Below are 132,033 nucleotides of genomic sequence, written 5' to 3'. Positions count from 1 at the left end.
TTAACATTTTAAGAAACATTTCTATTAGTTTTTCAAAGATTTCCTCTTCTGCATATTTAGTTTTCTCTCTATGACTCCTGTTGTCTGGATCCTGGCACTTGTATTTCTACTGCCATACCTTTTTTATTCCAAATTTCCTATTTATCCCTCACAGCTTCCTTCTAGGAGGCTTTCTTAATTTGATCTTCCAACTCACTCATTGTTTGTCAGCTGTGACTGTTCTACTATTTATCCCATCTCTTGTGTTCTTTGTTTCAATTATTCTATTGTTCACACTTAATATTTCCTCTTGCTTTTTTACAATTCTTTATTCTTACTTCATGTTACTAATATCTTCCCTTGTCTCCTTAAGTGTATTTATCAAGCTTATTTTGAATTATTGGTTGTCCATCTATTATAATTCTTCAAAAGATGTATTGTCTCATTTGTTATTTTCTTTTAAGATAGTTGTTCTCCTCAGGTTGTTTTGGCCTGTGAGCTCATGTTCCCCACAGAATTCCAACTACTCCATCTGATAGTGAGTGTGAGGGAAGGACTGTTGCTCAGACCCTAGACCTTGTCAGCCCTGTGAGCACAAAAAGAAGGAGTGCGGTGAGCCCTGAGTTCTGAGCACCAGAACCACAGGTAATCACACCTGTTTTCTATCACTCCACCAGGCAACTTCTCAAGTCAAGCCTTGAATTTCAGACCCCATGGAGAAGCAGCATTGGGCAGAGGTGGTCTCCCTGGAGACCCGGGGGTATGAAGGAGGAGAAATAGAGGATAAATGCAGCAGTCCAGTCAGTGGCCAATGATTTTCCCAATTACCCCAGCAAGGGCTGTGTTCTGCCCTAATAGTACCCCCATGGACAGCTGCCCAAGACTTATGGGCCATTTTTAAAGACCAAGGGAGCAAACAATGGTGTCCCAAAGCAACAGGGTGGGGGCAGAGCAAATGGAAATTAAAATAATAGTCTGCCCAGGACTTTCCTGGTGGCACAGTGCTTAAGAATCCACCTGCCAATGCAGGGGACACGGGTTCCATCCCTGGTCTGGAAGATCCCACATGCCGCAGGGCAACTAAGCCCGTGCGCCACAACTACTGAGCCTGCTCGCAGCAATGAAGACCCAACGCAGCCAAAAATAAACAGTCTGCCCAAAGTTAAACTGACACCTCCACCTCTTTGAAGCTTTTTTTTAAAATTTATTTTATTTATTTATTATTTTTTTGGCTGTGCCGGGTCTTAGTTGCGGCACGAGAGATCTTCGTTGTGGCATGCAGGCTCATTTGTTGCAGCATGCAGGATCTTTTAGTTGTGGTATGCGGGCTCATAGTTGAGGCATGCATGTGGGATCTAGTTCCCTGATCAGGGATCGAACCCAGTCCCTCTGCATTGGGAGCATGGAGTCTTACCCACTGGAATACCAGGGAAGTCCTTCTTTGAAGCTTTTTAATGGCAGGGTTTGAAGGAGCAGTTCCAGGTTCACTTCAAAAATCACAGTCCTGTCCTTGGCTACAGGGGGAATGCTTTCAGTGTTCCTCCAGTAAGCTCATGGCAGCTCTACACGTACTGATACAGAACCATCTTCAAAATATGATAAGTGAAAAAGCAGGGTACAAAACAGTACGGTATGATGCCGTTTGTGTAAAGACAGTGGATGTGTGGGTGTGTGTGCATTTACCTGTATATGTACAGGACACCCCTGGAAGGTTACACAGGAAACTAACACTACTGAATGCCTCTGAGGAGAGTGCCTGAGTGACTAAAGACTGGGGTAGGGAATTTAAGCTGTTACGCTTTTTTGTAACTCTTGATTTTTAAACATGATTTTTTTAAGTTGATAAATATCTCAAGCAGTGTCTTACCTTCAGGTTCCAGGGACCCTTCCCAGCTTGCAACTAATGTCTCAATGAATACAACACTTCCCAGGTCATCTCTTTTTTTTTTTTTTTTTTTTTGGCCATGCCGCACAGCTTGCGGGATCTCAGTTCCCCGACCAGGGACTGAACCCCGGCCACAGCAGTGAAAGCGCGGAGTCCTAACCACTGGATCACCAGGGAATTCCCAACACTGCCCATGTCATCTCAGCCCGTTGCAACTCTCCTCATTTTTCACTAGCCATCAAAAGCACCACATCTTTCATTAAGCCTTCTCTGAACACCACAAGAAGATTGTCTCTCTCCTTCGAACTCTCAGCTCCCTTTGGAGTCAACTGTTTTAAGGTCCTGGTCACTTCGTACTACCTGTTAGTTACCTGCATATCTGTCATGCCACTGCTCATTCATTCATTTGGCCTTGAGGAATATTAGCATTCCATTTTATCCTGAAATGGTCCCAGTATCCAAAACACCACAAATTCCTAGTGGCATCCTCCAGGCCCAGTTTAGATGATTTTCACTCACACAAGCCACACATTTCCCCATATCAACGTCCCCTGGTAGCCCCTGTCCTGGTCAGGGTCTACCACACCCTAGGCCAGTGACCTAAGGACCACCAGGATTCCACATTCAGATAAACCAATGAATGAATGGCCATGGGCCATTTCCTCCAATTTTGGACGTACAACAAAACTGAACCACAGAAACCAATAGTCCAAGGTGGCCAGCTTCATGGATGAGAGCAGCAGCCTCTGACTCCCCTCTGTGGCCGATCTTCTGGACAACAGTCCTTAGCTAGGGAAGTCCTTCCCACAAGACAGAAGAGGGGTCTGGGAAAGGCCTGTCCTCCTGATCCTTAGGGGGACCAACCTTCCCCTGACATATTTCATATTGCTGTTGTCATGTTTTATTTGTTCAGTTAAAGATAATTATTGTCCTCTTAAGTTGGCAAACACAGTAAAGAACTGTCACCCCGTGGTCTTGAAGGACCTAATCTCCCACATTGTGCCAAGAAGCTCAGGCAAGAGACAGGTGCTGCTTGGAACAGAGCAGACCCAGATGCATACCTCAAAACTGCTACCCACCATCCCTCTTCCCAGAGCCCTCCTGCATAGGAAAAGTCCACCGGATGGGCTCCAATAGATGCTACCAAGCTTTGCTCAGGTGCAACCTCTTGGTGACCCCTAACCCTCCTAGCACCAAGCTTGTACCTTATACCCAGAATTATTCTCCTATACGTCATCCTGCATCATTTGCTCCTATGTCTGTCTCCCCTCCTAGACACCCCAAATGGCCTCTAGTCACTAAGAGGAGGAGGGCGGTGACGTCAGGCCACAGGGAGGCCTGGGGTAGGGGCTGCCATTGTTCACTACATTAAAGTGGGTGTTTTCATCATCCTTGGACCCTCAGTCCTCGGGACGTACCTCAGGAATGAACATAAGACGCCCCTTGCCCCGGCCACAGTTCTCTGGGCTCCCGGTCCTAACGGCCCTCGGTCCCGCCCCCTTCCTACCCCTCAGGAAGGACCGGGGTTGGGCGAGTGCACTCAGGTAAACCAGAGAAATGACACACGTGACCAGCTGCTCGGCCTCTGTCCGAGACATTTCCCTCGCCCCCCACCACTACCCGGGACCCTGGGCGTGGACGGGAGTCACGGGGAACCCAGAGGGCCGGCGCCCACAACCAAGAGCGCATGCGCAGGGAACTGGCAGCTGGGCGAAACCCCCTCTTCGCTGTAAGTCCTTGACTAGCAGGGAGCGGCACGAGGCCGCTTCCCTGAAGGTGGAGACAAGTTAGCGGCGTCCGGCTGGAGGACCGGCTGACACCCGGCTGCGGCGGCGGGAGAAGGAGAGAAAGGGCCGCCCCCTCGCCTCGCGGTAAAATTAGCGGAACGACAGGGACGGGGTAGTAGTGCGCATGCGTGGCGCACGTCCCGCGGTCCCTGACCCCCGGGACGGAGTAGTTACAAGCTCGCCCCGCTGTCACTAACGAATGACATGGGTGGGGCCTGTGGTGCAGAGGTGAAGGAAACGGGCTTTGCCCTGAAACTGAGCGAATTTCAGTCTCACTGTTCACTGTGTAACTTTGGGCAAGTTACCGAACCTGCCTGAGCCTTGGCTTCCCCGTGTAGTAAATGAGGGTAGTAGAGCCCATCTCTTTGGGTCATTATGGATCTCAGAAGCTCACGACAAGTGCTTAATAAATGTTAGCCCTTATCAGCACTTTTCTTATTGCATCGTAACTGCCTCTCTGCGCATCTGTCTCCTCCCCCCTCCCCGCCCCCCGCCACTAGACCCACCACAGGTGCTCACACTGTGAGCTCCCCTGGGGAGATAACACGAGTCAGTCATCTTGGTATTACCTGGCCCAGCACCAGCCCTTATAAAAAAATAACTGCTCAGGAAGTGAGTGAGAAGCCAAGCAGCTGAGTTGGGATGAGATTATGGGGGTTCCACATAGGGCCCTACAGAATACTGCCCAGACCTCAGTCCAAATCAGACACTCAGACCCTCAGACTCCAGCCCCACAGAGCTCTGCTCTATCTAGGCAGCCTGGCCTCCCTACTGTGCTAAAGGAAGTACTGTCTCCCAGTCCCCAGTGGTCCATCTAGACCACACCTGCTGTTTAGTCCACCTGAGAGTGCTTTGCCTGCACCTGGGTCTCCATACATTTCCATCTCTGGCTCCACCTAACTCTACCTGTGCTTGTGTCTGTCACAGGCTGTGGATTCCAAAAGGAGGAAGAGGGAGCACCATCTCTAATTTCTAACTCAACTGCCAGAAGTTGGTATATATAATTAGCCCTCCTCAGCTCTCTGCCAAAGAAAGCAAGTTGGAAGCTCAACCCAGCTGCTTCAGTCTGCAGCCTGTGAAAATTCTACTCTTCACTGCACAATCCCACTCAGGCCCCGATGGGTAGGATCTCCCCCAGAGAGCCTGGGCTAACCTCCCTGGGGGACTGCTGGGAAAGGAAACATGTCCTCTTCCGGAAGAGATGCCTGTGGAGAGAGAGGTCCTGGGGACCCTCCCCTGGACAATTTCATGAGGCTGGCCTGAGGCCAGGAGCCCTGGGCACTGGCTCTCTTGGCTCACAGGCAGGTCCACCTCTAACCCATGCAACACCTCTCTGAAAATGAGCTTGGGCTGGTTTTCAGTTCCCATTTACCTTCTGGGCCAGGCGACCTTGTACACAAACTGCCCAACTACATGGCAGAAAACTGCATCCTGCCAATCCACATGGAGAGGAGAAATTCAGACTGTGAATATGTCTGTGATCAGCCAGATGGCGACTTTTCCACCTCCACACTCCAGGGCCATGGAGGGGGGGAGGGAGAAGGGGAAGACAGTCCTTGTTCCTATGAAAATATAACACTTCTTACTCCCATCAGTGGACCCACAACTCCACATGGCTCCCTCCAGAGCCTCTGACTCTGGACCTGATGGAGTCTACAGGGCAGTTTCAGGAAGCTTGTCAGGGGGCCTCCTCCCCAACTGCCTGGCATATCCTGGCCGAGATGGTTGACCACTCCTCTGTGCTCAGCTCTATCTCCTGGGCACCACCTTCTACGCCTCTTCACATTTCCAAAACCAGGAGCACTTCTCAGTGACGCCTACTTTCTTCCCAAACTCTTGTCTGACTGAGTCCCAACTCTCCACTACAGACTTGAGGACACTGTTACATGTGACTACATACAATGTCTTCAAATGTACATTCTAAATGAAAGACAACACTTCTAGAAATTCATCTAAAGAGATGTGCAGAGATGTGTGTTCAAGGATGGTTATGGGAGCATTTGTTTGCGAAAACTCCTGAAAGAGCCCAGATGCCCATTAATAGGGAAATGGCTTACTACTTTATGGGCACCCAAGCTGTGGACTTTTATGTAGCTTATGAAAAGATTTTCAAGACATTTTAAGTGAGGGAGGAAAGTTGGAGAATAATGTGAAAAGTCAGATCTATTTAGGTCTTAAGGAAGGAGAGGACCAACATAGCTAAACACTTACGGACAGACCTGGGAAAGCCAAAAGACCACCAAGCACTTGGAGAAGTGCTCGAGATTATTAATAATCAGAGATATGAAGATTAAAACAAAATATCCCCTTATGCCTCATAGACCAGCAACTAGAGAGTCAGACATGCCAGGTTGGGGGCGGAGCGGATACGCAGATACAGAAACCTGTGTGCCCTGCTGGTGAGTGTGGACTGGAGCGGCTATCTGGACAGCAAGCTGCCAGTGTTTAGGCAAGCTAGACATTTTCATATCGTGTGACCCAGAAATTCTATTCATGGGTATATAACCCAAAGGTATTTCCCGTAGGTGCTTAAGGAAACCTGTACAAGGATGTTCATTGTGGCATTATTTGAGGTAGCAGGGGAGTTGGAGCCACCTGGGTATCTTTCCGCAGAAGAGCAGATAAGTAAAATGAGATGGTCACACACTATGGAGTGTTATACAGCAGGGCGAAGCAACAGATTAGGTGTGCACAGAAAAACAGGGATGGATCTATAAAACCGTAATGTTGCTCTTCCTTCCTGAAAATTCTTCCCAAAAGCCATTACGTGGGGCCCAGAAAGGCAAATGTCCACACAAGGGAGTGTGTGTGCCACAGTGATCCTACACGGGGGTTGGGATCCAAGTAGGGAGACCCCAGTGGTTCAGTCCTGAGTGAGCCCCAAGAGGGTGAGAAGGGCCCCTGCATTTGGAACAGGGGGTGGGGGGAGGCAAGGCAGCAATAAGAAGCTGGTTACATGCCAGAGAAATGATCAAGTAAACAGATTGAGGTTACTAGGAGCCAGGTTTCTCACTTCAGAGAAGGGAGCTACAAATACAGAAAAGAAGAAGAGCCCTGTGATGTTGGATTGGAATTGGAGCTATTGGTGTGAACTTATGGGTCTCAATAAATGTAAGTGTAGATGTGTTATAGGTGCATTCACATATTCCCTGGCTCTGTTCGCTGAGAGGGTCTTGTAGCTGCAACCCCCAACAGCAATGGTCATGGCTAGGACCCAGATCTTTGCTTCTAAAATAACATTTTCCACTAAGAGAACCAGAACTCCTTGGGGAAAATGGCTGATTCAACAGCTAGAGCATGGAAAGGTATGAGGTGAAACTGAAGCATCTTGGGCCAGAAAGTGAGGAAGTGCTCAAAGAATGATAAGCACATGTCAGAAAGAAACAGGAACTTTTTGACAAGGGTGCCAAGAGAATTCAATGGAGAAAGAATAGTCTTTTCCAAAAATAGTGCTGGAGCAACTGGATATCCACAAGCAAAATAATGAAGTTGGACTCTTCTCTCACACCATATACAAGAATTAACTCCAAATGAATCAGAGATCTAAATGTAAGGCCTAAAATTATAAACCTCAGAAGAACACATAGGCCTAAATCTTTGACTTTTGATTTGACAAGGGTTTCTTAGATATAATACCCAAAGTATAAGCAACAAAAGAAAAAATAGATAAATTGGACTTCAACGAAAGTAAACACTTTTGTGCTTCACAAGAACACTATCAGAAAAGTGAAAGACAGCCCACAGAGCTGGAGAAAATATTTGCAAATCATATATCTGATAAGGGACTTATATCTAGACTATACAAACAACATTTACAATTCAACGATACAAAGATAAGTAACCCAATTTAAAAATGAGCAAAAGATCTGAATGGACATTTCTCCAAAGATATATGAATGGCCAATAAGCATATGAAAAGATAGCATCCTTAGTTATTAGGGAAATGAAAATCAAAACCTCAATGAGATACCATTACACACCCACTAGGATGGCTGTAATAAAAAAGACAGGTAATTACCAGTATTAGCCGGGATGTGGAAAAACTGGGACCCTCATACACTGCTGGTGGGAATGTAAAATGGTGCAGCCACACTGGAAAACAGTGTGACACTTCCTCAGAAAGTTAAACAGAGTTAACTGTTTGACACAGCAATTCCACCTCTAAGTATATACGCAAGAGAAATGAAAGCACATACTCACACAAAAACTTTTTTTTTAATTGAAGTATAGTTGATTTACAATGTTGTGTTAGTTTCTGGTGTACAACAAAGTGATTCAGTTGTGTGTATATATATATATACTTTTTCAGATTCTTTTCCATTATAGTTTATTACAAGATATTGAATATAAAAAACTTTTACAAAAATATTCACAACAGCATTATTCATAATAGCCAAAAAGTGGAAACAATCCAAATGTCCATCAACTGATGAATGAATAAACAAATTGTGGTATGTCCACACAATGGAATATGAATCAGCATTTAAAATGGATGAAATTTTTACCCAATATCTTGTAATAACCTATAATGGAATATAATCTGAAAAAAAGAAAAAAGAATCACTATGCTGTATACCTGAAACGAACACAATATTGTAAGTCAACTATACTTCAAAATAAAATAAAATAAAAGCTATGGGACTCCCAACTGGGAGAGGCTTCCTAAATTTAAATTTAAATTTAAAAAAATTTTTAAATGAGTGAAGTAGTGCTACATGCTACAACGTGGATAAACTGTGGAAACACTATGCTAAATGAAAGAAGCCAGTCACAAAAGACTGTACCTATTGTATAATTCCGTTTATATGAAATTTCCAGAATAGGCAAGGCTATAGAGATAGAAAGTAGATTAATATGCAGTTACCTGAGTCCTGGCGACATGAGAGGCTTAGGAGTAGATGGCTAAAGGGTATGAGATTTATTTAGGGAGTGACAAAAATGTTCTAAAATTGATTGTAGGGATGGTCGCACAGCTCTGTGACTATACTAAAAACCATTGAATTGTACAGTTTAAGTAGGTGATTTGTGTGGTGCCTGAATTATATCTTCATAAAGCTGTGTTGTAAAAAGGCGCAGAGGCCAGCTTGAAGGGACTCCCACTGACTACACTTGGGACACCTTGAAAGTAAATAATGAAGTAAATAATGATAGTAACAAGTTATGGCCCTACTGAATACAATAGGAATCCACTGGATTTTTTGATATAAACAATGAATAGAGAATTTGATAAGTAGCAGGATATATACATAGTCTCAAAGTTCTTCCCTGAACAATACGCATTAATTACAATGGAAAAAATAATTTTACAGGAAGAAACGTAGCAGACACCACCTTATACAATCAAAGTTAACATCACCAGTAATGGGATTAATCAAAATTATACCCCACCTGGTTAAGATACAATGAGAAGAATTCAACATCACTTCACTGATATTCCTGCCCAAAATGGATAATCTGAATTGAATCGTGAAGAAACATCAGACAAACCCACGCTGACAGCCATTCTACAACATGATAACTGGCCATGGAAGTCAAGACAAGACTGGACTGTTACAGACTGAAGGAGACTGAAGGGCCAATGACAACTCAGTGCAACACACAATCTCCACTGGATCCTTTTGCCATGGAGATATTGTCAGGACGATTGGTAAAGCTTAATAGGTCTGAACAGTTGATGGCAATAATGTTGAGTTTATGATTTTGATGATTGTACCGTGATTATTGGGGAGAATGCCCTTGTTTGTTGTAAATACGAAATAAAGCATGTGTCAGCAATTCATGCTCAAGTGGGTCTGGGGTACCGTAAGATCTTTATACTTGACAACTTCTGTGTAAGTTTCACATTGTTTAAAATAAAACAAGAAACCATAACGTGTATAAAACAACTGGTCCCTATTCTTCAAAAAGGTCTATGTTACAAAAGGCAAAGAAAAGTTGATAAATTGTTTCCAGCTAAAGAAGACTAGCAAGAATTTGAAAACAAAATGCAATGAGTGATACAGGATTAGATCCCGGACCATAAAAAAAATAATAATAGGGCTTCCCTGGTGGCGCAGTGGTTGAGAGTCCGCCTGCCGATGCAGGGGACACGGGTTCGTGCCCCGGTCCGGGAAGATTCCACATGCCACGGAGCGGCTGGGCCCATGAGCCATGGCCGCTGAGCCTGTGCGTCCGGAGCCTGTGCTCCACAACGGGAGAGGCCACAACAGTGAGAGGCCCGCGTACCGCAAAAATAATAATAATATAAAGAACATTATTGGAATAACTGGCAAATTTTGAATAAGATCTGAAGATTATATAATAGCATTGTATCAATGTTAAATTTCTTGATTTTGATCATTGCACTGAGGTCATATAGGTGAAGGTCTCCTTTCTTAGGAAATACTGAAGTATTTAGGAATAAGGAGGCATAGTGTCACTTATTCTCAAATGCTTCAACAAAAATAATTTTATAAATACATAGGGAAAGAGAAAGATAAAGCAAATGCAGCTAAGAAACGAGTATACTGGAGTTCTTTGTACTATTCTTGCAACTTTTCCATAAATTTGAAATTATTTTAAAATAAACTTTTAAAAATCATGTAAAAAATGAAATATAAAACCCAATGTACACAGGTGAAACACACACAAGAAAAAGACACAATGCATATTTTGTGAGAACATATAATGACAAAGATATACACAGTAAACAGAACCCAATGGTTCCTTACTGGGCCAGGGAGGAGAATGAAAGTTTGCAGCCTAAAGAGATAAATAAAACAATCTTTTAAATTTTATTTTATTTATTTATTTTTGGATCTGTTGGGTCTTCGTTGCTGCACGCGGGCTTTCTCTAGTTGCGGGGAGCGGGGGCTACTCTTCGTTGCTGCGCCCGGGCTTCTCATTGCAGTGGCTTCTCTTGTTGCAGAGCACGGGTTCTAGGCACACGGGCTTCAGTAGTTGTGGCATGCAGGCTCAGTAGTTGTGGCTCGCGGGCTCTAGAGCGCAGGCTCAGTAGTTGTGGCTCACAGGCTTAGTTGCTCCGCGGCATGTGGGATCTTCTCAAAGCAGGGCATGTGGGATCTTCCCAAAGCAGGGCTCCAACTGGTGTCCCCTGCATTGGCAGGCGGATTCTTAACCACTGCGCCACCAGGAAAGTCCCAACAATTTCTTTTTTTTTTAAGATTGGAAGGAGGGCTAAAGGAACAACCGCCAAATTTCTCACCTCACACTTTTGAGGAATGGGGTGGGATAGGAGTGGAGGCGAGCGTGAAGAGAGGAAACATCAGAAAAAAGCCACACTGCTTCATGTTTTATCTTTATATTCTGGAATTGTTTGAATTGTTTTATGATATAAAGGACATTCATGTATTATTTATGTAAGTTTTTCAACAGAGGACACCATGGTGAAACTTCCATATAATGATATCTAGACAGCTGTTAAAAATGAGACAGAGTTCCATCCATTGACATGTAAGAATGCCATGGCCGGGCTTCCCCGGTGGCACAGTGGTTGAGAGTCCGCCTGCCGATGCAGGGACACGGGTTCGTGCCCCAGTCCGGGAAGATCCCACATGTCGCGGAGCAGCTGGGCCCGTGAGCCATGACCGCTGAGCCTTCGCGTCCGGAGCCTATGCTCCGCAACGGGAGAGACCACAACAGTGAGAGGCCCGCGTACTGCAAAAAAAAAAAAAAAAAAAAAAAAAGAATGCCATGGCCTTTCGCTGGTTTTCTTTTTTTAAGGGCAGTTTGTAGAGTAGCAGGGATAATACGAATCATTGTTACAAAAAACATATAAATAGTTAGCATAAGCAACATTGTAACTATCAGTCATGCTATTTCTGGAGGGAGGATTAAGGCGCGGAACTTGTATACACTTCAGTGTGATTATTTTACAATAATTTTGTTTTAACTTATGATTTTTAATTAACCACATAATACATGAATATATTCTTATTGTGGCAAAAAATCAAGTAATATATGTGTTGCTTTTAAGATACATATTACTGTAGCTAAGGGAAGGAATTATTTCTTAACGGACAATTGGTATATTTAAATAAGGAAATGTGAGCTCCTTTCAACAAAATGCAATTTTTACAAAGCATGACTAAGTATGCCTCTCTTAACATAGCATTCGTTTAAAATAGTGCAAATGCTCAATGATGAGGAAGGTTTCCAATTCCATTGGAAGGGGTGGTGAGTCTCACCTTTCCAGACTCTCCCACCCGCTTTCTACACTCCCGCAAAATATAAGCCACTACGCCCTCTCCAAACCCACGAAGCTCTCCCAGCGCCCAGCCGGTGCACGCGAAGGTCACTTTGTCCTTCCCTCAGTTTCTACCTGACAAGCCCTGCCTGAGACTGTCTGCCGTCACCTCCACTTTGAAGCCTGACCAGGCTTTTTTCAGGCAGGGGAGGAACCCCGGCCTTCTCCCTACCCCGGAGCTCCCAAGTCTCGTCTTCCCTCTCCTGGAGAGCTTACCACTTTGCGCAGCAATTCCTGCTGCGGGAGCCTGTCTCAGCAGAGCCTTGGGGCGCAGGGAAAAGGCTTTAAGGCCTGACCACCAGCACCATGCCCAGCCCATAATGACCCGAAAATAAATGCCTGTACGAATTGCTTTGGAAAGTGGTTTGGCAATACATGAGAGCAGTGAAAATGTCCCTATCCTATTGTCCCATCCTGAGGAAATAAACCTTCCTGAAAGAGAAAGCTATATATTTGATCATTTTGGTTTGACCATTATTTTAATGCTGAAAAACTGGACACACTGGGATATCTAACAATTGAATGGCTCTTTTACACAGTAACATATTATTACGTGCCCATTGAAAAGTATACTTATAGGGACCATAGCACCTGACGAATATGTAGGCGAGACCTGAAGTATTAAAGGCTGAATACAAAACTACATGTTCACCATGACTAAAATGATGTAAATTAAATGTGCAGTGAAGAAACACTGCCTCTTTTCCCTCCTTTTTTAAGGAATGAGGAGGAGGATTTTAGGTTTGGGCATAGGGATTTTTTTTCTTCTTTAAATTATATTACCGTTGCTGTAACCTTTTGAACAGTGTGCAGAGGTTGGAAGCGGCATTAAGAAGAGTCTCAACATTGTTTCTATGATTTAAAAACCGAAAGAGGTATTTTCACTTGGAGGAACGCATTTTGCACCTTGAACGGCCAGTGGGGGCCAGGGAGCAGGAATGAGATTCCCAGGGCCTTTCAGAACAGAGCCAGAGCCACCGAGTGCATCTGGACGCAGCGTAGGAAAGGGACCCCTTGACCACTACCCACCGGCCCCACACCCGCGACCAGAGTCGGGTTGGGCGGAGCTGAATGTCGCTTGGTTGAGTGAGTGGGATTTCTCCAGCGATCGGTCCATTTAGACCGGCTCCCAGCCTGCTTGTCCCCACCTAGACCAGCCGATCTGCCGACCAAATCGAAAGATTCAGGAGAAATTGGGGGAAAGGCGGATCACCGTCGGCGGAGACCCGGCGGCGCTTTGTTTGGGTCGCGCGCGGCCTCCGGCTTTCCGGCCCCGCCCCTTCCCCCTCTCCGTGACCCCGGCTCTGGCTCTCGGGCTCCTGGGACCCAGTTTTCTTGGTTTCTCTCCCCTACCTGCCGGCTTCGTCCCCGCTCTCTTTCCCTTTCTGCCATCTTCACACACCCACCCTCCGCCCTCCATCTCCACGAAGTCCAGCACCGCCTTCACCATCACCGTCGCCCCAGGACTGTCAAACTTCGCCCCCGAGAAGTGGGCTCTTCTCGAGAGTTCTCCGCGGAAAATCAGCAGAACCCAATCCGGAGAGGCCGGCTTTCGTGGAGATCAGGACATATGCCTGAGCATCCCGGCTCCCTCTCTCCCGACGGCGCCGGCCTCGCCCTTGGGGAAGGGAAGGCGAAAGGCCGAGGATGGGGAAGGGAGAAGCAGGTCCCTGGGGAAGGAGTGACCGAACGTGGGGACACTGGAGATGGCGACCGGGGCGGGGCCACTTCCACCAAGTGACTCAGAGCCATCCGTCTTCTGTTTATCTACCAACACCAGAATTTGAGTGGATCACCCACTTCGCATCACGCAATATCCCCAAGTTTATTCTTCACCAGCATCCAAGAGATCTTTCAGGAGAGGGAACTCAAGTAATATGTGAATACATTCTCATTCTTCTTAAAAAAAAAAAAGGTTCAAGTCAGGGGCTCCCTGAATGACACACACACCTCCATCACTCACTTCTTTCAGGGAAGAGCTGTCTCGCTCCGCTGTTCCTCCAGCTCTCCCTTCATACACTTTCAGGATTCACAGAAGTGTGGGCTGTGGGTGGTGTTTATCTTTACACATAGGTGTGACACTCCGCAATTGTTCCTTAGCAGACGCCGCAGAAATCTGCCGCGGGAAGAGAGAGCCCCGCAAGAAATTCCTTAGCACAGCTCCGAGGAGTTTGTTGAACTATTTGCGTAAGAGATGTTCTTACCTTTCCAGAAAGAAAAAAAAAAAGTTTATTAAAAATGGAGTTTAAATCTAAAAGAAAGTAAAACATCTAAATAAAAGTAGGCTAACCCTGTTCCGCAGATACATGTGCGCGCATCGAGAGATCAGATACATTTGCTCTTTATTCATTGAAATTGTCTCGGGCGGGTCTCCGGGCTCACCTCCCTGCCGGCTCATTCCCCGAAGGCCGAGCCGCAAGCTCGGCGGGGTGCTAGTCCCGCGGCCGCCCGAAGGCGAGGCCTGCCCCGGGGAGGCCGTCCTGCCCCTCCGCGCCCTCGGACCTCGGGCTTCCCGGTCTAGCCTCCCCGCGATCGCAGTCCCCCCGCTGCCGTTCCCGCGCCCGGCCCGGAGCCCGCCTCTACCGAGGACCTTGACCTCGCACGGACCTCGTCGCCTCGTTTAGCTCTCCCTGACCTGCTTTTGAACCCGCTAATCCTGTCCCGAACTCTCGCCCCGTGGCGATCCCTCGCCCCGGCCCCGGCGCGCTAATTCCCGCTGACCCCGCCGCCCCGCCGCCACTCTCCGCTCTCCCGGCTTTGAAGCGCGCCGAGGGTTGCGGGTCTCCGAAAGCCGGGCGCTTTGATGCGCTGGTTACCACCGCCCGGCCTCGCCCTGACCCACGCTCACGCGACCTCCGAACGCAACAGCCGGGTGTTGCATTCTTTCCTTCTCTTGCTTTCCCTTGTTTCCCCTTAGATTAATTCGTTTCTTGTAGAAATCTATCAGACCCACAAAGATCAAAATTTTAGGTAACACCCTAAACTGGCGACGCTGTGGGGAAGCCACAAGAGTCTGGCAAGCAGTGAGGGCGCAGAAAGGGTAAGGCGGAGGCGGGCTTCCAGGAGCAAGCGCTGGGCCTCGGGCGAAGGCGGAAAAGGCAGGACCAAGAACAGAGAACAGTGTGACTTAATTCCTTTTTTGAGGCTGGGGCGGGTAGATATTTGTCCGATACGGGGCAACAGCTTGGGACTTCCAGCGATGGGGCTGAGGGTCTGGAAGATACTCACTTGTCACTTTATAATCCTTTGTGCTGTTTAGAATTTTTTCCCCCAGATGCATGTTTTCCTTTCTGAAGATCAAACTGATTGTTTAAAGAGTTAACGAAATTAGTGCGCACCATATGCACTTACAAACACAAGCCCACAAGCTGGGTCCGCATGTTTGTTTGGGGGGGGGGGTTGTTTGTATGCTTGTTTGTTTTGTTTTGTTCCGTTTGTTTTGTCAGCCAACTGAACCGGACACGAGACCATGTGTTCCCTTTCTTGGCCCTTCGTTTAGTATAGGGCGGCTGAGGCTGCTCTAAGGTGTCTCTTTAAGGAGAGTTATTTTCAGAGGCGGTTCTCTAGCCAGGAAAACAAATCAGTTGGCACGTGTATATCTGTGAACCACCAGGTGGAGTGGCTCGCAAGATCAAACTCCAAGGTTCCCTGTCCTGACCGTGGAGATTTGTGTCTGTTCGTTTCACAACTGTCTCCCAGTGCCTTGCACAGTGCCCGGCATATAGTAGTAGCTCAATAAATATTTGTTGAATGAAAAATATTCCAAAGAGTGTGGCAGCAGCTCCTGGAGAATTGCTCCCGGTAGATATAAATTACAGGCAACATCTCCGGAGTAAGGGGCCAGGCTCCCTAAAGGACGATCATGGGATCACGAGGGGTTCTCGGCTACTGGTCAGGGCATTCTCAGCATTCCCACAGAGGCCAACAGTTAGCCACCCAACGCCCACTGCCAGGCGGCTCCTCCCCCTTCCCTTCGGAAGTCCTTTCCCTGGGTCAGGTGATGGAGAATTCCTCCAGCCTCACCCTACCCCTGTCCCTAGGTAATCCCGTCTTTCACCGCACCCCTAACTGGACCCAACCCACCCAGAGAGCAAGGAAGCCTCGGACCCGCCAGGTAGGGGAGACTCCAGAGTCAAGGTGGCCACGGAAGGGGTGCCAGCGACACCGCTCTTCCTCGCTTCCCCGCCAAGCTCAGTCTGGAACCCCACCTACAGGTGACGCTGATCGCAGATGATCACTTTTTGGGACAACAGGGCCCAAATCTCGCGGATTCCCCTGCGCTGGGAACTGGGGATCGGGGTAGCTGTTGACCTTGAATGTGCAGCGTTCCGGAGGGCACAGCCAAGACAAAAAGGCACCTGTCTACACGATAAGTCGCTGCCGGCCAGCTACCCAAAGCACACGGTCGGGGAGGGAAGACGAGCAGCTAGCTGCCCTTGATGGAAGCATGGAAACGAAACGCTTCTTCAAACCTCTTCTAACAGCATTTAAGAAGTTGTTTTTCTAGGTTTGTTTGAATTGCGTCATCCTACAAATTCAAAAGAAATCAAACGGTATAAAAGGCAGTCCCTGGGCCGCTGGCGCTCTCTCCTGGGCGTGCCTCATGGGAAGTGCCCGGGAAAGGGTGAAAGGCCTGGACCCTGCCCACCGCGAAGCCCCCTGCCTCTGGGCAGGACTGGGAACCTCCCGGGCTCGTGATGCTGTTCCTCGCCGCATCCCTGAGTCGTTCTTCCCTGGGCGTCGGGAAAGGCCGCCGGGAGGCTGGCGATCGGGAGAATCTGGCTTGGGAGCCACAAATGGCACGAGTGGCGCTATAAACACGTAAAGCTCGGCAGTGTTGGCGCCAGGGCTCCGAGCTGGAGGACTGAAGGCAGGGCTGAGTCCGGGTCTCACCGCTCACTGTCTTCTCTCAGTGGCCGCTTTTGAAGGAAGGTTGGGCTACAGCAGAAAGAGTTCTGTCCCGCGTTTCTCTGCACCCCGACGCCGACTCCAACCGTGGAAGCTGGGGTTGAGGGCCTGGAATCTGGGCTCATAACCCACAGAGCAGACAACCTCCCCCTGTCCCCCTGGGCAGCGCAAGGAGAAGGACAACTACTAACTAGTGCTGAGAGTGGGCTCTCGGCTTTAAGCCTTAAACGATAAAAGAAAGCGTCAATATTCTTTCCTCCGGCACCCACAGAGTGCCAGATCCTCTACACAGACTAACTTACCCCTCATAACAGCTTCAGGTGCTTGGTACTAATATTATCCCCATTTAAGGGATGAGAACACTGAGGCAGAGAGACGTTAAACAACCCATTAAGAATGAGTTCTCAGTAGAGCCAGGATTCCAACCCTGCCTAGCAGAGAGCCAAGGCTCTGAATCTTTACTCCAGGGTCTATATAATTCCTACAAGCCTCCCAGTCCTGCCTGGCCCTCCTCTTTAGACAGAAGGAGGAAGGACGCTTCTGGAAGGTGATCGATTAGCTGGGGACACACAGCCAGTGGATGGCTCTACCCTGAGCCTCACCAGTCTCCTCCATCTGCTCCCAGAAAACTTCCTCCCTCTTCTGGCCAAGCAGGGCACCCTAGGCCAGGGGAGCACCCACATTCTCACCCAGGTAAAATGGAACCAATCCAGATGTCTATCAGTAATGAATGCATAAACAAATGTGGTATAAACATACAATGGAATGTTATTTGACCTAAAAAAATGAAGTACTGATACACGCTACAACATGAATGAAACTCAAAACATTAAGTGAAAGAAGCCAGACACAAAGGTCACATACTATATTATGATTCCATTTATATGAAACTTCCATACTAGCCAATTCCATAGAAACAAAAAGCAGACTTGTGGTTGCTGAGGGCTCAGGGGGGATGGGAAGTTATGGGTGATAGATAAAGGTACAGGTTTCTTTTTTTTTCCATTTTTAAATTGACATATAATTGACATATATTTGTTTCAGGTGTTCAAGATATGATTCCATATTTGTATATATTGCAAAATGATCACCACAATAAGTGTAGTTAACATCCATCAGCACACATGACTACAACTTTTTTTCTTGCGATGAAAACTTTTAAGGTTGACTCTCTTAGCAACTTTCAAATATACAATACAGTATCATTAACTATAGTCACCAACAACTTTCTTGTGGAGGTGGTAAAAATGTTCTAAAATTGACTGTGGTGATGTCTGCACTGTATATCTGTGCCTATACTATATATTTTAGTATACCTGTGAATATACAAAAACTATTGAATTGTACACCGTAAAGGTGTGAATTGCATGATATATTAATTATATCTCGATGAAGCTATCACCAAAAGAGCAAAAACAAAACACATACACAGGACTTCCCTGGTGGCACAGTGGTTAAGAATCCGCCTGCCAATGCAGGGAATACAGGTTCGAGCCCTGGTCCGCGAAGATCCCACATGCCACGGAGCAACAAAGCCCGTGAGCCACAACTACTGAGCCTGCACTCTAGAGCCCGCGAGCCACAGTACTGAGCCCACGTGCCACAACTACTGAAGCCTGTGCGCCTAGGGCCCCTGCTCCGCAACAAGAGAAGCCACGGCAATAAGCCTGCGCACCGCAATGAAGAATAGCCCCGCTCGCCGCAACTAGAGGAAGCCCGCGCACAGCAACGAAGACCCGATGCGGCCAAAAATAATAAAGAACACACACTCACACACACACTCACTCTCTCACACACACACACACACATATACACAGTTCTAGGAGGTCAGTTCACTGTCCACATCAACCCAGGCTCTGCTCTGCCAGTCTGCATCCTCCAAGTCCAGATTTCCTTCAGTCACCACAGAGGCTACAGCTCCCTGCGAGGGTGGGTGCTTTGCCCCTCAGTCCAAAAGCCCCTCCCCGAAGCTCCGGCCCGGGAGTGCTTTCCTGTGTTTGGGAGGGAGCCGGGTTCTCAGAGGGAAGGAAGAGTGAGGGCAAGAGATTTTTGCCTTGACTGAGCCCCAAGATCCGGCGCCCAGGTTTGAACCCACTGTTTGACCTTGGTCTCAGTTTCCTTCTCTGCAAAATGCAGCAACTGAGTCACCACCCTAAGACTTGTGACGATTTCAGGAAATTATGAGCCTAGAATAGCTTCGGACAGTTAACCACATATCCCTTGGTAGAAAAAAAAATGAAGGTGCAATTGTTTTAGGGGATGATCCAAATAAAATCAGAAGGTGCTGGAGTGAAGGGGTTTTGTTAAGAAAGAAGGAAAATGTTTTAGAAGATTCTCTCAAGTCACTGGTATCTTTTCTTTGATTTTAACTCCGTGTGCACGTCAGGATCGTAATTTCCAAAGACAGACAAGTAGAAGAGGGCACTCCTGCTGCAGCAGGGAGAGGGCTGAAGAGAAGAGGGAAAATAAGGGCTCGTGAGAGGCAGAGGGAGTGGGAGAGAGGATGGGGAAGGAGGATGGAGGGAGACTGCCATGGTCCAGAGGTTGGCCTGGCGGGGAGGACAACAGTGCAGGGAACTGATGGCCCAGAGAAGGGAGGAAAGCTGGACAACCTGAAGGAGAAAAGAAGCAAATGGAGAAGGAAGAGGTAGCAAAATCATCAGAGGAGGGGGAGCAAGGAATATTCACAGACAGCTATGTGGGGAAGAGAAGCAGGAAGCCAAGAAAGTTTGCTCATGGAATCTGCCTGGAGGAAAGCAAATGGGAAGAGAAGGTCGCCAAATCCTGAGTCACCAAGCTCCTGTCCTAGAACCTAGGGACACCCACCTAGCCCTACGCGGCCTTTTCCCTCACCCTTGGGTGGCCTCTACCCAAGAGAATCCTGAGTCCTATGGGGGGGGGGGGAGTTTTCAGATCAAGTTGGACACTTCGCGTTGGGTCCAGTTGTGTCCTGCCCAGGCCTATTCACCCTCTCTGATGCCTGTCCATGAAACTGCCCCCACCCTCCAGCCCCAAGCATGCTGGCTTCCCCGCCCCCACTCCACCCAAGGTCTGGCTGAAACAACCATTTCTCATTCCCTGACCTGCCACCTCCAGGCCTTCACACCCGCCTTTCTCTCAGCCAGCAATGCCCGCTTCCCCCACTCTTGGCCCAGTTCAGTGGCTTCCAACCAAGCTTCACCTGGAAGCCTTTCAAATATGGCGAGCCCTCTCACAACCAGATTTGAAGCCACTTGGTCTGTGGCCAAGCAGAAATTTTATTCTCTGAATTCTCCAGGTAATTTAATACATGGCAGGTGTTGAGAACTCCTTGGTGTCCTCCCTTAAGCCTTCCTGGCCCTGGGCCAAGGCCAGAGTCAAGGCACAAGCCACCTCTGTGTGGTAGGTATCTGGAGAATCTCATCAGACCAGATGAGGGTCACTCCAAGGGGCTCCTCCTTACACTCTGGCCAAACCCACAGCTTACCCTGAGCAGCCCTCCCAGATAGAACCCTGGACTCACAGGCTCAGGAAAGGCATCAGCAAGTTCTACCAGGACTGGGGTGGGTGGCGGAACTTGATGGCCCTGGAGCTCAAGACAGCCCAGCTGGGATCCTTGCCCAAGCAGAGGAGGGGACAGAGCCAAGCAGGAGAGCGCTGCCTTGGGGAGGGTCCAGGCTGTGCCTAGGAGGTGGCTTTGGGAGTCCAGACCATACCCCAGGACTCAGAACTGGACAAGGTGGGGTGGGGAAAAGGATTCAGCAACCACCCAAGCTACCTAGAATGGGAAGCAACCAGGTGCCGGAGAGGAAATGTCAGGCAGCTGGACAGGCAGCCCCAGGAGGTGGTGCAGCAGCAGGTGGTGCAACAGGAGGTGGTCCCCCATCTCACCTGTACCACGGCCCTGGCCCAGCCCACTGGGTTCCCTGCCCTCCCGACAGGGGTGACCTCCACCCCCATGGTGGGCACCTCTAGCACCCCAAGCATCCTGCTCCCTGCAGAATTCTCAGAGTGTAACACTGGCATCCAGCACAGACAAGCCTCAGTCGTCTTGTGTTGCCTGAAATAAGACAATGACACTGCAGTGCCTGAGCCTGTGGGCAGCTACCGATCTAGGAGTGGCCTAAGCACTGGAATTTGAAGAGCCTCACTCTGGCCCGAGCACCTCTCCCAACATCCCATCATTAGAACTGCCCTCCTTGGGTTTCAGCACTGCTGACGTTCTCAGAAACAGATACATTTGATTGTGTTTTACAAAAATAATAATGCTCATTATAAACAACAAGAACAACATCCCACCTCCTTTTAACATGCCAATCCCTCCCTACCTGGGGGTGGGACAGTGGCTCCCTCCCTAATGTGCCAGTGCAGGGATCCAGCTCCCAGGCATGTGGGGTGGGGCACAGGTGGGTTGAGGGAAGGAAGTGATGAATGGGCTATTTCTACAAGCTGGGTCTTGTGCCCCCAGCTGAGTGTGTGAGGAGTGTCCTTCCCTGTTCACCCCAAATTGCCAGTGCCCTTCAGTTACAGGGAAACCCCCATCCCATCAGTGATGGCTGAGCAGATTCAATCACCTGGGGGAACTAGATTCCCTGGGGGCAGAGCAAATGCCGCCCAGGATCTCCCACGGACATTTGGGTAGGGCCCCAAAACCAGCGGGAAGAAAGGTGGACAGGAGATCCAGACATGGGGTGAATCAGGGCAGAGGAAGACAGACCCCCTGAGCCTGTAGGCACCGGGAATGGGCTGGAGAGATGCACAGGCTGAGAGAGGGAAGTGGCACATAGAGACAGAGAGGCCAAGAGGGAGGACAGGAAAGAAAAGGAAGCCATCTGGGGAAGGCATCTGAATTGGCTGTAAGCTCAACCCAGGCTCACCAGCAGTCGTGGGGGAGTGGCCTGGCCCCAGCCTCAGCAAGGACAAGAGGCGTAAGGAGTGGGTTGAGCTGAGACCAGAGGTCCAGGTCTGGAGACCTGGTCGGGTACGCCTGCCAGAGCACCCAAGGGATATGAAAGACGGAAGAATAACCAGACACAGGAGCAGACCTTTGAGGTTCCAGGTTCTGAGCACCAGAAGAGGATGCTGAAGGCTCCTGCCAGAGGCCAGAGCTGCAGGCCAACTGGCAGTGGGGGACTGGAGGGCTGGGCAGGCAGGTATAGGTAGCTCCCGGGGGAACCCAGGATCTGACTCCCATCCACCCACATACACACCTTGGCTCCCCTAGAACCCCACTTCTGATCCTAGAAAGCCCTGATGCTGGGTGTGGGAGGGGGCTATTTACCCGCAGGTGGCTGGGACCCCACTCTCAGCAGCCCAGCAGCTCGAGAAGTCAATCTCACCCACTGAGGCGCCAAAAGGCATGGAGAAGGTGGGTGGGGAGGGACTGAAACGTTCTTGGAGAAAGAGTGGAATAGGTTTACTCCCTGGCAAAGTGGCAGGAGTTGGAAGGAATTGGAGACTTATGGTACTGAGCCAGGCAAGGGGGTTCTTGCCCCAACTCAGTGGGTTCCTTGAAGAAACTCTCTGGAAACCTAGTCCTAAGGGGCATCTGAGGGGAGCTGGGGTTGGTGGCCCCTTCCTGATGGCCCTCTCCCCACTTCATCTGCTGTGAGTGGAGAACCTGGACCACCACGTGTCCGAGGAACTCCTAGTGGCAAAGTGTCACCCGACTCCAGCCCGGGACTCACCAGCTCTCTGTGCCCAGACCCACTCATCCCCTAATGCCCAAGGCCACTAATTCCCGGGGACCTGCTGAGGCCGGAAGGGAGATTGATAGCGCAGATCGAGCTGGGCCTCGAGCTGCCAGGGCCCTCCGGAACCCCGGAAGGGACGGATCAGAACCTGGGGTTTGTCTGCACTCAGCTGTCTCGGGACCAGAGCCACTGAAAAAGCAGTTTAGGTTATCGCCCCGCCCCCTAACGGCTGAGATCGCCCCACATCTCCCAAGCTAAGGTTCTTCAATCGCTTTACAAAAAGGGTAAGTGTGTGGGTGGGGGCAGAGAAGCAGAGGAAATTCTAGGGGTTCCTTGCGTCTTGGCCGGGTCGAGATGTGTCAGACGGCGGTTGGAGACTGGCGGTGACGGTGAGGGCAGTAGGCATAGGCCACTGGCCCTCTGGTCCCCGCTGCCCGGTGAGGAATCCCGGATCCACCCAGATCCTCGAAAATTCGAGCCAGGCGGACTCAGGACATCTGGAGCTCTGTGTCCCACTTACCCTCCTGGGCGGGAGAGTCCTGGCAGAGCCAAACAGCGTTCCAACCTGTCCGCAGGCGCGCGCGCACGTGCGCACACACACACACACACACACACACACGCACACTCAACAAGGCCGATCCTACACATCCCTGCCACGTGGCCATACAGAGCACTGGCGTTCCCAGCCTTCCTCAGCCAGGGCTCAGAGGATGTAGTCCGGCAGGGCACAGGTGGGAGCCCAGTGGACTCGCTTCCTGGACGGGGAACTGGGCAGCCTAGGCAGTGTGCCCCAGGAGGGTTCAAGAGCCTGGGTTTAAGGGTCGCCCAGGCTCCCGGATCGGCTTGGTCAAGGTCTCTGCTGGGCCAGAGCGGGGGATTGACGAAAAGCTGCAACCCACCACCATCCCCAGCCATACACACACGCGCACCACAAACTCCGCCTCAGGGAGCAGAAGCCCTGCGTTCCTCACTGGATCCCCGCTCGCACAATCACGGAGGCCGCGATCCCATTTCCCAGTCCTGCAGAGTAGAGAGAGCCGGGACTTCTGCGGGACGCCAAATCCCTTACTGCCTCTTGAGAGAGAAGGAGAGGAAAGAAGAAAGGGCGCGGGAGGAAGACTGGGAACTCCCAAGAGTCAACCTGGGGCTGGCCTGTAGCCGCCTCCCATGCTCCCTGCCGGGCTCTCCCAGCAGACAGGAAAGGGGAGGCGGCCCCAACTTCCCAGGTCACGGTTCCACGGGACCCTGCGGGAGGCCACCAGCCTCACTCGGAGAACGGCCCGACTCCCCCGGAAGTGTGCGCATGCCCGGAAGCCCATCGACTGACTTTGGAAGAGGACGCGGGGACGTAGACCTGAGTTCCTGGCGCGTAAACCATCATTCATCAAATGAAAATTTAGAAGGGTGAAAACAAACAAAACCTGGTAGGGTTCAGCAGGTGCTGTTCTATTTTTCTTTGAACAGAAACCCGGGCCTCCCATGTGGTCGACGGAACAGCGAGAACTTGGGGGCCGGGGAGATTCCAGCCGAATGTTTGCTTTCTGCTTAGAATTTTTCTACACCAGACACGTCTTACTTGAATAATAAAAATAAACTTGAGAGAGCCAGAGAGGAAAGACTGAAGTGCAGAGCGAACATGACGGGGGCTGGATCAAGCGACCAGCGTCCTACGGGGCTGGGGTGGAGGGCGGGCGCCCTGGCCCATTGAGGCGGGGTGGGGGGGTTCACAGAGGAGTTCGGCATCCCCTCAGGCACCAGGCGCCGAGGGACCAAATGCAAGTGCAGGGCTCAAGGTGCCACGCGGCATGGGTCCTTCCAGCCGAGCTGGGTCCCTCTGGGTTACACTCCCTAGAGCCCTTCTGTAACTATAACCCTCCTTTTTTCCCTCTGAGAGTTAGGGCGCCACAAATTCTCAGGCCCCGCAGCTGGTCCGCCACAAATTCTCAGGCCCGCAGCTGGTCCGCGCTGCTCTCACTCTGCACACCCTGCCCTACACCCTGGGCGCGATCCCGAACTCCCCTCCCCCACCCAAACTACCTTGCGACAGTTTCCTTCCTTTCTCCCTCTCTCCCTCTCTCCCTCCCTCCCTCTCTCCCTCCCTCCCTCCCTTCCTTTCTTTCTTCCTTCCTTCCTTCCTTCCTTCCCTCCTTTCCATTAGTACGGACCAGCAGGCCTCCTCCCCTGCCCCCTTTACCCTCCCTTTTTCCCGTCCCCAACCCTGTGGGGAGGCGCCATTAGTCACCCAATTAAATAATTGGCGCGCCCCTCCCACTTCGCCTTCAGTTGCGGACATTTGAGATTGGACACATGCACACACTCAACCGCGCACAAGCACACTGGACACCCACTAAGGCACTGACTCACACGCTCACTCATTTACCACTCCTCCGGCTCAGGGAGTCATGGAGGCTGCACCAGCAACGCACTTTGCCACCCCACTGCCACTGGCACCCGGCACAGCCATGGGCCCTGCCCCCAGACACTCTCGATCGGACACAGCGAGGCACCCCCGCTCGCTAGCATGCGGCACAGAAAAGGGAAGACAAGTCTGAAGTTATAGCGTTTTAGGGAAGGGGGTCACGGGCCCTCCCGCGCGCACACACAGGTTTGCACACACGTCTTCGCTGCGGCCTCTCAATCTTTCTGCCAAGCCCCTTTCTGAGTCAAAGGAAGGGAAATCCGGGCCTGGCCTCTCCAGGCGCTGTCCAAGGAGAAGCTCGACTCACGAGAACACTAGGATCCTCATAATGTGCTTGGGACTCGGAGGGCCCAGGGGCCCCACTGCTCAGCTTCAAAACCCAGCTCGGCTTCCAGCCGCCCTCACCTCCGCCCTTCCCCTCTCCCCAGCCCGGCGAAGCGGAACTGGGACCCGGGAAAACCTCTTCGGGGCCGGGAGTGGGGTGGGGGAGACAGGGAGATTTTCACCTTCTATCTCAGTCTGAGATACCCCGTGTGAAGGCCTCAGAGCCGCAGGGGACCTGGGCGTTTGCAGCCTACCACAGTCTCGGCCTCACTCGACCCTCTCGGCTCCCGGACCCGGCTATCCGTCTGCAAATCTGTCTTCTCACCCCGGCGAGTGCGGGTCATTCCCTCAGTACCCTTGCTTCACTGTCTCGGGCTCTTTTTACCACAGTCTTGGCCTTGCCCTGCAAGGAGCGCCGGGAAGGGCCTGCGATCTGTGCTCCTGAGTGTGGGCAGAGTCTGGAGGCAAGGGCGGCCACTGAACCCCAGGCCTGAGCCCCAGCCCCAGGCCCCCACCCCGCCAAGCGCCCGAGCAAGGCCAACTTCCTGTTTTCTGCTCGGTCTCGTAGGTGTCGCCTTCCTGGAACACTTGGGTTATTGATCCCGCTGAAAGAGCCGGCGTGCGGAGACAGCGCTTCCCTGGGGATGAAGGGAGTGGGGAGGGGAGTAGGCTGGTGGTTGGGGGAGGGAGTTGATACAATTCAGGAGAGGATGTAGGGCCTCCCTGGCCTCCCTCTGCCGGGCTAAGTGTGGGGCTAGACAATGGTGGGGGAGCAGGGCCAACGAACCCCCATCCCTAGGCGCAGCTCCCTCGCGCACCGCTGGGAGTCGGAGAACCCCGACTCGAGACCAATCAGCAGGGAGGGGTGGAACGGCCGGGCTGGGGCGGGGCCGGAGGAAGAGTAGGCGGGCGGGGGGCGCGGGGGGGCGCGGGGGGCACGGGGGGCGAGGGGGGAGGGGGCGGGGGGCGGGGGGCGAGAGGGGCGGGGAGGAGCAGGCTTGGCCGGCCCAGGCTGGCCAGGCGGTGGCTAAGGCGAAGGTGGCGGCCGGCATGGGCGATGGGGGCGCCGAGTGCGACCGCGGCACCTCACGCCGGGAGTCGCGGAGCGGGCGCGGCGGGGACCGCGGCGGAGCGGAGGACTCGAGTGCTGATGCCTGCGGCCGCAGCCCAAAGGAGACTGCCGGGACCTCCGCCTCCAGCCCCGCGGGCTCCAGGGAGAGCGGCGCCGACAGCGACGGGCAGCCGGGGCTCGGAGAGGCAGACCACTGCCGCCGCATCCTGGTGCGAGGTAAGAGGACAGCTCGAAGCCCTGGCCCACCGGACGCCCCTCCCATCCCCTACTGGCGCCTCCGACCTTCCTGCATCCTCCACCTCCCAATTCATATATTCATTCAGACAGTCATCATTCAGTCATTCATTCAGCAAACATTGTTTTGAGCGTCTATTGTGTGCTGGACAGCGAGCTGAGTGCAGGGGACAAAGCGGCGCCCGGTACCGAAGAAATCCCCATTTCACCGCCTTAACGATTCTCAGCTTCCCAGGCCCATCCGGGCGGGTTACTGTGGCGGGGGCGGAGTTGTGAGTGCGGGATGCGGAGAGCCGAGTCCCCGCCCCGCGGCCCTCGCGGCGGGTGCGGAGAAAAGCGTCACGAGCGCCTTGCGGAGTCGGGACGAAGGGGCATCAGCGTCCGGAACCGCGGGAGGAAGAGGCCAGGCTCCGCTCAGCAGCTGGGGCGCTCCCCGACCCCTGCCCAGCCCTGTTTCCCGTTCCCAGCCACGCAGACGCACCGGGCTGCTCCCGGGAGAGGGTGCCGGGACGCGGAGGGCGGCGTGCGCCCCGCTCGCCCGCCTGGGCTTCGCTTTCTCGGTTCCCACTTCCTCGCGGCGCCTGGGCGCAGCCGGCTCTCGGCGCGGCCTTCTCCCGGCCGGGCCTTTTGCGTCTCTCCCGTTCTCCCTCACCCTTCGCCCTCCTCTCTTCTTTCCTGGCCATTTCTCTCCGCCGAGCTCGCATTCCCTTCCTGCAAGCGTCCGAGTGCCCAGCTCTGCCTGGCTTCCTCGCCGCGAGGCTGAGGCTACCCCGGCCCCCAAAGACAGCCTCACGCGAAGCTCTAGGCTCGCCTTTAGCCGGACCCGGGCCTGGCCTAGCGAGATGGGAGAAGAAAGGGAATCCCAGAGTCTTGCCTTCAGCCCGTCCGTAGGCCGTGGTCGGAGCCTGAGGTCTGTTCCCCTATCATCCCGGAGTCCCAGGACCGGGAGACCCAGCGCCTAGAAGAGGCCATTCGAGAGTAACGGCTGCCCCGGCCTCCTCCTCCAACTCGCTCCCGGCTTCCTCCCGCTGCCTTTTTCTTGCCCCTTCTTTTTGAGCACCTCTCCTGCAAGCCTAAGGGCCTAGAAAGAAATCAGCCAGAGCTGATTTCCTCGGCCACCGCCTAGGGAAGGGAAACCAGCCTGACTGACACTGGCTCGAGCTCGCTCCAGCGCTAGGACCCCGAGTTTGTCTGATCTGGGCTGGGCTGTGTGGGAGCTACCCACACGCAGACTGGGACACCTTGGCCTGGTCGGGCACAGCTGCTGGGTTTGGGTGGCTCTGGGCAAAGGGGCTAAGGTAGAGCATGGAGGCGGCCCAATGTGAAGTTGACGGATGACCATCTTGGACACAGACTCAGGGACCCTGGTCTTCAGAAAACACAGGAAACTCCAGGCCAGGTATGGTCACCCAGCACTGTTCTGGGTCAGGCTTGGGTCAAAGGACGGTATGGGGAGGTGGTCAAAGGACAGGGTATGGGGAGGTGGTCCCCACCCAACAGGGATTCCAACAGGTATGTGGACCTGTTGGGCACCTGGGTTTAAATTAGATCTCATTCCATAGACTGTGGGATGTCCTGGGTACAAGGTGTTAGCAGCCAGCTTGGAGTTCCATTAAGGAAATCTGCAGGGCTTCCAGAAACAGAGAAATCAGCCCCTTAAGCCCACACTCCCAAATTTAGGACCTCAAGTCCCTGCAGGACACTCACCACCTCACACTCCATCTATGGGTAGTCATTTCCTTCTGCCTGGACAATTGTGAGTTCTGTGTCCCTACCATCCCTTCTGCTCTACTAACTCCACATGTAGGTCGAATAGATTTTGTGTATAGATGTCAGTCAAATAAATCCTAGGTAAAAAAATAATAATAATAACTCCTAGGTGTAGACTCACAAAAGGTAGGAGTAAAAAATTACCCTCCAAGAGACCACCCAGTCTAGGAGCAACCCACAGCCAGGAAGAGATGGACCCCCTACTGTATGTGGGGCAGCTGGTGTGCATTGGCAGGTGTACTTCTACAAATGCATGTCGGCAATACAGCAGCGCCATTACACTTATACAGCATAATGGAAATAGAGCACAGAGGAGGTATTTGTGCACCTAAAAGAAATAAAAGGTAAACAGGGCCCTCCTAAATCCCTCTGTCCTTTCCATTTAATGACAAGGAGGTTATTACAGGCCTGAGATACCAGGGACCTCATTTACCGCTAATCCCGCCTAGCCAGGGTCACCTGTGTCACTCCAGCCCCACTGGGCCCAGGGCAGAAGCTCTGACAGATGAAAGGCCCTGCACTGGTGAAGGGAAGTCTGCAGCATCTTGGCCCCTGGCTGAATGTCCCTCCAGTATGCTCTAAGCGAAAAGTACAGTTTACCCTTGACTTCCAAGGACACATCCTCCCTAAGTACCCTTGGAGGAAACCATAAAAAGGGGGGAGGTAGGCGGTTAGCATCTCAGCTGTCAGGTTGCTGGTGGGGTGAAGATTCTGGGAAAGAGCCCCACTCTCTCTGGGTCTTTCTTTCTGTCTCTTTTCCACTCAGCACTTGCTCCCTTGAGGGCTCTACCCCAGGGTAGCAGATCTGCTGGGGGAGTCCCAAGGTGCAGGGGAAGAAGAGGAAAGCCTGGTGCTGGAATTAAGCGAAGTTGGTTTGCAATACAGGCCTTACTACAGCCCTTTGAACTTGAACTAGTGTCTTTGCCTCTCCGTGCCCCAGTTTCCTCATCTGTACAAAGAAAGCATAGTGCTTCCCTACAAGGGCTATGCTAAGGGTCAGAGATGGTGTCTATAAAACTGCAACCAACCGACAGGATCTCCATAAATATTCCATTGAATGAAAGGGGAGAGAACTCAGGAGACTCAAACTGCTTCAGGCAGTGGGCCTACTTCCTCAGAGGCCTCCCCAACTGCATCCCCTGGGCCCAGAGGCTGTGTTAAGTGTTGGGAGGTGAACAGCCAAGGGGTCAAGGACCGGCTAATGAAAGGAGGCCCAGTGCCACCTTGCAGACCACGCAGTGCGGCCCCCCGCATCCCCTTTGAGGAACCCTCGCTCCACCAATCACTCACGTTTCCCTGCCTCTGCAAAATGTGGGTCAGGGAGCCAGGGAGGCTGACCTTGCTGCATCCCCTGCCTCAACATGGAGGCTGCTTCGCGCCACACATGGGCACAAACAAGGCCACTGGGATGACGGACGTACACACAACAGGCACCCCACACACCCCACCGGGGACACAGCTAGGCTTCCACGGGGACTTTAGAGCCGCCTAGGCTGCCCCACACCTCTGCTTGCACAGCCCCGTTGACTGATGAGGGGAAGGGGTGGGAGATCCTTTTGTTTTATGTTTGGAAAGGACAAGGCGTGGGCAGGAAGCAGATGGAAGGAGAGCCATGGCTCTAAGTTAGCTGCAGCCTTGGGCGCTATGGCTTTTTCGGTTGAGCCGGGATCCCTGCAATCAGAAGAGGTGGGACAACTCTCCCCCCAGAACTCCCAAACCCCACAGTCTACGCACACTCAGATGCACCTACGTGATTCGCAAGTTAATCGAGAGTCGAATTCAACAACCCCTCTGGAGAGAGCCGGAAATGGCTGCCTGCCAGCGTCACCCCACCCAGCAGATGTTACGAACAATGCCTAGCGCTGGTCCCAGCTCACCCAAAGCGTCCCTCTGACCTGCCAGTCTCAAAACCCCAGTCGGGCCTCACCAACTCTGTGCTGCCACCTTGGCCTGAGTGGAGCAGGATTTAGAGGCTGCCGGCTGGGCACTCCCGCACCTTGAGGCCTGCGGCACTCCGGGCCTGGCTCAGCACCCCTCTGTCTAGGAGCAGGGAGACAGGAAAACTGTGGAATCCTTTGACTGAGTGAATGGCTACCCCCTCACCCCATAGCACCAACACCCACTAGCGGAAATGCTTTCATCCGGGAGCCTGGTGTATGTGACCAGTGGCTGGGGATGTGGGAGGACACAGGAAGTCCAGGGCCTCTGGCTGTGGCTGAACAATTCCCTCTGTGAATGTGGGTTTGCGGCAGGGGGTCATTGAATTTAGTGGTGTTGCAGCCCCCTGAGAATCCGAGTGCAGTGATGGACCCGCGCTGCAGAAATGCATGGGTCAAAACACAGCACAATGGTGTTCACCAGGCAGGGCACTGGACGGATGCTGCAGACATGTCTGAGGACGCTGGGCAAGGGGCCAAGCCTTCCGGGGCTTGAGCTAGTATCGACCCATGGGAACAGACAACCCCCTTCTGCAGCCAGGGCTGGGCTCAGCGTTGACCAGCATCACCTCCCTTTCTACTTGAATTTACAGCAGCCCCTGGACCTAGGAGGACTCCGCCCAGACCGATCAGTCCTCCCCCGGCAGGTTGTGGCAGCTCCACAAGGGCACACCTGCCATCTTCCTGATGGCGTGTTTTGGCAGTGGAGTCGGTGAGGCAGAGTGTTGTATTGGAAGGAGCACTGGATTGCGAGTCCCAGCACCTGGGCCCTCCAGACACCGGACCTCGGGACTATAGCCTCAGTATAAGTCTGCTAAGAGAGGCGATAACCCAGGACCAGCCCGCCAGGCAGTGGTTAAAAGGTTTAAATGATTCATGCAGGGGATTGCATTTTGGGGTTTTGGGTTTTAGTTTTAGTTTGGGGGCTTGTGGCAGGTATTAGGTTTCTTTTATATTTTCCTGGGATTGTATTTGTTTTATGTTTATGCCTTGTTTTTGGCAGAAGGACCCGCATTCTCGGGCGGGTCTGTGCTGGGCCCTTTCATTTTTGCTCTTTATTTTTCTCCTTTATATCCATGCCCCCACCCCACCCCCAACACACACAAGCAGAAGCAGACCTGCAGCCAAATGCATCGTCTTGTTGGTGTGTCTTGCGTGCACCGTTTCATTTTCAGGGAACTGTGCAGGGCGTTTGGCGGCTCCTTGTGTTCTCAGCTCTTGCTGCCGCCCTGGGTGGGCTCTTGAACTCGGGTGCCGGTGGACCCGCTGCCGCATCCCGCGCGCGCGCGCACACACGCACACCTGAAAGGTCTGAGCTCCCAGGTGTCCCACAGGTGACCCAGCCGGGCAGGGAGGCTGGGACTGCATGTGGGTACTCGGAACTGGAGGGGAGGGAACGGACTGCAGCAGCGTGTGTCCCTGGGCCTTTGTACGGTGACACCAAACAGATTGGGTCTCCGCACACTGTGCACCCCCCGTGGCGACAGAGGGCTTCTAAGGCTCCTGTTGGCCCTACGCTCTTTCCTCAGTTATGCCGGACTCAAGTCTGGGGCCGTAGTAAACAACGCGAGCTCCCTCTCAGTTCGCAGTTGCTTTGATTTGTACTTTAAGTGGGCGTGGGGCCGGCGGGGGCGGGATAGAGAAAAGCTTGTGAATTTTGCCTTTTATTTCCTGTTTGCTTAATATAAACTAAAGATCGGCTTGACTCTCCTCGGAAAGCGGGTAGCGGATTGCTCTCCGTGCATCCGCGGAGGTGCGTACCCCAGTTTGAACATCTCTGACAGAGGACGCCGAGGCAGAGTAGGCCTGCCCAGGGATCCCCGGGACCAGGGGTGGTCAGTGCGCTTGGTTTACCCCACACCCCGCGCCCATCCAGGAGGGAGGTTGGAGGGTCTCGGCTAGGGGTGCCAGGGTGGCAGTGGACACTACGGAAAGAGGTGGCAGTGCCAGGACCGAATCTGGCCTACAAAGCCGGGGAGTGGGCGGACCCGGAAAAGCCGGGGCTTCGAGCGCGGCCGGGGGATGGGGGCGACCTTGGGATGCTGCTTGCCACCCCTCCCCCCAGGCCTAGTAAAATCCCCCGAACCAACTCTCCCACGTTCTCCCATGATCTTGCCCTTTGCTTGCTAGTTGATTCATTCCACAAACATTAATGAGTACCTACTACGTGCCAGACCGACCCGGTGGGGCTGCAGGTGCTCAGCTTACCAACCTAGAGACTGCCTCGCAAGCGGGGACTTGCCGGGGTCCTGACCCGCCCCGGCGGCGGGGCCCGGGTGGCGAGGGAGCGATGTCGGCGCTAAACTCAAGGGAAGCGGGCGCCGGAGCCCGGTTCCCTTGATGCCCCGCGGGGACCACGTAGGAGGTAGTCACCGCACTCGCCAAACCCACGCGATCTCCCCAGACGCGTTCCGTACACATACAGGAGGCACTCAGTAAATATTTGCCGAACGAATGAGAGGAGGCGAAACCATCCACATCTCGTGTTTCACGAGGTAGGAGGCCGCAACGCCCCTCCCTGGGAAGAACATCTGTTATGAAATGACCTCCTTATTTTTTGACGTTACAAAGTCGTTCCTTACATGAAATGGTGATGATGCCAGAGCGCAGAATAACTGTTAAAATATAAAGTCGACGACGCCATATTTCTGTAATTTCGTGCAATCCTCAACTTGGGAACCACTGAAATACAAAACCTGAAAAAGTTCAAATATGGTTTGTTTTACTGGTTCCTTGGATCCCCAGGGCCGGGGAGGCCCCCTAGAGGAACAGGAGGCCGAGGGAAGCACAGGGCCGAAAGGGCGGTAGTGAGTCTCCCGGCTTTCTGCAGCTGCTTAGGGTGAGGTTCCACCCGCAAAGACAACCAGGTAAACAACTAGATAAATCCGCGCTCCTCCTCCCCGTCCAATTCACACGTCCCCAGTCCTCTGTTGGAGCTTGAAATAGCCGAGTATTTAAAGTCACGGTTTGTTCTGTGTTTTGCTTGTCCCGCCGCCCACGGCGGAGCTGCGGGGAGCCAGGGCGCGGCGGGTGGAGGACCCCCCGCGAGGAATGTAAAGGCCACGCTCACGATGTAGACAGGAAGATAGAGAAATTAAATTCAAAAAGTAATATGTGCTCAAGGTAAAAACAAACAAACCGAAGTGGTAGAAGCCAGCATACCCAGTTTCAGGTGTGTTTCAGGAGATTTCCTCGCTCTCCTATACAGACAGTAGCGAAAGCGGAATCATATTACATAAGCTGTCTTGCGATTTACCATTTAAAAAAAAATACAGTCCGCAGGGATCATCTCTTTGGCCCGTTTCACACAGTTCCGTGACTGTACAGTACTCCTCTGGTGGGGGAATGCCGGATTCTCCCATCCTCTGGGAGGACGTTCCTGTTATTTTTCCCTGGTACAGGGAAGCATTGTTTGTAACTGTGAAAAAGTAGAACCAACCTAAATATCCATCAACAAGGGACTGGTTAAATTAAATTTTATTATATCTGCTTAATGCAGTACTATGCAGTGGTTAGAGCACTTCCAGATACAAAGATTTTTTGTTTGTTTGTTTGGTTTTTTGCGGTACGTGGGCCTCTCACTGTTGTGGCCTCTCCCGTTGCGAAGCACAGGCTCCGGACGCGCAGGCTCAGCGGCCATAGCTCACGGGCCTAGCCGCTCCGCGGCATGTGGGATCCTCCCAGACCGGGGCACGGTGTCGACTCTCAACCACTGCGCCACCAGGGAAGCCCTAGATACAAAGATATTTATTAAATAAAGTTTATCAAATAAAAAAGTAGTTTACACAAAATCTTACTTTTGTAATATATAACTTACATATTTATTACTTTTCAATTACTAGGGAAGGTTTGGGAGATTGCGAAATGAGCTCTCAATGCCCGGGTCTTTGTGCCCTTGAGTGTTTCCAAAGGATAAATTCCTAGCAGTGGAATTGCTGCTTCAAAAGGTTTACACACACTAAAAATTTTTTTAATGTGTTTCCTTTAATTTTAAAATAGTAACTATTTCATTTGATTCAAATATCAAAAGTTGTTTTAAGCACACAGTGAATAATCTCTCTCCCATCCGTGTCCCCCATCCTTCAGTTCCCACCTGGCTCAAAGGCAGCCATTATTTACTGCTTTCCACTATGTTCTTCGAAATAATTTCTATGCTTATGCAAGTCAGTGCAGCTATATTACCTTTTTTCCTTTTGTTTTCTACTCATATGGTGACATCTCTATATATTTTTCTGCACCTTGTTATTTTCACTTACCAGTGTATCTTGGGATGTTAAGAACTTCTTGTTAGTTTTTTTACAGACGCATAGTATTCCATTTATAGAGACTGGATGGACCATGATGTATATTATATAACCCGTGCCTTAATGGCAGACATTTAGCTTGTTTCTTATCTTCTGTTATTACATACAATGCTGCAATAAATCAGCTTGTTCCTTGGTCATTTCCACATGTGTGAGTATATCTGTCAGAGAAGTTCCTGCAAGTAGGTTACTGGGTCAAAGAGTATCTGTATTTGTAATTTGAAAGACAGTGCCCAGGAGCCCTCCATAAGATGGTACTGCCCAGCAACGCCTGAAAGTGCTTGTATCCCCAAATCTTGTTATCACAGTTCACACTTTGTATCTCGATAGATGTTAAGTTGGTCTTCCAGGGGAAAAAAATGTTTAGCAATTTATACCCCCACCTTTGCCCTTTCCCCATATTGGACATTGTATATCTTACATACCTTTGCTAAGAGGTGCCTCACCGACATTTTAATTTTTATTTCTTTGATTATTAGTGAAGTTGAGCATTTTTTCATTTTTATTGGCCAGTTGTATTTCTTCTGCTATCTATTAATTCATTTCATTTGACCATTTTAATTTTCAAATATTCCTTTCCTTACTGATTTGTAGAAATTCTGTATTATGGACGGTAGCTCATGGCTTTCAATATATGTTGCAATTGTTTTTTTAGTTTATAAATTGTTCTTTAATTTTGTTTCTGATGTCTTGTTTTCTGAAATACAAAATATCTTTCTAATTACAAACCAATCTGTGCTGTTTTGCTGTATCATGTAAAAATGGAAAGTTCTTCATTTCCTCCACATAATACACTTCTACTCCCAATATGCAATCTCCCAAACTTTCCCTAGTAATTGGAAAACATAAATATGTCAATTATATATTACAAAAGTGAGAGTTTTGGCAAACTGCTTTTCTTCATTTAATAAACATCTTTCTGTCTAGAACTGCCTCATTATTTTTAACAGCTGCATAATACTACATTATGCAGATATAATAAACTTTTATTTAACCAGTCCCTTGTTGATGGATATTTACGTTGGTTCTAGTTTTTCACACTTACAAACAATGCTTCAGTGAACATCTTTGTATCCTAATTTGAACAGATTTTTTTTAAAGTCTCATGAGACAATGTGAAAAATATGTAAACAGGTGAGACATTTTATTAAGAAATGGTTGTTAATGTTTCTAATTGTGACAATAGTATTGTGATTGCTTTTTTAAAGGAGTCTTTAGAGATACGTATAAAAATGTTTCTGGATGAAATGATATGATGTCTGGGACTTGCTTAAAATTACAGGGATATAGAAGGAATGGGACTATTCCTGAGTTTATAATTGTTGAAGTTGAGGGATAGGTATATCAGAATTCATTATACTATTCTCTCTCATTTTGTATGTTTGAAATTTCTCATGATAAAAATTTTAAAATTATAAACATCATTTCACATATGTCTGGTATGCATATAATTACAGGATAAAGTCCTAGAAGTGAAATTTTAAAATACAAGTATATATGCTTAAAACTGTGATTGTTATTTCTAAATGCCAAAAATGTACAAATTTATACTCGCAGAAATTGTATATAAATGTGCCATTTCTCCACATCCTCCCAACCCAGGATATACTCAATCTTTTAGAGTAAAATCTTTTCAAGTGAAAAAAAATCTTATTTTATTTGGCGTTTTTAATTACTAGTGAGGTTAAACATATTTTCATATACTTATTTTTCATTTTTATTTCCTCTTCTGTGAATTTTTCATTCATATACTTAGCCATTTCTCTATTGGTTTGCTCATTGTTTTCTTATAGTAGTAAACATTATTTATACATATTTATATATCAATATATGTTATATAAATATACTTATGTAAACATATGTAGCATATGTAAACATACAAACATATACATATTTTAAAATATTTTATAAAAGGGAAATGATCCCTTTTTCTGTGACGTGTTGCAAACATCCCCAGATCTTTTTCTTTTTCTTTTTCTTTTTTTTTGACTTTGCTGTGAGTTGGAGGGTTTTCTGAACTCAAATTTAAACGTTAATCACATCTCATGGTCATTTCCTTTTGGACTTCTACATTTTAGTTCTCAACTAGAAAATTCTTCTCCAACAAAAGGTAACAATATTATATATATTATATATAATGTATATGTTATATATATTTATAATACAATACTCTTAAATTTTGTTACAAAAAATTCAGTATACATTACAATTTTTGAGTTTATAATTTATCTTTTATTTTTCTTTCTAATGTCTCTTCATTTTTGAAGTACAAAATATCCATTTTTAAAATTTTTTATTTTATATTGGAGTATAGTTGATTAACAATGTGTTAGTTTCAGGTGTTCAGCAAAGTGATTCAGTTATACACATACACGTATCTATTCTTCTTCAAATTATTTTCCCCTTTAGGTTGTTACATAATATTGAGCAGATATTAGGGAGTTTGAGATTGACACGTACACACTGCTATATTTAAAATGGATAACCAACAAGCACCTACTGTATAGCACAGGGAACTCTGCTCAGTATTGTGTATAAGATCCTTTTAATTACAAACCCAATCCATGCTGAAATCATGTGAAAGTTGAAAATTTTTCATTTCCCTCACACGATACACTTCCACTCCCAAGACGTAACCTCCCAAACTTTCCCTAGTAATTGAAAAACATAATTATGTACGTTATATATTACAAAAGTGGGATATTTTTGCACACTGCTAAAATAGTCTCTTCACAGACTGTGATAGTCTTGGCAACAAACCAAATAATAAAGAAGTGCATAAAGTAAGATGGGAGAGGGGCTTCCCTGGTGGCGCAGTGGTTGGGAGTCCGCCTGCCAATGCAGGGGACACGGGTTCGTGCCCCAGTGCGGGAAGATCCCACATGCCGCGGAGCGGCTGGGCCCGTGAGCCATGGCCGCTGAACCTGCGCGTCCGGAGCCTGTGTTCCGCAACGGGAGAGGCCACAACAGTGAGAGGCCCGCGTACCAAAAAAAAAAAAGTAAGATGGGAGAAATCTCTCCCAGACCAGCTCCCACTCCACAGAGCAAACAAAAAAGAGAGGTGTTCAAACTGCCAGACTTAATTCTATGTAGGTACAAGCACGCACACACACAAAGTTTAGTTTTCCCTTTTGTTCTTTATAAAACTGGGTTTGTACACATGTACTTGTTGTTTTCACGTAGCAGGATTTAATGGACATCCGTTCAGGTCAGTGTATGGAGATGTACCTCATTCTTGTTAATGTCAATATAACAGCCAAAGGCAAGACTCTACTGTGACTTTATCAACAGTATTCCTGTTGATAAACATTCAGCTTTTTCCTTTTTTTTTTTTGTCCTCTTACAAACTGCTACAAACAGTGAGTCTATCTTTATGAAAGTATACCAATATTTCTCAGGGGTAGAAACCTCTATAAAATTTCTGAAACAAAGGAACTATGCAATTTTTAATTTAGCTAGGCATTGTGAAATGACCCTCCAAGAAAAACTTATTTTGTATTAATTTGTATTCTCACCAATAGAGCTTGAAAAAACCTATTTTCCCTCACCTTTGCCAGCACAACTTTCCCAGCCTGATAAATAAAATATGGTATCTGAAAAAAAAAATTATCTCATTGCTGTTTTAACTTTCATTTTCTCTAAGTCCCTCTGAGCTTGAGTATTTTTTCATATATTTTAGCCATTAGTATTTCTTCTCCTCTGAATAACCCTTTCATTTAATTTGTTAAGTTTCCCACTGGACTGCTTGACTTTATTTATTAGACTATAGAGGCTGTGTGTGCACTAGACATTAAGACTGTTATGCATGTATCGTTAATATTTTCTCCCAATCCGTCACTTGTCTTTTAACTGTCGCTCATCCTGCAGAAGCTTTTATTTCTAGGTACTCAAATCTGCCATTTATTTTTTTAAATTCTTCAGAGTTTTTATTCCATTTTTAGAGCTTTGTTTTTTACATCTCAAGTTTTAATCCATCTTGTGTATATTTTTGCATGCAGTGTGAGATAAATTACTTTATTCCAGATAATGAGCTAATCGTCCAAAAGCCAGGTCTTTAATAATCTCGTCTTTCCTCCAACTAACTTGAAATATCTTTATAATATACCAATTCCTCATATAGGCATGGATTTCCTTCATAACTCTTGTGTCATCATCATACCATTTTAGTTGCTGTAGATATGTAATATATTTTGCTGTAATGGTAATACAAGTATTCTCTCCTCATTCTTTACATTTTTTCTCAACTATTCTTCCATTTTTAATTTTCCCAATAAACTTGAGAATGAATTTTTTATAAGGAATTTTTATAGTGATCACATTATGTTTGTTAAGGCAGGAAGGACCTTGTCACACTTAAAAATCAGCACAGGACTTCCCTGGTGGCACAGTGGTTAAGAATCCGCGTGCCAATGCTGGGGACACGGGTTCGATCCCTGGTCTGGGAAGGTCCCACATGCCACGGAGCAACTAAGCCCGTGCGCCACAACTACTGAGCCTGTGCTCTAGAGCCCGTGAGCCACAACTAGTGAGCCCGTGTGCCACAACTACTGGAACCCATGCACCTAGAGCCCATGCTCCGCAACAAGAGAAGCCACTGCAATGAGAAGGCTGCGCTTCTCAAAGAGTAGCCCCGCTCCTTGCAAATAGAGAAAGCTCGTGCACATCAACGAAGACCCAATGCAGCCAAAAAAAAAAAAAAATCAGCATGTTAACAGCTTATCATGCAAAGGAACTACCTGGGTGCTACCTGGATGAAGTCGGGTAGGACTTTGAGGGGGTCTAGTGGGAGAGGTAGGTGGAGAGGGTAATTTTTGGTCCTGGAGGTCAAGAGCATTAGCTATCTGTTATCAAGCAGGGGTCATCACCTCTCCCATGGCAAAGGCTCTTTGGATGGAACTCACTCTCCCCTCTACCCCTAGGGCTCACCTCTCTTTGAGGAGATCTGAAAGACAGCAAAACTCAGCCTTCATTCCAGTTAGACTTACGCAATTCACCCTAACAAGACCCTACCCACAAAGAGGCTCTGCAGTTAAGCTGCCCCTCCTTCCCGGTGCTTCCCCCGCAACCCCACCTAGAAAAGGAACAATTCCGGAAAGGGGGCTCTGTCAGTAGGATGGACTAGATTTTGCTGCAGAGACAACCCAAAACTTCAGAGGTTTAACAAAACACAAGTATATTTCTAACTCACTTGATAAGTCCATCACAAGTGGGCAGGGGCTGGTCTTGGTACTCAGAAACCCAAGCTCCAGCTTGGCTCCTGCCTCTATGACTATCACAGTAGGGCGAAGGCGGTGTGCCAAATCACAGCCAGCTTTTGGCGTGTTCTCCTGAAAGTGCCTGCATCCTTTCCTCTTGACTAAAACAAATTATATGGCCACATCTGATTGCAAAGGGCAGAAAATCAGTGCAACCCTACCACGTGCCTGGAAGGAGTTGAAAACACTGGCGAACAGCATTCATGGCTTATACATTAACTTGACTTTGATGAGTGGCCTTCTCTGCCACTCCTGGCTAAAATAGCAAATACAAAAACACACACTATGACTCTTTTTTTTTTTTTTTTGTCTGCCTCGGGTCTTCGTTGCTGCACTCGTGTTTTCTCTAGTTGTGGTGAGCGGGGGCTACTCTTCGTTGCGGTGCTCAGGCTCTAGGCGCACGTGCTTCGGTAGTTGCAGCACACAGGCTCAGTAGTTGTGGCTCGCAAGCTCTAGAGCACAGGCTCAGTAGTTGTGGCGCACTGGCTTATTTGCTCCGCGACATTTGGGATCTTCCCTGACCAGGGATCAAACCCGCATCCCCTGCATTGGCAGGTGGATTCTTAACCACTGCGCCACCAGGGAAGTCCCACACACTATGACTCTTGTATGTTAGCTATTTGGAGAGGGTCAGTAATATCCCCTTATCTTGTTTTATTTTCTTCACAGCATTTATCAGTACCTTTCATATTCGTTTTTAAATTTATTATCTGTCTTTCTCCCTTACACAAGGTCTATGGGAACAGGGACCTTGTCACTTTTGCTCATTTCTATATCCTCAGACCTGAGAATACTATTTGGCACATAGCAGGCACTTATTAAATTTATGTTGAATGGTTGAATAGACACAGTTGTTTTATTTACATAAATGGGGTAGTACTACTTACTTTCTTTCACTTAATGTCAGTTCATATAGATATTGCCTCATTCTTTTACATTGCTACATGGCATTTTATAAAATATGAATGGTATAAATGTACCACAGTTTGTTCAGCCATTTCCCTTACACGGAACACTCAGGATGCTTTCGAATTTTCAACATTTTGAACAATGCTTCAGCAAACATTCTTATATATACCTTGGAGCACGTGAGCCTGTGCTTTTCTGGATAAATACCTACTAAACTAAAATTGCTGGGGCAGTAGTTGTGTGCATCTTTAAACTTGACAAATGCAGCCTTAAACGTTGCGACAATTTATGGTTCTACCAGCAGTGAATGGGAGTGTGGATTCCCCAGCAGCGCATCATTGCTTTATTAATCATCTGCTAATGTCTTTCCAATCTTAAGGGAGATAAATGATTATCCATTGTTGCTTGAACTTGCATTATCCGATTACTGTGAAGCTGTGCTCATTTTTTCATATATTTATTGGCCATTTGGATATCTTTTCTGTGAATGGCTCACATAAATTACTTGACCATTTTTGCTGTTAGACTATTGCCCTTTTTAAAAAAATTGTGTATTCATAATTGCATTTTATATATCTGGATATTATTTCTTTGCTTTTTAAAAAAAGATTTTCTTCAATTCTGTCTTTCATATTTTATCTTGGTTTTGGTGCCTTTGTCATACAAAAGTTTTTAGCTTTAATGTAGTCAAATACATCCTTTATTTTTCCTTTACAGTCCAGGTTTGCATTTTGCTTGGAAAGCTCTTCCCAAGCTTAGGATTCTAAAAATAGCCTCCTATATTTCTTTTAATCCCTTTATCATATTATAGTCTATGATTTGCTCTCTAATCCATTTGAAACATTGTCCTTTATGGCGTGAGATGTGAAGTTAACTTGATTTTATTCCAAACGGATAATTTATGGTCATCAATCTACTTAACTCCACTGATAGACTAGACCAACCTGTCCCCATATAGAATGTTCCCTTTATCATAAACTCTGTCACTATATGTACATGGCTCTATTTTGTATTCCTTATTCCATTTTGTTTCCCAATATTCAGTTATTTGAATACCAACTTTACTATTTCTATTGTATCCATGTTTCATTTATTTACTTAATATTTTAGCATAATATATTTTAAAATGAAATACCTACTTTAGCTTCATGCTAAGCATATAAAATCATAGATTTAAATTTTTTCTAGTAAACCCTAAAATAAGTGCATATCTTTTGAAATGACAAAGGTTTATTTATGTACCATTCTAAATCATCTTACAAACCACAAGTGAAATGCAAAGGCATTTGGGGAAACACTATTGTATTCTTTCCACTAATGGATTTGTCAGTTTCTGTGACAAAGCATCGTTCTAGCTTCATGGCATGTTTTGTTGTTGTTGCTGTTAATGTTTTATTTTGAAATAGCTGGAGAATCACAGGAAGTTGCAAAAATGGTAGGGAAATCCCATGTATCTACAACCTAGCTTCTCACAATGGTCACATCCTATATAACTATAGTAATGATCAAAATCTGGAAATTGACATTAGTACAATGTAATTAACTAGACCACTGACCTTCTTCAGATTTCACCCATTTTTTGCATGCACTTTTTTCTTTGTATATAGTACTATGACATTTTATCACCATTATAGATCCATATAACCACCACCCCAATCAAGATACAGAAACTGTTCTGTCACCACCAAGAAACCCCTATATAGTCACAGCCTCCCTTCCCTAACCCCTGGCAAGCACAGATCTGTCCTCCACTTCCGGAACTTTGTCATTTTGATAATGTAATATAAATGGAATCATACAGTACGTAATGTGAAGGACTGCCTTGGCTTTTTTCACTCAGTATAATTTCCCTGGAGATGTATCCAATTTGTTGTGTCTATCAATAGTGATTGTGGTCCCACGGTTTGTTTGTCCATTCACCTGTTGAGGGACATCTGGATTGTTTCCATTTGGGAACTACCACAAATAACGCTACTATGAACAACTCCCTGTAGATTTTGATGTGAACCTAAGATTTCGTTTCTCTGGGATAGATGCCCAGGAATGAGGTCACGGGGTGGTTAATATAGGTTAAACTACCAGGTCAGTTTCCAGAGTGGCTGCACCATTTTACATTCCCACCAGCAAGGAATGAGAGACCTCGTTTCTTGGCATCCTCACCAGCCTATTGGCACCCTTTTTTTTTAAATTGAGATGCAATTCACGTAACATAAAACTTGACTTTTTTTTTTTTTGGCTGTGTTGGGTCTTCGTTGCTGCATGCAGGCTTTCTCCTGTTGCGGCGAGCGGGGGCTACTCTTCGCTGTGGTGTGTGGGCTTCTCATTGCAGTGGCTTCTCTTGTTGCAGAGCACGGGCTCTAGGCACGCGGGCTTCAGTAGTTGTGGTGCACAGGCTTCAGTGGTTGTGGTGCACGGGCTTTGTTGCTCCGTGGCATGTGGGATCTTCCCAGACCAGGGCTCGAACCCCTGTCTCCTGCATTGGCAGGCAGATTCTTAACCACTGCACCACCAGGGAAGCCCCTCAGTCTTTTAATTTTTGCTACTCTGATACGTATTTCTCCTGGTTTTCATTTGTTTTCCCCTAATGGCTAGTGATGTTGAACATTCTTTCATGTGCTGATTTGTAGGGCCTGTTTGGATATCTGGGGACCGGTCTGAGGTGCCTTTGTTCCATGCTCCTGCCTCTCCTGGCCCTGAGGAGGAGGGCTGCCTTTGTCTGCTCCCCAAGGCAGGAATGCTCCTCTTAGCTCCTCTACAAAGAGGAAAGGGGGGGCGCTATATGGTTTGACCTCAGTGGTCAGGAGCACAGGCTCAGAGCTTCAGGTGGCCTCCAGGACGCTTACCCGGAAGGAGATATGAAGCTTCCAGCACACGTATGATACCCCTCACCCTGTCTCCTGTTCACACTACCCCCCAAGACACTTTTAATAAAATCAGTGCCTGTGGAGCTGGGCTCGCTTGAGTGTTGTGAGGAAAGTTCTGAGACTGGTTTCACAGTTGTAGACAGTATAACCTGTGCAAAGGGGACCCAGTCACAATGGGATCACAAATATTATGCCACTATTTTAAAATGTAGAAAGTATCGGGGTGAGGGGAAGCTTGAGTTGTCCCCAAAGGCCTATGGTTCTACTAAGCCTCCAAGAGCAGGGCGCCCTTCCGTGTGCTGTGCTCTGCCCAGCGCCCTGGCAAGACTAGCCCAGTGGTGGGGGAGGGCAGCCTCTGGGCCATGACTCCGTCCCCCACCCAGGCTCACCTTCTCCCCGAAGGTTGACTGAGAACACGAAGGTGCTCGAACCTCTGAGCTCGGGGGCAGGACCTTCGAGCTAGGAGCCCATGAAGAGCTGAAGTGCACCCTGGAGGAGTGAACATTAACTGGCCCTAGCGGGAGGCAGGAAGAACCGGTCTCATAAAATACACTGAGGGACTTGGAGGGAGAGGTCTCAGGTCCACCCTCTAGAGTAGGGATTCTAAAAGTAGGCTTTACAGTCCTGTGGCTCAGAAGCAGCCTCTTAACAAACAGCACATCCCAAATGCAATTCCTTTCCTACGTCTTCCAGGGCAATGATGAACACGTTCAGAAGATTCCATTTTCTACCCATGACAAAAGTTTTCTTCACTATAACCTATCAATTGAATCACTAAGGATTACTAAAAGAGGGTATTCATCAAGTAAAATGAGGGTGTTTCTAGACCTTATTAAACACTGTCAGTATGAACTTGGGTAAGTGACTTAAAATTTGTTCCTCCATTTCCCCATCTGTAAAGTGGGGATAATAACAGTTCCAACTTGACTGAGACATGCACAAAAGTTTAAGTGCTTAAAACGGTGCCTGGCCCAGAGCAAGCACTGCAGAGGTGTCAGCTATTATGAGTGGCCACAGCCACTTAACGCTTCTGACCGCATTGCAAACTTCCACAGTGCATGCCCCCTGGAGATGGGCAGAGTTCCTGCAAGCTTGGAGGTTTGCTTTGTTACCTGTGCTTGGTAACAAGTGCTGCCTTGAGTTGGTAAGTTTCCCAGTGACACTCACCTTCCTATGTAACAGTAAATTACTCTTAGTTTAGCTTTATCGTTATTAACAGCACGTGCTGGGAGAGGTTTGGTAAATCCTACAGAATATGATGCTGCATATTTCCACACTTTAATTTTTGACATAAAACTTTTCTAATAACTAGATTTCAAGCCATCAGTGTATGTGGTTCAGACGTGGATCATCTTTGCCCCTATACTGAAAGCTGATGTGTGTATATATATATAAAACCCCCCACCCCAAGAAAATTTGCTTTTGCTGAGTTCTTTCAGTGGGACTATATGGTGAATGTGGGCTACAGATTTTTCAACCTTTCCTAAGTAGGCTCGCAGGGGACACGGGTTCGTGCCCCGGTCCGGGAAGATCCCACGTGCCACGGAGTGGCTGGGCCCGTGAGCCATGGCTGCTGGGCCTGCGCATCCAGAGCCTGTGCTCCGCAACGGGAGAGGCCACAACAGTGAGAGGCCCGCATACCGCAAAAATAAATAAATAAAAAATATTAGAAACCCCATGCATGGAGGGCATCGGACCAGGGCCCAGGAGGGTGACCCTGCTGAACAGAACTAGGCACACGAGGAGTGGCAGAAGTTTCCCCTCTCAAAGGCACCCCAGAAGCTTGATACAGTGGCAATGGTCCTCGGGCTCCTCTTGGGGATCCCAGCTCTACCCCACACCAGCAAGCCTCTTCATGGACCCCAGGAGGGTCTGTGGACAGAGACTGCACCCATATACACTAGACACACATACACACTAGACACACACACACACACACACACACACACACACACAGGGCTTAAGACCTGGCTCTGGACATTTCCTCTGGTAAGCCTTACCTGATTGATCATATCCAATTCTAATCCATCTTTTCCTCTGCACCTGAGGACTTGGTATTTCTCTTTCCATTTTTTTCTTATTCTGCTAAGGGAAGACAATCCTGACTGGGTCAGACTGAGTCCTTTCTGACCAGGCTATGATGATAGACCTGACATTTGTGCTGAGGCCCATTCGCATACATACATTAGATACAACATACTGCATTGGGTGATTAAGGAGGTAAGGCCCAGAGAGGGTAAACAACTTATCAGAGGTCACACAGCCAGGCCCAGACATGAGGAGCTCCCCATCAGATTATGCTGCCTCTCATTAAGATCCTCATTGGGGGCTTAAATCCTTAACTAGTGAACTAACTTGCCTCTTTTCATGACCCCTGCAGATGCCAAAGGAACCATCCGGGAAATTGTCCTGCCCAAGGGCCTGGACCTGGACCGGCCCAAGCGGAGCCGCACATCCTTCACAGCTGAGCAGCTGTACCGCCTGGAGATGGAGTTCCAGCGCTGCCAGTATGTGGTGGGCCGTGAGCGCACTGAGCTGGCCCATCAGCTGAACCTCTCGGAGACCCAGGTAAAAGAGCAGGGCCAGGCCACTCCATCCCTGCCCTGGCAGCCCGGGGAAGTCCTTGGGGTGTGAGGCCTTTGGGCTGCTGCTCGGAGACCCAGCTTTGGAGTTCAGACATGTACTAGGGAAGGGCTTAAAGTTACAGATAAACCAGAGAAAATAAATATAGTGCTGACGAGAGAAAGCTGGTATATGCCAACAGGGTGTGGGTGAGGGAGTCGGGGTGGGGGTGGGGCTTCTGAATGTATCAGGTGCTACTTCCAGTGGAGTATGGGAATGGGAGGAAGGGTCATTCAAGTTGCCGGGGGGTGTCTGTTGGTGCAGGAGGGATCCTGCAGGAAGGCATGGGGAGGGGTGGGCTTGCTGGGAGCAAAGATTCAGCGGTGAGATGAGGCATTACAAAATTGGTCTCGGGACCTCTCATTTCCCCATTCTGGGCCTTTTCCCATCCTCCCTTCATCCCAGTGTGCCTCTAAACCTCCTGTTGGAGAGAAGGGGTCTGAATGCCCCCTTCACCCAGGAGGGGCTTAGCACATAGCACTGAGCACCTACTCTATGTGAATGGAGGTATTTCAAGCTGGTAATAGAGCTAAATAATAATAATAGTAATAGTACTACTAATAGTATTGGGTTGGCCAATAAGTTCGTTCGGTTTCTCCATAACATCTTAGGGAAAAACCTGAACGAAAGTTTTGGCCAACCCAAAAATACTTCCCCAGTACTTACTGTGCTAAGGCACTGTTCGAAGTTAGTTGTTAGTTTACTAATCCCTCCCAACAACCCTATGATGTAGCTACCAATATTATCCCATTTTACAGATCAGGAGAGGTTCTGCCCAAGGTCATGTAACGACTAAGTTCCAGAAGTAGGATTTAGACAAGCAGCCTGGCCTCTTTATGCTGCCTGTAAACTGGGTAACCACCCTGGAGCTTGTCAAAAAAGACTTAGACACTCTAAGTCCAGCTACAGGTAAACAGCGAGGGAGGTCAGTCAATAAATGTATGGAAAGGGCCAAACCAGGACACATGAAGGGAAGGGGAGAGGAAGGAGAGGAGAAGGAAGCAGACAGTCTGGGGAAAGCTGCCAGAGGACCTGTGAGGCTCTCCGAGCACCGCCCGCTGCCGCCCTGGCCCTGGCCTTGGTACCGCCGTCCCGCGGCAGTGAGGTCAGGATCGTGGGCAGCTGGGAGCAGCTGCTGTCCTGCAGGCCAGGGCATCTCCGCCTGGACTGTTTTCCTCCACCTGCCCCTGTAGAGCCCCAAACAACCCGGCAAATGGCCTGGGGCAGCTGGGCCCTCCGTCCAGCTGAGTCACTGGGGCTGGAAACCAGGCTGTGTTCAGGGGGCCTGCAGTGGCCAGGCGGGGCCAGAGCTCCGGGTGGGGAGTCAGGGAGACCCCCTCAGACCCTGAGGTCTAGGCACAGAGTCACCCCTCCTCTTTGCCCTAATTTCCCTCTGCGTTGCCTAGCTTTACCCCCAAACTCTCCCCTGAAACTTTCTTTCCAAGGGCACCTCAGATGCCCAGGCCAGAAGCCCCTTCTCAGTTCTCATCCTTCCCCTGCCCTGCCTGCAGTACAGGCTACATTTATCTGCCCTTGAAGGTCAAGGCCAAGCCCCTTCTCCCCCAGGAAGCCTGGGGCTTACATGGCTTGACCTGTAAAAGTGTGTGTGTGTGTGTGTGTGTGTGTGTGTGTGTGTGTGTGTGTGTGTGTGTGTGTGTGTCATGTGGTGGGCACCAACCAGTATGCACTTCCCAAAAGCAAGAATGTATTTGAAAGCCACATCTGCTCTTTAGGCCTCCCTGGGGAGCCCAGAGCCCAGCACACAGCTGGGCACCCAGTGGGCCCTCAGTGAATCCTCGACTAACTGATTATTGCTTACCACCCTCCTCCTTCTTTCCCCAGTCCTGGGGTTTTGCAGATAATTTACAGTGTAACTAACACTTACTGAGCGCTTCTGTGCACCAAGCACTGTTCTAAGTGCTAGGTGTGTTCTCACTGGTTTAGTCTTCACCACAGCCTCGTGGGATAGGTGTGCAGTTTTTCTTCTGACTCCACTTCCCACATTAAATGTGTGGTGTTCTCCCACACCAAGAGCAACCGATTCTCCAATACCAGCTGGGTTTTCAGCAATGCAACTCCGTTCAGTTCTGACCCTAACTCCCGGAGTTAACACAGACACTACAGGTTAAGGGCTCAGCTTCATGGGACAGTCCCACGTCAGATGCCAGTAGCAAGTCCCAGGGCCACCCATACTTCTGACCAGCTACAAATAGGGGGTTCCCACATCCCCCTCCTTAGGCTTGATAATTTCCTAGAATGACTCACAGAACCCAGGAAAACACTTCTCACTGTATTTACTTTTATGGATTTATTATAAAGAATACAACTCAGAAACAGGCAGATGGAAGAGATGCATAGAGCCAGGTAGAATGGGGAGAGTTCATGGAGCGATCCTCACTGTTCAAGAGACTTTATAACCCAGTCTCCAGCCCCCTCCGCTCCCTGGAGGGGTGGGGCTGAAAGTTCCAACCCTCTAGTCACAGGTCTGGTCTTTCTGCCACCAACCCCTATTCTGAAACTAGGGGTCCACCCTGAGTCACCTCATTAGCATAAACTCAGGTGTGCTCAGAAGGAACTGGTTGTGGATGACAAAAAGCTCTGGGCCAAGAACCAGGTACAAAGACCAGGTGTGTTTTTTCAGTACACCAGAATGGCGCTTTATTATTTTTACGTTAAAGAGAAGGAAACTGAGGCACACAGAAATTAAATCACATGCTCAAAATGTAAAGCAGGCACATTCATTAGCTCTTCTAATCTTTATAAAAAGATGACTTTCAGGGCTTCCCTGGTGGTCCAGTGATTAAGACTCCGCACTTCCGGGCTTCCCTGGTGGCGCAGCGGTTGAGAGTCCGCCTGCCGATGCAGGGGACACGGATTCGTGCCCTGGTCCCGGAAGATCCCTCATGCCACGGAGCGGCTGGGCCCGTGAGCCATGGCCGCTGAGCCTGCGCGTCCGGAGCCTGTGCTCCGCAACGGGAGAGGCCACAGCAGTGAGAGGCCCGCGTACCGCAAAAAAAAAAAAAAAAAAGAGTCCGCACTTCCAACGCAGGGGGTGCAGGGAACTAAGATCCCACATGCCATGTGGCATGGCCAAAAAATTAAAAAAAAAAAAAGATGACTTTATGGGTAATATTATCCCCAGTTTAGAAAGCTGAGCCTCAGAGAGGCTAATTAACTTGCCCAAGTTTATATGGCTAGAATTTTGTGGAATTCTCAGTATATTCACCCATACTTTGGGGTGAATATATTATTGAATGCCTGCTATGTACCAGGTGCTGTTCTAGGCATGCCCTCCCCTCTCTGTTACACCCAGAGCTGCAGCAGGACTGGATGGGTAGGAGATCACTGGTGAAATCTTCCTTCATCATTGGTGGCACCCCTGTTACTGCCACTCCCTTTGTACCTACTTGCCCTCCGTCTGCTGGGAGCGGTCAGTGCCACTCTCCACTACATCCTCAGATTCCCGAGGCAAGGAGCCATGACTTCTGAGTCTGTCCTCTCCCTCTAGTTCAGAAGTAGGAACAGAGAAAGTGAGCAGTAAACAATACCTCACACTGAGTGTGGGCCAGGCTAAGCCCTCTACAGGGATTGCCTATTTGATCCCTGCCACAGCCCAGGTTTTTTGTTTTGTTTTGTTTTTTGGCTGCGTTGGGTCTTCATTGCTGCACAGCTCTTCTTTGCGGTGCGCGGACTTCTCATTGCGGTGGCTTCTCTTGTTGTGGAACACGGGCTGTAAGCGCACAGGCTTCAGTAGATTGTGGCTCACGGGCTCAGTATTTGTGGCTCTCAGGGTCAGTAGTTGTGGCACACAGGCTTAGTTGCTCCGCGGCATGTGGGATCTTCCCAGTCCAGGGCTCGAACCCGTGTCCCCTGCATTGGCAGGCGGATTCTTAACCACTGTGCCACCAGGGAAGTCCAGCCCAGGTATCTTTATCCTCATTTTAGAGATGAGAAACAGACTCAGGGGTTCTTGGGGGTGGTGCCTGGCCTGAGGTAGGCGCTAGCCTGGCCGAGAACCCAGGAGGCTTCGCAGCAGGGGAAAGGATTGCAGTGACACGCAGAGCCACGGTCCCCACGGATCTGGTGGGGCCACTTCCTGGAGCAATCAAATTCCAGAGTGACTACTAGTCACTTCCTTCAGCCAGACTTGGTTGAATCTTCCTCGGCCATCCCTTACCCATAACACCTTCCAAAGTCACCTCTTCAGAGGTGCTGTGTTTGCCACCCCACCGATAAGATAGTCACCTCCCCGCCTCTCCCCTCCTTATTGTGCCTCCGAAGTGGCAGCCCACACACTGTTATCTGTGCATGCCAAGTTAAGTACAGAAATGGAGAACAAGTGTTTAGACATACACAGCAATTTTTCTAGTAACTCATTTTAATTGTATTTTACAAAAGTATTGGTCCACGACAGATTGGAAACTTAAATAAAAAGTGGTTCCTCACCACGAATAGTTTGAGAGACGCTGCTCAAAGCACTTACTGCCACCCGACAGCCACGCCTGTTTGTTTTTATTGGTTGTTTATCTTCTATCTCCCCCTCTCCCGTGTGTCCACTCCACACGGCAAGGATTTGCTCTGCTTCGTGCACTGCTGATTCCGCCCGCCTAGAACAGCGCCTGGCACAGAGTGGGCACTCAGTACCTATCTGCTGAATGATGAGTGAGTGAGTGAATGCAGCAATCAACCTCAAGTAGATCCCGGAACTCCCTGGTCACTTTCAGTTATTGAAACTCAATGCAATCCCGTTTAAAACACCCAACTCACATCTGTTTCAAATCTTTTCTTCCCTCCCCCTTCGCCCACTCAGAACAGGCCTGACTCACTGCTGGAGGGACCTGCAGGGGAAGAGCCCCTCCCATCACAGCCGCTAGAAGGGAGTGTGCTCTGTCTGAGCCACCTGTCACCCTCGCCCACCAGCAACCTCCCCCAGGGTAGGAGGGCAAGGAGAGTGGCACCTTCTGGCCTGAAGAGCCTCATGGCTAGAGGTCTTTGCTAGAGGGGCAGTTGCTCCCACAGGTGGCATGTCAGGCATGGCCCCAGGCAGCCTTAGCTCTGCGCTCACCCTGCCCAGGCCAGCCTCCTCCTCTCCACCTCTCCTTCACCCGGGACCACATGAGTTGCAGCTTCCCTTATGTCCTCTGAGGTTGGAGGGAAACAGCGGGTCTCCCCATGCTTTTCTTTCTGGGCCCTCCACTCCATGGTCCCTCCTGGTCCTGCTGGCACAGACTACCCAGCCAGCTGCCAGCCTCTGGGCCAGAGGCAGGACCAGCCTCTGTGCTCCTGGGGACACGGGTCTGGGTGCTGCAGTGATTGACAGGTTTTCCAGCTGAGGAGAAACTGTCAGTCTCTCCTTCTCTCAGACATTTCCAGGCCCTGCAAGTGATTCAGGACCCAAAACCTGCTTCCTGGGGGGGAGCACCCTGTCCTTCCCAGAGAAGGGAGAAAATCCCATCACTGTCAGGGGGCCCGCAGAACTGACCACTGAACTCCTCCCCAACCCCCAGCCTTCCTTTCCTTCTACAGACTAGGATGGGGTTGGAGTGCTGGGTGCTGGGTGCTGGGTGCCGGGTGCCGGGTGCCGGGTGCTGGCAGAGGGCAAGTTCTCCTCCTCTCAAAGGCCTTGAAAAAGGTCTCTTCCCTTTGGTTGGTGGCTTCATTTAGGATGTCCCCAGCTTTGGGTGTGTGGCCATTGGAAGTGTCCCTCACCATCCTGACACATCTTCTTACACTTGGTATCACGTTGAGAAGCCCTTATAGGTGATGGGGTGGGAGGGAACTGCTGAGAGTTTCAAACAGGGGGATGGCCAGATGGGCTAGGGAGCTCCCTTCAGAGGCAGCATGGGGGCCGAGACAGGAGGAGGGGGGGTGGCTAAGAGTGGAAGGAGTGCGGGCCAAGAGGGGAACTCATCTGTGCCCTCCCACCTCCACCCTCCAGCTGCCGATCCACCCCTCCATCCTAGAGCAGTGGAGGGGTGCCCATGATTTGGGGGGCCAGTGTCTCTTATCAGTTCCCCCAGTCAGCCTGATTGTGGGAAGATCTTAATGACAGTCTGATTACTCTTCTTTCCTCTCTCACTGCACCCCTGCTCCCCCCTCCCCACTCCCCTGCCCCTTCCTTTGCTCGCCCCCACCCCACCCCCTCGCCACCACTTTGCTCTGCCTGTCCCCTCTCCCTCGCTGACACCCCTCCCCTTGCTCCACCCCAAGGTGAAGGTCTGGTTCCAGAACCGCCGCACCAAGCAGAAGAAAGACCAGAGCAGAGACCTGGAGAAGCGGGCGTCCTCCTCGGCCTCCAAGGCCTTCGCCACCCCCGACATCCTGCGGCTGCTGGAGCAGGGCCGGCTGCTGTCCCCGCCCAGCGCCCCCAGCCTTCTGACGCTGACCCCCGGCCCGCCGCGCCTGCCTGCCAGCCACAGGGGCGCCTCCTTGGGTGACCCCAGGAACTCGTCCCCGCACCTCACCCCGCTGACCTCAGCCTCAGCGTCGCCCCCGCTGCCGCGCCCTCCGCCAGCCCTCTGCTTCTGCACCGCCCCACTCCTGGACCTGCCTGCTGGCTACGAACTGGGCTCCTCGGCCTTCGAGCCCTACAGCCGGCTGGACGGGAGGGTAGGCAGCCCCGGCGGCGGCAAGAAGGCCAGCGCTTAAGTCTCCACCCCCCGTGTGACACTGGGTCCCCAAGCACAGCACCACCCTGGCCTCCTGGGCCCAGAGACGAGAAGGGGCAGCCACACACCCTGCCCCGCCCACCCTGCAGCTCAGAGACTCTCCAGTGGATGACGTTGGTACCGCAGCTTGTGTGTGTGAGTGCAGTGTGTGTGCGTGTGCCTCTAACTGAAATAAAAGGAAAACAATGACAAGAAGGGAAACGGAGTCCCCACAGCACTGCCACTGCCCCGCAATCCCCTCTCCCGCTCCTCACTGGGAAGGAAAATGGGCTACAGTCAGGGGGACCTCTGATGGGAGAGGCGGAAGCTGGGGCCACGTTCGCAACTGCGAGGGATAGGGGTACCCACCTGACTCCCACTGCCTGTTAGAGCTCCCACCGGGCGTTACAAGTCCCATGGTACCACCAACGATGCTTTCGTTGGTAAGCATTGCCCTCTGCAAGCTTCTCTTTCAAACATGTACTCGAGAGGGGGGATGTCAAGGCCTTGGAGAGGGTGACTAATGAAGGGTGACACCAGGATCCAGAGAGCTGGAGAGAGGGCATCACAGGTAAACCCAGGCATGACCGCACAGTGCTTCAGAGGACCCACCCATTACAAACACCCCAATTTGAAGCACTTTTTAAAATGTTTTCTTGCTTAAAGAAGACACTTTTATTTAACTTCTTATTTTGCAATAACTGTAGACTTATAGGGAGTTGCAAAGATAGTCCAGAGAAATCTGAGTATCCTTCACCCAGTTCCCCCCAATGGTTGCATCTTCCATAATTACAGTATAGTATCAAAACTGGGAAACTGGCATTGGTGCTGTGTGTGTGTGTGTGTGTGTGTGTGTGTGTGTGTGTGTAGTTCCGTGTCATTTTATCACCTGTGTAAGATTCGTGGAACCACCACCACAAACAAGATACAGAACTGTTGATCACCACAAAGATCTCCCCTGTGCTGCCCTTCGAAGTCACACCCATCCCCCACCCCAGCCCAAGAGAGTTCTTTGAAAGACTAGGAATCGTGAGGGGGTTGAACCTGAAGTGGGAGACGGAGAACCCTGAAATGGGTTCTCAGGTCGGAGGACGCAGGGTGAGATTTTGACTCTGAAGGAAGAAAAGGCAAGCACCTTCAGCCCCAGTCTGCTCTGGGAAGCATGTTTGGTTTCAAGTTGGCTGCCCTGAGTTACCCAGAAGGGGGTGCTGGGAGACAGGGAGCCCCAGACAGCTGTGCTGTGGGGCAGTGTAGTCTGGGGAGGTCCTTAGAGAGGCTGGGAGATCCTGAGTCTGCAAGGAGACACGTAGGTCACCGGAGCAGCCAAACACGGGTGCCCACGGTGCCTTGCCCAGCAGACCTGTGCGTGCTCCACGGCCCAGGGGACAACTTCTTTAGCCACCAGGCATGAAGAGGGATCCTCTATTTGTACTTTCTACCTTGGGTTGAAAATGTCAGGGCAGACCTGCTGTCTGGGACCCTGGAGGTGAAATATAAGGTGAGACAGGGTCCTGTGATCAGTGGAGAGAGACATGCCCTGGTTCTCAGGGAGCCCTCAATATTATGAGACAGAAAGGCTTAAGGAGACCCAAGTCTGATGGAACAGCACAGGCTGATGGAACCCACAGCTCGTGGGGGCTCACAGCCAAGTGGTGGCAATGAGAGAACTCCCCAAAAGGCAGGACATAGGAAAGAGATCAGATGTGTGGTGAATCCAGGGTGCTGGAGGATCCAGGGAAGGCTTCCTGTAGGAGGTGGCACTGAAGCTGGCCCAAGAATGATCCTCTATAGATGTGCGAAAAAAGATGATGATGGAATTTTGTGGGGGAAGAGGTACTCAGATGTGGTCAGGGCAAGGAGGGCAGGGTGAGAGCAGGTTGGGAGGACAGTGAGAAGACCTGAGGAGATGGCAGCCTGCCGGAAGCAGGGTGTGGGAGGGAGCCCAGCAGGAGATGTGAGGGGCATGGGGCTGTCAGAGCACCTGAGGTTCCGGGGGAAGGGCTGACTTCACACCGGCTGCAGGGCGGGGGGCGGGAATGGAGGAACAGACAGAGGTGGGAGAAGCCTGCCCTACCCCTCTGCCCCTCCCCCAGCCTCCCACTCCCAGGTGGCCTAGGGCACCTCCCAGATCTGGAAGAGCTCAGAGCCAAAGCGCCCGGTTTCCGTGTTTACAGTCAACCCCGGGGGAGGAGAGGAGGGTGGAAGGGAGGGGTGGCCGCAGGGGGAGGCCGGCCGGCTCTCTCCAGCTCCAGCTGGGCCAGAAGTATTGGAGGCTCAGGCACTCAGCTCCCAGCCCTCCACCTCACCATGGCTGCAAAGGTAGACAGTAGCCCCGGGGGGGTCCCCAGCAGTGGCTCCAACCTGGGTGCCACCAGAGAGCACATGCAGGCGGTCACCCGAAACTACATCACCCACCCCCGTGTCAGTGAGTATGACTCCCAGTGGGTGAGGTCGGGTGGGCTGCTGGGTCTGCAGGTCCTCCTTCTTAGCCTCAGGGAAAGCGAAGGACCCGAGACCTGGGGAGACCTAAGGGGCTTTCGGTCCTGCGGAGTGATGCGGGTAGGGGGATGGGGGTCCCCAGCCCAAGGTACCCCGGAAGAAAGGGCAGGGGAGTAGCTGCAGGAACCTTCCTGTCATCAGTGATCTTGCACTGAGACCCCAAGTCCACAGAGAGCTCCCAACTGCCCCCAAGAGTGTGTGTGTGTGTGTGCACTCCTGTGTGCATATGTGTGTTTGGGGTGTGTGCATGTGTACACCAGAATACTCAGTGCGAGGAGTTGTATAATCAAGTGTCCCTGGGGGATGTATGTGGCAACGCAGAGTACGTGTGCGTTCTCAGGATGGGGAACACCTGACACCGTGTGTGTCACGTCATGTGTGCATTCTGGAGGAGGGTGCCTGGGTGTGGAACCAGGGGGGTGCCTGGGTGGGCGTGTGCCCCCACCTTCACTTGGGTGATGACATACGTGTGTGAATATGTATGTGACAGCGTGTGTGCGATCAGAAAGGAAATGTGTGAGACTGTGTGTGCGTGCTTGTACGCTCAGGGTGGGGGGTGTGCGTGCAAGCATGCGTGCTCACGGGGAGAACATGGATGAGTGTGTGGTCAGATGATGTCACATGTCTGTGTGAGCAGCTAGGAGAAGGGCACATGCCTGGCATCCGGGGGTAGGGGTGTGGGGACCACGGGCACTGGAGTGGACCCTTGCGGGCTTCCGAGGGGGCATCGGGGGCGTCTGTGGGTGTGGCTCGAGTGCCCGTCCTGCAGGGGTGGGCCGAGTCCGGGTGTCTGGGGCAGAAAACCCTGGAAGTCCCCAGGACCAAAGTGAGCACCCCTGCTCCGGCCATATTTCCTTGTCCAAGGTCACATTCCCTGGTGTGGTGAATTGTTGAATTCTCAGAAGCCCCGTTCACTGGAGTAAACCGGCCTGGCCGGCACCAGCTAAGCAGAGCCAGAGGCTCCCAAGAGGGTGTGTATGGGGAGAAGCTGGCCTAGCACGGCCACCCCTCCCTCTGCAGCCAGCCAGCCCCACCGGGGCAGGGGGAGTGTCTGGAGAGGCAGCTGAGAGCTGCGTGTGCGGCGGGGCCACACCACGGAGAGCAAAGCAGGAGCAGAACGGCCAGACCCAGGGCTCAGGGGGAGCAGCGCCTCGGCTGGGTGGCCACCACCTGAGGCCCGACGCAGGCACCGCGGGGTGCGGAACACTCCAGCTAAGGAAAAACTGACAGCGAGTGGGGTCGGATTTATCAAGAAGGCCCCGCGGGCCCGGGGAGGACCAAGGTCCAGATCCTCCCCGACTGCAAAGCCGGGGTCACCAAGGCCCAGAAATATGCAGTAACTGTGCCCCCCCGGGGTCCAGAGCCCGGGCCTGGAGACCTGAGTAGAGTCGGCTGACCTTTGTCCAGGCCACCCCCGCAGGCTCCTCCCCCGTCTTCCCCTCCCCCTGTGAGAACGGGAGAGCCGCCTGGGTGCTGAGTGGGGGGTGGGGTCTGAGGTCTGGACCTACAGCTCGGCTTTCCTCGTCCCTGGAATGTGCCCTCCCAGGGTGCAACCTTACCCGGGATCCCCTCCCAGCCCGCCTCTTATTGATAGTCCACAGGCCCTGGCACTAGGGCCAAGGCCCAGGAGGTTTGACCCCGGCTGGAAGCAGGAACAGCAGTGTCCCCCCCGCCGTTGGCACCATGCGGCCCCCAGCCAGGCAACTGTGTTCACACCCAACAGCCCACCCAGAGTCACGGGTGAGTGCGAGGTGAGCCCCTCGCCCAGCGCCGCGTTAAAGGTGTTGCTATGAAGACAGAGGCCGCTCCTGTGCTTTCGCTGCACACCGGCGTCCTGTCCTCACAGGTCCACGCTGGGGCCGGCCGGCACCCCCCGCCCGAGGGAGGCTGGACTCCTCAGCGTGCGTCTGCACCTGCAGCTTTCTCCAACACCTCCCTTCCTCCTCGGGGGCCTGGGCAGGTGGACTCCTGTGCCCCTCTGTGCCCTCCTGCCCCACCAGGGGACTCTAAGCACTTCCAGGCAGAACTTTGTGTAGAGGCAGAAGGAGCCTAGGAGGAGAGCTGGGGGACCAGAGGGCCAGGGGACGGGGCAGCTGACTCCCAGCCCCAGAGCTCGCTTGGCCATGGGCATGGGTCCAGGGGAAGACTTCCTGGAGGAGGAGGTGGACTAAACAGGCCAGAAGCATTAAAGGTGATTTCTCTGCAGTGGCTGAGGGAGGGAATAGGGCAGAAAGCAGGGTGGGTAGAATCAGGATGGGGAGGGACCCCAGCAGTATCCACCCTGGGAAGGAAGGGACCCCTCTGCCTTCCTCAGAGCTGGAGCTGTGCTCCACGGAGAGGAGGCGGCAGGAGCTCTATCTGGTGGTGTGGTGCAGAAGGGGTGGGGTGAGGGGTCGGGGCGCCCCGCAGGAGCAGAGGTTAGGACGGACGGGCTGGCAGTCTGGCTGGAGGGCTGGAGCCCGGTCCGATGGCCCAGGGCCCTGAGTGCCAAACCACTGGCTGCCTTGGTTTCCTCAACAGAAAGGCAAGGGAGGTTACACGGAGAGAGTTCCACCGTCAGGGTCTTGGGCCGATTCTAAGAACCCTCCGCCCCTGCCCTCCCTCCCCTAATCCCTCCAGCGGGGATCTGGGAGGAGGTGCAGGGCCTGATCCGCTCCGCCCCGCCCCCCGGCCTCACGCATGGACGCCCGCCTCTGCTGGCTCCCAGGACGCTGCAGGTGTGGCTGAGCCGGCCCTAATTAGCGGAGCCCCGCTGAGCCTTTGCCGGGGAAGGCGGTGGGGAGGTGGGAGCAGAAGGGGCCCGCAGCCCGAAGAGCAACCCGAAGTGTCAGCTAGGACAATGGAGAGGGGGTGGGCAGAGCAGCTGGAGGGAGTGTCTGCAACGTGTCCGTGCCCTTCAGGGGTCTTCTCGTCCAGCCCTTGCCTCCAGCACCACCTCCCGGGTCAGGGACGTGCCCCGGGCTGGGGTAGGGCCCTAGGTCTCGAGTGCCACAGGCTACTGTCCTGACTTGTGGTGGGCCCTAGGAGAAATCCGCCGACTTCCTGGGCCTCAGTTTGCCACTCCATGCGACGGACACCATCAGAGTTGGGGGTGGGTGCAGACAAAAGACCTGGCTTCCGGTCAAGGACACCTTTGTTGCTCAGCCACCACCTTGGCTGTGTCCAAACCAGACAGCCTCTAAGAGAAGATACTGTCTAGTCCTACAGAGGAGACACCCTGGTCTGAAGGGACGGACACGATCTGTCTCCAGTACCGGACAAGCTGGAGAGTAGGGCACCCACTGGGGTGGCAGCTGTGGGACTTCAGAGGGGAAAGGGCCCAGTGAGCTGCCGTAGTCAGTCAAGGGCGAGGCCTCGGACAAAGGAAGGCAATAGCCAGACACTGAACCGAAATGGCCACGTAAGTGGATTATCTGCGATGAAAGGTCCAGGCTATGGAGTGATATATCCACCCAGCAACTAGAGCCCAGAACCACCGTGTCCTCGGGAATCCTGGGAAGGCAGCTTATGGATGAGGCTGGTGTGATGAGATGGGGACTTAGAGACCTCATGCTGCATAGAATTGAGAAGTGCCGAGCACCCAGCTCTGCTGCAGGCAAGCACTTTGCCTGGGCTCCCCGCAGACCAGCCCCTCCTTGGGAGCTGGAGTGGCCCCCCCACGTCCAGATCGCTCCCCTCCTTGTGCCTGTGACCTTCACCGCTCCTCCCCTTAGCGGGTAGAGTTGTTGGTACTTTAGAGTTGTCTTGGTATTTTCTCCACAGGGCCGGTAAGATGCCAGCTCTTCCCCAGGGCTATTGAAAACGCGGGTCTCCCTGCCCCGTGCTCCTTCCCCTGTTCTCACAATCCTCCACCCTCCCTCTGCTGGGCTCCCTGGCTCCTCTCTACTTCACACAGTCCTAGTAACCCAGAGCGTTTGATCAAAATGCCCCCTGGGCAGGAAGGGCTGTTTGGTGATTTTCTTGGTGGGCAGGTGGATGCGCTGGCCTCTGCCCTAACCCCCCACAGGCTGGGGTCTTCCTGTGCCTACAGCCCCTTTAGCCTGTGTATTCGCTTTATCATTCCTTCCATTCTACCTTCACAGGGGTGGCAGGAGCCAGAGTAGGCGACAGGATCCTCATTTGGTTTGGGGATGGGAAGGTGTGTGTGTATATGTAGGGGGAACGCATAGGTCCTGATGTGGGATATACGGGAATGGGCTGGTGGGACAAGGTGACACCTTCCATAATTCACCCAACAAGTATTTACTGAGTGTCCATCATAGGCCCACACTCTTCTAAGAGGTGGAATCCAGCAGTGAACACTGTTCCCCAAAGGCCCCAAGTTCTTTCTCTGGGCCCCTGGGCCTCCTTATCTCTGCCACATGTGCCCTTTGCCCAGCTGTCTGGGTGCTGCCTGGATGACTGCACTTGACCCTGGAGCCTCAGCTCAAATGGCCCTTCCTGCAAGGCGCCTCCTCCGTGAGCTCCAAGCCTGGTGTTCAAGCCCGTTCCCGCCCACTCTGCTCTTTCCCTTCAGACCAGTTGGCAATTGTTTCATCTTTATCCCCTTTTAAACTGTAGGCTCCATCTTTCATCTGCCTCCTTTATTTGCCTAGCCCAGTATTGTGAAGGCATCTGAGAGGCAGGCTTGAAGATAGGACGGGAGGAGGGAGGGGGGAAGCAGAGCTTGCAGGGCAGGAGTGAGATGTCAAGAACCAGGTCCCAGCCTTGAGGTCTCAGCATCCAAAGGTAAGGAAATAGGCTGAGGAGTAGCCAGAGGGGTGGAGGGGCGGGGCAGGGCGGGGCCTCCAGGAACCTGTAGGAGAGAGTGCATCCAGGCCCTGGTCCCTTCCAGGGGCAAAGCCAGACTGGAAGGTGAGGTGTGGGTGGCAGGTGGAGAGGGCAGTGGAGCCAGGCTGTGATCGTTGCTGGACAAGGATTGGGGTGGAGGTGTGATTTTAAGATGGAAAATACCAGAACTTGCTTGATGAGAAGGCCACAGAGAGAAGGAACGCTGGCGGGTCACCCTAGCGCTCAGCCTTCTCTAGGGCCTGGTTCCCAGTGCCGGGGAGGGGCTGGCTTAGATGGAAGATGGGACACCACCTCCGTGGGAAAAGGACAAGAGAGTGGCTCAGGTGCACGTGGGGGCTGGTAGCTTGAGGGCAGGAAGGAGAGGGGAGTGCCCCAGCTCTGGGCCCAAGTCTGAGAAGAACTTAGCTTTCTTGAGTTTTCCTAATAGTCCTTAAGTTCGGGAGAACATAGAAAACATCTGTGCAAGGATCACCTTGCCCAGTCGGTCTTCCTAGACTAAGTCCCCAGGAAAGGAACTTCGATCTGACAGAAATAAGGGGTTGACCACTGAGCCCCGCTTAGCTTCGCCTGGTGGGAGCAGCTGGGCGGCAGGCCTGCCAAAACCATGAGGGCAGGTGGGAGCCCATGTGGTGTGATAGGAAGCACGAGGGGGGCCCTGCCCCTGCTCTGCCACAGGGGTCTGTGTCCCTGGGTGGACTTTCCACTCCACTGAGCCCCATTCTCCTGGCCTGTTGAGAGGCGGGCTGCACCGCTCTCCTGTCGGAGGCCCTTCCAGCCTGGGAGTGACCCAGCGACCTCACAGTCACCCCTGACCATCCTGCCCTGCCAGGTCCCTTCACCCCAGTTGTCCCACTGGCACTTCAAAAGAACCCTGGAGAAAGGCTACCATGTCCTGGGGTCATGGGTGCTGGAAGGACCCAGGGCCCCTCAGCTAGCGCCTCACAGAACCAAAGTAAGCTTCCTGTCTGCCAGTCTGTGCTTCTCCTACTGGGGTCCCCAGCACTGGAGCTGGGAAGTATTTGCTGATGTCTAAGCCAATCCCTCCCTGTAAGCTGAGCTCACATCCCCATCTGTGGCTCTCTCCAGCCATCAGGACGGGGGCAGTCTGCTTCATCCTCCTTCTTTGTGGCTCTGCTCTCTCCCCGCTCCCACAGGCGCCCAGTGAGCCCAGCCTCATGGCAGCGCAGGGCCCTGGCTGACTTTTCTCACTGATGCCTGCACCCCCAACACACACACACACACACACACACACACACACACACGAGTGCCCAGTCAGTGTGGGGTGATGGAGAGAAGTGTGGCCCTGCTGAGGTGCAGGGAGGGCAGCTCTCATCACATCTCTAGCTTTTGGAAAATGCTGTGGGTCAGAGAGGAGGGAGTAGTGGGTAAGTGGGGGCCGAGGCCAGACGGGAAGTAGCCTCAGAGATGAGAAAGGCCTCTGATGGCTGGGGGTGTGGGAGGGAAGGACTCGAGGGGCCTCTGCCCTTGCCCTGGCCCTCCCCCAGCCTCCTGCAGGTGTCCGAGGCAGCGGGGGCCCTGCGGGCAGGGGCATGACCCTTACAGCAATGGTGGCTGGCCCTGTCACAGCTAATGACCCTGACGGCCCAGGCTCCAGAGAGGGGAGGGGGTGGTGCTTAGAGGGAGGGAAGGTGGAGGATGCTTATGTGTGTGTGTCTGTCTCTCTGGGTGTCGGTGTGAGACCCTCACCCCCCCACCCCTCCCCCAGCCTACAGGACCGTGTGCAGCGTCAATGGGCCCCTGGTGGTGCTGGACCAAGTCAAGGTAAGACTTCTGTCTCTTCCCAGGCACCACGGCCAAATCCCAGTACTCTCGGCCCCTGTGCTGATCTCTTCTAAATTGCCCTGCCCCTCGGTGGCCCCCATGCTCCAGATCCCCAGACACCCACCTCCACATTGTCCCTCCCTGGCCACCCGAGGTTTTCTCTTCCTGCCTTTTCTGTGGGCCCCGCTGTGGGCCTTAAGAGACTTGCTCCTACCAGCAATGAACAGGGGCATTGCAGCTATCGTGCCTCTTTCTTCATCAGTAGAATGGCTGTGTCCAGCTAACCCGGAAGGCAGGACCCTCCCACCTGCCTTTCATGGGTCTTCTTCTTCTTTTTTTTTTTTTGCGGTACGCGGGCCTCTCACTGTTGTGGCCTCTCCTGTTGTGGAGCACAGGCTCCAGACATGCAGGCTCAGCGGCCATGGCTCACGGGCCCAGCCGCTCTGCGGCATGTGGGATCTTCCCGGACCGGGGCACGAACCCGTGTCCCCTGCATCGGCAGGCGGACTCTCAACCACTGTGCCACCAGGGAAGCCCTCACGGGTCTTCTTTTAAAAAGAAGAGGAGGAGGCGGCAGGCAGATGGATACCAGCTGACTCTCCAGAGCTTGAGGCCTTCAAAGGTCTTTGGACTGTCTCCGCCCGGGAGCCAGCAGCTTGAGCTTGAGGGAAGTGGGGCGGGCCTCACGGGGGAGGTGGGGTGCAAGCGACTTGGTGTCCTCGGGGAACCGTAGGACCATGGCAGACACTGGCAGTATTCTGAGTCCCGGGGTTGGGGATTCTCGAGGCGTAAAGAGCTCTGCAAAGCTACCCGATCACTCTGCTTCCCCCCCAACCAGTTCTGCCCCTGTCTCCCACCCCACGCCACCCAACCCCAAACTGGAAATCTGGGTGCCACGTTGATTCCTTCCTTCCTGGCCCATGTTCTGTCGGCAATCTCCCACCCACCACACCCTTATCATGGCCATGGCCTCAGGGGCCCCAGCCTAGCGCCCTCCCATCCTCTACCCTGCAGCCATGCAGCCCTGACCCCTTCCCTCTGCTGCTCCAACCTCACTAGGTCTCCCCATGGCTTCACCTCACAGGCCCTCTGTCCTTTAAGGGTCCTGCATACCTCTCCACATCTCATCACTCTCCCTTCCCCACTTAGAAACCCACACTGTCTCTGTGTGAAGCTGCCATTCGATGTCTCTGGGCCTTTGCGCATACTCTGCCTTCTCCACTGCCTGTCCCCCTGGTCCCTTCTTCTGACTCACCTTCTCCTGGAAGCGGTGAGCCTGTCCCTGCTCTCAGCTTTGTGTATTGTCTTGCTGGCAGCATCCTTCGAGGCATTTGGTCACCACCTGGCCCCATGTCTTCTCCCTGCCCCTCTCCGCCCACCACAATGTGCCCTCCTATTGGACTTGGACGGTGTTTGTCAATCCCAAGCTCCCAGAGCCCCACGGTGCACTTTTACTGAACACCTAGCCCATCACGGGGGCTCAGTTTGTTCAAAGGAAGGGTGAGTGAATGAATGAATGAATAAGAGCATGAATAAGTATGGGCCTGTCAAAATCTGAGCCAACTCTATTAAAGAGATCAGACCCACTCATTTCTGGAAAACAGATTCCAAGCTCATGGAGACATCACGGTTGGGCCCATTAGTGTCAGGGACGCCCTGGGAAGAAGTGTGGCGGAGTTGGTCTGCACGTGCGCACTGGAACCAGACCGTGTGATTCAGACCTCTTGAACTTTAATCCCAGATCCACCCCACCCTTTCTATCAACTATCCGTCAATTCTAGATCAGCAGCAGCAGCACCACCTGGGAACTTGTGAGAACTACAGATTCTCGGGCTCTACCCCAGGCTGACAGAATCAGAAACTCTGAGGGCCCACAAGTTTGTTTTCACAGCCCTCAAGGTGATCTGATGCTGCCTGAAATCTGAGAACCATCCGTCTAGGATTGTAAATCCTGGTTTCCTCATCCATTAAAAGACAATAGGGGACCTCCTTTGGTCGTCCAGTGGTTAAGACTCTGCATTGCCACTGCAGGGGGCATGGGTTTGATCCCTGGTTGGGGAACTAAGATCCCGTGTGCCCTGCAGCAAGGCCAAAAAAAAAAAAAAAAAAAGACAATAGAATTGTGGTGAGGATCAAATCAGTTAAATGTATTGTTATTATTCCTCCTTGAGAACAGCTAGCGAGAGCCCTGCCTGGAATGCGGAAATGCTAATATGCCTCATTAAATAAACAGTTGGTCAATCTCCTGCGCCTTTGTCCACCTCGGCCACACTCCCTGTCAGTCTATACAGGACTCTGTATGGAGAGTCAGTACCTATGCAGACATCCATTTTCCAGCTGTCAGGTGGGGCTGGACTAGGAAACTGGAGATAGATTCCCAGGCTATGGTTCTGTGATTACTGGACCCATCGGTAACTCGTGTAGAACAGAGTAACTGGGTGAGGGAGACACCCAGAAAATCCTGGGCTTGCAGAAGGAAGGAAAGGAATCAGAAGCTGACAGTCTCATAAGTGCAGGAGATGGAGAAGGCACCTTTATGCACCGCTCTCCACTGTCCCACACGCCTTGTTCTAGAGTTGCTTGGGCAAAAATGCCACAATTCTGTCTCTGTAGCGCCACCTTCTGCTCGAATTGAATCACACAGGCAATAACGCTTTCTGCTTCCATCCTTCTCAAACGGAAAAATATTGGGGGGAAGAATTTTGCATAGATCCAAAGTTCTTAGACAGGTAATCAGGGCCTTGAAATTGTATGAAAACCTCTTAAGGTAGCAGCCTGGGTTGAGGCCCAATAATGTGCATTCCTGACAAGCTCCCGGTGGCTAATGCTGCCGGGAGGGCCGGATCACCCTCGGAACCGCTATTCTAGAGGATCTTCCGCCTGCTATATTCTGTGATTCAAACCGGCCCTTGTTTGAGATTCACATTACCCACCAGACTAGGTTCCAAATGTCTGTGGCTGCTCCCAAACTCTTCAGGGAAAAACTTTCAAAAGTGTGTGCAGGGCTTCCCTGGTGGCGCAGTGGTTGAGAGTCCGCCTGCCGATGCAAGGGGACACGGGTTCGTGCCCCGGTCCAGGAAGATCCCTCATGCCACGGAGCGGCTAGGCCCGTGAGCCATGGCCGCTGAGCCTGCGCGTCCAGAGCCTGTGCTCCGCAAAGCCACAACAGTGAGAGGCCCGCGAACCAAAAAAAAAAAAAATAAAAAGTGTGTGCATCAGCTCCAAAAACAATTTCCAAAGAGGAGTTCCCAAACTGCCCTGGGCGTTGTCATGGGGAGAAGCCTTGGAGGCTGCACGCCCTGTCCAAGTCCTGCCAGGCTTGCTAAGAACTTCCCAGGCTCCTGAGTGGATGCGACAGCACCCCTGTGCCTGACCCCTGGCTGGTTGGGAACTCGGTTGAATCTCCAGCAGAGGAGGTGGGCTGCACTCCCTGCAATTCTCTTAGTAACCAACAATGAGAGCTGAGAGAATCAGGTCTGCGGCTGGGAAACGGGGTATAAATAAAAGCTCACTGCTGCACGTTGGAATTCTCCCGCTGCACACACTGCTCTAAGTGGCTAAACCCACCCTTCTCCCCAAACAAATAACTGGCATTCTCTTCCTAAGCATTCCAGATAACACCCTCCATGCTTGGGCTCCATGGTTCTGAGAGTTCTTCCTCCTATCTGGCTGTAACCTCTCTGCTGCTTAAAGTTCACTTTCCGTGATGTTTCATCTTTCAGGGACACACAGTGTGCCACCTCTTCTCCCCTCTCCATCACCCGCACAAATCCACATACCAACGATCGCTTTTTTTTTTTAAAGTAATAGAGAATTTTAAAAAAATATTTATTTTGAATGTGCCGGGTCTTAGTTGCGGCATGCGGGATCTTTAGTTGCGGCACGCATGTGGGATCTAGTTCCCAGAGCGTGGAGTCTTACCCACTGGACCACCAGGGAAGTTCCCAAAGGATCGATTTTTATCAGCCTGCTGCCTGTTTTTCATTGGGCCCACTGCCTAATTGCTTTGGGGCCCGCTCAGGCTGGTGTTCTGTCGAGCATTTTTCCTCCTGAGGTTAGCAGCCCACCATCTGCGCCCCAGACAATGAGGCCAGTGGCCATTTCAGAGAGAGAGAGACACACAGGCCCACAGAGACCGGAAGAGGGGTTGGAGCCAGGACTTGTATTTAACTTGTTTCCCGGGGCCTCGCAGTCCTTGCTCTTGGGCTCCCTCTTGTGGTTATGAAGCCAAAGGCTGTCTGGCATCAGCCCCTCCGCGGACCTCAGCACTGCACTTGGGGCGAGCCCCCTCCCCCAGTGACCCCATTCCGTGGGGCCTGACGGTGGTTTGGGAGCGAACAAGATCGCTTTCCTGGCATCCCCAAGCCAGAGCTTCTCTCAGTGACTGTCAGAGCTGGGAATCCTCCTGCCTCAGGTTCAACCTCCGGTCGCAGGGAGCCCTGGGGGGAGGACCCCACCCTCTCACACCGCTTAGGGGAATTGAGCCATCCACCCCTCTTCCCTGGCCCTGAAGGTCACTGGTGTGTGGACAGTAGGGGATATAATGATAGTCGTGATGGTGACAACGACGTCACTGTACTTGAACATGTTCCCCTACTCCCCCCGCCCTTTTTTTTGGGCCGCACTGCGCTGCTTGCCGGATCTTAGTTCCCCGCCAGGCCTGGAACCCCGGCCCCCTGCAGAGAGAGCGCGGAGTCTTAACCCCTGGACCGCCAGGGAATTCCCCCAACCCCCCCCCTTTTTTTTTTACATTTTAATTACACGCACACGCAAAACATGCTTTTTGTAACTAGTGAAATAAGAGACACAAAGTTAACTATTTGCCCCTAACCTCTTTATTCCCACCCTCGTGTGATAACCAATGTAAAGATCCTGCTGTATATGGGCAAATATAAGCAAGTTAGATGTTTACGTTGGTGTTAGTCTCTTAAAATGTATCGAGTATTTTCCTCCATGTCAGTAGATACACATTTTACTCGTTCTTTTTGATAGCGACTGTGGTTTGGACATACTGTGGTGTGGATGTACCGTGATGTATTCCATTTTTGATAGACAATCAACATGTTTCCAGGTTTTGCTATTACAAATAGTATAGCAATATATATCCCTTTTATACTGGTGCCCTTATTGCTACAGGTTAGATTCCCCCCAAATGGAACTGCTGGTTCAAAGTTTTAATTTATTTTTAAATAGATATTGACAATTTGGAGCAAAATTGCTTGCCCAGCAAGGTTGTGGTAATTCATACTCCAACCAGCCATGCATGAGAGGACCCACTTCCCAGCATCCTTGCCAGCACTGAATATGTGCTCTCCAGTAATTTTGCCTAATGGTTAAGACTAGTCCTATCTTGCTTTTATTTGCATTTCCCTGATGACTAGCGGAGCTGAGTATCTTTTTATCAGTTGAGATCGCAATTCCTCCTCTGTGACCGTTTCCTACACACTGAGTTGTACGTTTTGCTTTGTTTATTGTTCACCTTTGTTTATGGTATCTTTGCCATACAGAAATTTCAAATATTTATATTATCAAAGATTTCTATTTTTTTGTTTATGGCTTCTGGATTTCTTATCTTGCTTAAAGATGTCTCTCTTATCCAGCTTTTAACTGGATTATTCTATAAAAAAGGAAAGAAGAAAAGCTTCTGGTATTTTGTTTTAGTTTTATATTTAAATTTTTATATGGCTGGAATGCGTTTGTGTTTATGATAGGGATAGATACCCAGTGTATTAGCACCATTTGTACAATAAATTCTTTTTCCCTATGAACTTATATGCCACATTTGTTCTCTAATAGTCTCCTAAAATCTGGGATCTGTTTCTGGACTCTAGCCTTCCAACATCTCCGTTCATCTGCCTCACCCCAACACTGACCACTCGACCTCAGTAGCTTTAGAGCACGTTTCAATTATCTGACAAGGCAAGTCCTCCACCCCTGATCTTTTCCATAACTGTTTTTGGATATTCTCAGACATTTACATGAATTTTAAGATCATTTTATCAAGTTCCAGGAGAAAGAATCCATTGGGAAAGCATTGAATTTATATATTTTTGAAAAGGATTTATATTTTTGTGATAGTAAGTCATTCTGTCTTGGAAAGCACTAGTGCTCTCCATTTGTTCAGGGCTTGTTTTCTGTCCTTCAGTAAGAGTTTATTATTTTCTTGTACCTTTCTTGTTAAATTTATTTCCAGATATTTTATGGGTTTCGGCCCTATTGTGGATGAAATATTTTTCTCCATTTCCTCTTCCGTTTATTGCTGGAATAGAAAAAAATAGCGATTGGTTTTTTTTCACTTTTTGCATAAATTTTGTTTAATGATACGTTTTAATATTCTGTGATTCTTTTGGGGGGAACACTTTTCTTAATTGAAGTATAGTTGATTTACAATATGTTAGTTTCAGGTATACAGCAAAGTGAATCAGTTTTATATATATATATATTTTAAATGAGAAGCTTTTTTTTCTTTTAATAAATTTATTTTTGGCTGCTCTGGGTCTTCGTTGCTGCACGCAGGCTTTCTCTAGTGCGGTAAGCGGGGGCTACTTTGTGGTGCGCGGTCTTCTCATTGCGGTGGCTTCTCTTGTTGCGGAGCACAGGCTCTAGGCGCACGGGCCTCAGTAGCTGTGGCACGTGGGCTCAGTAGTTGTGGCTCATGGGCTCTAGAGTGCAGGCTCAGTAGTTGTGGCGCACAGGCTTAGTTGCTCCGCGGCATGTGGGATCTTCCTGGACCAAGGCTCGAATCAGTGTCCCCTGCACTGGCAGGTGGATTCTTAACCGCTGCGCCACCAGGGAAGCCCTATATATATATTTTTTCAGATTATGAGATAAATTAGGAGTGTGGGATTAACAGGTACAAACTACTTAAATAAAATAGATAAGCAACAAAGATTTACTCTATGACACAGGGAACTATACTCAATATCTTATAATAACATAATGGAAAATAATCTGAGATTGATTTTTATATATTTATCTTGTATACAGCCAAATTCTCTTATTAATTCTGGATGGGGTTGTTTTTGTTTGTTTTCATTTTTAACTAGATCCTCTTAGGGTTTTTTAGATATACAATATCATCTGCAAATAAAGGGAATCATGTCTCTTTTTCCACTGGCATACTTTAATTTGACTTTTTATTGAAACAATTTCAAATTTATAAAAAGTTGCAAAAATGAAAATAGTACAAGGAATATCCATCTACCCATTTGTTCTATCACTGCTCTGAGTGTATGTGTGTGTGTATGCTTAATTTTTTTTTTTTTAGGTTTTTTTTTTTTTCGAAACTTTCTATTTTTTTTTTTGAAGATGTTTGGGGTAGGAGTTTATTAATTTTTATTTATTTATTTTTGCTGTATTGGGTCTTCGTTTCTGTGCGAGGGCTTTCTCTAGTTGTGGCAAGCCGGCGCCACTCTTCATCGCGGTGCGCGGGCCTCTCACTGTCACGGCCTCTCTTGTTGTGGAGCACAGGCTCCAGACGCGCAGGCTCAGTAGTTGTGGCTCACGGGCCTAGTCGCTCCGCGGCATGTGGGATCCTCCCAGACCAGGGCTCGAACCCGTGTCCCCTGCATCAGCAGGCAGATTCTCAACCACTGCGCCACCAGGGAAGCCCTTTTTAGGTATTTTGAGAGTAAGTTATGCCCAAAACTCTAGTGTGTATTTCCGAAGAATAAGGATATTCTCTTACACAACCACAGTAGTTATCAACTTTAGAAATTTACACTGATACTTTAATCTACAATCTATATTCCAATTTATAAGCTGACCTAATAAAGTCTTTTATAGCATTTTTCTCCCTCCAGTGTAGGATCCAGTCTAGGGCCTGGTATCACATTTAATCATCATGTCTGTTTAGCCTCCTATAACCTGGAATATTTCCACAGCCTTTCTTTTTTTTTTTTGATAACTTTATTTATTTTATTTATTTTATAAAATGGGTCTTCGTTGTGGTGAGCGGGGGCTACTCTTTGTCGCGGTGCACAGGCTTCTCATTGTGGTGGCTTCTCTTGTTGTGGAGCACAGGTTCTAGGCGCGCAGCCTCAGTAGCTGTGGCTCATGGGCTCTAGAGCACAGGCTCAGTAGTTGTGGTGCATGGGCTTAGTTTCTCTGCAGCAAGTGGGATCTTCCCGGACCAGGGCTCGAACCCGTGTCCCCTGCATTGGCAGGCAGATTCTCAACCACAGCACCACCAGGGAAGCCCTCTACAGCCTTTCTTTAACATTTCTGAAGAATACGGTCTTTCCTCACTACGTTTTTTTAAAATAGAACATTCTCTATTTATGTTTATTGGTATACTTCTCAATTTCTTTTTTTGGTCTTATTGTATAAACCAAAAATTCCAAAACATTATGTAACAACGGTGATACAGGCATCTCTCTCTGTGCATTGCTGATTTTATTGGAAATGAAAATAGGCTTAGCATTTTACCATTTAGAAGGATGTTGATGTTGGTTTTGGTAAATAGTCTAGTATTCAAAGAGTTACCTTCCATACTTGTTTTACATAGAACTGCATTACAAACAGCTGCTGAATTATATCAAAAGCCTTTTGATTTCTATTTGCATAATCCTGTAGGGTTTTTCTTTTAGGTTCACAAACTCCCTATTATTATAAATGATGTTGTGAAATGTTGACTGATTCACAGAGGTTGATTGATCTAAGCTTGTATGCTTGGAATAAACCCTATTCGGTCATACATGTTTATTTATTTAATACATTGTTTGATTTGACTGGCCAGTAGTTTATTTATAATTTCTGCATCTATATTTATAAGAGAAATTAGTCTATAGTTTTTGGGGGGTACTAGATTAGATTTGGGGTTTGGGAGTTTTCCATTTTATAGTTTTGTTTTCTTCTAATCTCTGTTTTCTCTTCATCTTATTACTTTGGTTAGTTCCTCCAGTATGATGCTGAATGGAATGATGATAGCAGGCAGTGTTGTTTTGCTCCTAAATTTAAAGAGACTGTTTTATACTGTATACCATTGAGTATATTATCTGTAGGTTTTCTGAGGCTACTTTTTGGGGTTAAAGAATTTCCCTTTTATTCTGTTTTCAAAGAATAGTTTTGTTCTTTGTTTTCAATCATAGTTTTTTTTTAACTTTTTGTAAAACTTGTTGAGATAACATGTTTTTTAATCCTTTAATTCATTAATAAGATAAATTTATTAGTAGATTTTCTAATGTTAGACTAACCTTGAATTCCTGGAATAATCCCAACTTGGTCTTTTGTGTGTATGTGTTTATCTTCATTTTTTGAATTTTTTCTTTTATTGTTTGGTTTGTTTGTAACTTGTGGTCTTTTTTGGTACATTGCTGGATTTAGTTTGCTAATATTTGCTTAGGATTTTTGCATCTATGTTCATGATTGAGATTGCCTATAAATTTCCCATTATTATTTTATTTTGTATCAAGATTATCCTTGCCTCATAAAATTAATTAAGACTGGAGTTTTTCTTCCAGTCTTTTGAAGAGCTTAAGTAAGTTTCAAATTATTTGTTCCTTGATTGTTAGAACTCACTAATTATCTGGGACTGGTGTTTTCTTCCTGGAAAGATTTTAAGTTATTTATCCAATATCTTGAAGATTATAGGACTATCCTGGCTTTCTATTTTGTTTTTAATTGGATTTGGTTTGATTTGTATTTTTCAAGAAATTTATTCATCTAAGTTCTGAAATATATTGCATAAAGTTATTCATAATTTTAAAATTATTTTTAATATTATTAGTATAGCTAGCTTTGACTTTTTTTATTCCAACAATTATTTACTCATGTCTTTTAGTCAGTGATGCCAGAGATTTGTCTATTTTATTAGTCTTTTCAAAGAACCAGTTTGGCTTTGTTGATCATCTCTATTATATGTTTGTTTCTATTTTAACGATCTCTGCCCTTTTATTATTTCTTTTATTTTATTTGGAATTTTAATGCTGTTCTATTTTCTAACTTTTCATGTTGCATACATTTAAACTACCTCTACCTTTTTTCTTTTCTAATATAAGCATTTAAAGCTTTAAATGCATCGTATGTGTGTTGAAAAATAGTTTCTCATTATTGTTTAGTGCTAAATGTTTTCTTATCTGATTATAAGTTTTTCTATATTTATTTATTTATTTTTGGCTTCATTGGGTCTTCGTTGCTGTGTGCGGGCTTTCTCTAGTCGCGGCAAGCGGGAGCTACTCTTCTTTGTGACACGTGGGCTTCTCACTGCAGTGGCTTCTCTTGTTGCGGAGCACAAGCTCTAGGCACGCGGGCTTCAGTAGTTGTGGCATGCGGGCTTAGTAGTTGTGGCACATGGTCTTAGTTGCTCCACGGCATGTGGGATCTTCCCAGACCAGGGCTCGAACCCATGTCCCCTGCATTGGCAAGTAGGTTCTTAGCCACTGCACCACTAGGGAAGTCCCACTTTTTCTATATTTAGAACATTTCAAAATTTCCAAATGTATGAAGTTTTTCTAACTATCCTTTTGTTATTGATTTCTAACTTACTTTGATTATGATCAGAAAACACTGATGTGTTCGAAGTGATATCCTTTTCATTATTTTCTGTTTCTTCTGTGATTTTAGTTTTGATTTCTTCTAATGTCCAAGGAGTAACTTAGAGGAGTACTTTAATTTCCCAGAATATTAGAAACATTGCAGGGAGAGATGCAGTCTTTTTTACATTTATTCTTATTGGATTAAGATTATGACTTACCCCTGAAGTGAATCAAGGAAGCCAGGTGGATGGGCAGCAAGGTGAGGGAGCCTGGGCGATGCCATGCATTCTCTCCAGGACCTCCCCTGGGAAGAAGGTGCGGGTGGAGGGCTTAGCTCTCCTGGTGCTGACCAGAGCTGAGGACCAGTGTCAGCTGGGAGCGTCTGCTCTCCCAGCCCAGCTTCTTTGGCTTGGCTCATAGCCTCGTCTAGAACTTGGCTCCTGAAGCACACACAGACAGTGGAGCTCAGGGATTCCCTTGGGGCAGACATCCACCTACCCACTTGCTGCCTGGGTTCCTGGAGGGACAGCCTGATTGGTTTTTAAAATTGAGTTATAATGTGTATACTATAAACTTCACTCTTTTCAAGTGTATAGTTCAGTGGGTTTTAGTCTATACACAGAGTTGTGCAACCATCACCACTACTTGATTCCAGAACATTTTCATCACCTCAAAAAGAAACCCTGAACCTGTTAGTTGTCGCCACCAATCCTCCCTCCTCCAGTCCCCAGCAACCACTAACCTTTTTGTTTTATGGATTTGACCAGTCTGGACACTTCATATCAATGGAATTATATACTGTGTGGACTGTTGTTTCTGGCTTCTCTCACTTAGCATGATGTTTTCAAGATTCATCCATGTTGTAGTATGCATCAGTACTTCATCCCTTATTTTTTTTTAATTTATTTATTTTTGGCTGTATTGCACGCGGGCTTTCTCTAGTCACGGCAAGTGGGGGCTACTCTTCCTTGCGGTGCACGGGCTTCTCATTTTTCACTGCGGTGGCTTCTCTTGTTGCGGAGCATGGGCTCTAGGCGCACAGGCTTCAGTAGTTGTGGTACGCGGGCTCAGTAGTTGTGGCGCACGGGCTGAGTTGCTCCGTGGCATCTGGAATCTTCCCAGACCAGGGCTCAAACCCGTGTCCCCTGCATTGGCAGGAGAATTCTTAACCACTGCGCCAGCAGGGAAGTCCCCTTCATCCCTTTTTAAAGCTGACATATTCCACTGCCTGGGTATCCCACCTTTTGTTTATCCATTTGTCAGTTTGTGGACATTTGGGTTATTTTCACTTTTTGCCTATTATGAATAATGCTGCTATGAGCATTCATATGCAAGTTTTTATGTGGACATGTGTTTCTATTTCTCTTGGGTGTACACCTGGGAGTGGAATTGCTGGGTCATATTGTAACTCTATATTTAACCTTTTGAGAAACCACCAGACTATTTACCAAAGTGATCACACAATTTTATATTCACACCATCAGTGTCTGAACGTTCCAGTTTCTCCACAACCTTAACACGTGTTATTATCTGTCTTTTTTATTACGATCATATTAATGAGTGTGAAGTGCTGTCTCACTGTGTGGTTTTGCGTTTCTTTAGTGACTAATTAGTTGATCATTTATGTGCTTATTGGGCACATGTATATCTTCTTTGGAGAAATGTTTATTTAGATCCTTTGCCATTTTTAAAATAGCGTATTTGTCTTTTTATTGTTGAGTTGTAAGATTTCTTTATATATTCCAGATGTTGGCCTGATGCTTTCTACATTGATAAGAATGAATACTTCACTTGATCTTAGCCAAAAGCAAAGTGATTGCCTGATTCGTTTTTTTCCTGAAGCCTGTGAGGACTACATGTGAATTGATCCCAGCCCCATGGCTAGGGAAAGATTGCCACTGGTAGATGGGGACATCTGGGAGCCGAGGAGAGAACTTTGCCAGTGTGTTCACCATTAGTCCACAGGGGCAGAAACAATGGTGCTGTCAGGAGACCTAAACAGCCATAACAGCTACTACATTTTATTGAGCTGTTATAAGGTCCCGGCACCAGCTAATGACTTTCCATATATTTCCTCCCCACAGCAGCCTTATGAAATAGGTGTTAGTATTATTCCCATTTTAAAGATGAGGAAAGTAAGGCTCAGAGACATTAAGTAACTTCCACAAGGTCACACAGCTTCTAAGTGTCAGAACTTCAATTCTAACCCTGGTCTTCCAACTCTGAAGTCGGTACTCCTACCCACCCAGGTATACTGCCTCCCAAACAGAATTTAAGCTTTCCACTTACCAGTCTCTGAAGTTCATTTCCAGGAGTATCCGGGCACAAGATGGGAGAAAGGAGCTTGAGAATGGGTCAAGGAAGTCTGGGGAGGAGACAGGGACTTCACCTCTGGTCTCACTGACACTCTGGGGTGCTCTCCCCTCCTGCCAGTTTGCCCAGTATGCTGAGATCGTCAACTTCACCCTCCCCAATGGGACTCAGAGGAACGGGCAAGTGCTTGAGGTGGCTGGGACCAAGGCAATAGTTCAGGTAAGTGGTGTCAATAAGATGTTGGTGGTTGAATAAATGAATGAATCCACAAGGTTTCCACACTATCTTATAAACTCCAAAGGCAGAAAATGTTCTATTTCCCCTGAGAGAGCTTTGCCCAGAGCTGGACACAAAGGGAGCCTAGAATGGGAGGCCCCGTTCTCCCCAGCAAACCGCTTATTAGACTAACTAACCTCTTACCCTGTAGGTGTTTGAAGGGACCTCTGGGATCGATGCCCAGAAGACCACCTGCGAATTCACAGGGGACATCCTACGGACTCCAGTGTCGGAGGACATGCTGGGTGAGGGGTAGGGATGGGCAGGGTGAGGGCGTCCCTCTGTCCAGCCAGCCCAGCTTCCCTGACCAAGTGCTTACCTAGCAGACCGCACTGTCATTGCCTCTTTACCTAGTCTGCCTCCCCTGGGAGCCCTTTAAGGTCAGAGGTTGTGCCTTGTCTTTGACCCCCAACCCCAGCTCAGGGCCTGACATACAGCAGGTGCTCAATACATGAGGAAGGCAGCTTCAGTAAATTAGAGGCAGAGGAGGTAGCCGTCTATTTGGGGTCAAGCTGGAACGAACTGCACATCCCTAATTTTCTCCCAAGATCTGCCATACCTGGCCCTCTCCTCTTTCCAGCCCTAAAACTCCCCATTAGAGTCATTGTCCTGGGCCAAGGCCTATGCCTGTAAAGGTTTCCAGGAGAGGAGGAAAGACCCCCAAGGAGGCAGTCACTGTAGCCAGCTGCCTGGGGGTAACAAGGGCTGAGGGGAGGGGGACATGGGGCAATTGGGACACGAGGGCTGGGTGAGAGCTGCTGGTGTGGAGGGTGAGTGGCAGTGAGACCCAGGGCTGTTCCTGAGCACCACTCAACCCCTCTCACCCACTCCCAGGTCGGGTTTTCAATGGCTCTGGCAAACCCATTGACAAGGGGCCAGTGGTCATGGCAGAGGACTTCCTGGATATCAATGGTAAGTGACCGGAGGTTCGGGACAGCTCTCGGGACCCAGCCCCCAACTGCCTTCCCCACCCCAGTCACTGCCTCTGTCACCTCGCCCTTGGAAATTCTGCCCCAGATAAAAGCCAGGGCCATTGCCCAGGGCTCACCCCCAGGACTGGTCATACTAACAGGCAGGTCAGGTGAGATACGAGAGCAGCAAAGGCCCCTCTGTCTGGGGCCAGCTGCATTTCATGTCCCATTCCTATAAAATGCTATCGTCATAGTGCAAAGTTCCCCAGGTGCCCAAGACCCTCACTCTCCTGCCTTCTGGGATCCACGTGCCTGCCACTTCTAATGTGCCTGGGTGGCACCGTCCAAGGGAGCACTGGACTGTGGCTACTGAAATACAGACCAATTCAAATGAAATAAAAGTTCATTTCAAAACCACGTGGCAGGACTTCCCTGGTGGCGCAGTGGTTAAGAACCCGCCTGCCAATGCAGGGGACACGGGTTCGAGCCCTGGTCTGGGAAGATCCCACATGCCGCGGAGCATCTAAGCCCATGTGCCACATCTACTGAGCCTGCGCTCTAGAGCCCGTGAGCCACAACTACCGAAGCCCGCGCGCCTAGAGCCCGTGCTCCGCGACAAGAGAAGCCACTGCAAGGAGAAGCCCGCTCGCAGCAAGGAAGACCCAACACAGCCAAAAATAACATAAATTAATTTTTTAAAAAACCCCACATTTTGCATGCTCAATAGCCACACGCGGCCAGGGCTACGTTTTGGGCAGCGCAGTTAGAGCACATTTCCATCATGGAAGAAAATTCTTTTAACCAGCGCTGCCCCGGAGTCTGGGACGGGGTGGGGGAGGGCGGGCAAGGCCTGAACCCTTGAGCAGGGTCCATGGTCACCGTCTCCCAGGCCAGCCCATCAACCCCCACAACCGCATCTACCCGGAGGAGATGATTCAGACGGGCATCTCGCCCATCGACGTCATGAACAGCATTGCCCGTGGCCAGAAGATCCCCATCTTCTCAGCAGCTGGGCTCCCCCACAATGAGGTGAGGACTTCGAGGGGCCTGTGGGCACGACCAAGGGGAAGGGACGGAGCAGAGGCCGGGGCTGGTGGGCCAGCGAGGGGGGCCTCCTGTGCCGAGCAGGCTGGGGTCTCCGGCAGCTGTCTCCTGGCAGCTCAGGGACTCAGGACCCCCAGACAGATCTCCAAGCCTCCATCCTGAGTGAGTGGGGCTCGCACTGGCTCATGAGAGAGCCCACGGGTAGCCTCTGTTGAGTGTCCTGCGCAGCTGACCCCACGGCTCTACCACTGGTCCTTTAAATGGTCTTTACTTGCCTACACTGAGTGAACCCCACCTCGGGCCAGCCCCACGGCCGTCTGAAGCCTCCCTGTGCAGGTTTCCTGCCCTACCCCCTCTACCCAGAGTGGACAGCCCATTTCTTCCCAGAGCAGCTGGTGTGACAAGGTTTCTAGAGGGTCCCCCCCGACCACCCCCACTCCTCTACTCCTGGATGCGCCCCGGCTCACCCTCGAAATGCTCAGAGGGATTAGACGGCAGAAGTGTCCCTGCCTTCCCCCTACACACACGCTCATCCTGGATCTGGACATGACGACTGGAAACTCCACACGCTGCAGGCCTGGGGCAAACCCCAGAGATACCCCTAGCAGGCTGCGGGGCAGAGGGGACTCTGAAGGGCCAAGTTGCCCCTAACCCGTGGTAGGCAGTTGCTCTCTGGAACTGTTTTTCCACGCTGCTCCTCATGACAGGCACCCTGTGTCCTCAGGTGCCACAGAATAAGGCAGCCCTCCCCTGAGAGCGGCTGTAGGACCCAGGGCAGCCCTTCTTCCTTGCTGACCTTGGGTCCCTCCCACCGAAGGCCTTGACGGCAGGATGGGCTGGGAGTTACCCTGTCCGTGCACCTCAGTGGTGCTCAGAGGGCTGACTCGAGCTCTGGTTCTGCTGTCCTTCCTCCCATCCCCAGATCGCCGCCCAGATCTGCCGCCAGGCTGGGCTGGTGAAGAAATCCAAGGCCGTGCTGGACTACCATGATGACAACTTTGCCATCGTCTTTGCAGCCATGGGGGTAAGAGGGGCTGGGCCGATTGGCAAGTTCTGGAAGCTATGGGCGGGCAGCCTTGGCCCCTGGCACACCCAGTCTTATGGGGGAGGCATTATCCTTCTTCTTGAGAAGCCGTCAAAATCGGAGCCTGTCTGGTGAGAGAGGCAAGAGCATGACTGGAGGAGCGGGCAGTGTGTGCCCCACGGAAGCCCAGAGGCCACGGCAGCTATCAGATGAGCCCAGGACAGCTGGGATCCTGGGGGCCCTTAGAGGGCCCAAGGCAGGGACGGGGAGTTTAGCAGGGAAGCAGCGGGTAGGGGAAGGGGCAGGGGTGGCACTGAGCAGAGCTGAGCCTGAAGTCTGAACCTCTCTCTGGGGCTCTGATGAGACCCTATCCCGGCCTGGGCAGCAAACCCAGCCCCCGCCTTCTCAAGCCCCAGGTTCACCCCAGTGACCGTTAGCAGGTCAGTCAATGGGCATTACTGAGAAGAGAGGGAAGGAGCCTGGTCCCCGCCTCCAGCCCTCCCTGCTGTGTGTCCAGGTGAACATGGAGACAGCCAGGTTCTTCAAGTCCGACTTCGAGCAGAACGGTACCATGGGCAATGTCTGCCTCTTCCTGAACTTGGCCAACGACCCCACGTGAGCCGTCCCCTGGCACCCATACTGCCCTTAGGCAGCAGGCCCTGTCCCCTTCCAAGACCCAGAGTACCAGGTCTCAGGCATCCCAGAACTACAGCCATGGGCCAGAGCTGGGAGAACAGCCCCTCATTGTGGAGATGGGGACACCGAGGCTGGGGAAGAGGTAGGGACAGCACACGGAGAGACAGGGAGCTGGGCCACAGCCCGCCTGCCACCTGTCGCCCCTCCGCCCTGCCCTCAACCTGCATCTAGCCACCATCCCAAGTCAGGACCCCTCATCCGAGACTCACTTCCACAAGGCCACCACTAAAGAGATATTTCCCTAAACCATTCGCTTAGAAAAACTGCTATTTTAAAAGTTGAGAAAATGTGAGTTTAAATCTGCAGGTTAGGTGATGAAAAAAAAAATCTAATAAACTGTCCTGGGAACTGAAGGTACTCAGAAGGAACTCAAACCAGGTAGCAGAGTTCAGGAGGCCCAGATGACGTCACCAGAGAAAAGCGCCGCAGGCACAGAGCCCGGGGACTGAGAGTGCCTGGACTGCCCCCAGTGGAAGCGGCTGCCAGGGCAGGCCAGCCTCTGACCCATGCCCAGCAAGGAATAGTGAGGGGAACAGTCAGGAAAGGACCCCGAGGACACAGAGTGTGTGAGTGCTCCAGATGCCCAAGCTCGGGTGTCCTGGGGGACGAGGGACACTGTCATCCTCATCAGTCACTCCTGGCCCTGCCTGTCCCTCTCTCACCCAGCTCCCTGCCTGTCCCCGCCTCTGTCCTCATTCCTACCTTGAATAGCAGGACGTGATTGAGGGCCCACTCCCAGGAACCATGGCCTGGATCTGGGGGCTGGGGCCTGGGGCTCATCTTACCCAGTCCTCTGCTGCTGTGCACTGTACCAGCTTCCCAGTTCACCACCCACTCAGCACTGGGGCTAAATGGAGCACAGGCCTGGGCCTCGAGGCTCTCTAAACATTGGCCGTATCTGCAGGATCGAGCGGATCATCACCCCGCGCCTGGCACTGACCACGGCTGAATTCCTTGCTTACCAGTGTGAGAAGCACGTGCTGGTCATACTGACGGACATGAGTTCCTACGCAGAGGCCTTGCGGGAGGTGAGGTGGCTGTAGTCACTGTGCCCAGAGCTGGCCCACGCAGGCCTGTCCCCACTCCTTTCCTCATGGTCACTGAGACCCCACTCCCCTTCCTTGTGTCAGCCTCTTGCCCCCTTTCTTACCCCAAGGCCCACAAACATTGCAGGTCTCAGCTGCCAGAGAGGAGGTGCCCGGGCGCCGAGGCTTCCCTGGGTACATGTACACAGACCTGGCCACCATCTACGAGCGGGCAGGCCGTGTGGAGGGCCGGGGCGGGTCCATCACTCAGGTCCCCATCCTCACCATGCCCAATGATGGTGAGCCGCCTCCCTGCCCACTACCCTCTGCAGCCCTCCTGCCCTCCCATCCTACCCAGACACTTAAAGGACCCATGCTTCTTTATATAGGTGTGCAGTAGCTCTGTTCCTCCATCAGGGTAGACACTGTCCCTTCCTTGCGTCCCCCGATCACCCACTCCCATGAGGGAATAGAACCTACATGGCCCTGAGTGGGTGGAGACCTGGATCTACACTGACACCAGTGCCTTTCCTTGCAGACATCACCCACCCGATTCCAGACCTGACGGGCTTCATCACAGAGGGACAGATCTACGTGGACAGACAGCTTCATAACAGACAGGTACTGTCCCCTCCTTACCCACTTCCTGCTCTCTCCACCATCTCCAAGTACACTGACTAATAACCAATGTCCCACCACCCCCTGTACTTCATCTCCCTGTGAATGAGGAGGGGCCAGACAAGGCTAACCGCTAACAGGAGATAATCCCCAGGAAGACTGTTTGGTTCCCAGACAGAAGACAAGTCTGGGTGGAATCCAGCCTACCTGGATGTGGGACCTTGAGAAAATCATTTCATCTCTCTGATCCTAGGTTTCCTCATCTGTAAAATGGGAATGATAATATATGTCACACAGTTGCATTGTGGAGAATAAAATAAAATAAGTTGGCCCACAGAAAGCATCTAGCAGATCGTAGATACAAAATAAATATCACTTCTCTTTCCTTTCTAGTAATTTGTTTTGGTGAACAAAAACAATAGGTAACGGACACAAGTAGGTGGTGAATAATGTACCAAAGGGTTAGAAAATGTGTCTGTCCCACCTTAGGCCACCCCCTTACTCTTTCCTCTTCGTTTGGCAGTTTTTCTTTGCAACTATGAACTATTAAGTTTCTACCTGGCTTTTGTCCAAATAATCAGAAGTTTTGAAATAGCGAGACTTTCATGAACTAATGTCATGTCATCTCCCCCCTCCACTCTCCTGTCTAGGTGCGCACATGTAGACACCTGTATACCCAAGCCCTAGAATTTGTGGGCGATAGAGGGCGGGGTGTGACCAGCTGACCTCTCTGTGGGATGAATAACGACCAGTCTGCTGAGAACCACAGGGGGAGGGAAGACAAGTAGAGGTGGGAAAGAAGGGAAAGTTTGGACCCTGCCTTCTGACACGCCTTCTTCACCCCGCCCAGATCTACCCCCCCATCAACGTCCTCCCTTCCCTCTCGCGGCTGATGAAGTCCGCCATTGGGGAGGGCATGACGAGAAAGGACCATGGCGATGTCTCCAACCAGCTGGTAAGGAGAGAGCCCAAGGGCTGGTGGGGAAGCTAGTTTCAGAAGCTGGAGATTGGAGCCCTAGCTGGACCACGAACTTTTCTCCTGGAAGAAAAAAAATTCCTCCCCTTTTGGGGTCCCCGCACAGTCACATGGGGGAACACAGGACTCCTGCGGTAAGCCTGCCGTGACCGCTGAACCCCTCCCCCCTTCACCAGTATGCCTGCTACGCCGTCGGGAAGGACGTGCAGGCCATGAAGGCAGTGGTGGGGGAGGAGGCGCTCCTTTCCGAGGACCTGCTCTACCTGGAATTCCTGCAGAAATTTGAGAAGAACTTCATCAACCAGGGTGAGGCGCGTTGGGGGCGTTCAGGCAGCAACCCCCTTGGTCCGACACCCACACGCGCATACACCCTTAACACTCCTGCTCTGTCCCTAGGTCCCTACGAGAAACGCTCGGTGTTCGAGTCTTTGGACCTGGGGTGGAAGCTGTTGCGCATCTTCCCCAAGGAGATGCTGAAGCGCATCCCGCAGAACATTATCGATGAATTCTACTCCCGCGAGGGGGCGCCGCCGGACCCCGAGCCCGACACGGCGCTTTAGCCCCGCGGGAAGCCTGGCCCCGGAGCCAGGTCCAGGCACCGCCCTCGCCGGGCGCCCGATCTACACACCCCGCCCTATCGTCTTGGTCCGCACACCTTAACCCATCGCTCCGTGCCCACCCTCAGTCCCCTACAGGTTATGGGGGGCTCCTACGCTCCAGTCCTCTCCCTGGATTCCCCGACATGGGAAACAGAAGGTGGTTAAGCCTATATTCTCTGTCTTGTTCTGATAGGAGCATTTGTATTTTAAAAGTACCACCGCCCTCTCCCAAGAATTTATCTCATGTAAATACAAGATTGGCAAAACACTGATAATTGTTGGAGCTGCGGGGGTACATGAGGTTCACTAAACTACTCTCTCCACCTTAAAAAAAAAAGGCTACATTAGTGTCTTAACAGGTGACAACAGAATTCTTCTTAGGGAGATATTTATCTTTGTTAAAAAATATCTTGATAAATTTCTTGGGTGGAATGTGAGCTCATGGGCCATAGAAAGGACAATCTCAAGGCCACAAAAGATGTGTCTGATTCTAAACAGCTCTGCCTAAGAGATGCTAGGAAGGAATTTGGTTTGCTCCAGATGGGGAGGGGAGTTGCTGGGGAGATGGCCTGAGGAACAGTGGGGGCAGTGTGCAAAGGCTGAGGAAAGGCCCCCCAGTTAAGAAATGGGCGAAGAGCTTCCTAAAAACCAGGATACCTGGTGTTCCTTTGAAAGCTGCCTGCTCTTCTGTAATGCCATCCCTTCCTGTCTCCTCTGCCCCACCTACGATGAAGTCATGGGTGCTTCCTAAGAGGTAGGGCAGGTTGGGAAGATAGAACTTCAGCAGAAGGCAGAGTTCCATTTCTGGGTCAATGTGTTGTGGAACCAGGCCAGAATTCTTGGATCAAGAGCTGACACCAGAGGAGGACTTGAGAATAAAATTCCCATCCCCAAGACAATTTACAGCCATTTTAGGGAAAGTTTTTGGGTGTCCACAGGACATAGGGTTGTTTTGACTTAATAACAACTTTATAGAGATGTGATTCACGTACCATACAGTTTACCCATTTATAATTGTACAATTCAACAACTTTTAGTATATTCACAGAGTTGTGCGATCATCACCACAATCAATATTAGAACATTTTTATTACCTTAAAAAGAAACCCTGTACCCCAAGTTATCACTTCTCAAATCACACTTCTGCCCCCTCCCCAGCCCAAGACAATCATTCATCTTTCTATCTCTGTAGCTTTGCCTGCGCTGGTCAACTCATATAAATAGAATCATACAATACGTGGTCTTTCGTGTCTGGCTTCTTTCACTTAGTGTAATATTTTAAAGGTTCATCCACGTTGTAGCCTGTGTCAGTACTTCTTGCCTTTTTATTGCTAAATAATATTTCACAGTATGGATACATCTTTTATCTCTTCATCAGTATATGGACATGTGGTTGAAGCAACTTTTCTCTGCCATAAATAATGCTGCTATGAACAATCATGTACAAGTTTTTGTGCGGATGTATGTTTTTATTTCTATTGCGTACATACCTAGGAGTGAAATAACTGGGTGTCAGATGGTGACTCCCTGTTTAACCATTCGTGGAACTGCCAGACTGCAAAGCTACTTCCAAAAGTGGCTGCACCATGTTACATTCCCCAACCATGCAAGAGGGTTCCAATTTCTCTACAGCCTCAAGCACACTTATCTTCCCCCCCCTTTTTAAATTGAAGTATGATTAACTTCCAATATTAGTTTCAAGTGTACAACCTAGTGACTCGATATTTTTATACATTACAAAATGATCATCACAGAAGTCTGATTACTGTCTGTCACCATACAAAGTTGTTACAATATTATTGACTAATTTCCTATGCTGTACATTACATTCCCGTGACTTATTTATTTTATCTACAAGTTTGTACCTTTTTATCTCCCTCATCTATTTCACTCATCTTCCCCTACTCCCCTCCGGCAACCACCAGTTTGTTTTCTGTATCTATGAGTCTGTTTCTGTTTTCTTGTGGGTTTTTTTTTAGATTTCATATATAAGTGAAATCATACAGTGTTTGACTTTCTCTGACATTTCACTTAGCATAATACCTTCTAGATCCATCCATGTTGTTGCAAATGGCAAGGTTTCTTTCTTTTTATAGCTGAGTAATATTCCATTGTGTGTATATATGTATATACCACATCATCTTGATCCATTCATCCATCCGTGGACACTTAGTTTACTTCCATATCTTGGCAACTGTGAATAATGCTGCAGTGAACATAAGGGTGCATGTATCTTTTTGAATTAGGGTTATTGTTTTCTTCAGAGAAATACCCAGATGCAGAATTGTTGGATCGTATGGTAGTTCTATTTTTTTTTTTTAAAGAAGATGTTGGGGGTAGGAGTTTATTAATTAATTTATTTATTTTTGCTGTGTTGGTTCTTCGTTTCTGTGCGAGGGCTTTCTCTAGTTGTGGCAAGCGGGGGCCACTCTTCATTGCGGTTGCGCGGGCCTCTCACTATCGCGGCCTCTCTTGTTGCGGAGCACAGGCTCCAGATGCACAGGCTCAGTAGTTGTGGCTCACGGGCCTAGTTGCTCCGTGGCATGTGGGATCCTCCCAGACCAGAGCTTGAACCCGTGTCCCCTGCATTAGCAGGCAGATTCTCAACCACTGCGCCACCAGGGAAGCCCTGGTAGTTCTATTTTTAATGTCCTGAGGAATCTGTACTGTTTTCCATAATGACTGCACCAATTTACATTCCCACCAACAGCACACGAGGGTTCCTTTTTCTCCATCTCCTTGCCAATACTTGTTATTTGTTGTCTTTTTGAAATTAGCCATTCTGACAGGTGTGAGGTGATATCTCATTGTGGTTTTGATTTGCATTTCCCTGATAATTAGTGATGTGAACATCTTTTCATGTGTCTCTTGGCCATCTGTACTCTTTGGAAAAATATCTGTTCAGGTCCTCTACCATTTTTTAATCAGGGGAAAATGTCTATTCAGCTATTCAGCCCATTTTTCAATTGGGTTGTTTGTTTTTCTGATGTTGAGTTGAATGAGTTCTTTGTGTATTTTGTTTTTGTTTTTGATTTTCGGGGCTTATTTTTGGCTGCACTGGGTCTTCACTGCGCCGCGCAGGCCCTCTAGTTGTGGCATGTGGGATCTTAGTTCTCCAACCAGGGATCGAACCCGCGTCCCCTGCATTGGAAGGCAGATTCTTAACCACTGGACCACCAAGGAAGTCCCTCTTTGTGTATTTTGGATATTAACTCCTTATCAGATTTATCATTTGCAAATATCTTCTTCCATTCAAGGCAGTCTTTTCATTTTGTTAATAGTTTCCTTCGCTGTGTTAATCTTTTTAGTTTGATGTAGACCCAATTTGTTTATTTTTGCTTTTGTGTCCCTTGCCTGAGTAGAATATTGCTAAAACCGACAGCAGAGAGCATACTGCCTGTTTTCTCTAGGAGTTTCATGGTTTCAGGTCTTACATTTAAGTCTTTAACCCATTTTGAGTTTATTTTTTTATATGGTGTGAGTCCAGTTTCATTCTTTTGCATGTAACTGTACAGTTATTGTGTCTTTTTTTTTTTTTTGCGGTACGCGGGCCTCTCACTGTTGTGGCCTCTCCCGTTGCGGAGCACAGGCTCTGGATGCGCAGGCTCAGCGGCCATGGCTCCCGGGCCCAGCCGCTCCGCGGCATGTGGGACCCTCCCGACCCAGGGCACGAACCCATGTCCCCTGCATTGGCAGGCGGACTCTCAACCACTGCGCCACCAGGGAAGCCCTATTGTGTCTTTTTGATTACTAGCTATCTAGGGGGTGTGAAATGATATCTCATTTTTGGTTTTGATTTGCATTTCCCTGATGACAAATGATATTGAGCATATTATCTTTTCATGTGCTTATTGGCCATTTGTATATTTTCTTTGGAGAAATGTCTGTTCAGATCCCTTGCCCATTTTAAAATTAGATTGTCTTTTTTATTGTTGAATGTAAGAGTTTTTTATATTTTCTAGACACAAGTCCTTAATCAGTAATTTGTAAATATTTTCTCTCATTCTGTAGGTTGTCCTTTCACTTTTTTGATAGTATCTTTTGAAGCACAAAGGATTTTAATTCAATAATGTCCAGTTTGTTTGTTTCTTTCAATGTCATATCTAAGAACCCATTGCCTACTCCAAGGTCACAAAGCTTTGCACTTATGTTTTTTTTTCTAAGAGTTCTATGGTTTTAGCTCTTACATGTAGATCTTCCTTCATTTTGAGTTAATTTTTGTTATGATACGAAGTGAGGTCCAGCTTCACTCTTTTGCGTGTGGATATTCAGTTGTCCCAGCACCATTTGTTGAAAAGACTATTCTTGCCCCCATTGAATTATCTTGGCACTTTCATAAAAACTCAATTGACCAGGGGCTTCCCTGGTGGCAGGGGACACGGGTTTGATACCTGGTCCGGGAAGATGCCACATGCCACAGACCAACTAAGCCCGTGTGCCACAACTACTGAGCCTGCGCTCTAGAGCCCGCGAGCCACAACTACTAAGCCCACGTGCCATAACTACTGAAGCCCGCGCGCCTAAAGCCCATGCTCTGCAACAAGAGAAGCTACCTCAATGAGAAGCCCGCACACGGCAACAAAGAGTAGCCCCCTTTCGCAGAGAAAAGCCCGCGCGCAGCAACGAAGACCCAACTCAGGCAAAAATAAATAAAATAAATAAATAAATAAATAACTTGATTGACCATTAATGTGAGGTTTTTTTTCCCCCTGGATTCCAGATCTATCCCATGGATCTGTATGTCTATCCTTTTGCCAGTACCAGGTTCCTTAAGATTTTCAATATACAAGATCATATCATCTGTAGAGATAGTTTTACTTCTTGCTTTTGAATGTGGATGCCTTTTATTTCATTTCCTTGCCTCATTTCCCTGGCTATAACCTTCAATACAATGTTGAATAGAAGTGGCAAGAGTGGACATTATTGTCTTGTTCCTGATCTTAACGACAAATCAATCTTTCACTATTATGATGTTAGCTGTGGATTTTACACAGATACTCTTTATCAAGTTGAGGAATTTCTTTCTATTCCAAGTTTGTTGAGTGCTTTATCTAGAATAGGTGTGGAATTTTGTTAAACACTCTTTCTGTGTCTGTTGAGATGATCATGGGTTTTGTCTTTTATTCTATTGATATGGTATATTACATTAAGTGATTTTCAGATGTTAAGCCCATATTGCATTGGCTGGGATAAATTCCTGGGATAAATTCCACTTTGTCATGGTGTACAATCTTTTTTATATGTTACTAGATTCTGTTTGGTAGTGTTTTGTTGAGAATTTTTGCATTTTTATTCACAAGAGCTATTGGCCTGTAGGATTTTTTTTTTTTTTTCTTGTGATGTTTGGTCTGATTTTGGTATAAGGATAATACTAGCCTTACAGAATGAGTTGAAATTGTTTGATCTTTTAGTTTTTACTTTTGGAAGAGTTTGTAAGTAATTGCTAATAATTCTTCTTTAAATGTTTGGTAGATTCATCAAATGTCTAAACCTGGGATTTTCTTTGTGGGTAGTTTTTTTAAGTTTATTATTACTAACAACCTCTTTACTTGTTATAGTTCTATTCATATTTTGTAGTTCATCCTGAGTCCATTTTTGTACTTTTTGTCCTAAGAATTTGTCCACTTCAGGGAATTCCCTGGGGGTCCAGTGGTGAGGACTCCATGTTCTCACTGCCAAGGCCTGGATTCAATCCCTGGTCGGGGAACTAAGATCCCACAAGCTGCACAGTGTGGCCAAAAAAATTTTTTTTAATTAAAAAAAATTTGTTTTAAAAGAAGAATTTGTCCATTTCATCTTAGCTATATAAATTGTTGGAAAATGATTGATCATAGTACTCCCTTGTAATCCTTTTTGTTTCTGTTAGGTCTGTAGTAATGTCCCCTCTTTAATTCCTGTTTTAGGAATTTAATTCTTCTTTTTCTCTTGGTCAGTCTAGCTAAAGATTTGCCAGTCTTCTTGATCGTTTCAAAGAATCATCTTTTAGTTTTGTTGCTTTTATCTACTGTTTTCGATTCTCTATTTCATTAATTTCTACTCTAATCTTTCTTTCCTTCTACTTGCTTTGCTTTGCTCTTCTTTTTACATTGTTAAGGTGGAATTTTAGATTATTCATTTGAGATCTTTCTTCTTTTTTAACATAGGCATTGACAGCTATAAATAGTCTGCTTAGCACTGCTTTAGCTGCACCCAATAAGTTTTGGTATGCTGTCCTTTTGTTTTTATTCATCTCAAAGTAATTTCCCTTGTGATTTATTCTTTGACTCATTTGTTATTTGGAAGTGTGTTTCTTAATTTTCATAGATTTGTGAATTTCCCAAGTTTCTTTCTGTTATTGAGTTCTAATTTCATTCCAGTGTGGTCAGAGAACACACAATTGTACGATTTACATTTATTTAAGTTTATTGAGGCTTTTTTAATAGTCTAATATGTTGTCTATTTTGCAGAATGTTCCATGTACACTTGAGAAGAATGTGTATTCTGCTATTTTTGGGTGAAGAGTGCTATAGATGTCTGTTAAGTCATTTATTTATAGTTTTGTCAAGTCTTCTAGTTCCTTGTTGTACTCTGTCTCCTTGTTCTATCCATTGTTGAAAGTGGGGCGTTGAAGTTTCCAACTATTATTGTTAAGTTGTATATTTCTTCTTTCAATTCTGTCAGTTGTTGCTTCCTATTTTGAGGGCTGTGTTGTTAATTGCATATCTGTATACTTGCAATATCTTTCTGATGGATTAACCCTGTTATCATTATGAATTGTCCCTCTTTAGCTCTAGTAACAGTTTTTTGTGTTAAGGTCTTTTTTGTCTGATACTAGTATAACCGCTCCAGCTTTCTTATGGCTGCTGTTTGCAAAATATAACTTTTTCTTTCCTTTTATCCTTTTACTTTCAACCTATTTGTGTCTTTGAACCCAAAGTATATTTCCTGTAGAAGGCATATAGTCGGATCTTGATTTTTATTCAGCTTGATCATTTCTGTCTTTTGATTGGATTGTTAAATCCATTCATATTGACTATTATTTCTGATAGGGTAGGATGTACATCTGCCATTTTACTTTTCATTTTCTATATGTGTCTTTTTTGTTGTTATTGTTCCCCTATTCTTCCTTTAATGCTTTCTTTTACATTAAGTGAATCTTTTGTAGTTTAACATTTTAATTCTGTTAATGATGAGTTAAACTCTTGTTTTTTATTTATTTTCTTAGTGTTTCCTCTAGGGCTTACCATATACAATCTCACCTTAGCAGAATATATTTTAGACTTACATTAACTTAATTCCAAGGAGATACTGATCTTAACGAGTCCTATATGTCCTGTATATCTCTATTTTCTCTTCCACTTTTTTGTAATATTATTATTCATATTACAATCTGTATATATTACATATGCATTGTTACTATTGCTTTATGTAATTTTACATCCTTTAAAGAAGCTGAGAACAGTATATATTTATAGATTTTGTTATACTAACTTTCTAATTTACAATTTCTGGTTCTCTTCATTTGTTCCTGTGGATTCAAGTTAAAATTGTACTTTCTGGGACTTCCCTGGTGGTCCAGTGGGTAAGACTTCGCACTCCCAATGCAGCAGGCCCGGGTTTGATCCCTTGTCGGGGAACTAGATCCCGCATGCATGCGCAACTAAGAGTCTGCATGCCACAACTAAAAAAGATCCCACATGCCGCAACGAAGACCTGGCGCAGCCAAAATTTAAAAAGTAAATAAATAAATATTTAAAATCTTACTTACTTATTTTCTTACTCCATACAGCTTTGCTCCCATCTACCTCCTTTGTAGATGTAGTTGTTATTGTGAAATATGTTTCTATATGTTATAGGCCCAACAATACAATTATATGTATATTGTTTTATACAATTTCTTTTAAAATCAGTTAAGAGAAAAAGGAGAAGAAATACACATTTATATTGTTTTTTTATAAGTACATAACTACCTTTACCAGTGCTCTTTGGGTTTTTTGTTTGTTTTGTTTTTGTTTTACAAGGATCCAAATTATGGCATGGGGTCACTTGCTAGTAGCCTGAAGAATCTCAATTAGTAATTCTTGTGAGGCAGGACTGCTAGCAAAATATTTTCAGTTTTTGTTTTCTGTTTTTGGGGGGTGTAGGCAAAGTTTTTATTTCATCCTCATTTTTTAAAGATAGTTTTGCTGGATATAAGATTCTCGGTTGACAGTTTTTCTCTTTCAGCATTTGCGTATGTCATCTCACTGCCTTATGACATTATTTCTGATGGCAAGTCAATTGCTTATCTTTTTTGGATCCCCTTGTATGTGGTGAATCACTTTTCTCTTGTTGTTTTCAAAATTTTCTCCTTGTCTTCAGCATTTTTAGTATGATTGCCCAGGTGTGAATCGCTTTGTGTTTTTTGTACTTTAAGTTTGTTGAGCTTCTTAAATGTGTAGATTAATCTTTTTCAACCATTACTTCTTCAAGTATTTTTTCTGCTCCTTTCTCTCACTTCTCATCCTGGTACTCCCACTATGTGTATGTTGGTGTGCCTAATGATGTCCCATATGTATTTTTCTTTTTTTTTTGAGGATCTGTTCATTTTTCTTCACTCTTTTTTTTAATCTCTGTTCTTTGAATTGCATAATCTCTATCCACTTATCTTCAAGTTTGCTGATTCTTTTTTCTGCAAGGTCAACTCTACTCTTGAGAATTCCTAGTAAACTTTTCATTTCAGTTATTGTATTTTTCAATTTCAGAATTTTCATTTGGCTCTTTTTTTAAAAGATAATTTCTCTTTATTGATATTCCTTATTTGATGAGACACTGTCATACTTTCTTTTAATTCTTTTTAGTATGGTTTCCTTTAGTTCTTTGAAAATACTTATAATAACTGTTTTGAAATCTTGGTTTGTTAAGTCTGATATCTGTGCCCTTTCAGAGACAATTTCTGTTGTATGCGTCTTTTTTTCCCCTGCTTATGGGTCATACTTTTTCTGTTTCTTTGTATGTCTCATAATTTTTTGTTGAGAACTGGACTTTTTAAGTAATATATTGTAGCAACTGTGGATACTGATTTTCCCGCCCCCTTCTCCAAGGTTTGTTTGTTGTTGTTTTCTTGTTTATTCATTTAGTGACTTGGATGGAATATTTTAGTGAAGTATTTTTCCCCATCAATGTGAAGCCTCTGATATGACTGCTAAAAGGATGCAGCTCTGGATATATGCAGGTAACTCTGAGATGGCAGTAGTTTTAGCAGGACTCTCTCAGACTGTCTCTTTCCCTGAGTCCTCTGTTCAACTGGCTGTCTCTGCTGGTATCATACTCGACTTTTAGGCTCCACTAATTGTCAGCTTATTGCTCTATTGTCAACAATGCCCTAGGACATAAATTGCTCTAGGGTCCGATTCAATTAAACTTGGGTCCCTTTGTGAAGGTAGTTTTTAAAGCCATTCTTTGAGGTTTGTTCTGACCCCAGGAGGGCTCTTCTAAGATTTCTCTTTCCCTGGTTCTCTCTGGTAAACTAGCTGGCCTACAGCTTGTTGTTTTTAATTGCTTACCACCAGAATCTCCATTGTTTTCAGAGCACTCTTAAGTTTGAATGTCCCCATGCTCTGTTCCAAATAAAGTCAGTGAATTTCTTTTTTTTTTTTTTTTGTGGGTTTGTGGCTTGTGGGATCTTAGTTCCCGGAGCAGGGATCGAACCTGTGCCCTCTGCAGTGGAAGCATGGAGCCCTAACCACTGGACTGCCAAGGAATTCCCTAAAGTCAGTGATTTAGGGAAGAGCTTCGGAGCTCTTAGTTTTTATGGATTGACTGGGCATAATCTCTGAGTCTCTGTTGAGGAGCTGAGGGCAAGGACAGTGGCTCATATCTCTCAGAATGACATCCGGCTTTGAGAGTAGGGTTCTCGGCACTGGTGGTAGCCTCTGATCCTGTCGGTGGACATTTAGGTTGCCAGTAAGCCTCTCCCAACACAGAACCCCTGCCCCATGAGCATGTAAGCTGGGACAAGGGTGATCAGTGTTCTCAGACTTCCATGCCTGAAATGAAGCCTCTGCCCTGTTGGTGAGGGCTGGGTGAAGGAAGGGAGCCCCAATCTTTTGGCTACACTCACCAGGAATTTAGCCTCTACAACTTGGAGCAGAGAAAGGAGGCATTGGTGAGATGCTGGCAGCCTGCTCCTCTCAGTGAGATACCATATCTCTTGACTGGGAGCTGAGGGGAAAAGGAACCCCATTTTCTTGGCCACACTCACCTGGATCAGAGCTTCAGGCATTGCTCTGAGATGGGGAGAGAGGAGGGAGGGAGCAGGTTGTAGCTTAAGTGCCACAGACTCTCACTGTTCTCGCTGAGATTTAGTAGATTTTCTTGAATAAGTTTCTTCATTTGCTGTATGCCCTTAGGAAAATTTCCAGAGACTTTTACAATTGATTTGTAAAATAATCTTTACCAGTTATGGTAGGACAGTGGGTCAACAGAGCGCCTCATGCTACCATTCCAGAAGTGGAAGCTGGGCATAGGGATTTGAGACAAACTCACTCTAGCTCTCAGCAGTTCAAGAGACATTAGAATTACATTTTAGATCCCTTCTGGGGTTATTAGACTTAAGCATGATACGCAGGTGCTAGCCTGATTAAATCATCTCCCTGTTACTGAAAGCTTCATGATAACCTCCAATCTCTGAGACACTCGGTGGTGGGTTGAAAACACCAGCCCAGCTATGGTTCTGCTGATCCTTTGGAATTGCTCTGAGGCTGAAGCAAAGGATTCATTCAGATTTGACGCCTTCATTGAGAGTACTAGGGAGAACAGATAAGAAAATGGGCACACAAATCTGAAAGAGGCCTCACTCTGTGACCTTCTTTCCTCAGGGGTTCCTGTCCTGAACAGACTCCACCTCCATGCTCACAATGTAATAGGCACCCAGATTCCTGTCTTTCTCCAAATCTGGTCTCAAGAGGCAGGCATTCCCTCTCCTATCTCTTAGGACCTGTCTTCCAAGCTTCCTTTCTACCGCAGATGGGAGTGTTTACCCCATCAAAGTAGCATTATTCCTCCCTCCCACAACTACAGCTCAAACTACCTCAAAATCAGTCAGCCCTGTTTCCTATGCCATTACCACCACAGCCAGAAACCAGACCCATCACTCGAGGACTTCAAGTGCTTGCAGCCAAGATCCCCGTCCTACGACCATTCTCAGACAATGTGCTAGCACCAGCCAGGCACAGTAAGAGTGCCAGCCTCCTCCTGCCCTAGCCCAAGTGAGTGTGCCGCTGCTCAAACCAACCAGTCCTGGCGTCCAAAGCACACCCACCCCTTAGGAACTGGTCCCAATGTCCTCTGGGGTTCCACAGTGCCCTGGCCCACACAGCATCCTCCAGGGACCACCCCACTGGTCCCAATAACTTGTTCCTATGGAGAATTTAACCTCAGGAAGTTTTTACTAGTGGGGCTCCAGTTAAAAGCGATAGAAACAATCCAAACTAGCTTAAGCTTCGGAAGGATCTCGGAGCGGCTTCGGGAGCAACGAGGGGCGGGCCTTGGGCACGGGACCGCGGTGTGGAGACGGCAGGCTCTGAGGTCCTGCCTCCGCTTCTCTCTGGGTTTGCCTCTTCCCTCTGCCTTCCATCACCCTTGCCTGGAGGCTGTCACACCAGTTGTTCAGGAGATATACCCTCAGCATCCCCTTCCAGAGAGGAAATCCACCCGCTCTGGGCACTTTCTGCCATCTGCCCTCCCCGTGGTCTGGCTTCCATCAGGCACTGTCTGCCCAGCCGCATGGCTCTAGCTCTGGCCAAGGGGTCTTTAGGGTAAAAGCCATCCTCTCCTCCCATCTCCTCCTGCCTCCCTCTGTGACCTTCTTTCCTCAGGATCATCGGCAGCCTCTGGCCTCCTCAGGACGAGGACGAGGACGGAGGCAGGAATGCCTCAAAGTCCTTCTCAACCCTGGCCGCATGTGACAATCACCTAGAGAAATTTACAAAACGCCAACTGCTCAGGCTCTAAACCAGATCAATTAGTTGACCCTTGAACAACGTGGGGGTCAATCCTCACCTAACGTAGAGTTGGCCTTGCATAAACGCGGTTCCTCCTTATCCGCAGATTCAACCAACCAGGGACCATGTAGCATTTACTATTGAAAAATATGCACGTATGAATGAACCCGCGTTGCGCAGTTAAAACCCGCGTTGTTCTAGGGTCAACTTGTAATTTGAATCGCTAGGCACAAGTCCCCCACATTGATATGCACCCCCCCCACCGCCAGGTGATTCCAATGTACAGCCAGGGTTGCAACCACCGCTATAGAGACCGCAAGATACCCCAGGTGAAGATAAAGAGCGTTTACTTGAAGAGGTCCTGAGATACACCCTCCGACCCCTAACACAGATATAAGGTCTTGCTGCCATTGTTTGGATCCTCATATTCCAAAAGCAACAGCCCAAAGAATCCCTCAGCTTCCAGGAAATCCTCAAAATCTGTCCCTGCAAAGCACTGTCACTTTATCTTACTTTGAAGCCAGTTGCTAAGGCCCCACCTGGGGCAAATATCCAGTAGGAGTTGCTGGTTTTCAAAGTGCTCAGGAGGGATGCTGACTCCTTCTGACCACTGGGATTGGAAGGCAAGTGGGCTACAAAAGGTTTCCCTGGAAAGGGGGAGAGGTCCTTCTGGTTGGAGAATCTGCATTTTTGTCTCTCCTTGCAGGTCACTGTGGTCATAAAAGACCCTCTCCCCTCCATCATAGACCTTCCCAGTGCAAACACTGGGAAGTCCCGTGCAGAAGGAAGAAGGTCGTTAGAAGTGGGTGGTGTGGCCAGATAAGCCTAGAGTCGACCCTGGGGCCTCAGTAGCCCTCTAATAAGCTTGGGGTCTGTTTCCCCTGAGAAGGGGTGAAAATGTGTATGGTTCAGTAACACTAACACTGATTCAAGCAACACTTATTGCTTGGCTACTTGACCAAAGTCACGCGGCTGATTTACAGTGCACCTGTTTCGCTTCAGGTGGAAGTGTAAGGGAATAGAAAACCTTGCTGGAGGGCAGTTTGGAAACGTATATCAACAGCTAAAAAATGTTCATTCCCTTTCACTTAGTAATTCTACTCCCAGGAATCCATCCCAAGAAAACAACCAGAAGTGAGCCATTTAGTTTTCTGCAGCACATGTGAAATTGACAGCGCACCCATCACGATGTTGGGCTCTGGTTGCGTCATAATACACGTTTAGGATGTGGACTGACAACGGAAGCTGGCTCATAATTTAGCGCTGAAAGAAAAGAGGCACAAAAACGTATACAATATGCATACGCATAGAGTAATAGACCGTGATTTCTGTGGGTGGTGGGATTGATTTTTAATATCTTCATTGTCCTTTCTGTTTGGTACAATCAGCACTTAACCAATTTTATAAACAAGAGGTACGCGTCTTTCAGTGTGGGGTGTGTGCGATGTCGGGTCTCCAGGACGACTGGGCCGCGGGGGTGGGGTGGCAGGCTGGGCGGCGCCGGGGCCGAGGAGGCGAGAGGGACCGACACCGCGACCCTCGCCCGAAAGCGCCCGCCCGATCCCCGGAGCGGGAGCTGGAACCTCGGCGGGCGGGCGGCACCCCGCAGGCGGCGGCGCCTCTCAGGGGTCGTCCCCATGCAGCTGGCGGAGAAGGTGTCAGCCAGGTGCGGCGACTCGGCGGCCCGGCGGCCCAGGTGGGCCTGGGAGCGGGTGTGCGGGCGTCGGGGCGCGGGAAACCGCTCGGGCCTCCCGGAGCGGCCGGGCGTGGAGCGGCGGGGGTCGGCCGGGTCACGCTCGCCTCCTGAGCGGTGCCCGGGGCCTTCGACGACGGTCGCGTCCCCATTGCCCTGCCGCGCAGCGCGCCCTGGCCCGGCCTCCAGAAAGGCCTTCGTGCACGTGGGGGCCTGGCCCGCGCGGGCCCCGCAGGCCGCCGCTGCCCGGCTCACTCCCGCCTTCCTCCCCGCGCCTGCTCTAGCTCCGTGAGTCTCGCCGAGGTGTGGGACCAGAGGGCGATCGGGAGCTACCACGAGCTGTTCGCGGCCTCGTTGGGCAACCTGGAATGGTTGCGGTTCTGTCTAAATCAGCACCGGGGGAAAATCCCGGCCGATGACAAGGTAAGGCCTCGGAGCTCAGGGGCGGGGACCGAAGTCGTCTCCACCCCACAGAGAGCTCCGTACGTAGTAGTTACCTGTCGAAGAGTGACAGTGGAGCATCCGGAGATGTCCTTTTCTGGGTAGATGGTCCTAATTCACCTTCCGACCGTCTGGAAGGCCATCTTGGGGGAGCGAGGAAGGGTGAGCGATACGGGAGTGGGAAAGGGGTACGTGCGATTCCCCGGGGGCACAGAGAAGAGGGGGAGGGTAACCCCAAGAAATTGCTCTCTAGGTTAGGTTGTGGGCCCTGGGTGCCAGTCCTGCTCAGCCTCTTCCCGCCTCCTCTGGCCCCCACAGGGTTTCACTGCCATCCACTTTGCAGCCCAGAGCGGCAAGCTTGCATGCCTGCGGGTCTTGGTAGAGGAGTACAAGTTTCCCGCGGACCTGCCCACCAACAATGGCCAGACACCTCTACACCTTGTCATCCGCAGTGACAACAAGACCACGGCCCTGCCCTGCATTCACTATCTGATTAAGCAAGGGGCAGCCCTCAACACGTGAGTCCAGCCTATGCGGGGAGAGTGGCTTGGAGCCTGGGCAGATAAGAACCCCACTTCCAGGCAGGCAGATCCAAGCAGGACAGGCAGAGGGGCTGTGGGGTGACAAGGATTGATTCCCACATGAACAGTCAGAGAGCCCACATGGTGTCGTGGTTAAGAGATTTTGGGAGAGGACAGACCTAGTTCGTGTCCCAGCTTTGCTACCTGCTACCAGACAGAAAAACCTCAGGCAAGTCACTCAACCCTAAGCCTCAGTGCTCTGGTTCCCAAACCTGTCTGTACACTGGAATCACCTGGGGAGCTTCAAAAATACCAATGCCTGTGTTCCAATCCAAAGGCTGTCATTTAACTGGTCTGAGGTGTGGCCTGGACTCTGGAAGGCTCAAAAGATCCCCAGCTATTTCCCATTTGCAGCAGAGTTTGGGAACTACTTGCCTCAGTGTCTTCAACTGAAATTTGGGGGGATGACAGTGCCTATCACGTGAGACTATTGTGATAATTGAGAAAATGCATGGAAAGTGCATGGATGGCATATAGGAGACTGCATTCATTCAAAATACTTATTCAGCATGTAATGTGCTAAGCGCTGGGCCAGAGCTGAGGAATACAGTGGTGAACATACAGCAATGGTCCCTGCCCTCGTAAAGCTGGTATACTAGCGCAGGAGCAGACAGCCAATTAGCAAACTAATGAATGAACAAAATGACAGAGTGTGGTAAGTGGTTATGAAGGGTATAAACAGGGTGGTGGGGTGGTGAGTAAAGCGGGCAGGGAGAAGATCTATTTGGGAAGAGCAGTTACCTCTAAGGAGAGAATGGAGAGGTGAGCCAGCCTAGCAAAACCAAGGACAAGTGTTCCAGGCAGAGGTGTAAAGGCCATGCTGGGAGAGAGTGGGGCAAGGTCAGAGGGCAAAGTTGGGGAGGAAGCAGGGCCCCGGCCATGCAGGCCTTGTGGGCCATGGCTAGGTGTGGGGAAGGGGCAGGAGGGCTGAGTGGTTTAAGAGGAGATGAGGTTAGTGGTCTCTGAGCTCCAGCCAACCAGCTCTCCTTCTAGCATTTCCTCACGGGCACACACCCCATAATCAGACTTTTGCTGTTCATTTAGTACAAACCCTCCTTCTACAGTTGAAGAAACTGAGGTACAGAGAGGAGAAGGGACATGCCAGGGTCACCCAGTGGACTGGTGGCAGAGCAGGCCTGGAAGCTGGTTGGCTCACCTATCTGACAGGCAGATGCCCTTGGTCCTTCCTTTCTGCCCTCCTTCCACCCCCACCCCGGCGGGGCCCTCCACAGTCAGACATGCAACGGCTCCACACCCCTGCACCTGGCAGCCCGCGAGGGCCTGCTGAGCTGTGTGAAGGTCCTGGTGCAGAAAGGTGCCAATGTTCATGCCCAAGATGCCATGGGCTGCAAGCCCATCGACTACTGCAAAATATGGAACCACCGCATCTGTGCCCGGTGAGGCTGTGAGAACCAACCCTGCCTGTCACCCTTCCCCAGGGCCCTCACCCAGAGCTGAGCATGTAAGAGGAGGGTCTGGGGATGAGCCTGCAGAGGGCGCCTCTCCCCAAGATGCTATTCCCAGGGCTGTCCACAGGGCCTCACCCCTGGGGTTTAGCACTGCCGTGAGGCCCCAGCTCCTCGGCAGGGGGGTGGTGATCCATCAGACGCTTTAGCCAGAGGGGCCTCGGGCAGTGGGGATGGGTCATCTTGCTCATCTCACCTCTGGCAGCTCTGCCCACTCCCACCCAGGCCCTCAGCAGCAGCCAGTCTTCCCTGCCCAGGGCGAAGCTCAGTCACTGGGGAATGACACGCCCCCGCCTCGGCACCAGGTTCTTGAAGGATGCCATGTGGAAACAGGACAAGAAGGACTTTGCCCATGAGATGGGGAAACTGAAGAGGCTCAAGAACCAGCTGGCCCTCATGGAGGAGGACTACCTGACTGAGTATCAAGTAAGGGGTAGGGCCAGTAGGACGGGCAGCGGCACCGGCCATCCAGGCATGTGAGCAGAGGCAGGGACCCACATGCACAGTTAGTTAGAAGAGTGGCTAGAAGTGGTCCCATCCAGAAGGAGCCTCCCTCACCCCCTCCTCTGAGGAGGAGGGCTCCAGGAGGGTGCCGAAGGGATAATGCTCAAGAGGACGCTTTAAAGGTGGGCAGCAGTTGGCCACATGAAGAATCAGGAAAGGACTAACCTGGTAGAAGGAACAGAGAGCCCTGCGGAGGGGCATAGGGGCACATGAGAGCGTGGAGTTTGTCAAGAAGTGCAAATTCAGTACAGCCAGGGGATCAGATGTGAGCTGGAAACTGACAAGCTAGAGACCCGGCAGGGGCCCAGATCAATGTCAGACCTCAGCTGGGACAGACAAGGAGAATAAAGGATTTTAAGCAGGTATAACGACACAGGATGTAAGAACCAGAAAACCCCAAAAGAAGATGCTGGGACTCCTAAGTGGATCCGGGAGTTGGGAGGGCTTCGGGGCTGGCAAAACCCGGTACTCCAGCTCTGTTCCAGCTGCATTCCTCGCCAAACTGCCCTGTCCTACCCTCCGTTGTCAGTGTCACCCAGCCTTCACGTCATGTATGTATCCAGAGGAGGCAAAGCCCATCTGTTCCCGTGGCTCTAAGATTTCCCAGAAGCCCCTTGAAGATCTCCCCTTATCTCTTATTGGCCTCAACTGGACCATGTGTCCATTCTTGTTCCAATCCCTAGAGCTAAAAGAAAGCCATGTGTTGACTGACTTAGGTCTGGGGCGAGGCTGATGGAATTACTATGATTGGCTTAGCCTAATCAGAGCCTACATCTGAAGCTGGGTCAATCTCCAAACCACCTGACTGCTTAGCAACAGTCTGGCAAGTGAGACACTGAGATGGGGAGGGGGGAAGGGATCGGTTCTGTGACGAGTTGAAGGTTCAGCTCTAGAGGAGGCAAGGACAGAGAGCATCACCCCCTAGCCTGGAGAGCCAGCCAAAACTGTCTCTCTCCCTACACTGACCACTCAAGGCCCACCACTTCCAAGAAGCCTGCCCAGATTAGCTCCATCCAGTTCCTAGCCTTCCAAACTTTTCTGCTTTCTCCTTCCAGGGTCAAGGATAACCCTACATCACTCATTTGCCTTTTTCCCCATCAACCCAGAGACTCTCTTAGGGCAGGCATGTCTCCACCATCAGACTGGGAACTCCTTTAGTGGGGGTGGAGGCTGGTCTCCCCCATTAAGACTCAAGTTTTTCCATAGGGCAGGGACTGTGTCTCCCCCCTCAAGTTGGAGACCTCACCTAGGGCAGAGGCTGTGTCTCCATCAGATTGGAGGTCTCGCCTATGGGAAAGGCTCTGTCTGTCCCATGAGCCCAGGGGCCCCCTCCAGGCAGTGGCTGTCTCCCCAACAGAACAAGGGCTCCCACAGGCAGGGGTTTCTCTCATCAGACTCCGGGCTCCCCGGAGGCAGGAAGGTATCTACTCAGTCAGGAACCTGAGGTTTCCAGGGCTGCAGCCACAGGGCCCCCTTCCACAGAAGCACACGGCGGGTAGCCCTCCAGAACTACCTTGTGCCTTCTGATGTTGCAGAAAGAGCACCAAATTCTGAGAGAAGCTGCTTTCAAGAAGTGGCTCCAACGCAAGCTGCCGCCCCAAGGCCCATCCCCCAGCCGCGACACTCAGGGAGAGCCCCGTCCTCCACCCCAGGCCACCGTGCTCTCCAAGACCCCCAGGCACGGGGCACTGCGGCCTCCCAAGAGCTTCTACCCCTCCCAAGAGGCGCGCCTGCGGCAGGCACTGCAGCCCAGTCAGCCCTCGGTGATGCCTATACCCACCTGCAAGCAGCTCATGGTCAGGCGGCCCAAGGTGTGGAATCTCAGCAACAGCCCTGTCAGGTCCCCCGCCGCCCAGATTGGCTACCCGCAGGGCACCCGCCTGGGCGTGCATCCCGACCCCAGGCCGGAGCACGACTTCCGCTGCTTCCTCGAGGTGAGGTCCGACGGGCACGGCGGTGCGCTCCTGCGCACGGTGGCCGGCAACCAGGTGGCGCCTGTGCCCCGGCTGCCTTTAGAGGTGATAATCCGTGAGCTGTACCCATCGCTGCAGCCGTGCAGGATGAAGGTACCCCAGGGCTTCTGTTCTGTCACCATAAGAGAGGTGCCCCGGAAGCGGCGCCTGGGCGATGGCACCTTCTGGACCGACACTCTGAGCATGAACCTGCGAGAGACGTTTGACGAAGGCTTCCTGGCAGCCGTGCAAGCCCATCAAGGGCTCCCCACTCTGCCCTCCCCCAAACCACCCCCCACTTAAACTTATTTTGGTAGCCTCCCGACTGGAGGCTGCCCAGTGAAGGCTGAGGTGTGGTGATTCTGTATGGATGGGGAGGAAGGGGAGTGCCCACAGGCTGCCCACCCCCAAGCTCAAGGATTGGAGCCCCCTCCCCGACAAAACCCAGCTCCCAGGTCTCCCTTCTCTCCACAAAGGAATCTCTTGGACCCCCCAGGAGATCCAAGTTAGGGCAGTAGCCCAAGGCTCAGAGTGGGGATCCTCCTCTATCCTGGGCCTTACCATTGTAAAAGTGACACCTTGGTGTCCCCATTTCCCTTCCTCACACCCAACAGCTCACCAGGGACAAGGATTCCAGGATGACGGACCACTGGGAAATTCTGCCTCTTGTTCATATTAAGTCCTTCCTGCTGCAGGTTCTAAGCCTCACTCTGCATCTCCAGAACAGGGAGGAAGAGAGCTAATGTGTCACCCTGCCATTGGCTTCCCTGCCACTATGGGCTGCCATCCTTCATTCCCAGCTGCCACTGGGGTTTCTGCAGCACAGGGAGGCACAGGCAGCCTTTCTGGAGAAGGGAGGGAGGACCTATGGCTTCAGTTTGAGACTGAAAGCACTTGTACTTTCTCCAGGAAGCTATCCTGGGTCCCCTGCTATCCCCTGTACACACCACCACAAATCATTCATTAAACAAACATTTATTGAGTACTTTCTATGTGCCAGGTGCCAAGCTAGGCACGGTTGATACAAAAACTGAAGGACGATTCCTGCCCTCAAGGAGCTTACAGTCTAATGGGGAGATAAACCAGTAAGCAGGCAAGTAAGCCCAGAGTGATCTGTGTGGTGTGCTGGAGGGAGAGGGGACATTCAAAGTTCCTTGGAGGAAGTGAAATCTAAGTTGAGAACTGACAGAGAAGGTACTCAGGCGAGCAGAAGGGAATTAAAGTGGCATCTCTGGATACAGGAGGCTGAAAATCAGAATGCAAGGTGGCAAGTGATGAGGCCAGATGCGAGCGAGAGCTGGGACACCACGAGCCTCACGAGCCATGCTCAGGGGTCTGGACTTTATCCTGACGGGGGGAGCCGTGGAAGGTTGTAAGCCAGGGAGTGACTAGATCAACCGTGCATTAGAAAGACAACTCTGGCTGTGGGATAGAGAAGCAGAAGGAGGCTGTCACAATAATCCAGGTGAAAGGTGCTGACAGAGGGAGTGGCTCAAATCAAGAGATGTTAAGAAGGTAAACTTGACAGTCGTTAGAGATTGGATGTCAGGGCAGAAAGAGAAAGCAGGTTTCTGGTCGGGCTCCTGAGTGATCTTGGGGCCAAGGCAGGTACCCAGAAAAGGCAGGTTGCAAAGGGTGGCACCAAGTGCCATCTGGGCCATGAGAGTTGCCTGTGTGCCCAAAGGCAGCAGAACTGTGGTTCAGAGGACCGAGAGGGATGCTGGGGCTGGCTGTCGGCTCTCAATTCCTTGAAACCATCAGCACGGATGGGCTCCTCCAGGGAACACACGACCGAACCCTGAGAAACCCCACTGCGCGGGGTGTGAGTGGAGGGGCCTGCACAGGACCCGGAAAGGAGCAGCCCGAGAGGGAGAACCAGCCACAGAAGTGCTTGGGACGCTGGGGGGATGAGCCCTGCCCGATGCTGCACAAATCCAGAAAGAGGAGATACGAAGAGGGTCCGCTGGACTTAGCACACGGCCACTGGCAGCCCCCAGAACACTGGCAGTGGAGCGAATGGAGGGCAAAGCCACACCACTGGGGTGAGAAACAAAGAAATGGACAGCAACAGAGGGCAAGGCCAGCTGCTGGCCAGCAGTCAGGACACTGGCCTCCAGTGTCCTCCACCTTGTCCTCCCTTGTCTGCATAGGACAAAAGGGCCTGGCCATCTCAGTGCCACTGAGAGAAGGCCCAAATGTACTGCTCCTCCCCAGGAAAGGGGAAGGCTGGGATTTTTAAGAGAACGGGAATGCTAGACCCAAGGAAATGAAGGGCTACGGCGGGACTTGAGGCAGGACGTAGAGGTAAGATCTTCAAGCACAGAGGTCTTCCCTGTGGCTGAAAGGTACCACATGTGTGCAGTCCATCTCTGCACCTGTCTGCTTTGCTGTGAGGTACAGGACATGTCCGGTGATGGCTCTCGTGGGGACTTCATTCGCATAGGTACTGCTGAGTACTTGTAAGGCACTGTAGTTGGAACGCAAGGTCAACAAATGCGGGCCTGTGCCCAGGACCTGGCCTGCCTTTTTAGAAGACTGATCACCTCCCCAGGAGCCAAGAGCACTCAGAAGAGAGGGCCAGCCCTTGTGTGCTCTTAGAGTGACAAAGAGCTTCTCTCACCAGCCCTGTTTCTTACAAAACAGGCTGTAGCCCAGGCCGCCAAGAAGCCAGTTTTTAATGTTTCTCCTCGAGCCTGAGATAGAATTCAGCCAGAAACCGCTCTCTTCCCTAGGCGAAGACTTATAAATAGGACACTGTACATGTTCTCCTGAAAAATCTAACCCCGTCCCACACCATCCCCTCTCGCCCCCAGTCTGACAGTCACGGAGCCCTGAGGAAAGAAGAGATGCAAGGAGAGAGAAGGGCATTAAGAAAGGCCGCATCCATCCCCACTCCCCCGCCTCCCACTCCAGGCTCGGCTCCTCATCTCTGTCCCCTTCCCACTAAGGGCCACAAGAACAGTCCCTTCGGAAAGGCAAGACCCAAACCCAGAAAAGGAGCCCCTGGCGCAGAAAAGCCAGTCCAGGCGGAAGGTCAGCAGAAGAAAGGAAGATGAACTTTCAGGGTATTAAGGCAAACAGGGCCACCTAGAATCTTTATTCAAACGGGAATCAGCACTTGGACAGAAATCACAGTTCAACAGCAGAACTTTCTCTTGAAAGTGCTAAGCCATGGCCCCTCCCCATGGCCATCTGCCCATAGCAGTTATCACTGTCTGCTCTCCAGCTTCACGGCCCCTGCCCTGCCTGCCCCGGCTGAGCCAGAACTCCGGACCCATCACAGGAAGGGGCGGGAGGGCCACAGGAGCTCAGCTCTGCACACCCAGGTGGGCCACGGCCTCCTGGCTAAGCAGGCACCGCATCCTCCCTGGCGCCCTCTGAGGTCTCAGCCTCCGGCAGCATCACATCTGAGCCAAGCTGAGCCTCCTGAGGACGGTGGGGATAGGGGCTTCCGGGGGAGTCGAGGGAAGGAGGGCCAGCGCTGGGGGAAGGTGCCTTCCAGCTCCCGGCACCCACCTACTGCAGAGGCCCAGGGGCCTGACTCTCCTGATCTTGCCCCAGCATCCCCTCCGCAGAAGTTCAGTACATCTTCTGCCGACTGGGTAGAATGGCCTCTTTGATGAAGGAGAAGACAACCAGGATCCCTAAGCGTTTGCCCCGCTTGCCTTTGGTGAAGTAATTGGAGACCACGTCATCTGTGGAGACACAGGCAGGGAGATGAGAGTGTGTGTGTGTGAGTGTGTGTGTGAGTGTGTGTGTGTGTGTGTGTGTGTGTGTGTGTGCAGGGAGATGAGAGTGTGTGTGTGTGTGTGTGAACACAGCTCTGCCCACCCAGAGTCCAAGTGTCTCCATCACAGGGCGGGCTCCAGCTCCCCCAGCAACTCAGGCCTTGCTGGCGTCCTCCCACCATGCCTCCCACCTTACAAACCCCTTCTCACCTCCAGGCTGCATGGTGGAGGGCAGGACGTTCTCCCCAGCCGACAGTGACACAAAGAACGCAAACGGGATTATCCACAGACAGAAAGTGAAATAGGCCAGGACCTGGCAACAGAGACACTGAGATGAGGGGACCCCTGGAGATGCCAAGGCTGGGCCAGGTGTGCTCACCATGTATCTTAGAGAGGCAGTCAAGCGTACCCCACACTTGATCTCTGAAGGGGACCAGGGCCCGGGAAGCAGAGACAGGACACCCCCAGACATGGAGAAAATTCAGTGGGGAAAGGTGGAGACCAAAGATGACTGTGTGGCCACAATCCCCAAATCGTGGTCACTAGGACAAGCAACTCCTCTGAACCAAAGGAGGCAGATGGAGGGCAAAACCATGAATGACCCATGTTCCCTAGAGAAGCGACCTTGTTCTTCCCCAGGGGTTCAAACTGGAGTAGCAGGGTTCAGGGTTGTGGCCCACCCCTGCCCCGTGAGGTCTGCGTCAGACCAGGCCACCCCACCGCCCCTTCATGACCTTAGGATGCTAGGCTGGGATGCTGGCATCCCCAAAGGACTCACTGGGAGACAGCAGTGTCCTCCCCACCACAGCCAAAGGGGTCCCTGCTTCTCATCCTCACTGCTTTCTAAAATCACCTATACCATTTTTTTAAAAAATGTATCATCCCTGAATAAACTCAGTTTCAAATCATAGTCAAGTTCACAAAGAAATCACGCAAGTTCCTTTTACTCGCTCTGTCCCGGTTAGTAGTTTGATGACGTACTGAATACTTCTTACCTCTGAGAAGGGATAATATTCCTCTGCAAAAAACTGAAACGCTAGGTAATGATTCACCACCACTAGCCCTGTTGAGGGAATGAAGAGTCATTTATTCTGGGGTGGATAACATAAAGCAGACTTTCAACCTTCACAAGGCCCCGGAGGTTGGAAGCCGACGCTTAGTCCTGACCTCACACCCAGCTCAGAGCATGGCTCCGTGCCAAGCGCACTACTCTCCAGAACCCAGTTTCCCGTCTGTGAGAACGGAAGAACTAGCCCCCACCCCACCTGCCCGCTGCAGAGGGCACTCATGAATCCAATTAGAAGTAGGTAAAACACTCTGAATATTATAAGAATGAGACTCCAGCGCTACACACTCCAAAGCATGGTGCCAGTTGACCTGGTCTTTAGCAGCCATGAGTCCTGAAGAGAGCTCCGCAGGGCTGTGTGGAAGGGTGTCACGGGCGTGCAGAGCACACGCTCCCAAGGAGTCCACTCCAGTCGGGGCAGCAGGGAGGAGGCTCTCACTCCTCAGGAATGAAAGGGCACAGTTTGCTAGACGGTTTGCAGTGCAATCTTAGGGTTCCTCAAAATTCTCGGGGAGGGGTCCGTCCTCAGGATAAGGTTCACTGGTGTGAACTGGTATGTTCTGGATCCCACCACCTCCTTAGCATGCAGCCAAATTCAGAGAGAGATCCCGGGGACTCGCTGCTCCGAGACAGGCATTCCTGCCGGTTCCCACGGTGAGGTGAAGGGCAGGCACCAGAACAAGGCATCCCCTCACACCCAACACCCCTCACATACACCTCACAGCCAACTGCCACGAATCTTTCCTCTTTTCTCTTCTCTTGCCTCTCCCCTTCTAAGGCAGACAACCACAGCTCTGCCGCTCCTAGCCGCGCTCTAGGGCGAGGGCATACTGGAAGATAGGATGGTACCTGACACCCACAGATCTTCAGAAAAACTCTCCCAGGCACCTTGAGGGCAAGTCAGGGGAGTGACAAAGGGAAGCCAAGGGAGCTCCCCAAGGGGTGGGGGGATTGGGGAGCACCCTCCCCCCTGGGAAGACGCAAGAGGAGCCTGGTCTCCAGGGAAGGATCCTCACACCAATCCCCGCAGAACAAATCCTTTGGTGGAATCACACCAAGGCACTCAGTCCTGGCTTTAACACTGTGTGTGCCCTCCTTGTGAGTAACAGTCTCTTTCCAGATTCTCTCACAGAAACAGAAAAGCAGCTCTAAGAAACCCCAATCAATCTGATATCTTGACCAAAGGCTACGATGACCAGTAATGACTAAAGGGAGAAAAGGCAATCCCGGTAACCAGATACTGTCTAGAACCTTTTCCGAGAATAACTATAGCATCTATGTGCCAAATGAGTCTCCTAAACATCACTGAACAGATGGAGAAGCTAAGGCCAGAGAGGGGAAATGACTCCCTGGGGTCAGAAACTGGTGGCAGAGCAAAGGCAGGAAGGCCACGGTCCTCCAAACTGGGTCTGTCAACCCCAAGGCAGCTGTCTGCAGGGACCCCCAGAGCCCCAGGAGGCTCGTCTTAATCACGACTTTGGGCCAGAGGACTGGATGGGGAGCTGCCTGCAGGCCAGGGAAAGGCTTTGGGCTTTTCCTGGCCAAGTGGTTTCTTAGGGGCTATAACTGCTCAGCCAACCCACCTCTTTTCCATTCTCAAACCCTTTGTCAAACTTACCTCCCTAGGAAAGCCCTCCCTTTCTGAGAATCCCAGCCCCCCAAATTCTAGTCATTAGAGCCAATGCGGGCCCTAGGCTCCTCATGTGTGAGAACCCCAGCCTCCAATCAGCCTGGTCTCCTGGAGGACCTCAGTGGTTTGCCTCTTTTCTTTATATCCCCTTCAGTGCCCTAGACTGAGCTGGGCACGTCCAACCAACTCAGTTGCCTCCCCAACTATGTCCCCTCTCACCGCACGACAGGATGAAGTTAGGCGAGGTCAGCATGATGAAGGGGAAGGTCTGGAGGAGGCCAAAGTAGACAAGGTTGGTGAAGAGGCCCACACCAATCATGTAGGTGGGGAAGCGCTCAAAAACGTAGAGGCCAATCAGCACAGCTGTGGAGAACTGAAAACAACCAGAGGCACACAGTGCGGGGAGCTTCTTCCAGGCAGCCTTTCTGGACTCACTAACCCCCAGCCTACTCAGGGCAACACTCTGTTCATGTTTCAGTCTCTCCTTGTTTCACAGCCACAGTTCTGACCTCCCCAGCTAGTCTCTCAGCTCCCAAAGGGCAGCACTTTTCAATCTCAAAGTTTGTTTGACAGCAACCCACAGTAAGAAAAATAGTTTACACTGTGACCCCAACACATGTACATATACATGATCAAAGTTCAGATTTCAATTCTAGTCTTTCCCATTCCTTTTTTTTTTGTGGTACGCGGGCCTCTCACTGTTGTGGCCTCTCCTGTTGTGGAGCACGGGCTCCGGACGCGCAGGCTCAGCGGCCATGGCTCACGGGCCCAGCCGCTCCACGGCATGTGGGATCTTCCCGGACCGGGGCACGAACCTATGTCCCCTGCATCGGCAGGCAGACTCCCAACCACTGCGCCACCAGGGAAGCCCTCCTTTTTTTTTTTTTTTAATGCTGATAATGATCTACTGAATTGATTGCACAACCCAATAATGAATCCTTCCTGCAGTTTGAAAAACATTGTTCTGAAGGACTTATAGCTGTCAGTGCTCAACAAAAGGCAGGCAGTTGGTTGAATGAAGGTCTAATTCCTGTACCAACACTCATGAGCTGGGCCTCTGAACCCAGAGCTGAGAGCTATGGTCTTGTCTCCACCACTAACTCCCTACCCCAGGCCATGCCCAAAGTGGAAGTGGCTTTTGACAGCAGGTGACTTGAGAGGCACTGGGCTCGTCCTGTCCAAACGTGCCCCCAGACCCTCCCCAGCCTTTCCTGCAGCTGCAGAAATCTATCCACCAGCAGTCACTCCTGTGGCTTGGACATCAACGGCAAGGATTGTGTCTTCAGGAAGAGAATCCTTCCACGAGCCCTGAGCAGGGCAGGGCCTGGGGCAGGGAAGGTGTCTCCCTCTTAGACCAAGTCACTTGATCCAGTTAGAAAGAGGGCAAAGAACAAGTACTCAAAACTGTCCTTAAGGTTCCTCTCAGTTCTAAATGCTGTAAGCAGAGCAAGGGGCTAAGACCCCTGAAGGTGGTCAAACAAAGGCAAAGCCACAGCCCTGTCAACAGAGAGTGGGCACTCAGCTCTCGCCTTAAGGAGCCAAGAACGAGGCCCGCAGTGAAGCGATGCCAGTTGGGGAAGGAGGCCAGGGGAGACATAGGCCCAGGAGAGCAGACCCAGGGGGACAAGGTACAGGGCAGGGAGGTAAGGGGTGGTACCCTCAGGAAACAGCAAGGACACAGGTCTCATCACCCAGGCCAAACTTTCCCCACTTCCTCCTTCTGAGGCAGGGCAAGAGTGAGGGGGATCCTGGGGAAAACTGCCACTTACCCAGATCATGTATTTTATGATCCTGCTGGTGGCCACTGTGTATTCTTCTATCAATTCTGCCAGGTAATAGAGTCCGGCCGCTGGCAGGGGGGAAGCAAGCAGGGAGAACATTAGCCAGTGTCACTCCCACCATGCTGATCACCCCTCTCTCTGCAGCTGGATTCCACTCAACCTTTCATGATTCCGTTAGGTAAGAAACAAACCAAACAATCCGTGTGTTACCCTCCCAAGTCGGAAGTAAAACTCTGTCAGGGCAACTAAGGAGAGATTTCATAAAAGTGAATGGAAACCTGTATCTGATGCCTCCGCACAAACCTAACCTCTGGCCCATAAAAGGGAATTTCTTTCGCTCATTCAGTAAATATTCGCTGGCATTTAGTATGCGCCAGCTGCTGGGCTGAGAGCTGAGTACGGCACGAGACAGACGACGTCCCTTCCCTGACCAGCTTTGCGGGGGTGCGGGGGTGCTGAGTGGGAAGGGGAGTCAGACGATCCCAGTAGGACAAGTCAAACCCCATAAGGAGTGCTTCCCGGAGGAGGTGAAGTCTCAGCTGAGATCAAGAGTAGGAACTAGCCAAAAAGGGAAAGGCCGTCAAAGTCAGAGTCGGAAGCACCAAGGGCCCGAGGCGAAAGGGCGGGGGTAGGTGTCTGGGAAAAGTTCGGTGCGGCCGGCCCCGCGACGGAGGGCGCGGCAGCGGTTGGCCATGCGCGGGCAAGGGGCACTTGAGTCAGCCTCCCCTGGGCACCGCTGGGGCGGACTCTGTGACTCCTGGAAGGACCCGAGGTCAGGCTAGGCTACTGGGGTCAGGAGGAGGGGCAGGACCAGGCGGGGCAGGAAGGGGGATGCGAAGGCCGGAAGGAACGGGCGGGGGTCTCCCGGCTCTCTCCGGCGCCCTCGTGATGCGACCCCCGGCGAGCACAGATGCCGGAGCTGGAGCCCGCGCGGCCCGGGGTCGCGCACTCTCACCGACGGCCAGCGTGATGAAGGCCACCTGGATGAAAAGCGACAGCCAGCTCAGCACATACATGAACCACATGGCGCCCCCGCCCCGGCTGCCCGCCAGCCCGCCGGGACGGGCCTGCGCGCTCGGGCTCCGGCAACACGGAGTCTCCGCCACCGCCGCCGCGTCCCCGCCCAGCGGACGGTCGTGCGCCGCCGCCGAGAGCAGCCCGGCCCGAGCACCGCCCCCAGCCGGGTCCGGACTAGCGCCGCCCGCCGGCGCGGAGGGCCAACCGCTGCTGCCCAGACCGGCGCGCGCCCGCGGACCGCCGGGCTCCCGAGGATGCAAAGAGGGGGCCGGTCGGCAATGCAACCACGGGGAGGCGGGACGGTCCTGAGGCGCGGGGACGCAGCGCTAGTACCGGAGCTTGGAACGTAGCCACCGGCCCCTCCCTGTGCACTCCCGCGCCAGCCTGGAGTTGCCCAGGGCTTTCTTTTGCTCTCGCAGGTAACAGGAACAAAACTGTTGAGTGCCTAACGTGTGACAGGCACTATGCTAAAAGCTAGGCTGTAGGTTCATGATGGAAATTAATCCGATGATGTAGATCAATTTATGGATGGGAAGCCAGGGCCTAGGAAGGTTACTTTGCCTCAGGTTATTGTACATCTAGGAAGAGGCACAGGTAGGAATTGGGGCACCTTTGATTAGTCATCCTCAAGCCTAACTCTCCCTCTCTGTTGACTTCGCCCATTAGGCGCTGAATGCATTTACTACACCTCTGGAAGAGCTAACTGAGGGGCCCCAAGGAGCAGGGCAGCCCTTGTCAAGAAGTTCCCCATCTGGTGGCCGAGACAGGCATGCCAAAATAATGTATAACGGGCCCCTGGTATATTTCTTATCTCAGAATTTTTTCATGTATAAAAATAAATAAATATTCCTCAGAAAAATTAAACATAGGATTACCATGCTATCAAGAAATAAAGAAGCCCTTATGTATTTTTTAATCGTGGTAAACTATACATAACATAAAATTTACCATTTGAACCATTTAAAATGGACAGATCAGGGCTTCCCTGGTGGCGCAGTGGTTGAGAGTCTGCCTGCCGATGCAGGGGACACGGGTTCGTGCCCCGGTCTGGGAAGATCCCACGTGCCGCGGAGCTGCTGGGCCCGTGAGCCATGGCTGCTGGGCCTGTGCGTCTGGAGCCTGTGCTCCGCAATGGGAGAGGCCACAACAGTGGGAGGCCCGCGTACAGCAAAAAACAAAACAACAACAACAAAAAACACACATAAGATTACAAAGCAAAGAAATTACACTGAAATACAGATATCAAAAAGTTTTTTAGAAAACTGTGTGATATAATAATATATATGTTTCTTTATTAAAGCGTAACATAACCCAATCTAACAGAAAGTCTAATAACTACCTCCCAGTGACACAATAAGAAACATACATTTGGTCTCTGCCCCCAGTTCCTGACACAGAACTCCTAAATTCCTCGGAATTTCCTGGGTGATAGGAGCATCTTCTGTTCTAATGAGGTGACTCTTGGTGGGTCCTGGTTAGCTTCAGTAAGGGGGCTGGTCACCAGATTGGAAGCTTGGAACTGTTTCTTCTTTGGCCACACTGCGTGACTCGTGGGATTTTAGTTCCCCGACCAGGGATCGAACCTGGGCCATCAGCAGTGAGAGCGAGGATTCCTAATCACTGGACCATCAGGGAATGCCCTAGAAGCTTGGAACTCTCAATCCTACCCTCCATCCTCCAGGTAGGGGAGAGGCACTGGAGATTGACTTAATAATCAGGAGGAAGCCTCCATGAAGATCTCGAAACCATAGGGTTCGGAATGGTGAATACATCCACATGCTGGGAGGGTGGTGCACCCCAACTCCACGAGGACGGAAGTTCCTGAGCTCAACCCTTCCAGACCTCACCTCTTCTCTGGCTGTTCATCTATGTCCTTTATAATATCCTTTACGATAAACTGGTAAACTAAGTAACTATTTCTGAGTTTGGTGAGCCATTGTAGCAAATTATCGAACCTGAGGGGAGGTATGGGGGAACCCCCAGTTTTGTAGCCAAGTCAGACAGAAGTATGGTACCACAGGGGCCCATGACTGTGACTGGAATCTGAATTGAAGGCAGTGTTGTGGGACTGGGGTCTTAAAGCTGTGGAGTCTGACGATACCTCCAGGTAGATAGTCTCAGAATTGAATAAAATTATAGGATACCCAGGTGGGGCCCAGAGAGTCGGAAAATTGATTGATGTGGGGGAAAAAAACACACATTTGGTGTCAGAATTGTGGTGAGTAAAGAAACAGTTTTCCTTTACTACCACAATGACAAAGGAGGGATGAATGTAAATATTTTCAAAATATCTTCAATCATATAAGAAGAGAGAGTCACAGATACTGCCAACTACTGAGTTTGTTGCCTGCATTCATAATGGAAGGAAATGTTAAATTTCAGTTAGACCTTAGTGTAAATAAAGAGGGGAACTTTTTCCCTTCCAACTTTCTAGAGTCCTTCAGTTTGTCTCCCTGAATTTTATATCTGCTGACTTCTTAGGGGTCCCCACACCCCTGGTTAAGAATTTCTGAGGGTTGTGTATAAGGAGAAGTGGGACCTTAAATGACTGTGTGCTTGGACTTCCCTAGTGGTCCAGTGGTTAAGACGCCACACTTCCACTGCAGGGGGTGCAGTGGGTGCGGGTTCAATCCCTGGCCAGAGAAGGGGAAGTTCCTTGTGCCGCCATGCGATGCGGCCAAAAAAAAAAAGACCGTGTGCTTACTTACAAGGCTCTACATTATAGCACCGGGAGAGACTGAAAACAAGCTAAATGTTCATTATTAGGAAACTGGACAAGTACGTTTTGGTACATTATAAAGCAGAGCCGTAAAAACAATTGAGGATGTTCTTTAGGTGCCCATAGAGGAGGATCCTCTTTTGAAAAAAGCAAAAGAATCTGCATAGATATTTCTTTATATGGACTATCTCTGGAAGAGTCCATTAAAAAATGGTAACTTTGCTTGCCTCCTAGGAAGAGAAAGAGTGGGGTTCAAGAGTAAGAGGGCATTTCCTCCATATTCCTTTTTATATCCTTAAAGCATTGAACTATGTAAATATATGTAAATGTATTACCCATTCATGAATTAAGTTTAAAATTTAAATGTTTGTAGTACGCTGGACCTGCCAGGATGTCTCAAGTTGTCTGTCGTGATAATCAGTCCCTTTGTGAGAAAAGCATGGGGCGCCTTACAGGTAAGTCAGCTAACCTTGGATCACGTGACCTGGCCACCCCTGACTGGCCCAATAGGGGAGCTTCATGGTTAGGTCTTTTCTGTTGGGGAGTTTGTATTTGAGACACAGAAGCATCAGTGAGTAGAAGCACAATAAAATCTCAATTCGTCTTAGTTTTTCCTAAACGTTATCCTCCCAAGGAGGAAGGGAAATATAAAAGTATTCTCCCACGCCTCCCCAGAATTGTAGATAAGGGAAAGTTGAGGCTGGAAAATGTTAAGGGCATTCAGATGGCTGACCCAGGACAGTCATTCCAGAGCTGGGCATTTTCACTTCCCCACAGTCTCAGAGCCAAAACTGGCCCCAGGTACCAAGGCTGAGGATTCATGTTTCCTCTGGACAGCAGGAAGAAGCCGCGATTTCCCAAGAAGGTGGGGCAGGGCTTATGAAGGCTCTTTGGGACCTGTGCTTAGGCAGGAGGTCACCAGGATGAAAAAAAAACAACCTCTCTTGAAGGAGGGATGGGGTGAAGCAGAAGGGCTCCCATGCTCAATTCAAGGAACCCAAGAGTGAAAAGATTTGTAGATTCAAAGGTTTGTTGATTTACATATTGACAGACCTCAGTAACTACATACACTTATACCAATGTTACACGTACTTCTTTAACTTTTACTGATTCACGAGCTCATACGTTACCATTTGATTTCCACGTGTGTGGGGGTCAGTTCCCATACATCTCATGATGATGTTCTAGGGAAACTAGCTGTTTCAGCATCATGTGGATCTCTTCCTCACAAGACAATCATTTCCTTTTGTTTCTTTTTATAGTTTCTATAAGTGCACTCTAGTGCGCGTATAGTGTTCGTACTCTGCGCCAGACACTGTTCTGAGTGATTTGTATGTTTTAACCCATTTAACGCTCACATCTAGCATAGGACATAATGCTATTACTGTCTCCATTTCACAGATGAGAAACCGAGGCTCAGAGAGGTTCAATACCTTATCTAAGGTCACACAGCTAGTAGTTGGAGGAGCTGGGGCTTGAATCTGGACAGTCTGGCTCCAGACCCACGTGGTTTTCTCTGGTCTCTTTAACTAACCTGCTGTCAGGGTGATTCTGCCTGCCTGGTCGTGGGCTGGGCCCCGCTTTATCTCCCTGAAGGCTGCCTGGTCCCCTGGCTCTTCCTTGTATCCCTCTACCTTTATCCTTATAGGAGCTAATGAATACACATCAGGGTTCTGGCTTTGGCCACCTCTGTTCACCTCTGGTCCCCATCAGCATCTTCCCTAGCTAACCTTCTCACATTCTCACACACTTACACCTTCACTGCCCCCAAGGCTGGGGACTGGCTTTAGTTTGTTCTGTGGTCTCAGTGGTTATATGGCCGGGGCCTGAGCATCTCTAGGTGCTCAGAAGGGCGGGGAAGCGTGGAATGAAGACGCTGGGCAGTGCGGGACCCTGCAGCTCCAGTTCCCCTGACCTGGCTATGTTCGCTGCCGCCCTCTAGTGGCGACCAGAGGACCGGAAGAGGACCAAAGCCAGGGCCGGTTCAAGAGAGAGCGAGCGCACACGTGCACACTTACACTACACACAGTTGGAGACAGGGTCTACCTCAGCATCCGGGCCTCTGCTGCCCCTGCCTGGATTGGCTACAGACAGTGATTGTTGTGTGAGAGACACCATGGAGTCAGAGACAGGCAGGGACAGGCCTGGAGATCCAGGCCCCTCTTCCGTCCTCTTCCTGTCCTCCCGCTGTGTAGCTCTTGCCCCTTTCCTGGCCAGCTCCCCAGTGCCAACAGAAGCACAGTGCTGGGGTAGGTACCTGTCGCCCCCCTCCCACTCTATCCCTAACACAAAGTCCCCTCTCTAAGGTGCCCACACCGTAGAGGAACACCTTTCCTGTGACAGTCCATGTAGTCAGCAGGTTTCTCGTTTGGAAGCTCACCTCTTAGGCCTTGGTTCTGCAGCAGGTCAGCCAGAGGAAACTTCTAGGAAGAGACGAACCAGAAACAGTGAAAAACAATGGCCACTCCTATGTCCCCATAATCCACAGGCCTCCTGACCCTGTTTCTCTGCTATGCCTCTGCCCCCACCCAGGCAGCTGCCCTGGTGTTCCTGGCACCCCTCCCCCACCCCTGTCACATGCCTGGGGCCCCAATTCAGGTGGCTGAGTTAAAGAGCTTTCTAGTGACAAGTCCTCAAAAGGCTCTGTTAATTGCCTCAGCATTGTCTTCAGCTAAGCTGCCGGGCCTGCAAGCTGAGAGGACCGGATTGGGGGTGGGGAAGGGTGTGTGTGTGTGTGTGTGTGTGTGTGTGTGTGTGTGTCTGGAGAATGACAGGAAAGAACAAGGCAGGGGAAGGCAATACTCTGGGATTCGGCACATATCAACTGAGACCCTTGCAGATGTCTCCCTCTCCCTCTCCCTCTCTCTCTCTCTCATACAAACACACACACACACACACACACACACACACACACACACACACACACGCACAGAAGAGCCCCTGAGCAGGGTTGTGGGACCTCCTCTGATGGAAGTCCAGCCAGAGCTGGGAGCTCCTCTCCAAGGAGAGGAGGTGGCCCCAGGAGCCCGGACAGCAGCCAGCCATTCACATTCACTCCACCTTTACCCACACAGATAGCTGGAGTGCCTCCCTGTCTTGATTCAAGCAGCTCTGAGTGGTCCCCCGTGACAGGAAATCCTGATTAGAAGAAGAGGGACAGCTGTCTCTGACGAGCTAACTCCCCTCGTGGGGGGAAAGAGGAGGCTGAGATGAATATATCAAAGGACTAAGAAGGGCCAGGGCCAGGAGGAAGTTCTACCTCCCACTTCACAAAGCAGGCCCAACATGTGCCTTTATTTGAACACCCCATGATCTGTGAGGAAATATTTCTTTGTACTGAAGAGAGTGGTCCAGTTTTCCCCTTTGGGACTACCCAGAAAAAGTCTATACACCTGCTGTGATATTGTTATTAATGGCTAAGATTTGTTGAACATGTCTTTGTGCCAGGCATCAAGCTAGGTCCTTTATACAAACTCTCTTGTTTAATCCTCACGAAAAGTCTTTAAAGTAGGTATTATTTTTATACCCATTTTACGGAGGAGGAACCCAGGGCACAGAGAGGTTAGGTAACTTCATCAAGGTCACACAGCTAAGAAGCCCCAGATTGGGTGGCCAACCATGCTGCTGCCCAGGACACAGGACTTTCTGGGCCACAACCAGGAAAGTCGCGGGCTAACTGGACTGAGTTGGTCACCCCCAGTCCCTCGTCTTCCTGGCACCAGTACCCGCGTGCTTAACCCCAGAACATCTTGTACCCGTAACCAGTGCCAGAGGAGGACTCCAACTATGGGGATCATCACAAAGGTCATCACAGTGTCAGCCACTGGAACAAAAGTCCAAACACTTCTGCCCGCTGCATCTGGGTGTTGGAGTCGCCAAGGAAAACACAGCGCGGTCAAGCACTGAACGCCCAATGCTTTCTTTACTCGTGTGAAGACAGAGCAAGGGCAGCTTCAGCCGTGGGCCTCGGTTCCTCGTGGCCAGCAGGTGGCCCTGATGGCAGGTGCAGCCACCGCGGGGCAGCTGGCCTCTGTGCACCCCTCTTGTGCTGAAGCAGAAGCATCCCAACCCCTCCTTCCTGGAGTCTGCAATCCTGAAAGCTGGGGGCGTGCCGGAGGGGCACTGATGTGCACGTATAAGTGGGACAAAGGAGCACACGCTGAGCTTGAAACGGGGAAGGATATTCCCACACGAGGCGATAAGCCCCGCACAGGCTGTATGGGCTCATTATCTCTTGGGGAGGAAATGTTCCAGGCCCAAGGCCTGTCCTTAGGCCCAGTTAGGGTAGAAAGACTGCACACAGGAGAATGCCTTTCCCAACAGATACACTGCCTCCGAATAGCCACTCTTCAGATATTTCACACACACACACACACACTCCCCCCCGCCCTCCCCTTCCAGTCGTTCTCACGTGGAACACTTCCGCCTCCTATGCCAGCCTCCTCCGCTCTGCAGGCTTTTTGTACCACCTCCTGTGATGGGCAGAGTCAGGTGCTTACCGTACGAGGGAACGAGGATGTGTAGACTGAAGGGCTGCTGCCCGATCGCCCTCTTTTCCTTTTTCCTTCCTAACAGAACGTCTATTTTGCTTAGGGCGGCGATGTGTCCTGCTTTTCAAACAAAACAAAACAAAGCTCTCTGCTATCAACTTCAGCCCAACCATTGGGGGATTGGGTGGTAGCAGTAGGCAGGGGAAATACGGTGCATATCAAACCCAAACTGCACCTTAGCGCGGTGCCCCATTAAGGGTCCCTCCTTGCGCAGGCGTCTCTCTCTGTTCACACAGAGTTAAGGGAATTGGAGGTTCCTTCTCTTTCTGTGGTGGTCTTGCCTGACACGCAGACTCCCCAGCCTCACCCATTACACCCTGTCCCACCTTTCCACCTGGCAAACTCCTACTCATTCTTCAAGACCCAGCTCAAACGTTTCCTGAGACGGCGATGAGCATGTGCTCATTTCCTTGTCCCCAGTGCCCAGCACAGGGCCTGGCACGCAAGAAGCATCCTGCCTACAGGGCTGGCCCCTGCAGCAATATTTAGCCAGATCACACTACAGATCACACTAGGGGCGGATCCTTAAGGACAGCCAGATTCTCTTTCCCAGAAGTGGAAAGGCGGCCTGAGAGAAAGCGGGGCCAGCCTGTGTGTAGCACGTGGCACTTAGCCAATAAGATGTCAACCTGAGAGCCCACTATGTGGGTGACAACAAAGGAAGCTAGGCTGTGGTGAGAAGGCCCCGGGCTGATGTGTGAGAAGATATGGTCAGTGGGGTGTGGCTTAGTCTTTCTGGATCCCAGTTCCAATCCCTTCCCATCCCAGCTTCCTCTTATCGAAGTTTCTGTTTCTTGCAACTCGAGAGTCCTAACTGCCCCAGGGGAAGAGGTTACCAGGGCTCAAAAGACACTGATGCGAAGTTTGCCCCCCGCCCCCTCCTTCTCCGATGTCAGCTGCATCTACTCCCCCCTCGTTGTTTAACCCTGAGTCAGGGGGTTCTTGGTCCGGCTGCACAGCATAATGACTTCAGACCAAGTGGGATCAGACTCTGGGCTGGGGCCCCGGCTCCAGCAGTTTTTCAAATGCCCCCTTTGCACCGGATACCCCACTGTTTGCACAGGGCTTCCACAGGGCAGCCAGGATGGGATCCACTGCCCTGGGGGAGAGAAGTACACAGGGCACCAGAGTCTGGAGTACCCACCCCCCTCAGGTAAGACAGCAGTAACGTTGGCCGTGGAGGGGCCTGCCTGTGTGGCCAGCCGTGCCCAGCCTGCTCTTCTTCTCCCTCCCCTTCCTTCCAGCCCCTACTCAGCAAAGGGCAATCCCTGAAGCTTTCCCGGCTCTATCCCCCAGCCCTACATGACACTGAGTCATGGCCCTGGAGCCCTAAAGGACCTTGCTCCTCTGGCTGCCTGCCCTGCACAGACCCTCCTCGCCCCACTCACAGTGCTCTTCCTGCCCTTTCTCTCTGCCCATCCAGTCCCTACCAGTTTTTCAAGACCCACTTAATATTCCTCCTCCAGGAAGTCTTCCTGAGTGTTCCAGCCCATTCTAGCCCCCATCTTCTCCGGCCTCCTGTTTGCATCCAGAGTCCATGGTCCTCACCGGGCTCATTTACTGCCTCCTCGTGACTTTTCCAGGAGCTGACATTTTACCTCCGCAGCCAGCGTGTGAGACCCACGCCTGCCCTCCCCCAGTCTGGCCAAACCCCGGGGAAAGTGCGCGGACAGGCTCAGAAGCCAGGGCCCTGGTTGCCGCCCCCAGCCCCTCCCTCTCGCCTCCTCACTCCTGAGTTTCAGTGAGGGCCCACCCTTAGGAGGGTCCAGAGAGAGTCAGGTTGGAGGGGAGTACACAAAGATGGAACTGTGCTGCTGCGTGGATACACTGGGGAGGGGGCTAGATTCCCTCTGAATTGCCTCCCAAATCTGATATCTCTGAGCCCCGCCCACCAGCTGTCTTCCAACCAACCCACCTCCTCTCCTCGCCGCCACACTCCGTGCCCCTTCAGGGTCGGCGGTGGCAGTGACGAGAGTCTGAAACCACAGCCAGAGGTCAGTAAGAGGCCACGATCAGTGCGGGACTGGTTTGGGGGCCGCCGGTCTGGCCAGCCATGCAGCGGCGGGTGACAGTGACAGCAAAGGCAGAGCTAGGTGCGGGCCTGTGCCCACCAGCCCAGCACTGCCGCATCCCCCAAGAGCTGCTTGTCTCCCACCACCCAGGCCACCGCCTGGACCAGAACGCAGGAGGCGGCTTCTCCCCGAGAGCTTCGGGGTCATGCTAGGGAGCAGGGTGTTACAGCTTCAGAGGCTGACAGGCGACGTACCGCGAGACCCCTCACACACTCACACCCAGAAAGGTACGTACCCAGAGAGGCCCCCACACAGCCGGCACGTGCGGGGGCCACGGAGGTGCTCATGGGCGCAGAGGCACGGGTACTCGCCCACAGACACACAAACAACCAGGAAGGACCCAGACTGACCCAGACACCCGATGCGCACCTGTACACACACACACAAACAGACCCGCAGACGCAGCTTCCCAGCAAGACACACGGACACGGGCCCCCGCCTGCCGTCATTCCGAGACACCCCAATCCGTCTGCCCCCCTGGAAGGAAGCCTTTGGCTGGTTTGATGGGGTGACAACAGTTTTCCCACCTAACAACCTCCCTTTCCTTTCATCCACCCAACCTCTGCCGGAGGCCTTCTGCAGCGGGCCCGCTAAGCTTCCCCTCCTGGGCCTGCGAGGCTCTCTGGCCAGGGCTGCGGGGTTTGGGAAATGGAGGACAAGGTCCGAAAGCAGCTTCTGGAACCTTTGCTGGGGTCTAGAGCCTGCCCTTCCCACGGAGCGGCGGGGTGAGGGGCAGTGAGGCCTCCAGCTTTCCCAAGGTCCAGCCCTGGTTGCTGTACCCGCCAGGCCTCCCAAGGGAAAGTCTGGGCTGAGAGAGCCTGGTCCAGGGTCTCCAGCGTCCCCAGCAGCCTCTTAGCAGTCCCATCACGCCATCTGCCAGTGGGCTCCACACATCAGGGCACCCACAAGCAGCCTTGCCTGGTCACTAGGATGCAGCTTCAAGGCCAGTGTTGAGCCCGGCTGTGAGAGCCCTGTTCTCTTTCCCTGGGCACTGGCTTCTCCTGTTGCTGGTCACCATGCAAACACATCGGCAGAGCTGAGGGGCCTACCTGGGGATGGTGCCTCGCTGTGCTGGACAGTGGGATCGGAATTAGGGAGGGTGTCAGAGCCGCCCCTCAGAGCCGAGTCGGGCAGGTAGGTTCTCGCTGAGGGAGGTCCCCAGGCCTGGTCCATCAGATGTCATCCCAGCCGTGCGGTCTCCCTTTTCCTCCCATCCACACCACGCCCACTGGCCACGTGGTGGAATTCCAGCTCCCTCACTCTGGCTCCCCCTCTGCCCTCTGTCTAAGGCCCTTCTCCAGATATTCACAGGATGCCTCCTCCGCACTAGGTCAAGGTCACGTCCACAGGGGGCCCTCCCTGACCCCAGTGCAAAATAGGAACCCCATCCCATTTCCTGCTTTGCCTCTCCTCGCAGCACTTTCCACTCCACGTCAATATAGTAGGTGTTTACTTGGTTCTTTTCTGTCTCTCCCACTGAAATGTAAGCCCCGTGAGGACAGGGACATTGGCTGGCTCAGTCCTCGAGTTCCCAGCTTTTGCCAGGTAGGCCCACAAAGCATGCACTAAACATGCTGAAGGAACGTGAGCAGGTGCACACACGCACACTGACACACGAGCCCTGGGTGACGCATGTGTCACACGCACCACGCGCATGTACACACACAGGCAGAGGCACACGTGCTCATGCACCTCACTTGGCCCAGCTCCTCTGAGCCCAGGAGAAGTGTTACCACCCACACTCCCGCATGCAGGCAGCCTCCAGCCAGATTCCACTCAGCCCTCCTGGTGCTAACTTGGCCTGATGTGCCAGTTGCATGCGGGGGTTCTCGTGGAAGCCGGGGCAAGCCCACTACCACTGTGGTGGCTGCTAACTGGCTCTGTGTTGGGCCCTGGGTCACCGCTCGGTCAGCCATGGCTGATACCTTCTTCCCACTTGTCTCAGGAAAGGCGCTGCTGTCCCCTCTGCTTAGGCCTCAGACAGTCACTGAACCGCACATGCCCGGCCGCGTGGGACTTCTGATGGTGGGCCCTGCCCCTCTCACTCTTGGGAGAGAGCAGAGATGGCTCAGCACACAGGACTGCCCTGGGGAGGGGTGAGGTGTGATGACAAGGGTATGAGGAAGGCCCCGAGCCCAAATATCTATGTAGGATGACCTGTTAACAGTGACCTGTTACAGGACTTCCAGGGAAGTCCCTCTTCCAGAGTTTTTCAAGCTGGAATTAAGAGAAAACCTGGGGACTTCCCTGGTGGCTCAATGGTTAAGAATTTGCCTGCTAAGGCAGGGGACACGGGTTCGAGCCCTGGTCCAGGAAGATTCCACATGCCGCGCAGAAACTAAGCCCGGGTGCCACAACTACTGAGCCTGCGCTCTAGACCCATGAGCCACAACTACCGAAGCCCGTACATCTAGAGCCCGTGCTCTGCAACAAGAGAAGCCACTGCAGTGAGAGGCCCTACAGCAAGGAGGGGTAGCCCCCGCTCGCCATAACTAGAGAAAGCCCATGTGCAGCAACGAAGACCCGATGCAGCCACAAATAATTTTGTTTAAAAAAGAGAGAGAAAATCTATATGTGTGTGTGTGTGTGTGTGTGTGCGCACGCGCGCGTGCGCGCACGCATGTGTTGGCAGGGGCAGATGTATTAGGGGCTTAAAACCTCTTGTGAGAAAAGACTCCCTTGTTGCCACCTTGTTTATTGAGCCATTAAACAGGACAAAACGGGTTTCTCTCCTTTGGGGCTTTTCTGAGCCTTAATGTACTGATGGGCAGCGGGACTCTCCAAGAAGGGTGGAGCAGGAAGACTGAAGAGGACTCAGCCCAGGGCACAGGAACCCTTTGTTCTGGAAGCACCAATTAAACCTTCCAGGAAACACCATTTGGGAAACAATGCAGAACTGATCTGTGGAACAATACCTCATTCTGTTATCTGCAGTGACAGGTAAATCCCGCTCAGAAATTATTGGAGGACAGTTTTATAGAACTGAAAACCAAACACTTCTCCTTCTAAAGACACTTGAGCCATATAACCTGTCATGGGTCATTGGGGCGACTGACAGAGTTGCCCTAGGACTCCTCTCCAGAAGTGATTTTTTTTTTTTTTTTGCGGTACGCGGGCCTCTCACTGTTGTGGCCTCTCCCATCGCGGAGCACAGGCTCCAGACACGCAGGCCCAGCGGCCATGGCTCACGGGCCCAGCCGCTCCGCGGCATGTGGGATCTTCCCGGACCGGGGCACAAACCCGTGTCCTCTGCATCGGCAGGCGGACTCTCAACCACTGCGCCACCAGGGAAGCCCCCAGAAGTGATTTTTTGATAGAGCAACCAATTCATCCCATTTTTAAAGCTGAAAGTCCCATGTCACAGGAACTCCGTCAGTCCTGAGCAAACCAGACCATTGGTCTCCCTATTTCTTAGCAGGTATTGAAATAGGGGGGATTGGCTCCAAAGAGCCCTTGGAGACCTGCAGGACACCATGAAAGGGACTGTTTTAACTGATTAAGCTGTTGCAGGAAAGAACGTCAGGGGAGAGAAGACGGTGGTGTCCCAGGTCTCAGGGCCTGGGACGGCCGCCACATGTGAGTTCTTGGCTTCTTGCAGGAAAGAATTCAAGAGTGAGCCATAAAGTACAAGAAGTTTTATTCAGGGAGATACACACTCTACAGACAGAGTGTGAGCCATCTCAGAAGGCGAGAGAGGCCCCCCAGATCTGAAGTGGTTAGTTTTTATAGGCTGGGTAATTTCATAGGCTAACCGAGTGGGAGAATTATTCCAACTATTTTGGGGAAGGGGTGGAGATTTCCAGGAATTGGGTCACCGCCCACCTTTTGGCCTTTTATGGTCGGCCTCGGAACCTTCATAGCGCCTGTGGATGTGTCGTTTATCGTGCTGATGTATTACAATGAGCGTATACTAAGGTTCAAGATCTAGCGGAAGTCGACTTGTCCACCATCTTGGACTTAGTTGGTTCTAACCCGTTTATGTCGTGTCCTCAACAGCTATGTCATTCTTTTAAAGGTTGTGCCCTGCCCTCTTCCTGTCTCAAAGCTACCAGCCGGCCCTTCCTCTTCCATCTGTCCAGTCTCCCACCCTGCCGGTCACACTGGCCGGGTCTCCTGGGCAGGTGGAGAAGAAAAGGAAAGCTGCCTGGCTCTACCCCTTGCCCCCGCACGTGACACTCTGAGTCATGGCTCTGGAGCCCTAAAGGACCTTGCTCCTCCTGGCTCCCTGCCCTGCACAGACCCTCCTCCCCCCACTCACAGTGCTCTTCCTGCCCTTTCTCTCTGCCCAGGCTTTCAAGACCTACTTAACATCCCTCCTCCAGGAAGCCTTCCTGGGTGCTCCAGCCCATTCTAACCCCTGTCTTCTCTGGCCTCCTGTTTGCACCCGGAGTCCACGATACTCACTGGACTCCCTGACCACCTCCCTGTGACTTCCTGGTGAAACCGAGCAGGACCATGTGGGGCTCCTGGGCATAAAAGTCTTTCTGTGTCCCCCATTTCTTGTTTGTAGGAAGTAGGCTTCCGCCTCCATGACCTTCCCTGAGTTCCAAAGGGCAATTTTAAATGGCTGCTAATCAGGGAAGGGAGGGGATGCAGAGACAAGGGAGGGGCAGTCAACAAACAATAGTGCAGCCTTGGGGCAGGGTCCTGGTTCCCCCTCAAGGGATATATATCACTGTATCTTTAAAACCACCTGACTCTGGATTGAAGAAATGCAGGCCCTGCAGGTACCCTGATCCTTATCAGCAACCCATACCCTTGACTATAAAACTCCTCACAGCACCAGGAATTCCCTGGTGGTCCAGTGGTTAGGACTTTGCGCTTCTACTGCAGGGGCTGAGGGTTCAATCCCTGGTGGGGGAACTAAGACCCCCCCATGCCGCACAGCACGGCCAAAAAGCAAAACAAAACTCCTCACAACACCTCCCCATATCCCCCTGTCAGGACACAGTTTTTTTTAATATTTATTTGGCTGTACCGGGTCTTTGTTGAGGCATGCAGGATCTTCAGTTGAGGCATGCGAGCCCTTAGTTACAGCATGGGGGATCTAGTTCCCTGACCAGGGATCAAATCCGGGCCCCCTGCATCGGGAGCATGGAGTCTTAACCAATGGACCACCAGGGAAGTCTCAGGACACACAGTTTTGTGGGCATTAGCCCACTGTGGCCCCCTTTGCCTGACAAAGCGATAAAGCTGTTCTCTTCTACTTCACCCAAACTCTGTCTCTGAGATTCAATTCCGTGCTGGTATACAGAGGCCGATTTTTGGTATCACTGGCTTATTGAACTCTCCAGGGGTTGACTCCTTGCCTCCCCAGCCCGTCTGGGAGACCCATGTCTGTCCTCCCCCAGGCCTGACCAAACCCTGAACGAGGCACCTGGAAAGGCTCAGAAGCCGGTGCCCTGGTTGCCCCTCCCAACCCCTCTCTCTCACGTCCCCACTCCTGAGTTTCAGTGAGGGTCCACCCTATGGAGGGTCCAGAGAGAGTCAGGTTGGATGAGACCACACAAAGATGGAATTGTGCCCCCGGGATGGATAAGTTGGGAAGTGGTTTGCAAGCCCTCAGGATTCTGGGAGGAAGGCACTCAGCCTGGAAGGAGAGTCTTTGGGGCATGTGGTAGGGAGTGGCCGAGCCAGTCAGCCAGTCGGGACAGCGGTGCCCTGAGCAAGTCTCCCAGCCTCTGATTTCCTCACACACTTTGTCTCCCGCAGGCTCCAGGTCCCTTCTCTCAGCTGGGATCTCCCTGGGGCCCTGACCAGTCCAAGACTCCAGCTGCCTGCAGAGACTTAGTGCTTGCTAAGGAAGTCCTAGCCAGGATCATCTCCAGGAGCTGAGGATAAAGCTTCAGAGGTGTCTCTCCTGATTTCCCTCCTCCTCCAGGGAACCCTCCTGGCAGAGGTCTGTCTGATCCTGGCACTGCCTCTGTGCTCATCTTGCCCCTGGTAACAGATGGTGCTGGAACAGGTGGTGACTTGCGCTGAGAAGAGTCTCTGCCCAGCCCCCACCAGCAGCTGTCTGCTCCAGCCTCTTCCCACCACAGGTCTGAGCATAAAGGGAGGCCCTACTCTAGGCAGGCACTAGTCTGCCCCAGGCCCGGTTTGCCCCCTCTTTTCATCCTGAGGCTCTCATCAGCCCCCTCTCCCTGCAGACAGTCCCTCCAGACCCAAGGAGGGATTCTCACATGCAAGGGCTCGAGGGTTGGTACCAAAACAGAGCTGCTCCTCATTTCCCAGGTTCTTCTGTGAGGCTCAAGAGTTTGCAGATAAGGATCCATGACTTTATAACCTTTATGTACATTGCATAGATTTTTGTATTAGTGAAATATTTAACTAAAAGGAAAGACAGCAGCACTATTTACAATAGCCAAGACATGGAAGCAACAATAGTGTCCATCAACAGATGAATGGATAAAGAAGATGTGGTGTATATATACAATGGAATATTACTCAACCATAAAAAAGAAACAATGCCATTTGCAGCAACATGAATGGACATAGATACTATCATACAAAGTGAAGTAAGTCAGACAGAGAAAGACAAATATCATATGATATCACTTACATGTGGAATCTTAAAAAATGATACAAATGCACTGATTTACACAACAGAAATTGACTCACAGACATTGAAAACAAAGTTATGGTTACCAAAAGGGAAAGGAGGGGGGATAAATTAGGAGTTTGGGATCAACAGATACACACCACTATATATAAAATAGATAAACAGCAAGGACCTACTGTATAGCACAAGGAACTATTTTAATACCTTGTAATAACCCATATATATATAACTGAATCACTTTGCTATAGAATCACCTGAAACCAACACGACATTGTAAATCAACTATACTTCAATTAAAAAATATATAAGAGGGCTTCCCTGGTGGCACAGTGGTTAAGAATCCGCCTGCCAATGCAGGGAACACGGGTTCGAGCCCTGGTCTGGGAAGACCCCACATGATGCGAAGCAACGAAGCCTGTGTGCCACAACTGCTGAGCCTGTGCTCTAGAGCCTGCGAGCCACAACCACTGAGCCCACGTGCCACAACTACTGAAGCCCACGTGCCTAGAGCCCATGCTCCGCAACAAGAGAAGCCACCACAATGAGAAGTCTGCGCACCTAGACGAAGAGTAGCCCCTGTTCACCACAAATAAGGAAAGCCCATGTGCAGCAATGAAGACCCAATGCAGCCAAAAATCAATGAATAAAATAATAAATTAAAAAATATATATATAACAACAGCAACAAAAAAGAAATATACAATATCCACACCATGGAATACTACTCAGCAATGAAAAGGAACTATGGGACATGCCACAGCTTGGATGAACCTCCAGGGAATTATGCTGCATGAGAAAAGGTTGCGCACTGTCTGGTTCTATTTACATCCCCTTCTTGAAATTATAACATTTTGAAAATGGAGAACAAATTATTGGTTGCCAGGAGTCAGGGGCGGGGGTGGGGGGAGGGAGGGCAGGTATCAAAGGGTGACTTGAGGCATCCTTTGCAGATGGAACTGTTCTGTCTCATGACTGAGGTGGTAGATACACGAACCTATACATGTGATAAAACTGCAGAACTAAACACACACACAAATACTTGTGAAAACGGGTACAGGTGAAATAGGAGAAATTGGAAAGACTGATGGATGGAATCTGTCAACATGTGGGTTGTGATGTCGTACTATAGTTGTGCCAGATGTTACCTTTGAGGGAAATTGGGACCTCTCTGCAGTATTCCTTACAACTTCATGTGAATCTACAATTATCTCAATAAAAACAATTATTTATTTATTAAAAAAGAATAAATTTTATAAAAGGGGAGCTCTGGTTTCCTCACACTTGCCAAGGGGCAAGACAGGAGCCTGGGAGACATGAGGCTCCTCCTCTACATGTCTGTCCAACCTCCCTTGCAGGGGGACCTCTTCCAGAGGAGGATTCTGGGAGAATCCGGCCTCCGTTCTGGTCCACATAACCCACCCCACCTTGAGTCTTTGGGCCCTCTTTCTTAGGACATAGACTGTTAGTAGCTCAGAAAGTTCTGTGTCCAGGGCTCCAGCTAGGCACCAAAAACAAATCCTGATAAAGGAGCGGGACAGGCTGGGGAGGAGAAATTGGTGAAACTTACGCCACTGGCTTTACATGTGACAGACTTCCTAGCGGAGGTTCAGCTCACAGCCCTCCCTCCACACACACTTATTTCTGGCATTCCCGTTGTACCGCAGTGTCGAGAGCACTACCTGCTGCTACACGGTCAAACGATGGAATTGGGAATTCTATGATTACTTAAGTACCAGTGGCCTAACCCATCATGATCAAAAGCTTGTACCAACCGCCCCTAATCCATGGAGAACTGGGGAAGTCTGGTAGAGTGGAAAAAGCTTTGGAGTCAGAGAGAATTGAGTTCAAATCCCAGCTTGGCCCCTGACCTCTGGGAATTTCAGCCTCTATAAGATTTATCTTATAGGGTACTGTGCTGTGAGGGGATGTGACACTGCTTCTCTTCTTCTGTGACTCCTGGAGGCGGCAGACTGGAGGGAGTTCAGGAAGAGGGAACCATAATTTGCCCTGACACCTGCCAAGACTACAGGTTTCAAAAATGGCAACATGCACTGGGAAACTGGATTCTTCACAGGGCCGAGGGAATCTCAGGAGATGTCAGGAGACTGGATGCGAATAAGCAAAGGCCTGGATGGGAAAACCGCACCGTCTCAGCAGATGCCTGGAGCCGCCCCTCCTCACTGCTGCTGCAGTGCCCTTTACACCTGGCCCTCAGACACAAACACGGGGAACCAAGAGGCGGACGAGTGTTCGATCTAAATTGAACCTGAAATGCCCGAGTTCCCCTATAAGTGACTAGATTAAGAGCGGAGGGTTGAGACAGAAATTACTTTTAGTTGTGGGAAAATACTTAGTTGCATTTTTGCACCCCTGAGTCTATGGTCTATAAAAAAAATTGGACACATTACACAAGACACGCTTTCGTATACGTACTTCTGCACTGATATACACAGACAACCGACATTCTCACACATGACAAACATCTATCCAGTGTGTGCTGGTAAATGTTTAACAGTCAGCTTTCTGGGAAACAAAAATAACAACAATGTGATTGGTACCAGTTGCTGATTTCTATGGTATAAATACTCACACCGTGGTAAGTTAGAGCTACCAACACCATACCACTGAACAGAAGTTAGAAAGATGTGCACAATTAGCTCTCTGTGAGCTAGTGCAGGCCAGCTCCAGCACAACCTGCAAAGTTACACTTGTATATCTGTGCATCTGCTCAAAGGTGCCTAGATATGCAGGTTGCTTAGGTTCCTTTAAGAATTGAAATGCTGGTACTTCCCTGGTGGCTCAGTGGTTGGGAATCCGCCTCCCAATGCAGGGGACACGGGTTTGAGCCCCAGTCCGGGAGGATCCCACCTGCCACGGAGCAACTAAGCCCGTGCGCCACAATTACTGAGCCTGCGTGCCACAACTACTGAAGCCAGCTCACCTAGAGCCTGTGCTCTGCTACAAGAGAAACCACAGCACTGAGAAGTCGGAGCACCACAACGGAGAGTAGCCAAGTGGCCCCCGCTCGCAGCGACCAGAGAGAGCCTGCGAACAGCAACCAAGACCCAATGTGGCCCAAAATAAATAAATTTATAAAAAAAAGAATTGAAATGCTAATTCTAATTCTGTACATACACTAGTACAAAAGTGCATAAAGATATTATCTCAGGGTCCTCCCTGGCGATCCAGTTGTAAGACTCCACGCTTCCGCTGCAGGGGCACGGGTTCCATCCCTGGTTGGGGAACTAAGATCCCACATGCCTCCAGGGGTGGCCAAAAAAAAAGATATTATCTCAAATCATGCACTTGTAGACACGTGTAGTCACTTAGAAACATATACAAAGACGAGTTCAAATATATAAATAAATGTACACACATCTACATAGAGCTGACACAGCCAAAACATGCGTATAAACACATACATAAACACCCACATGCCCAGTAAGAGGGAGAAAACCAACAGGATTTTCTGGGGTAGCTGCCTTGGCCCAAAGCCCCCCTTTCAGAACCACTTCAGATCAAGGCAGAGGAGACTTGAAGGGCAGACTGTGTATAGCCAGGTATCCACACCTGCTTCTGTGTGCACCCCGCCCCTTCTGGATTGTTCCTGGGGGACCTGCAGGTCTGGAAGAGCTCTTGCCTTACATCAACCAGCCTCAGAGTCCCACCTCCACCCTTAGCAAGGCAGCCCCTCACCTCTCTCTCTTTCTCTGTAAGAAAGCCAACTCCAGCCTCTGTCCCTGCCCTCATCCTAGATCAACAGAGGACGAGGTCAGTATGATCCGCACCCCAACTTCAATCCCTTCCCGTGACCTCTGCCCTGTCCCTTATCACTTCCTTGTTCATCTCTTGCCTGGGCCATTGCCCCAGCCTTCTAAGTGTCTCCCTGCTCCAGGCTCTTCCCTCCCAGTTGTCCTGCTACAAGGAACCTGCCAGATTAATTATCCTAAAGTGCAGTGCTGAGGTCACACATGTACTGGCAATCTCCCAATGCAGGACAGATTAGGGCTAGATCCCTCTGAGGCCCCCTGACCACTTGTCCAGCTCCCACTTCCCCAATTCGCAGTTTCATTTCTATTTTCTCCAAACGTCTTTCTCTTCCCCAGTCTGTTTTGCAAATTGGCTCTGCCGTAGAGTCTGCTTGCTTCCTTCTTTAGTTCACAGTAGCATTGACTAGCTCTCATGTTTGTGGTACAGTGCTTTATAGTTTATAAGTACTCTCAAAACCATTCATGGACCTCCTATCTTGTGCCCGATAGTGAGGTTAGCCCCAGAAATACAGTGCTGAATAAAAACAGACGTGGTTGTGCTTTCATGAACCAAGTCAACACAACCTGTTGAGGATCTTGGGTCACCAAATCCTCTGTCCCAAAATCGTTAAGTGGATTTGGGAGGGGAGATATTTTTCCCTCCTGTCCCTCTTACCTGACCCCTCCATCCCCCAGGAAATAGAGCCTCTCTGGAGTCGTGGGGACACACTAGAGAAGACAGAAAATGAAACTGTGGCTTGCAGATACTTAGGGGACTTTACCAACCTCGTGAGCTTCACAGGAGCAGCTGTCAGGATGCTGCAAGTCCAGTACAAAGGGGCATTAAACTTTTACAAGCTATACAGTGGTGAACACTTGTCTGCCTTGCAACATCTTTATTTCCTTCCCATTACGGGAACTACCCACACACATTTTAAGCAACATCTCTTATTTGTGTGAGCCTAGGTTAATAACTTTGATTTCAGAGTTTCCTCACTTGTAATATGTGGTTAGAAATCTGATATTTTCATGGGGTTGTTAGAATGATCAAATGAGATAAATGTACCTAAAAGAGCTTTATATAGAACTTTAATGTACAACACAAATGTACAGTCATTTATTCAATGCAGTTTTCTTCTTTAAATCAATCATAGTTCATAAACAGGTACTCAATGACCGAAATATTCTGGCCCAGACGTCTAGGAGACAGGATATAAAATAGCACAGTGCAATAGAAATGTGTGAGCCACATGTATAATTTTAAAATTTCTAGTAACTATATTAAAAAAGATAAAACAGACTGGCAAAATTGATTTTAATAATATATCATTTTAACCCACTATCTCCAAAATAATATCATTTCAACATGTAACTTGTGTATAAGTTATTGGAGATATTTTACATTCTGTCTTGGTACGAAATCTTTGCCATCCTGTATTTTACACTCACAGTGCATCTCATTTTGGACCAGCCACATTTCAAGTGCTTGATAGTCACATGTGGCTACTGTGTTGGATAGCAGACACTGATTAGTAATGCCAATAAAAATCAGTTAAGATCTATGTAGTACTTTACAGTTTTCAAAACTCTTTTGATGGTTAAATCCCGTGTTAGCCTGAGTAGGTGGTTGTTTATCATCTCCATTTTGTAGAGGAGAAGCAGCAGCAATGATGTGTGATTCACCCAAGGTCATCCACTAGTAAATGGTGAAAATGCTTATCTTCACAACTTTCTCTTTTACTTCCTTTTCTAACAAGAAATACAAAGGGAAACTTTAATATTATCGTACACATAGATCTCAAGACTCATTGCACTAGTGCATGGAAAGGTACAGTCTTTTCAAAATCCACCTACATCTCCTTTCCTTCAAAAATCCTCCCTGTTTCGGGACTTCCCTGGTGGCGCAGTGGATGGGACTCCACGCTCCCAGTGCAGGGGGCCCAGGTTCGACCCCTGGTCAGGGAACTAGATCCCACATGCTGCTGCGGCTGAGAGTTAACATGCCACAACTAAGGAGCCTGCGAGCCACAGGTAGGGTGCCCACGTGCCTCAACTAAGGAGCCGGCGAGCTGCAACTAAGGAGTCCACCTGCCGCAACTAAGGAGTCCACCTGCCGCAACTAAGACCCAGTGCAACCTAATAAATAAATAAATATTTTTTAAAAAAATCCTGCCAGTTTAATTTCACCAGAATCTATTACTTCCATTATTCTAAAAATATGTGTTTGTTGGATTAAGCACCTTCCAGGTCTGATGTGCTATGGATGTAAATGATATAGGTGGGCATTAAAAAAAAAATCCTACTCCTCTCTCCAATATTCCCTATGATGCAGTGCTTTACTTTTGAATTATTCTTGGGGCTTAAACTGAAGTGTTTCAGTGTCCCAAATATGTAAGAACTGAAAAGACTCCTCTCTTCTAGTTTAAAAAGTACATATACACCAAATGTTCACACCAAAGCATAACCAGACCCAGCTGGCTATCAGGGAAAGAGGATCCTAGTGCAGGGTTTCTCTTTAAGAAGATGGGAGTCCCATCCACTGCGCCACCAGGCAAGTCCCCAAACTGGCAGTTTTGAAGGAAAGGAGATAGAGGTGGATTTTGAAAAGACTGTACCTTTCCATGCACTAGTGCAATAAGCCTTGGGATCTATGTGTACGACAATATTAAAGTTTCCCTTTGTATTTCTTGTTAGAAAA

The 132,033-nt window shown here is 50.3% G+C and overlaps 4 protein-coding genes across 4 annotated transcripts; 3 read left to right on the top strand and 1 right to left on the bottom strand.

Moving 5' to 3' along the window:
- Window positions 1-26,269: 26,269 nt before the first annotated feature.
- VAX2 (ventral anterior homeobox 2) lies at window positions 26,270-53,230 on the top strand (the record flags this gene model as incomplete). The annotated part of the gene is made up of 3 exons (XM_079941177.1): window positions 26,270-26,507; window positions 45,945-46,132; window positions 52,397-53,230. 3 exons carry the CDS (start codon window positions 26,270-26,272, stop codon window positions 52,832-52,834), a joined length of 864 nt encoding a protein of 287 aa, XP_079797303.1. The 3' UTR covers window positions 52,835-53,230.
- Window positions 53,231-55,140: 1,910 nt separating this feature from the next.
- ATP6V1B1 (ATPase H+ transporting V1 subunit B1) lies at window positions 55,141-83,085 on the top strand (the record flags this gene model as incomplete). The annotated part of the gene is made up of 14 exons (XM_079940994.1): window positions 55,141-55,258; window positions 61,850-61,905; window positions 74,814-74,912; window positions 75,121-75,214; window positions 75,804-75,881; window positions 76,770-76,909; window positions 77,847-77,948; window positions 78,466-78,563; window positions 79,549-79,672; window positions 79,818-79,968; window positions 80,208-80,290; window positions 81,138-81,242; window positions 81,440-81,569; window positions 81,660-83,085. 14 exons carry the CDS (start codon window positions 55,141-55,143, stop codon window positions 81,821-81,823), a joined length of 1,542 nt encoding a protein of 513 aa, XP_079797120.1. The 3' UTR covers window positions 81,824-83,085.
- Window positions 83,086-95,168: 12,083 nt separating this feature from the next.
- ANKRD53 (ankyrin repeat domain 53) lies at window positions 95,169-100,765 on the top strand (the record flags this gene model as incomplete). The annotated part of the gene is given in 7 exon segments (XM_079940764.1): window positions 95,169-95,598; window positions 95,600-95,767; window positions 95,803-95,941; window positions 96,278-96,477; window positions 97,773-97,937; window positions 98,312-98,432; window positions 100,046-100,765. Coding segments are annotated over 7 exon segments (1,842 nt in total). The 5' UTR covers window positions 95,169-95,269.
- Window positions 100,766-101,421: 656 nt separating this feature from the next.
- On the bottom strand, window positions 101,422-109,798 carry TEX261 (testis expressed 261). The gene is made up of 6 exons (XM_079940483.1): window positions 109,623-109,798; window positions 108,656-108,735; window positions 107,106-107,259; window positions 105,186-105,253; window positions 104,401-104,503; window positions 101,422-104,157 (listed from the first exon to the last, which is right to left on the bottom strand). The coding sequence occupies exons 1-6, from the start codon at window positions 109,690-109,692 to the stop codon at window positions 104,042-104,044; spliced, it is 591 nt and encodes a 196-aa protein (XP_079796609.1). The 5' UTR covers window positions 109,693-109,798; the 3' UTR covers window positions 101,422-104,041.
- Between the last annotated feature and the right edge of the window lie 22,235 nt (window positions 109,799-132,033).

The sequence above is a fragment of the Stenella coeruleoalba genome (genome assembly GCF_951394435.1).
Source record: "Stenella coeruleoalba genome assembly, chromosome: 13".
NCBI classification, from domain to species: Eukaryota; Metazoa; Chordata; class Mammalia; order Artiodactyla; family Delphinidae; genus Stenella; species Stenella coeruleoalba.
The sequence above is the reverse complement of the archived record's forward strand: the minus strand, read 5'-3'. Positions and strand labels throughout refer to the sequence as shown.

What these genes read in the sequence shown, in the direction of transcription:
- TEX261 (XM_079940483.1), bottom strand. Translation starts at nt 109,692, where the DNA reads ATGTGGTTCATGTATGTGCTGAGCTGGCTGTCGCTTTTCATCCAGGTG. An exon ending in TAACTTCATCCTGTCGTGCG is followed by an intron (nt 105,254 to 107,105) that starts GTGAGAGGGGAC and finishes TTCCCTCAACAG; the next exon opens with GGCTAGTGGTGGTGAATCAT. An exon ending in CTCCACCATGCAGCCTGGAG is followed by an intron (nt 104,158 to 104,400) that starts GTGAGAAGGGGT and finishes GTGTCTCCACAG; the next exon opens with ATGACGTGGTCTCCAATTAC.